The sequence below is a fragment of the Seriola aureovittata genome, chromosome 8 (assembly GCF_021018895.1).
Source record: "Seriola aureovittata isolate HTS-2021-v1 ecotype China chromosome 8, ASM2101889v1, whole genome shotgun sequence".
In the NCBI taxonomy this organism is placed as follows: domain Eukaryota; kingdom Metazoa; phylum Chordata; class Actinopteri; order Carangiformes; family Carangidae; genus Seriola; species Seriola aureovittata.
Genome location: NC_079371.1, coordinates 11,653,601 through 11,797,779, shown reverse-complemented (window position 1 = coordinate 11,797,779; position 144,179 = coordinate 11,653,601). Strand labels below are relative to the sequence as shown.

Genomic DNA, 144,179 nt, shown 5'->3' with positions numbered 1-144,179 from the left:
ACAACAATTACTAAGTGTAAAAAAAAAAAAAAGAATAAATTAATGTGTCGTTACTGAGTATTATAAACCAGTTTCTGTGTAACACCTGAGTGCTGCTTTCTTTATGTTTTTACCTGCTTTACCCTTGTGCCGAGTAGGAATTTTGTTCAGGTTGCCAGTGGTTACTGTGACCATGTTGGCAGAGGCAGCAACACAAACGTTCTGTGTCACTGCTACTGCAACCGCAAACATGTGCATGCGCATGCTCAGACACACACAGCACAGTCTTGAAAATTGGCTTTATTAGATTTTATTTTCAATCTGCGCTTGTATTTCCGCAAGCATTGTATGACTATATGTGCAAATGATTACTGCCCAGCATTTACATTGTCAAGTGTGGTTATTTTGATTTAACCTCACATTTGTTGACTTTGAATAGTGAGCCGCCCTCGATTCAAGAAAACCTACTGTTACAGCTTTATGGATGGAAATTAATGGTGCTGTCACTGACTTAGAGCCCTTTTAAGTTCCACAGGGGACGTACCAGGGGTCCGTGTCAGTGTTGTCCGTTCCTCAGTGACACATCACAGGGCATTCGCTCTGTTCTCTCCCTCCATCTGGCCCACTAAGCTGTTGTAGCACCAATAAGCCTTTGGTCACAGAGTTTTACAGTTAGCAGAGGGGGCATAAAATGCTTGACTTCCTTCGACACAGATTGGTATTCACTTTCTTTCTGTCTCATTGCTTCCTTCATGTGATTTACAAGTTCAGTCATGTCACCCATGGCCTTAACCCTAACCTAACCTCTGACAGCACTTAACCCCAACTTCACCACTCCCAGGAGTACACAACATCATGATCAGACACAGTAAGGCCTATAAAAATGACTCCTGGAGGATCAAATGTGCCTTGTGTAAAAGTGTAAAGGCATAAAATTTATCTTCTTTTGGCTCCAGAACAGGGAGAGAACTTTAAGTTTAAGTAGCCTGTATTCACATTTGTTCACACAGTATAAACATTTGGCATTTTCACAGATAGCAAAGAGAAATTCTCTCCCACAACAGCATCACAAGCTCATTTTTACTTCAGCCAGATGGCAGGTGGCTAAGCTAGATGGGAAAGTTATTGTCATCAATCAATAGAGAGAAAACAAAAATGCACCACTGCTCCTCAAAGAAATGAGAAAAGCCAGGCCAGGAAATCAATGGAGCCTCCCTTTTTTTTTTGGAGGTTTTTAAATGAGCTTGATAAGATATGTATTCATCAATTCATCAAGACACTTATTCTTCTTAGATGTCGAGGTCAGATCTCAACCATCATTGCTTTATTAAAGGGCAACTGTGTGAATTTTATTTGACCCTGAGGTCTTTTGTGAGTTTTCACACAAATGAGGACCATTCTAATCTTTGTATTGTAATTTGAATTATCTACCCGTTGTTTTATTAACTGCACATTAATTATTAACTGCAGTCAGATTACAGAGTGATCTTCATTAGATTAGCCATTATTTAAAAAGTCATAACGAATGCTACAGAGGTGCTATCTTACATTGGCAGAGACTATTTTAGTATTAGTGCCACCCTCAAAAGAGATATTATCTATTCACCCTTCAAAGAATGTAAAGAAATCTGAATTTGAGGTTGGTGTCTCTGATCTATTGTTCAGCCAGTATTATCAGAGGCTGATACAGTGCTGGGATGGAGTGCTAGATAATTATCATCAGTACAGTATGTCTGCTCCTTCCTGTCTTCTCTCCCATATTCAGATTCTAGTTATGTAATCACAGCATGCCGGGTCTGTGGAGGCTGACAACGTTGGATGTCAGGCTGCGGATATAGATCTCTTTTATAAACCTGAACCTCTGTAAGCTCGAGAGTGAAGTCTACACCCTCTAAATGAGGTTGGTCATTTGGTTCAATCGGGGAGATATCTGAGTGTGCAAGTGTGTGAAGGGTTGGTGTGTATGATTGTGCCATGTCCTGATCAATCAATCGTTTTTTGACAGCTCGTGACAAGAAAACTAATTTGAGTTGACCATCACGGATGTTTAATAGATCATGAAGACAAGGAAGTGGGCCAAGACCAGGGCAATGGGTCAAGCCAGCTTCTGCTCACACTGAACAAGAAGAGCAGGAGTGAAAAAGATCTATCTCCCTTTGTTGAACCGTGTGAATGATTTTGTCAGAGATGATAGTAGCTCAGAGTCTTGTAAGGAGTGTGTGGGAAAATGTCTTTTTAAATGGAGATCAGTACAATCCTCTGACTGGCAGCGGTGGGTGGGTGGGTGGATGGATGGAGAGGGGCAATGTGTTTGATGCTACAGTACTTTTCATCTTCCCCCAGGGCAAAATGAATAGTGACACAGGAGAAATGAACAAAGTGTACATTCAGGTTATGCTGAAACCCTTGTCGTTTTTAGTTAACCTTACATGATAGATGGGCTGAATCCATGCTGTCCTTATGGCCAGCATCATGCCATATGTGCGCAGGTGTCTGGGCATGTGTAGACATTAGTGATGACGAAGATGAAGCAGAAAGCCACTTAGAGGTTATATGAAATGACCTGTGTCTGTTTAGCAGTACTGTAACTTACTGTCTACACTCACCTTGTCTTATCTTGTGATATTCTCTGGGCTTAACCCTGGTCAATCAACTTCTGACGCCACAGATTCCAGTGTTAATGCCCCCTGTGGTCCAGCTAATCTCACTTTAAACAGGTCTTTGCAATGGGAAAATGCCCTGGGGTCATGTTTCTTTTAACAGCTCCATACCTCCTCCACTGGTTCAGTGTGCCAATCCTCCCCCTCTTCTTCTTCCTCCTCCTCCTCCTCCTCCTCCTCCTCCTCTTCAGACAAATCACATCATCTAATTTTTGCACCAACTTCCTGATTCTGCTTGGCCCCTATTTCCTTTTGGGTGCATTAGGCGTCCACACACAGTCAACCACAGCCTGTGTTAGTGCTTTCACAAAGTGGCTCCAGAGGTTAGCCCTCACAAGTGGAAATGTTCCCTGTAGAGTTACAGCCAATCAGGCTGATCCATTTCACACTGAAGGGTCAATAACCAGCACTGTGTGACAAAACCTAACAGCAAGTAAAGGCTTTTTAGTATATGGCTTTAGGGCTGCATGTGGAAGATTCAAGGCTCGGCTTCTACTTTGTTAAGTTCAAGTGGGGTGATAAGAAAAGACAGGACCACTGAATATTATAGGCCAGCAACTGTTTTGTTGTTATTTTCTGTACAGCAAGGGACCTAAAATACATCCCCCGTTCTTTGAAAGATTTTTATATTTGTACATTTTTCTTCAGCTTGTCTATTTGCAGTCAGTGCTCAGAAAGATATTATCAAAGGGAGATGATAAGGGGACAGAGGTGCACGTTCAAACAGTCCCATGAGACTCATGTCAAAACATGTTCTCTGTATTCTGTCATTCTTATGTGAGCATTAAAAATGATCTGGCTGCCACAAAAGAACCTGTGTCATTTGTCGCCTGATGACAACAAAAATGCAGAGGATATAAATACATCAAGGAGATAAATGGAATTAATTATGACCTCTGTGACAAGTTTTTGTTTTTTTTGTTTCTCTGGCTGGTGATTGCATTCAGTGTGCAATGCTGCCATCTGCTGAGAAAACCAAGGAACTAACTTAAGATGAATCACCGTTTACAATGCAAGGGGAAGGAAATGTGTGACATCTTCGTGAATTTAAAGAAAGAGAGAATCCTAAGGTACTGAAATGTAAATAGACACCTTAGACTAAACATAAGTTGTTAAATATAAGATGAAATGTGAGGCACTTATCTCACCTGGTGCAGTTTGTATTTACATAGCAAGACTTGGGATCAACATGGAGTTGGCATCTGAAAGATACGTCTCTACTCACACCACACAGCTGTCACATCTCACTAGGATCAAAACAAGCAGGAAGACAGGTTTGTCTTTCAACTGTTCTACTGAGGTTGGGTAAAAGCTTTCATGCTGCAGCTAAGTTTCTATTTGAGGAATGTTAAGTGCCAAGTGAAGTTTGAAATGTTTAATTACAGCGCCTCACAGACTGGCTTTGAACAGTGAAAGCTAAAAATACAGTGTGTAAATATGGTGTCACCTCATGGCACCTTGGCTCCTTTCCTCTCCTCTCCTCTCCTCTCCTCTCCTCTCCTCTCTTCTCCCACCCTTCTAACCTCCAAAGTGCGCTGCACTAACCTCATTTTCCCCGTGCTCCCCAGTGAGAACTAAACTCCGTACTGGATAGCTTTGCTCTGGGATAAGCACAGAGAACATATAAGGCTCTTTGATGTAGCAAATGCAATCCAGCAAAGGGCAGTTGAGACACACCCTACTGGCTACACTGAGGGCCAGACTATTTCCTTGCATCACTCAGACCTCGAGGCTCCACAGACTCATAAACAAGCCGTCTAATCCACCAGGTCCCAAAACGGCCGTCTTTTAGGGCTAAAACAAAGAAAGGTCAGCGGATCCAGACCCAACATTGTTCTTAGACATTTAACAGTTTGCAAGCAGGCTAGACTAAGAGTTTACGCTAAGATTAGTCATGTCTTAGACAGCATCTTCTTTTCTGGCTGGGCTGGGTTTTCAGTGGGCTGCTATGGGAAGGGGGCGGGAGAGATCAGCTTAACTGTCCTGCCTCTTATCCTCTCTTACTAACCTACATTAAATTAAATGAGCACAGGGCCAACTCTTGATATGTGTGAAAACCCTGAGAGATTACACAGTGGTAATTAATAGGAGTAGCTGAGATTATAAAATGCTCGTGTCTGTATGCGTGTGTGCATGTGTCTGTGTGTGTGTGTGTGTATGTGTGACCCCCAAGCTCACTGGAGGTCTCCAGCCGGACATACCCCCACTGACTGTGCCCCCCCACTGGGAAATGTCTGGCCAAAGTCACTATTTGAGATGTGTCCTGCTATTCTGTGTCTGCCCCTACAACGTCACATTTGTACATACCCCTGATATAAACTGTAGGATTACATGTGCCTCTCGGTGCTGTACATGTTTTTGCTTTAAAAACATTTTGTTCTGTTTTAAATGAACTGTTACATAAAGCAAAAGTAGACAAGCTTTTAAAAAGTGTTGTGTTGTTTTGCTTTCATCCTGCGTTTCAGAACACATGTCGTAAGGCAGCTTTCATCAGAACAGAAATAAGGTTTATAATTGAAACATGAGATAACCGGCGACAGCTTAAGATCAAATGTATTGATCCTGACAGGTAATCAGTTCACACTGACTATTTCAGCACTGATACTCATCATAAATCCTTACCAGATGAGTAAATACAGCATTTATTATACAATAATGGAAACACACAGGCAGGCTTGCATGCACTTGAAAAAGCAATTGCAATAACACAGGAAGCCACATAATGAAGATTAGTTAATTCTGTCTGAATCCAGATGTAATGGATGTGCTCACAGATCTCGGGGAAGGAAGGCATGGAGTGAACAAAAAGACGTCAACACTTTCATGTCACCCCTTTCTCACTGTGATCCGACATTTCATCAGCCGTGGCCTCAAAACACTGTTTTCACCTCAGATCCACTCTGCACCTCTCACCTACTCAGTGCATGCAGAGGAGCTGCAGCTGTTACACCGGGGCTCCCTCTAGTGGAGAAACCATAGCAGAGAGGCAATCGTGATTATAAATAATGCTATGCTTACTGAGCAGGACACAAAGTAATGCATTGAATAAAGTCTAACGTCACATAAAGTCAGAACAAAGGGTCTATTTTCTGTGTTCACTTTTGACTCTTAACAACAAAGCTATTTACAGCAATACCTTCCTTCAGGGTCGAGGGTGTGGTTGACAGGACTCCTGCGTGAGAATAAGGGAGGGCACAAAGAGCCTAAATCCGTCTCAAGTGACTTTTTTAATGTATTTTTCACCAAGCTGGACTCATTAGGATATTTAATCCTCTGCCAGATGACAGATAGAGGCAAAGTGTGAAATAAAAATTCAGATTTTGTCATTTGAATGGGGCAGTGGTGGCCTTCCCCAACTTATGCGCTGCTTTTGCTCATGTTTTAAACAATTGTTTTCCTCACTGTGGTGCTGCTTGATAGATAACTGGCGCCACTTTGCTTTTTTTAGGAGATAAATCAGATGCTTAACATCTTAGGAGGCCAAGCCTGGCCCACTATGCTCATCAGACTCCATCCTTAATTACATAATGGGATGAATTAATTGACTCCATTAATCCAGGTGACCATCTGTTTGCCAGTCTCAGTCCAGACAGTGTCCTGTGATAGTGTAAGCCAGTCCTCCCCCAACCTTTCGTGCCAAGCATCATGGCCAATATAATACACCTGTCTTGTTAGAAAGGCCTTTAAATCAGGGAGTGGGCCATTTGACATGCTGTCATTTTTCTCTCCTTCGGCTGATTTGAAGGAAACTGAAGGGGTAAAAATGTGTTTTGCAAGAGCTTATTTTGACATGGGTGTCAGAAAAAGAGTGGTTGAGTGTACATACGTACTCCCCCATACGAATTTCTTATCGCAGCTCAGCTGTCACACCGTAAAAGGCGAAGAACAAAGCAGCAACTTTGTGTCATGTCATTTCTGAGTAGACAAAGCAGTGACTTTTTTTTTTTTCTGGAGAGTCTTTATTTCTCTCTCTCTTCAACCTCTCTCTCTCTCTCACTCCAGGGGCCTCAAGCTGCTCTAAACTTTAATACATAGTGTTCAAATAGGTGCAGCTTAGAGCTCTGCACACACACTCAGCAAGCTGGGAACAAAGACCTACTTCCACCTTCTCTCTAGCCTTTCAACTTGAAATCAGCCACCTTATCACTTACCAACAAAAGCGCACCGGATTTAAATAAAGAGACTGTTTTTTTCTCCTTTTTCCCCAGCGAATCTGAATGTCCAAATAATTGCAATTACATTTCCTGGAGGAAGCGAGCATCAAATGTCCATTGGTGTCGGATAGAAAAACGATGCAGCACCCTAATAGCTGTTATTTGAGTAGGCAACTTGCCAAGAACACTCTCATGCTAGTCCCTAATGATACCAGTTCACAGAGGAAGGATTAGTGGGGTTTTGGTGTAAATATAACACACTTCCTGTTTACTCTGAGCACAAGCTTCTTGAGCCTTTCTCGAGCTTTATAATGTCTCGGGGTGGATGCAACATACTTGACACAAAGATGCTGTTCTTTCATTTTGAAACCAAGTGACACAACGACCTGTTACTGTAATAAATGATCTTCTCAGTAGAGTGCATTTCAATAAAATATCAATCAAATCAATAGAAATCATAGAGTAAAACTGTGATGTCTACATTAGAGTAACTGCTCCGAATAAACAAAACTAAATGCTTACTACTATATGCTTATGAAGTGAAATCTCACTGTAGTGACAAACACAGTTACATATCTTGTCCAGAAGAGGGTGGCACACAGCCTCTTTCAGAGTCTCCCCGAGAGAACTCTGCAGTTTAAGACAACTGAAAAGCTGCTTATACAGTAATATCAGGCTATTTACCTAAGAACCTGTAAGATCTATTTTCCACTGAAGGCCACATTTCACTTCCAATTTTACTGTCCTTGTCCCTCTTATTTTGTGCTTACAGGGATAATAGGGACAAGGTTACAGAGCAGTTAAGAAAACTGGTGATTTTGTGGTTTATGTTGTCACTTCAGTGGCTCTGTAAGCTGCAGGCAGCACTGCACTTGAAAGTTATGGCACAAAACACAGACCAGTATGCACGCCTATGCTGCGCTGAGCTTTTTTTGCACTAAATAAATCCTTTTCTTTTAAGGCCATAATGAGCAGGAGGCATATAAAACTCTAAAGAGGAGAGAGAATAGAGACGCAACGAGATGAGACGGCAGAAGCAAGGGGAGAGAAGAGAGACTTGATGGTTTGTGCCAGATCTGTGATACAGGCAGGGGGAAAGAGGGGCCGAGTGCTCCTCTAGTCTTAGCCCCATTTGAAACAGATGCTGTTTATAACCCAAAACCTTAATGGGGAGCTCTCTGGTCTGGTGCTGGCCTATGATCACGTTCCAGCCTAGCTCCAGTGCCCATCTTTTTTTCTTGTACGGGGAAAAGTGCCACAGGAAAAAAAAAAAAAGATCTACTCTCCCCCTCCTGCACCAGGGGCAGCTCCTCTGTGAAGCCCTGGATTTATCCAATCAAACCCAGCTCTCTGTGCTCACTTCAAATAGCCACCCCCTGACTTCAGCCCTGTACTAAAAGGAGCCCTCATCTTTCCTCTGACCACACAGCAATATGACCAAAGACATGCTTATTATTTTATGGACTGTGATCTCTGAGCACATGTAAAAGCATAACCTAAAAGTGTGGATTTTCAGGTTACACGTGATCCCCTAATAAAACTGCGCCCGCCTGGTTGGCACTGCATTTCAAATGAGAACATCAGAAACCAGGTTATATGAGATTGAGACAGCTGTTGGTATTGCCACCATGTGCAAATGCCCCTGATGTTTTGCATAAAGCTAATTTTTTTTATTTAAGCACCCCACTAAAAACCAATTCAAGCTTTATTTTGATTTCATGAACCTTTTAATGCACTTCTTCCTGGTGAGTGCACGAGATCAAAGGAAGAGCCGACCACATCTCATCATGCAAGAAATAACATAATATCTATTCCATTACTGGAAAACATTGCCGAGATTATGACAGATGATTACTCATGTATATGCTATTTCAAGCAGAGAATTAACTGGTATTTAGTTTTTGCCCAGTGGTCACAGTGACAGGAATGTGAAGGAAACCAGAACGAAGGAAACTAAAATAGTCGAATCAGTGTATAAACACATCATCATTTGTCTTCTCTGCATCTTGTTTTAGGTAGACCAGATGTAGAAAATCCTCACAACCTGCTTTTTTCTGTCTTGAATTTTCATTTTTGTTTGATTGTGGTTGCTTACTGAATTTTTAAAATCTTATCCAAGCCTGCCTCTCTGTAACATGTGAGATGTGCTTGTGGTGAAAGCATTGTCTAGTGAAAAATTTGTGTCTCCCAGTGTTTAGATTCTGAATTTTAAATGTTCCTTCATGGGTTTCGAAAATGTTCTAAACAAACCTTTTAAAATTGAATTCGATTTTATTGCAACAGTGCTGCAAACAGTGCAGTTCTCCTTAGCTCATGAAAAGGTGACTTTCTGGTGATACGTGGTTTTCAAGACAGCAACAACAAGTAAATTTGACATGACATTACTGACACTGACCACTTTTTAATTTACAGTACCCATCTATGACTGCTGAGCTTGATTGATCATTTTATTGTATATATATATATATATACTCAAGCAGTTGTCAGTCAATATGAAAGCTAAGACAAAATATCTCATGCAACATGCACAACCCAGTATTGATTGTATTGAAGTATTTGAAGTCTTGTGGTTTATATCTCTCTGTAGAGAGATGATACCGCAATGGAAATGATGTCTCAGCCTGGATTAGAGGGTGAGACTATACAGATCAAATGTGTGTAAAGACCTGCAGACTGGCTTATAGCAACCAGAGCAACATTCAGTTAATATTTGTGATTTACAGGGTTGATATCTGACATGGACTGAGCTGGATTTCAGCCTGACACACAGGGTAAGTGCTCTCCACACAGCCCAAGGGCACACACACTCTGACTGTCTGAGCAAACACTGCAAGAACATGGAGCATTGGTGGGGAAATGATACACTTATTCCTTGAACATGAAAACAGTTCCCATTCAAATAAAGAGTAAACTTTGCCACCACTGTTATTTCGCAGGCTGTGAAATCTTCGCTCAGAGTAGTGGAAGAGCTTGAATTCTTCTGGGGCTCTGTTAAAGATGGGGGGGGGGGGGGGGGGGGGGTTGGTGCTATGGTGGATTACTTGACTGGAATTGAGAAATGAAAGATATAAACAGCATCTTACTGTTTTGCCTATTCTTTGCAACAGTAAAAAAGACAGAGACATAGAGGTAAATTGTAGAGGCATTGATGTAAACTTCACTCTTTAAAGTCTCTGAAAGAATTCCTATGTCATTGTTGTGTGCTGTGTGAGGTTTAAGAGGTATTTTCAGGTCATGTTTTTTTTTTTTTTCTTGTTTGTTTGCCTGAGTAGAGTTGCTCTGTTGCACAAACTGTGTGATTATCCTGCTATAATTAAACGTCACTGTTGATAAATCTGATTCTCCAAATGCTCACTGATCCAACCTGTTTATTTTCACACTTTTTTGTGTTCCACAGACTTTTTTAATCTATGTAAAAAAAAAAAAAACAACAAAAAAAAAAAACTGTGCTGTTCAAATATTTTGACGCCCTTCTCCCCATAATTTACAATATAATTGACTGTTTTTGCCCATGCATTAGCCTGGGATCACAGGCCCCCGAGGTTCAGACATCTCTTTTCTCAGCACAGATCAAATGGAGCCAGCTAACCAACACATTGAATTCCCTCGCAAGGAAAATTGGGCTGCATAAATATGGATTTTAATCACTGCCCAGTATTTATCTTTCTTCTCCACTCATCTTTTGATGTTGCCATATTTTCAGGCTAAAATATGAGTAACATCTTAATCAGGGTATGACAGGAAAAGCACTGTATTTCTACTAGTTCCTTTCATTGTTGTTGCGCTGAAATAGACATCCTCATTTTTAATTAGATATGTAAACATATCTCTGTTTTGGCTTAATACTGGGGGACTAACTCGGAGAAGGAAAGGAAAACCAAGAATGTACAGCCAAGTGTCTGTGATTGACTTTTCTCATCGACCCAGACCAGAGACAAAGACTCAAAAGGGGGTCCAAGTGGGAGAGGCCTAAAAAATGTGCCCAGCAAGCTCCTTCAGTATTTTCCAGCCGCCTTTTGTGGCCACAGCCACATTTCTTGAATTGTCAGTGACTCTCCGGCACCATCTATACACATCAGTCACAGGGGCTGTCTTATTTATTTTATCTGTTGTTCCCCCTCTCTCTCTTTGTTTTTGTTTCTTTTCTTACTGTCAGGTATTTAAGCAGCCTGCCGGTTTTATAGAGCTGCTGAATGGTCTTGATGGACCGGAGACTCAATGGACAGCATGTGACCCATCTGACCAAAGCTCCTTTATGTACCGCCTCTCTTTGTTGTTTTGTTTTTGTTTGTCTGTGAGAAAAGAGAGAAAGGACCACTTCATTGGGTAGGAGGTTACCAACTTGCTCTATTAAGGCATTGGGGATTTCATTAGCCACAGTCAAACAAGGCAATAAATAATAACTTGTGACCTTTGAAGTCTTAAGTCTCATAGACTGAGAAGTGGGTAGAGCGCGCTTCACTGCGGCAAGTCTAAATAAAAGCTAACAAAGATGCTCCTCCAGCTCGGTGAAACTGTTTGCTGAGCAAAGGACAAACCTGTTATTCTTATCGCGTTATCATAATGTCACATTGGCCATTTCTCTTTTCTTCCAATGAGTGCGGACGGTCTCAGAGAAGCCATATCTGGACTGGCTGTGTTGGACAGTGTGGCAGGGTGGGGCAGTGGAGAAAAACAAGGTTCATTATGAAGTGTGCGAGAAATGGTGCCTTCATGCTCCAGTACACACGTTTGCTCAGGGTTGATTAACTGCCCCCCAAAGAGGAAATGCTGTATTACTTTAGCTACTGTGTTTCCAGGAGGGGAGCGTTATGCTGAGTAAGATTGTAGATTAAGAAGTTCGACCTGACACCGAGCCTGGTGGGTTTTATTCAAAAGCCCCAAAACTGCAGTGTTGTCCCACTTACGCATTTACTTACCACTAAAGGAAGACCACTGATTTCTTTTTCAAATCTGCTGAGACAAAGTGTGGGGGCTGTTTAATTAAAGATTAAGAGAGCACGACCCCCCGTCAGACCTAAATTTCATTGGGTCCTAAATTTGCGTGACCTGGCCAGGATGGGGCTTTTGCTGAGTTGCCCCATACAATGGCCTCTGGGAATTCACTGCTCCTGTGCCCCAACTGAGTCCTCCACACCCACACCCACCCCCAAAGTCCTTAGGTCCCCTGCAACTCTGCACCACTTCCTGTAATCATCCCCACATGTGGTGGTGGCATTTAGCCTCCTCTACCATGGCACACGTCATTAGGCCGAGCTTTAAGCAGGTCTACCTTGCTCCAGGCCAAAAGGGGAAACTTTCTTTGTGGAGGTGGGGGGTGGAGGAGGTGGTCGGAGGTGGGGGTTAATGAACCACCGACTGAATCATACCACCTAGAGAGGTTTTGACATGCTGAGGTAGCCGTAGCTGCCTACACATCGGCCAGCACTGGCTGTTGTCCAGCTTCTGGGCTGGATTCACGTGAAGGGAGTGTCTGTAGGAGTGTTGGGTGGCAAAGGTCAAGCCAGTGAAAGCTGTAAATCCCAGAGGGGGACCAGCCTAAAGGTCAGCCAGTCATGGTGATTAGAGGAGCCATCTACAAGATGCGAGAGAATCGGGGGTGGCACAGAAAAATCCAGCATGAATCCCTGCATTCGAGAACAGACACTATTGTTTTCCAAAAAGCCACTTTGGCGACATGCGTGGTTTATATTTCAGGATAATAGGGAGAGCTTCCTCAATAGAGAAAAGAGCACTTAAGCAAACATATGAATAACACGCAACAATGTCTCTTCTGTTGACTGAAAGTCTGGAGCGTTTTGATTGATGTCTGTGCATGTTTGCTCTGGTCACATTAATGGTTTCATACTTTGTAGGGATGTGTACTTTGGCTGCATGCTCTTGTTTATTTAAATTGAAATAAAACACATGTTTTCTTGGGAATAATTAATAAGAAAATTAGATACAAAAAAGGGCCCACTGAATGGATTAATGCTTTTGCATTTAGAGGTGAACCTTTTGGAGTTGCAGAAATACAAATGTAAGAATAGAAAAAATCATAGAAAAAAATTAACAAAATGTTCAATAAAAATTGTGGTTACTCTATCAAAATTAAACATTGGACAAGCTAACAAAAAAACATATGATTATGATTTTTTTTTATGTTTGTAAATGTCTTAGAGTGTGAGCCTGTAATTATTGTTTGCAGATGCAAACCACACACAGTCTTCATACTGCTGTGTGTATTTGTCACAGGAACTTCCACAGCTGGTCAGTGATTTTCTCTCAGCAGCCACTTAAAAACTCATCTCCCTCTTTTATGCTGAACTGTATTTCTTGGATTTCTTTTTGCTCCAGAGACTCACTGCTATGGTGTGCTGAGAAAAATATCTATCAAACTGAGTTTTGGTTCTCCGTTATTGTTGGCTTATTCCACATCTGTCAAGATACTTTAAAAATTAAAGCGACAGTTCTGGTTATTTTCAGCCAAGGCCTTGTTTTTCCTAGTTTGTTATTTTAATGATGATTTTCCTGGCGACCCTGGGCCCTCTCCTGCAGCTCAAAAGACATGATAACAGTCCGAGAGCTCAGACCTCCGCCAAGGCCAATGTCAATGTCCTTGGCCCGTCCCCCATTCCTCCACCAAGTTCGGTGGAACTTGGTTCGGTACTTTTTTTTTTACATAATCCTGCTGCAAAATGAACAGACATGGGTGAAAAAATCAGCTTAATACTCCATGATGCTTCTAATTTTATGAGACTTGTTTATAAACCTGGTTTTGAACTAATGACATGTTTTGGAAGTTCACAGCATGACGCATCACATCTGTTTGTTTCAGAGACACCGACTGATCAACCTGATTAAACACAACGGATTTTCATCTGCTCTGTATCTGTGATTTGTGCTGGCAGAACTTTTCAAGCACGTCTCATAAGACATTTAACAGGGTTAGACAATGTAGAATAACATTCAGTACATTTATTTTTTTGTTCGTGAGATTAGGTTAATCAAATGAATATATATTTGGTTTTGCCTAGCCCATATAACATATTAAACAAGAAATATGTCTTTACTTTGGTGTAAGGATGATGCTTCATAGCTACTTCTGTATTTTGTTATCAAATGTGCAAGTCCAGCTTGTGACAAAGGGAAGAGTTACCACTTCAATACTTTTCTACATATTGGGTGTTAATAAGGTCAGAGGAAAAGAAAAAAGTATTTGGCAGAAAAAAAATTGTAGTTATTGTTATTATTTTTTCACATCCAACAATGGAGTCTGTGGGACCACAAACAATAAGGAGGTAAAGCCAATGTCAGCAAAACACAGCTGCTACCTACCTTGCTAGCTTTAATGATGCCCTTACATTATATCAGATATCTGTAGATGTGTAATGTCATCTGGGGAAGTACTTTAGTTATGAGTGGGGAAACTTCTATTTTTTTTGTCTCCAGTGTATCATAATCCAAATTGAAATTGCAGAGAATCTACAGACATCACAACTTTAGGATAATGAAATTCTAATTCATCAGTTCTGAGATACAATGAACCCTTCTACAAACAACAAAAAGTGTCTGATTCAGTTTGTGTATGGTATAGTACAGTTTAACCCAATTATTTTGCACACAAACCCTCCGCTGAATGGAACACAAACACTTTGAGGTGTTCAGTTGTGAGTTAAGTCTTTGCTTTTGTCCCCACAATAGCTGTAAATTCTTCAACCCCTATCTAGGAAGCCTGTGCTCCACTTCACACTCACACCGTGACCTCATTCACCTCCAGACAAGTTAACTATGCCCCCCCCCTCCTCCTCACTAACCCTTGGTCCAAACTGAGGGAGGATGAGTGGTGCACCACTTAAAACGAGCCGGCCGCAATAGAGGCGTAGCCATCACCTCCCCACATTCACAAATAACCCCTTAAATGAGGAGAAGTCAAAGACAGAAATTCTAATCACTTGCCTTCCCCTCCTTTTTTGTTGAGGGAGATAAATAAAGACTAGAATACAATTTGAACTGAGGCCAAAGGCAGGGGAGGCACTCTAAGTATTGTTGGATGATCTCCACTTCGTGGAGGCAGGGGCTGAAAAGAGTGCCGTCTTGTTAGTTAGTGTGTAATGAACAACTTTCACAAGCCAGTTGGTCAATGGGAATCACAGTGTTCCATTCTTGTGCTTTTAGAAATTCACACTGAAGATGGCTGGCACACATCTGACTTTAAACAAATAATGAATGAATTAATACTAATATCACAATAAACAATTCATTTTTATCTGGTGTGTTTGTCTCATATTGGTCACCAGAGACCTGAGCTTCATCTTTCATGTAGCTGGTTAAAAGGAACGAGAGTGGAGGCGTACAGAGGCTAAAAAGAACCGCCTCTGTTTGGTAATCGCTCTCTCTCTCTATCTTTTCATATGACCAGACCTTTCATTCCATCCTTTTCACCACAAAAGAAAAAGAAAAAAGTTTGTCAGTCCCCTGTTTCTTTTGTTGTGTGCTTTCTTCTCCATGCTCTTTCTACTTTTATCCTAATCCCAGCCATGCATGAGCGATCAGTTGTGTCCTGTTGTTTCACTGTTCTGCTAGTTTTCAATCAGTAGGGTTCCTCTTTTGTTCCTTTTCTTTGCCAAACACAGAAAAGGTAAGGAGAGGAACGAGTAATGAAATCTCCTCTGTAGACTTAGGCCTTTGTATCCCTCATCAGGATTTTTAGATATAGCTCTGACTGTAATTAAGGGGGATTGTTGCTGTGATGCTGCTCTCTGCTGCCTTTCCTGTTGGTCTTTGGAGAGTTAGAGGAAGGCTGCATCAAAGCTTATATCTGGAGTCCAGCAATCACGGAAACTGCACTGTTTTGATGTATGAAACCAATAAAAAAAGATCAGCGGATATCAGAACTTGTCGAAAACTAGTACCTGACAGGCCAAGACATGACTGTTTTTGTCTTTAAGACACAAACAGCTGGCAGATGGCTCAAGATCTAAAAGTCTACCTGAAACCAAAAACAGAATTATGAACAGACTCCTGCAGGAAGCCATTCTGGGTTTTCCTGAAGACACCGCAGGAGGAGCTTTGATCCTTCTTTGAAAATTTAGATGGGGGTGAAAAAAACCAAAAAAAACGTATGTTTTCTTTTACACTTTTACTCATTTTTAAGTTTATTGGATAGTACTGAGTCTGACTGCCAACATCACTATTATTTTCAGGATTCACATTTGGATACATAGAGGCGTGCAGATCTACAGAACATGTGGTCCAGTGTGGAGACTACTGCTGTGTGCTATTGCTGAGGTGATCGTTATTAGCGTGATCATGGCACTATGCTCTCCATATGGGCTCAGTGGGGACAGAGGCTGAGGCCCGTTCAAAGGGACAGTCATTGTTACAGACTGATCTCTAATCTCTGTGGTTGTCTGCCCTAATTAAAACTCTTGTGGGTGTGTAGGGTTCCTGGGCCTCTGCTCTGCAGGAAATTATGATCGCAAACGTCTTCCTGTCGAGTCCTGCACTTGGCACTACAAAGTGATGCAGGCCGCCATTACCTGAATGGGCTGGAATCAGAGCAGACAGCCGCATCATCCCAGCTCTTAGTCTATCAGGGCCGTGCACAAGTGGCCATTGTTGACGCCAAAAACGGGATTAAGGAGGGTCTTCAAGGGAATTGATTTTCATGTGAGAACAATAGTGGGGCGCAGAACACTGGGGCCTGGGTCTGAATCACACGGCCAAGGAGCTTTATGAAAAGGGGTGCGCCGCGAGCACTGAGATTAAAGCAATCAGGTTTTTTACCCCCACTCTTTTTGGATAACCCTCCTCCTCCCCCTTCCTCCCTCCCTCTGTCCTCGTCCGCCCGGCACAGTAATTTTAACCCAAATAATGACCACAGAGGAAAGCCTGTTCAGAAAGTGTGGAGGGAAAAAAAAGGACACAAGTTGTTTACTTTCCCCCACATTTCCTTTTTCACTTTGGTCTAACAAAGGTTCAAGGGCCATCGACAGGATGGAGGTATGTGGATCATGATGCAAAATGTCTGAGCAGATTCCGTACTCTCTGTCCAACGCTCCTCAGAGCCAGGCCAAAGGCTCATCTGTGTGTAGAGAAAAGCTGTAGGGAGTGGGGAACTGGGCTGGGAGGGGACATGGTTCTTTGGCGGGGACCAGTGTTGGGGTGAACATGACGTGTCACTGAGAGGGGATCAGGGGTTACGGATGAAAGGGACGGCCGCCTTGTCCTCTGTCTTTGGCCGACTGCGTGCAGCTGTGGGCACCATTGTGGACATGCTCATTTGCATACATTTGGCAGGAGCTCTGGGAGGCAGCCCAGGCCAAGAGGAGCGGCACTGTTTAAAATGGGGGCGAAAGGGCGGGCAAGTAAACACCCAGTGTATGCAGATACATACCCATACATTATCTGCACTACAGTACACACAACAGCAGTGGCCAAGAGGGAAAAAAGGCCTGTTATTCCAGTGTCAACATGTAAATATAAACAGTAGTGAGAGAGAGTGTATGTTGTATTTCAGTGGGTGATAAGGCCGTGTCACCCTGATGTCATAATGACAGAGTGAGCGACCGAAGGAGTGTGCTGTGTGGGGCTCTTGGCTGGCGGCGGAGGGGTGTGTCCTACCCTGACTAGAGACAGGTTTATTGGGCCTGATGAGTGCTAAGCTCCTGTGCCTAGCCACAATGGAGCCTGTGATCTCCCTTTGTGGCTCATTGGGAAGCACTGGTGCGCTCGGCAGCCCCCGCTCTGTCATTAGACAGATTGTGAACAGGCTGCACAAGGCCCAGCCAGGGATGACGGAGCCACCAGCCACTTCATTAGGGGCATTATGAAGAGGACTGAAGCTTTCTTCTCTCCGCCTGTGTCCAGAATTCACAGGTCTGTTTAATCACATAATTCTCCTCAAGTGCCCCAAGGAGGCTGCAGCACAGCAAGGGCCCTTTAGACCCATGACAACTTGGAGAGATTAATTATATTCATCTTTTGGAATATCTGCAGAATAAGAGGGAATTTGATATTGGCTTGCTTTTATTTTTTTTCCCTCTCGTCTCTTTCCAACCAGCTCTTTGATGTCCTCCTGTTATTGTTGGGGGACGTCTGTGCGATTCTCTGCTGCCGGAGCTTTGATATGCTCTAGCAGGGGTTAAGGGTTAGCGTCCAGAGGTCTGGGGCCAGGACGTTCTAACTTCTGTCTTGGAGAAGGCTGACCTCTGGACCCGAGGGTTGGTCAGAGAGACTCCATATTCTGCCTCCCTTTGATGCACGCTCTTTCACAGCAGTTAATTAGCCAGGGTGGCTAAACGTTTAGCCTGGGCGTGAAAGAGTCTGGGATAGCATGTGTGTCCAAGACATTGCCCGCTTTTTTTGTGTGTCACAAGGTCTTTTGAAACAATGTGGTACTTGGACAACTTGTTTGCATAGGATGTTGGGTGAATGCTGCAGCCTTTTCACAGGAGCTCATTCACCAGGAGGAGTTTTGAGAAGGCCTTTCTGGTAATGAAGAGAAGTCCTTGACATTTCACTTGTTTCCGCTAATCAACGACATGATTTCCCTCTTTTTCTGTGTCTTTGTTTTCTATATGTTACAGGAATCTATCCTACGGTGATGTGAAATAGAAAAATCCTCTTATCTGGCAAGTGGCAGTTGCAGCATATGAATCATTTCAAGCCACTGCTACATATCTTCCCCGAATCTTCATACCATCTTTGGGGGGGCATAAATATAAATTTCTGAGTATATGGCTTTCATCAAGTATCCAGTGAGCAGTCAGGATTTCAAGCAGGATCCAATTTTCCCTTCCCTCTATTCTAACAACTCCTATAAGCAGTCATGAGCCAGACTGGTAGCCTCAGCTGTAACATACTGGATTCATCACCGCTTAAACATCAGTTCTTTACTGCTGCACGTCAGGGATAATAATTTCCCTGTGTGTCAGTAGGAAAGAGCAAATAAAGCCTGTTTGTTCGATTCTGGAGGGGCAGTAAAACTCCCCTTTGCCTCCTGGCCCAGAGCGCACATGCCTACAATAACAAGGTAATATATTACATCAAGACTAAACAGCAATAGACCTGAATTAAGATACAGCAATACTTGTGATGAACACATCTGTGCTCTTCATTGCAGTGCCTGTAAATACAATAAGTCATTAAGCACCAGTCACGTATTTAAGTTTTCTTTTCCTGCCAAATCTTCTTTAGCCTAAGGCAGCCTTCAATCATTTGCCGACAGAGCAACATCAAATAAAATTTCATTTCATGTTGTTTGGGCTTTGGGTAGTGGAAGGAGGGAGCCAGGTTGGGTCTGGTTGATACTGTAGAGATATTGATCTGCTATTGAGCACACTGTGTCCAGACAGTTTCCATCCCCAGGGACCCAAACACTAAATCATTCTCTCATTTTGAGCTAACTTGTGTGTCTGCAGAACTGCCAAAGCTCTCAGGGTCGACAAACTTTAAAGCAAAGTACTGTCATTACTCCTGTCTGACTCTTCCTTTCTCATGTCTTCTGTCTTTTGCTTTGCATCCATTGCACCTTATATTGATTCAAACGAAGCTGCTGCCACTACAAACTATGATCTTAAAGACATATTCCCAAACAAGACCCTTTTTGTCTTAACAAGCATGAAGGGATTTTAGGAGATTTACACTCTGCCTGTGATTTAAACATCAAGGCTTAACCTATTTCTTTATGAAGAAGGAGTTGCAGGGGATGGGGCTGTTCTCAGCGTATAACTTGATGATTCACTCATTTGTGGATAAGTGGAGAGAAATAGATTTAACTCCTTTGTCACTGTAATATGTATCTTATGTGTATGATCAACCAGAATGTTTCTTATTTTTGATGGTTTTGTTGTGTGGTCTAAAAAAAGGGGAAGCTGGATCTCCAAACACAATGTTCATCCACTATGTGAAGGGGGAATTTGCTGAGCTTCAAAACATCCAATGACTAATACAATAGAGCTTTGTTATGAATCATGAATCACAGCATCTGAAGAGCCTTCTTGGATGAGAGGTGAAGCATCTTCTAGCATCTAAAACCAAGTCCAGGCGCCCTCGACTGAAGTCTTCTTTGATACATTTACTTTACTTTTCCCGTAATGCAAAAATCCTGTTTTGGTTCAAACTGTTTGGTGATTGTTAAATTATTTTTGAACAATCTGAGGATTCTTGTCAATGAAATCCCATGGTTGTATTATGTACACAGCTATTTTCTGAGCAGTTCCTCACAGCTGTTGCTCTGTTACCATGTATGATGTCATCAAACTATGAAGCACTCTGTATGAGGATCATAATAGACCGTTGAATCAAGCAACTCTCACACTCCAAACTATTTTCTCAAGTCGGTACATCTGTCTGATCCAGTGATTGCTGGAGCGTATAGTCCCTCCATATGTGCTGTTTTGTTTGTGTCTGTGTGCCTTTGTATGCAGTTTCCTTGGTAGTCAGGACAGGTTTTGCAGTGCTCAGCGCTGTTCTCCAGCTCGGCCACCTGCAGCTGGGGATCGATCTGCGCTCTTACACCCACAACCTAACCCCCCCACCAACCGGCCCCCACTCTCACCCAATCCCGTCCCGTCGCTGTCTGTATCAACCAGACCGACAGGGGGCTGCCTGTTTCTTCATTTCTCTGGTGTGGGTCAAGTGCATATCCATACGATCAGGGCTGTGGAGAGGACACTAATACAAACATAAGTTGCCAAAAAAAGAAATCACAAACCATAAACCGCTGTCTTTCCAAAGCTACAGTATGTACAGATGCAATATGTCATGTACAACAACATGTGAAATAGCTGACAGGAGGATAATATAGATATGTTCAGGCAGATACTACATTAAATGACTGTTATTTTGTTTGTTTGCTTTAATTTATCACATTTATCAATAAATCAATAAATTCTATCTTTGATATGGATTTATCTATAACCCTTTCCTTTATATTTTACCCTCTCCCCCATAGTTTACCACACGTAATGTAGCTGTAAGCAGATAAAATGTGTATTAATGTACTGTAGCTGTCAATAACTCCGCCTGTGGGATGTGGAAGCTGATATATAAACAGATAATGAATGATCCTATGGTCAAACATAGTTGTAATAATATAAAATATGTCTTCATAGGAGAAGTTATTATTGTTGCTTAATGCTATACATTAATAAACACTTTAAAATGTTCAAATATCTGCTAGCAACAACATTATAGCGTGTTATAAACCATTTATCAGACGTTCATATAAATGCTGAATAAAATAGGTTCAAGAGCCGTGTTACCTATTTATCTGTCTGGAATGAAATTAAGCTAAATGGAACAAACAAACAAACGCATGAACAAACCTATGTGCACAAACGTGTACACTAATATATGCAAACGCTCACGCAGACTCACGCACACACATAGACACACATTACTCATAGCCTATCAACAGAACGCAGGTAGAACTCGGCCCATCCCTGCTCATTCCAAATACTGAAACTAAGGAGATTTGGAAGGCTGCTGACTCAAATCCCTCTTATTTTAGAACTCCTACACCTCATCAGCCTCATCGTGGCACATGGGTTTTGACAAGAACAAACTGGTCCTGCTGGAGAAGCGGAGGTTGTGCCAGACCCTTACAAGATACTCCCAGCTGCAGATCCAGAGGAGAGAAGTTTTCTATTATCAAGGACTCTCCCTTAATGATGAAAGTAAACAACCAGAACAAGAGTGTTTAATATTTCATAGCCCACCCACAGGTGTAGTGGTGTGCGGGGAATAACACATACATCCACACATACCAATGCGGGTCTGATTAAGACGGGGGTACTGTCCCTGCTGTGATTGGCTAGATTTCCTATGTGTGTGTGAATGTGTGTGTGTAGGGTCTTGAACACATTTGCTGCCTCAGTCCTTTTTTTTCTCTCCGCTCTCCCTCTCTCCTCTGCTCTCTCTCTGCGGTGATATATGGAACATATGGGAAATTATTGTGGGGTTATAAAGGGCTGTTGACTTCAGCAGACATGCAATAAATTAAGCTGTTTGTGCAGGGGAGGAAAAACACAAGCTCTTTAGGAACACTTAGTGCAGATTTCCTGTACAGACTTAAGTCTCCTTCTCTTTTTCTCTTTTCTTTCTTCCTCTCCTCCTTTCTCACTCCTCCTCTTACCCTTCAGCCCATTCCCTCTGTCTCTTCCTGACTCCCTCTCACCATTGTAGCGCGGGCCACAGCACAATCTCATTCTGTTCTCCTAGTTGGTGGTAACACAGTGGGATATATCCACACAAATTACACACATAAAACTCGCAAAGCCTGGAAAATATTTTAATAGTTTCCGCACCCCCTTAGCGGCAACAAGCTGCATGTGCAGAGCTGGTGAACACCACCAACATTATTGGTGCAATTAAATGTGAAACACAAGAGAGGAACATGAGGGAGTGGGAGCCCAAAATGGCTGTAAACAAGGAAAATGACACTTGACAAGTTGTAATTTATGGACGTCGTTTCAAAGGCAGAGAGACTCACCGTTCCTACTCTGGCAGAGGAGGAAGAATGAGGCACAAGGATCCAGGCATTAGAGGAACTATTCACAGAATGTTAGTGCATCAAAGCCACACAGAGACAAAAAAGGGGAAGAGAAAGCTGTGACTTCAAAGTTGAAGCATGATGAGCAATGCTCAGAGAGAGAGAGAAACCAAGAGAGAGACAGGAAGTGTGTGTATGTGTGTGTGTCAGAGTGAGAGAGATAGAGAGGAGAGGAGAGAGAAAGCTTTGCAGGATGACAGTACCCAAAGCAAGCATGGGATTGGGGGGTGAGGTGGGAGGAGGCCCCTGGATACAGGCGTACTCTCCTCATCTCAAAGAATGCTAAATCACACACACACACACACACACACACACACGCACACACACACGCACACACACAGACACACACACACACACAGACACACACACACACACACACACACACACACACACACACACACACACACACACACAGGCTGTCTGGGGAAGAGACGCCATTAGAGAGAATAGAATAGGACTTTGAGCGCTCATACTCCAACCCCATCTAGAAACAAATCAGAGTCACCATTTACGTGTTTACTCTCTTTCCAAAATGAGGACAAAACTGAACCAAAACAGTCACCGAAAATAAGCACGCTGAGGAAAACTGAAGACGTTGTCATGCTTGATGAAAGCTTCCAATTTATCTTTCAACAACAGCAGTCGAGGCCAGATGTTTACGGCAGAGTTACACTTTGTGTTTTGACTGCAAATACGCTCGCCTCACTAACTCAGCATACGGTACACCGGTGTGATTTTGCATTACACTGCCAATGCGGTGATTGAAATGGTCTATTTAATTTGTTTGTTGTGTAAACACTGTCATAAAAAAGCTCCATGATAAGTGACGCGTTCTTCAGAAGTGTTGTATATCTGACTCAGTTTGCACCGCTTTTACACTTTGGTTCCTTCAAAATCATCTATAAGTCATTTGTCATTTTTAGTCACTTAATCACTCAGGTCTGTTTTCCACAGAGCACCCAACCCCACTATTTAACAGCTCTCCAGTTTCTTATCTGTTTTTCAAGAATTACATTTAAAACCAAATTGATAAAACGATTTTAAGCATGCGGAGCACAGCATAAGCTCATTCTTCAAAGTTATTGGACCTGCCATACGCACTGAACAGTAAAAAAACGTTTAATTTGAGCAAAGTGCAATCACTTTACTTGAAAGTGCTGCTTCTCTCAAATGTGATCCATTTGTTGGCACTGAATCCCACGGTGGACCTAAGGAAGCAATGAAGATTAACCAGAATTTGAAACTCTTCACAGCAGACATGGAAGCCCCTTTCCCACATAAATACACAAGTTAAATTTGCGGTGTAGAGATCCTGCAATTCACAAAATGACAAGATGCCTGTCTGATGCACCAAGCACCTCCAATTGTAGCTCATTAACTCAGGGGGAAGCATTCTACAAGCACGGAGAGAAACTATTAAAATACTTCCATTAACTGGAAGAATAAATATCTCGCTTGCAGCCCAAAGTGTCTTCATTTGGGCTCAAATGTGAGATATGCCGTTGCTATGGTAATATGGCAATGGCTGTGGCCCTCCTCCCAGCTGTTGGTGGGTTTTGTGTGTGAGAGAGAGAGAGAAAAAGAAAGAGAGAGGCTGTGTGACTGTGTGTTTGTGTGCGTGCACGCATGCATTGATGCTGCCTCCGTGCTGTGTTCCCCCTTTCAGTCTTCAGAATAGTGTCTCTACTAATCCGTGAAAGTTGCGGTGCTCTGAACCAGTGGCCAAGCCTTTTCCCACTGAACCAAGGCCCAGGGTCTGCGCTCTGCTTTACACTTGATTGGTCCCTCCCGTGGCAGGACTCCCCTCCCTGCTGGGCGTGGGCCCGTCCCCCTCGCTGGGCTGCTTAGCACTGCCTAATCGCCTTCTCTCCACCATAATTACCAGTGCTGAGCCCAGAACTCACCAACACACCATTAGAGTCTGGCCAGACCGTGCTCAGCAGCCCTCACACATCCAGCACTTAGCACAGGCCCAGAGACAGGCCCAAGACCAGGCCCAACTCCACCAAGAGAGCACCTGTTCATGCTTAGGATGCCCTGCAGCACTGTGGACTTGGCTGGTACTGCTTCTGGGTAGGAAAAAGGAGAGAGGGGGTTGGCAGCTGTGCTGTTGTCCTCCTCCCCCTGCAGTGGAGGTGATGTGTTTATTTGGGCTGGGATGCTGCAGTGAGAAGCTGTGAGAGGTAACTATCTCCGTGTTGTGCTGTACAGAGTACCAGAGAATCCACCCTGCAGAGACAGAGCCCTTTGATATGTGACCACTTCAAACCCACACATACAATGGAAGCAGTCAGTTGTGGAAATAGCCCCAAGTTGATGTTGTGTGGGCAAGGTGAGACAAATTTGCTTTGCTCAAACCCAACCCTGCACTTTATTTTTCCACCCATATATATTGACAGCAAAGTAAATACAAAACATATTACACATTCTGAACATTGACAATCCTGCAATGTGTGTAAAATCAGAAATAGAAATACTCCCACTTTCATTTTTCTAGTGCCCACAAGGTTCTTGAATTTCAAACTATTGCACCATTGGTGAAAGCATATGGGACTGGCCAGGTGAAATGCAGTGACCTGGCAAACAGCCCAAAGACAGATGAGAACTGGGTACACGTCAGAAGGCACTGGGTGTGCTGGCACAAACAGTACCCAGAATGTGGATCAGACAGACACCCAGCACTCGTTAGCTTATTACTCTCTTATTAGGAACATTTTTGCCTTGCATGGATTGGCAGAGTCCCGCTAGCCACCCTCTTCACATGGCCCAGGCTCTGTCAGAGCTGATCAAAAGACATTTCTTCACATCTCCAGACGCCATAGAAAAAAGGAGAAGAAAAGAGGGAGAGAAGAAAAGAGCCAGAAGGGGGCATACTGCTCTCTCTTTACTCTGGTCTTTTAGTGAATGAGGACTTTTCACAATGCCCTCTCCTCTTTCTTTATTTTTTCATTCTTCCGTCGGCAAAAAAAAAAGAAAAAAAGAAAAAAACAGCTTTTCCCATTGCGTTTCGCCAAATTGTTTTTGCCATATCAAAAACAATTATCCTCAGGTGAAGAATGCGCCTGCAGAATTACAACCATTCCAGGGGGAGAAAGAGGTCTTCACAAATCTGACTGGCTTCCAGGCAGCCAAGACCCCCTCGAAGTGGTAATGAAAAGTGTAACTTTAGCCTCCCAGCTGTACGTCTCAATCCATAATCCTTCACCAAAAACCTCACCATAGAGCCGCCTACCACTCCCATGGCGCTCCCAGCCTGCGCCGGGCTGGGCCTGCACTGATTTATGTGGCAGTCCTGTGTCATACTCTCAACCTGAAAAGGATTTGCTCTCCTATATTTACCAGGGTGGTCAGGGCAGCTCTCTGGAAACACAGAAAGCCCAGTCTCCGGGCCTCACTCCCAGAGAGTCTCTTTACCCCTCTGTGCCCATTACATGGACATTTTGGACCTTACCAGAATCAGACGAGGCTCCAGTGTTTCCATAGTGGTGTGTTTCAGCAGTGTCAGAGGTGAGTGTCTGTGTGGGCATGTGTGTGTGTGTTTGTGTATGTGCAGAGCTGTCTGCAACAACTTGCAGCAGAGATGAGTTAGTACCTGGGATATGTAAGTGAGTCATAAGGGTGAGGATTGGCAGTTCGGCCTGTGAAGTGACAACGGGCCCATAAACCTCTGGAATGCAGAGACAGATAACACATCAGCATGTTTTAGTTGTTAAAATTGCTTTTATTTCCTTGATCTTTGTGTGTTTGCGTGGCCTTTTTCAGATGCAGTTTCATAAAGATACAGTGATTTCGAAAAGATTTTAGATATACAGTGTGGTCATCTCTATTTCAGGCTCAGAAAAGTGTTGGAGGAAAGTGTTTTACAGTAGTCTCCTGGTAGCCCAAGCCAACTGCTTCTGTGAAACACTAGATTAAAAATGTATTGATTTCCAGTGAATTATTCTGGCAAAGTTGAAAAGGAAGACACTAATTGGTTGAACTATGACTAATTGATGACGTGTGTGTAAATTACAGATTTTCAAAGAGTTGAAAGACATAAGAGAGCACAGTCTTCAGCAGGTCTGTCCATCACGGTTTTTCTCTTTGGTGCAGCTGACTTGGGTAAAAAGTACAGATTGTGCTACTTACCCATACAGCTTGACTAGGGCTCCAGTAAGAGGTGAGAGCTGAACGCATGTTGGTAGATGAGCTGTCGTGGATGGTGGTGGTCCACTCTGCCACTGTGCATCCACTCCAGGCAAGTAAACAAGCCACGGTGATCTGTGGACAGCTGGGTTTATACATCCTGTGGTTGGTTGTCTACGTATGTGGTGGTGAGAGCAGTGGGTGGTTGATGCAGACTCGAAGGAAGGGATCAGCTCATCCTATTTTATGTGTGTGTGTGTGTGTGTGTGTGAGTGTGTGTGTGTGTGTGTGTGTGTGCGCAACCACTCTGTGTGCACACGAATGGGTCTTGTATGCATGTGCATTTGTCTGACAGCCATGTGGCTAATACTAAACACTTTCTGGTACATTCTGAGCAGGAAATGAAAGCAATACTGTTCGGTGCATGCACAGCACATGCCTGATATAATCCACATTTTCCACTGGTATATCTCACTTAAAGGAGCAAATTAAGAGATCTCGCTCCTGCAAAATCTCGAAAGGAATTACCATCCCCTGACCAGAATATCAAAGAAACGTGGCATGACCTGAGAAAGACATTTGGACCAATGCAAATGCAGACAAAATGGCCGCTGTTGCTAAGCTAACAGGGGAGGAAGAAGATGGAGCTGACAGCCTTTGAATGCTGCATGAAAGCAACACATTCACAGTTGAATTCATAGTTCATAGCTGAACATTAAAGCGCATAACACGTAGAATTTCTCCAGTTGGCCAGTTTGTTTGAGCAGCTTCAGAAATACAGTTTCAGGTGTGTGCTGCATTATACAAACGATTCACGCTCTCTAAGGTTTGCTGATATTACAGCTTCGGGTTGACTTTCAAAACGTGCAATTTAGTTTTCTTAGCATGACATTGTCTACAATTCACGCAATTTGGAGATAAAAATGTGTAAATAACGTGAAGCTGCATAACTCAGCAGACTGCAGTGTTAGAATGAGTGACTACGTAAATATTTTCAGCCAGAATTATGAGTTATGAGATGAGTAAAATGTGACAGCTTCATATGAAAGTCTGTTTGAGTCGTTGCAGTTGAAAGCTTTCATAGTATGACACAAGGAAAGCCTTCAAATTTCTAGCCTTTTTTCACTACCTTTTTTTTCCTTATGCATTAGGTTAACTTTGGAAAATCATGTGAGAGAGTTTTCTTTGTAATCGAGACTTAAAGGATGAGACTGGTAACTTTCTCTGCAAGTATACTTTCCCACTGTTGTCAGATTTTAAAGTTTAGATTATGGCGGTGAAAACGTTTTGGGGGGAAGTTTAAGTATGCTCTATAATGTTTAAAGTTACTTTGACAGGTTAAAGTAGGAAAGAAAGAAAGAAAGAAAGAAAGAAAGAAAGAAAGAAAGAAAGAAAGAAATATAATGGAGAAATTAAAGGGTGTACTTTAACCATGACTTTATATCAACAATTAATCATATTTGTCGTAAAATTAAATTGTACGGAGACATTACAGCAGTTAGCTTAAATAAAGTGACTGCTATGAACTCTATTTCCATTAATAAGCAAATGTTTATAGTTCGCTCTTTCAGTACTGTTGACCCAGTGATGTAAATACAATACAAAAGACTTGTACAGGATTGAAGATTCGTGTTGAGGGGATGTGTAAGTGTCCTGATAAGTAGGAGGGACACTGCTGACAGTTCAATGTCCTCTCTACAGATGAACATATGAAAAACAGATGGTGGTCTTTCATTCTGCAAACTGAGAGAAGTTTCACATTTCAGTCTGAGAGAAACATCTGATTTGACTTGAAGTTTTTGATCAAAAGCCCTGGTTCTTATTTATCATTGCATATTATTAGATTATGATGAGAGCCTCCCATTCTGGACAATGTTCCTTGAAGAAATAAAAAGACTTGAAATAAAAGAATCTTCTGCCAATTAGATACCACCTTGAAATAGAGAGCTAATGAATTTCATTGTCTTTTGATGTGGCGCGTGAAGTTTTGCAAATGTAAAAACAATTGAAAAGAATTACAAAGAAACTTATAAACAGATGGCTTCTTCAACAAACAGCTAAACTAATACAAAGTATGCATAATTACTTTCTGATTCTTCTTGCAGATACTGTATTTGTCTGACATAAGCTGGAAAACTTTTGTCAACAATTGTCAAGTAAGTTTCTTTTCTCCATCTGCTGAAATTAGTATAAAAACTATTGTGTCCATTTATAACTGTTTCTCTTTATTAAAAAGTATTTGGGTGTGTATACATGGTCAAACAGAGTTCATGTAGACTTATTGTGACAGTGACATTGTATGATTTGATTTTCATTGGGCATTGATTTTTACAATCACATAAAAAAAGGTCTTATTACTTACCTTATTAATATGGTAATTCACAATTTTGTGTGTTTTAAAATAGATTAAAAACATTTAAAATATATAATATTAACATAGGTTTTTATCATTACTTTTACCAAAAAATTGTCTTGTATTTTTAATTTACATCTATTTTGAATAAAACTGTTTTTCTAAATAATATGATTAATTTTGAAGTTTATTTTTTACAAAAACCAAAACGAAATAAAACAAAACCCACATACCCTACAACTTAAGCTTTAAATTAGAGTAAAAATATCAAATTAATTACTATTTGTCTTCCTTTAATTTCACATATATTATAAAATCTGCAGTTAAGGAGAGCTGCTTATCCCAAAAATTAAAGCTCAACTTTTTACCATTCATTTTTAATATGCTGTGCTCTTATTTCGATGTTTTCGTCATTACAGAAATATCATACATTTTAAAGTTTCAAAATAAATATTTTTACACTGTTGGTGCTGCTAATGTGAAGTGAAAACACATCGTTGTTACTACAGTTATCAACTGTAATTTAAAGAGTTTGTTTTCAAATGATCAGTATTTTTTATGCCTAGGTTTTTCAAATATGAACTTTTTTGTTTTGGTTTGTTTTTTTTGGGGGGGGGGGTTTGTTTTGTTTTGTTTTATTTTATTTTATTTTGTTTTGTTTTGTTTTGTTTTGTTTTGCGATAGATATTCGATATTTGTTACCAGTCAGAATACACAGAAAACACAGACACAGATGATGATGATGATGATGACGATGACTGAGAGTATTGTGGACACGGTGTCAGTATCTGTAAGAGAAAGCATTAAATGAAGTTGGAGGCCTGAATATATCACAGAGGGCCCTATTTTCATTTTGTCCAGTTAAATTGATTCACCTGAAGGTTCTGGTCACATATTTCTTTAAATGTACCCTAAATGAGCCCAGCCACAATTCTAGTGTACAAAAGAGACGTGTCAGAGTCACACCATTGATGAGAAATAAATAGGGAATAGGGTTTTGTGGATGTTCTTCAAAGGCGCTCCAATTTCACACCATCAAATTAAAGCAGCCTTATATTTTAGGCCCATGAGTGATTTTCCTGCTTTTGGACATGAGCATTTATTTCCTTTGACACAGTTATAATTTAGATAATGTGATATATGATATTTTCTGAATTTAATTCATCAAATGATATATATTCTTGTAAAGTAAATAAAAATTAAGTGGTTACGAGACTGTTTGTTATAAATATAAATACTTTTAATCTTTCTAACCTACATCTTTACTTGAATGTTGTTTGGCTGACACTCTGCTTTCCTGAGTTTTATAACATTCCCATTCAAATTTGAAGACATGCAGTCATATCTGGGCTATCTATTTGTTATTTATCAGCACTCTGTTTTGACTGCTGATGTATATTTTGGATATAGCATTACCTGTCCTGCCATCATGACACATCACATCACAACACTTGCCTGAGCTGAGCGCTGCCATGCATCACTTTTTGAGTTGGGAATATCTGCTGCGTGTCACTCAATATTTGCAGAGATGACATACATGATATGTGACCTGAGCATGTTTTACTGCTGGAGCTGTTGCTTACTTGATGGACTCTGACATGCAGGTTTGAAAGAGCAAGTGTAACAGACAGAGTGAGGAGATTTAGTAACCCTTTAGCTTGGCTTATGTTTTTAAAAACACATAATTGCAGCTAGCTTGTACACTAGACAACCTCTACCTTCTCTACTGAAACAGAACGAAAAAAAATGCACCTAAATGTGAAAAACAGTGGAGACTCTTACCGAACAGTGATATAAATGTTGGTGGTAATATTTTATTTAAAATTTCAGAAATAACAAACAACAAACAGATTTGTCCTGTACACTTGAGAGAGACCTACAATCATCCTTTCAGTAAAAATGGGTCAACATTATATAACCAGGAAGTTGACTGCCAACTTCCTGCAGCTTGTTTATGGTGACATCTCATTGCTTGGTCGGCAGGGTCCTGCCAGCGTGTGTCTTTATTAGTTCCTATGCACTGCTGGTGTGGGCACCCCAGCAGCAGCAGTGACAGCCCTTATCCCTCCTCTGTGCCCCACCTCATACTAAGCCCTGGATTTGAAGGACAGGCAGCTCAGGACAGAACAAGCGCACCAAAGCAGAGCATAAGCAAAGCTGCAGAGCAAAAGGCCACACTCCAGTGTATCTTTTTTGGACAACAAGTACTCCACACGTACTGCTTAAAAAAGACATGTCACAGTTAATGCTGCATCTGCCATACAGTCGGGTTTTATCCAAAAAAAAAAGTTAAAGGGCAAAAGTAGTGAGCAGGAAGTTACCCATGGAATGTGTGAATGCGATCTTTGGAAAAACACCAACACAATAATGAATCCATCAGCCCAAATCCTCACATCTTATTTTAAAGGCCCCATAGTCAGGCAGATATGGTCTCCCCTCAGCAATATCATCACAAGTTCACACCATTTTGTTAAATTATGAAAGAACAATATAATAAAAATTTCACACATAGCGAAACAGACTCTTGTTATTACCTTTAAATCTGTGCATCCTTTATTCCAAAAGGAAGAGTTTCCTCCCGGGGAGCACCAGGAGGTGCTGTAAAGCAGTTAGCCTTTGATAGCACAACACCAGCAAAAACAAACATGGCTGATGAGGGGGGCAGGGCCGACAGTAACGTATACTGGTTCAGAGAGTTAGTGAAACATTAATGTTGGAAGAGCTTTTTCGAGCCCAGAGCATCAATATTAAAAAAAAAACCCTCACCCCCCGCATGCCCTCCTACCTGGGGCTCCATGAGAAGACGCACCCTGCTATGACTTCAGCTAAAAAATTCTAAGTCATGTTGAAAACTGTAGCGCTGTTGTTAGCATGGTGGCTAAGAAACATTCAGCAATGCTTAGCACCCCACAATGCAAGATCAATGTGGAGCTGTGTCTTTTTTCTAGTAAAGCAGGCCTGTGATCACTGCCACCTGTTTTGCTGAATTTACTGTATGTCACAACTTTTGCAAATCCTTTTTTTTTAAGCTGAAATGTTGGCTGGTTACTTGTATTTATACTTTTAATGGACATTTCTGTAAAGTGTCTTAAGAAGAGTGTTGCAAGCGGTTTCAGTATTATTACTATGCACTGGCTAGATGAGTGGGAGTCGTGAAGAGAAAGAATGGGTTTTGTTGGCAAAGAGTGGCTGGATTAACAACAGTAAAACAATGTTGAAGATTCAATTCATTGAGTCCCAGATTAGACCCTGCAGAAAGTGATAAACTAAAAGACGAAGCGAGGTGACCTGGTCCTCCTTCCTCCTCATGTGAAGTGCTAAACCTCACCCTGACTTTGCAATGCTGAGGCTTGTGAGTCACAACTGTGAAGATATAATGTTTTTTAAACCCAATCTGTCACCAAATGGAGCAGGAGAAAAAAAAAACTCTTGCCAAGTGCACAAGTCTAACATCACCACTTATGAGACACACACACACATAAACACGCATACACCTTCCTAGCTCTGTGTCATTACACTAGCAAATCACCAATTAATAAAAAGTGAATTCATGCAGTTGTCATTAACACGATCGCTAGCAAAGGTCAGGTTAGACATTAAGGAGTAAGTGACAGAAGTATCAACACTATTACATTATACTTAATATGACACAATTATGTAAAATAATTAGTTGCTATAACTGCCAGGTTATTTCAGACGATAATGAGGAAAAATTTGAAAATATTTTCTTGATGTGATAACAAAGAGTAATGAATAATTTTTCAGCGCCAAACATCATGGCATCCCTCTTGGGTCTTAGTTGTTGCCTCTGCGCGTGACCCATTTTGCCTTTTAAACAAACCAGAAATGCTGCTAATTTTGACAGCTCAATTCACGAGTACGCGGTCCTTAACACGTCTGCCACCTTCTGCAGCAAAATTGAAAATGGTGACAGACAAAGAACACTGGCATGTTGGTGCCCTGATGGTGCCCAGGTGGTGCTCACGGTCCTGAAAAGCATGTTGCCACATGCCCATAATGGCTGGAGGGATGTTGTCCTGCAGGGCCTGTGTGCAGGGCCCATGTCCAGTCCAGAGAAAGTTAGTTTTGCAAACAGTCTTTCATATGGGGACGAGTGGAAGCAGAATTTAGACCCTTTTACTCAAGTAAAAGTAGCAACACCACACTGTAGAAATAGTGTTCAAAGTGGAAGTCTCGCATTCGAAAGTTTACTTAACCAGAAGTACAGAGGAGTTAGCTGCTAAATGTACTTGCAGTATCAAAAGTAGAAGTATTCAGCAGCAGAATCACCCCTGCCAGGATATGTTGCTATTTTAAATAATGTTGGGTAGCTTGATCCTTAACAACGTCTTGTTCTTTTAAACACATAATAGATTATTTTTGTATAATATTTAAAAAAGTACCTCACAGCTAGAGCTGTCAGATAAAGTTAGTGATGTAAAAAGATATTTCCCTCTGAAATGTGGAAAGTATGAAGTAGCAGAAAATGGGGATACTCAGGTAAAGTACTTGAAAATTGTATTTCACATGTACGTGTGTGGCTATGATGTCAATTCCATCATAGTGGAAATAAAGCATTACAATACCAAGTATTGTTTTTATAATTTTTTGTACAATATCACTAATTTCACTGCTAATACATTTCACATTATCCCAGATGTTGTATCAGATTTTTTAAGAAATGTGCTGTCATGAGAAGTCCTAATAAACAGAACGCAGTGGAAATGTGTAGGATTTCTAAACTATTTGCCTCCCGTTCATTATCCTGTAATACCTGTTTGCTGAGGTCACCATAATTTGTTGCTATGGAGGTGTCCTATTTTGTGTATGAAGCAATTCAGGCAAGCTTGTTTTGTCCCCAAAGTGATATTAAAGAGAGCAGAGTCCTTGTCTCTGTCCTGAAAATATCCCTGCTCTGGGACGTTGAGCCTGAAAACCTGCTCAGTTGGCGTGACTTCGTCTTTATGAAGGTCAAAGGATTCTGTTGAATTACGTTACGTCAGTTTGTTTAAATCAGCAGCTCTGTGGTATATTGAAGGGACTAACCTAAGTACACTCGGGATATATCATTCAGGCATATGAATTCAAACTGCTGAGTGAAGCGGTTCTTGCAACCTCAGGCCACATTAAGTGCCAAATCAACATGGCCGCTGGGCTTGAAAGAATAATATAGGAAAAAAAATTATACATTGCCAAAATGAAATTGGCAAAGAACGCAAGGTGTGGCAGTGGCAGTGGCCTGCTCTAATAAACACATCTGCTGATTACACAGTTTGAGGAGGCCTGGTAGAGAGGAGCCTGGCAGTGAGACGTGTAAAGAGATTGAGACCACATGAAGACTGCTGAAAGAACACAGCACTCAGACCCTCACAGCCGGTCACTCAGAGCATGAAGCCATAAAGACGTGAAGCGGAAAGTTGCTTTCACTCTATTTTACACAACAAGAGACCCCAGGCTGCCCAGGGTGGCAGAAAAAAATTATCTCCCCGAAATCCAGTCAAGGGGTTTCTCATTTTGTCCAGGCCCAAAACTCGGCAGGCACACAAAATATCCCACATAGGCCGGATTGAATTTTTCACTGCTATTGTGAAGTGTTAGTAGACAGGAACAAAAAATTCTATTTTGATGGTGCAGTTTTTGAGCATGCTCTCTGCATATGTGTGCCGAGCTCACCTCCCCAAGACAGTGGCAAATTGGTGTCTGTCTCGGCTGACAGTGACATGCCTGCAGACAAGTCTGCCTACGTGCATGAAGTTGTGTCAGCGCTCTGTGTGGCAGGTGGAGACAGAGACCTGCTTCAGGTGGCCCATGTGCTGCGGCGTGGCTCCCCGGGGAGACGCACCATGGTGCCGTACTGCAGATGTCTTTCTAGATATGGCAGCAGGACTGGCCCTGAGAGCCACAACATGACACCCGGAGCCCAGGGCCAGATCACTGCACACTGACAACGCCCACACCCCTTCTGCCACACTCCTTTTAGATTCAATGTTGAATCAGTACTGCAACTGTCACCTATGGGATTGTGCTCATCAACCCTGTCATCCCGTTATGTATCTTCCAAGTTGACTTCAAGTGAATAAACAGGAAAAGATTTGGTTCAGAAAGTGATGAAAATTTTAATGCAAAAAGTTGGGGGGACTGGTGAAATATCCTGACATAAAACTGCTGTTTACTTGCACAGAAGCTTCTAGGATAGACTCATAATTAAGCGAAAGAATTTGGGTTAGGTCAAAAATATTTTCTATTATGAGATAAAACTATTTCTACGGCTTTATCTGGTTTATTACCGCTGCAACTGCATCTGAGCAAAGGTTTCACAAGAGATTTGTTTGGATATGTTTCTCTGGTTAGTTACACACAGGCTCTACAACTGACATACAGATTCTGAGAAGAAACAGACCGACCAGAGAGAGTCGACTATCTGTTCTTTTATCTTTTTTCTTTTATCGCGTCTATAAATATTGGCTGGAACAACCTTTCCTCAGTGGGCTTCAGGTACTTTTGTTCAGTGAGAGTGCTCATTACGATTGAGCTGAGTGTTATTTTGAGAGATGGTAATCTGAAACAGCTTTTTAATTTGTAACTGGGAAAATGTAATGCACTTTTTTATCTTGCGATAACCAGATAAACAGAGTATTATTATCTGTTAATTGAAGCTTATCGCTAAATTACGCATAACTTAAGTTCAGTCCATACTGAGGCGACATGTTTACATTGGGCTTATGTTTCATCTGGACATCTGAGGGCATCTGGTTCTACCTCAGCCCATATGTGTCCCTCTGATCGTGTTTAGCCAATGCGTCCTACGTGTGTTTTCCCTAAGCCTCCTCTCTCCTCCTGACCTCTCACCCAGGCTCTCTCTTTTCCTTTGTTGTGCAGGTCAGAGTCCATGTCCCAGCACCCACACAGCCGCATGGTCACGTTTTGGTATGCAGATACAGAGACACAGGTAAGTCTGGTCCAGGTGCACCCCACAGTGATCCTGACCCACTCTGGTTCACCTCTCAGCGCTCAGGTCAGACCGAGAGCCCAGCAGGCTCCCGGCACGGGTCACAGAGGGCCTCAACATCCCAGAGATGAGACTCCAGACTGGCATGAAGAGGAGTGTTTGATGTGGCCCTGAGCTGGGCTATGTTACCATGTTACTATGGCTTTAATTAGCTCCAGCAGCTGCTACTTCCTGGTTGACAGGCCCTGGCAAACTCCACTGTCTCTGTAATCTCTTACAGGTGACTGTCAGTTGCATGTCAGCTCGCTGTATAGCGACAGGCTGTGTGTTCTTCTTTAAGTCAGGTGTTAGAGCTTTAGAAATCAACATTGCTGTTTACCAAGCTAATTAACTGTGAAGTGACTGTAGAAAAGATGTGAATGAAAAAAAAAAAGCTCACTGTGCTATAATGACCACAGCATGTTTCCAAATACGTTATGCAAATATGTCTCCAAGCACCTATCCGATGCCCATTATTTCTTACAAGTTTTGTGTCTGTTTTGTGGGGATGCAATCATGATAAAGAGACAGCAAAGTTCTCCTGGTGACAGTAAATGTGCCACTCTGCATTCTTTATCTGGATTTCCAGCTTGCACAAAGACATATTAACCACTGGAAATTGCCCTCTGAGGACTGACAGCTAGAAATTGATCTCAGATTAGATGAGCGCACCTCGTTCCCTGCTCTACTTTGTCACTCCCAAGTTGGTGGATCTTTCCTTAAAACTCCACCAGAGATGAAAAAAGGGATACTTCACAACTGGCTATGGCATACTAATACCCTGGACTCATTAAATTAATGGGGGCCAGATTCCCCTTACTGAATGTGCACTGATGCCCTTTGAGTTTGCCGGGGCTAGAGGGTGTGCAGCACTTTGAAAGCCCTGACTGGCATATTGAATGCATTTTAATAGAACCCTTTTGAGACTCCTGGTAGGATGCACAGTAACTCTTTGCCTTTAAGTTCCCGCACCTCTCTGTGTGATCTCGTCAGATAGCCACTCTATCCTCGGATTCAGGCCTGGAGAGGGGGAGGGGACCATGCACGTTAAATGAGGCCAGAGGTGTCCATATCTCAGCAGAGGCCATTCTTTCCTGGAGATGCGGTACTTTGAGACGTGGTGCTGAGCAAGCTTTGATGTAGAAAGGTGCTCTGCGTAAGACTCTGAAACAGGAGGCTTACAGGCCGACATTCAGTGGGATTCCCTTCAGGGAAGAGTCTGGCCTTTCCTTGGACAAGTCGTCGATACAGTGTTGATTTAATTACTCTGTTCTGCTTTTCAGCTTGCCACTGAGGCGGCACTATAAAATAGATTCAGTCCCACACATGACCATTGCGAATGTCATTGCCCATTTAATGTGAAGACACCACTGTGAATCACTCCATAATATAGGCAAGCCGCAGGACTGTGCAGAATCCAATGAAGGGATTTTCATTGCCAAAGGTAGCAGTGGCAGAATTTCAAGGTGTAAAGGACAAAGAAAAGATATTGTTTTTAATGGCAATATATTACAAGGAAGATGTCTTAAAATAATGGGAAAAATAGAATATTAATATAAGAATTTTGAATATTTGCCCAACAGCAAAAAAGATGAACTGATAAGAAAAGAAAGCTGGGGAACTCTCATTTGCATGACAAAAAGTCCTTTTAGAGAACTAATACATCACCCTTATGGTTATCAGAGCCACAAGTACCAGATGTTACGATAGAGAGAATTTATCTTCAGTGACATTAAGATATTAAACCAAGAATCAGTTTAGCCTTTAAGTGATTTTTATATCGATTTTGCAGGTAGGTAACAGCAAACCAAAAACATGCAGATTTTTCTCCCCGAGCTGAAGGGACACTATGATATAATGATAATCTTCCTTTCAGTTCTGCTCTGTCATCTTGACTATGAGCTCTTGAACGCCATGAAACAGAAAAACATCACTGACAATGATGAGATTATACACAGTCAGGAGTGGGTTAGCAGGACTCATCCCGGCGGGCTGAAATATCCTTTAAACGCAGCTGAATGAGACAAGTGGCTGGCATCTGCAGTCGGATACTGACAGGAAGATGCAGCAGTCTGAGCCACACAATCAGGCTCTGGCTTCGCTGAATATAGTGAATAAACAGAAAATCCAATCGAGCTAAAAATGGCTGACTCAGGTGCACAGCAGAGGAAGCATCCCATCCCTCAACTACAACTCCCTCTCTCTCTCTCTCTCTCTCTCTCTCTATCTCTCTACCATAGCCTTTGCATGTGACAAAACAGCACCATATACCTCTTGCAGAAAGCCATGTTGGGCAATCATTTGATTTTCATAGCTAGCTTTGACAGTAATGACTTCATAAAGCCTTTGATTTTAGCTCGATCACCATGGCTGCAACGTCGCTGGATATCGCTCCTCATTAGTGATTCCATAAGCAGAGAGCAATGCACTGCTGTAGCGGCTGATACTTACATGCCTCCCACTCTAAAGTGTGGCGGTAATTTATTCTCTCCCCGGTGCTCATCATCCTGATGCAACTCACATGGTGACAAGAATCCATCTCTGTGGTACCTGGCAACAAAGTGGGAGGAGGGGTAAAGGGAGGGGGATCACATATTTTGTGATCACATCACATCGGAAGGAGGAGAGGACAGTTACTAGGCAAGGTTTAGAACATCCTAATGCCATATCACTACCGCTAGAGCACATTCAAACTGATGTGATTTTATCAGACACATGCACAAATAATCCAAGCATTTAACAACTCCCCTTGAGTTTAAATAATTCCAAGAGAGAAGGTATAAACAATTCACTGACTGAGATTTGATCCTGTATAAGCCACCTTCTCCTGCCAAAGGTTTTTCTCAGAGTATGGCTTAAGCAGTTCAAAGTTAAGTACTATATAGAGAGTATGATTCATTTGGCAGCTCATATTGTCCAGCTTCAAAAACCTAAAGCTAGCCAGAGACACATTGTGGGCTGTTTTCAGCTTCAGAGAAGAGAATTTGGCTTGAGCTTAGGCCGCCCATCCCCACCCAGAGATGGGCTCTTTTTCATCTTATCGTAGTCTTAGCGCATTGGTGTGGTGACTATGTGCTTCACAGGTGGGAGTCTGCCTCTGTCAAATAAGCCAGTTCACTAAGGATGGGATTTGCCGCTGTTATTTTTCTATTAGGGAAGAATTATGCTAAGCCTTTAGAGGCCATCTTTGTGTTGCTATGGCAGCCCATATTTCCTACCGGGTTGCGACCTTGAATGACTACAGTGCAAAGCCAAGTAGCCCCAAAACCCTTTGAGGATTAGAACCAGGGTCTCATAGTTATGCAAAACACCTCTGATATGATTGAACCTTGAATGGTTGAATGACAAAGTTTATTGAGATTGCCTCTCTTTTCATCTGATTATTGTCATTTGATTATTCCCAATCACTTGGCATGGCTTCAAATGCAGCTTTTCAAATGGCCATTGTTTAGCACAACACTAGGAGCTTTTCTTTCTAACATGTCCACAATTCTCATATCTTGGACTATTACACCAGTGAAAACAAGAATGCCTGATTCACAGTGGTAGAAATTTAATAAGAAATTCATTTATCCCAAACAGAAATACAGTATAATGCATTACCAGGGTTGGGTAGGGCTGCAGCTATTGTTTCTTTTTATCCATAGATTTCTTCCCATTATTGTTCATCCTATAAAATGTGAGAGATTTAGAAAAAAAAGAGCCAATACAAGTGGGTATACACCAAGGCGTCCCCTACAAATTGCTTGTTTTGTCTGACCAACAGAACGAAACATCAAAGTGTTTGATTTTAAATTGTATGAACAAACAAAAGTAGCAAAACTCAAATTTGAACATCGGGCACCAACAAATGTTTAGTATTTAAACAATGAATACATTTTCTTGATCAATCGAGCTATCTTTTCAGCACTAACTGAGGCAAATCAATATGTTGATTATAAACATGACACAACATGCTGCACAGGCTTTTGTGATCACTCTATACTACAGATGTTGTGGAGCTCCAGTTGTGACGTGTAATTTACAGCTGGATGGGAATTTCCTTCCTATAGCTGCCACGATGCTTCGGATGTTACAAACAAATGTTTCTGAAGTGATGTAACAATCAAACACAACTTTTTTTTTTTTTTTTGCTTATGAAAGCAATTCCACAAATCAAAGGTCAAATTTCATTTGCAGCCACATCAATAGAAATAGTTTTTCCCATTTTAGATTTTGTCATAATGTTCCCACCTGTTTTCAGACCAGCCATCAAAGCCCCAACTCTATTCGGAGACATGTATAGACAGCTACTCAAAGCTGACACAGAGATGAGGCTTTGAAAGTATGAGATTGACACTATTGTGGTCGCAAAGCACAACAGGATACTACTTTGAAGAGGAAAATGCTTTGAGTATCAGATTTCACTGTTGAAATAGTGGCCGAAGACAAGCTCAAGTATTAGACGTATTGAATTGGTGTACATTAAACAACAAAATCAGACATGTGCACAGTATGGCACTTCCGTGAGTGTGTCCAAACATAAATGTGGGAAGGTGAAAGCTCTGCTCTTAAAGTTTTGAAACCCCAGATAAATATGACACTCTGGTTTTTTGGGGGGTTTTTTTCTTGTCTAAAATTTGCTGCACACAGTCTCTCCTGTATCTTGGGACGGAACAGACTTGTGATGCAAATAAAAAGTTGACACTATATCCAAGCAAATAGTACTTTTTTTTTTTTTTTTTTTACTTCACAAAATCAAGTGCCACTATCAGAGCCATGTCTTGCTGGCAGTTTGGGAATTGATCAGTCTCAATCCCAAACTGCATCCTTGTCAACTGGCAGGTCTGCTGAAGATGACACATTTCCTGACAGTGCCTTGTCAATGACTGTGCTTGAGTGAAATCCCCAGCCATGTTTGCTCACTGCCAAAGTGATATCTATCATCTTATTTTTGACAAATTCGTCACACCCATCTCTCAGTCTAATTGGTCTTTGAGGTTCCTGTAAGACAAAGACTGCTAATCTTAGTGTGCGTGTTTGAACAGAGCTTGCCATTGAATACTTCTCAAGTCTTTGAGCCTGTGTTCAGCCAAGTTTGAAAAACATGACAGTCACATTTTAGGTGCTCTGATGTCACACACTCTTTCTGGCTTAAAAGTTCACTCAATGTGAGGTTTGGTCTACTTTGATGTGGGGTCTCTAGTGATGCGATTTTAGCATGCTATCTGCCTCTGCTGTTCTCTGTCACCCACTCCTGCAAAGACTGACATGGGAGCTGCCAGTGCTGAGACTCAGCCTTTCATTCCTGGTGACTACAAATTAAAGATACAGGGAAGTTAAATTCAGGCAGCACCATGACAAGCAGAATGTACAAACTTCTGCCAGTGTTCACTCCTGTAAGAGAGACAACACTTAAAAACCTCATATCTAGATTTAAGTTGTGATCAGTCATATATTTTTTTGTTTATAAGACAAAGGTGTTATTTTTAACATCTGGTAAATGTTAGCAGCCTCTTCTTGTTCTTCTTCTGCAGGTATAGCATGCAAAACAAAGATATCAAGCCCAGGTTTAAAAATGCATCTCCTGGTTCATTTACATAAACAAGCTCACTTGCTCTTTTGTTAAAGGAATGAAAACCCCCTTGAAAACACGCAGATGCAGAGAAGTTTATTTATGACTTATTCATTTCAGTTTAAAATATCCCCCCCTCCAAAAAACAAACAACAACTTATAATTCATTTCCTGCTCATTATGCAACATTCCCCATCTGAAGACGAGATTGTGAAGTTGCAGTTCTGTGAGGTGGTGGTGGTGGTGGTGGTGGTGGGGTGCTCGGTGATAAAGATCTAGTAATCTTGTTTTATGCTTATGACGGCGAGAGGAGATCCTCCGCCCCCCTGCGACGCGACGCTCACCTGCAGAAGCAACCGCAGCTCCACATGACTCCTCAGCTGCTCACGTCTCCGTGTCCTGAGAATTGGGATTTAGGGAGGATTAAAGCGGAATATTTCAATTTAGCGGCGGAATTTACCTGTGCTGTGCCAAAGTAATTACCTACCCCTCCTGGAAAAAAAAATGCAATAATGGAAACAGTAAAACACACCTACAGACGGGAAAGATATAAAGGGCTCTAAGTCGAATAAACAGGATATCGAGGACTGTAATGAAAGTAATTAAAAAATCATCGCAGCTGCCAGAACTCATAATTTACTGCCTAAATAGTCAATAGCTGAAAAGACATAAAATAAGACAATGCTCTATTCAGCGTTAGTCCTTGTTCCATTAACTGTCTTGTTAACCCTTCAGTTCCTGGATTTCATTAACATTATTTTGGCTTCACAGAGGCCTTCGCTTCAACTAACAGTCTGTCGAAATGAGCTGTTTGAAGATGATGAATCCAAAACGGATTTTTTTGTTAGTTTATTTTTTTCATTCAGAAACATTTGGCATCTACACACTGCGGTTTAATCGCTACAGGAGTTGTGTTTGGATGCGTTCAAGGAAATACGCTTCTTGACTATGTCCTATTTAATTGCAATAAATTTCACTCCATTGCAGTTGCATCACTATTCGGTGTTTATTTGCAGTGAATAGATTATGAGAAAAATCCTGTCTAATCTGTTAAAATAGGCCCACGCACAACGTGAAGGCCACACAGGGAGAGGGAAAAATGAACGTGATACATTTCAGTATGTATTTTTATTACGCTTTTAGTAAAATCTGGTAACACACATTGTGAAAACATGCAGGATAATTGCGAGCTGAACTGACTCACTGTGGTTTTAAGCTGCGTTGGAAATCATTGACATAAAGGGGTCAGAAGTGGCCCATATAAGCAAAAGAAAAAAAAAACATTTAATTCAACAGCAGCTGCTAATAATCGACCTTGCAACAAACATCAAACTGAGCTCGATGCTGTAAAGGTTAGAGTTATGTTTGGATTAGTGGTGCCTTTAAAGTCCTGGTACAAAATAGATGAGATGAGTTTTTCTCTGTGTGCGAAGCTAAAAACAATATAATATAATAAGTATATATGATCTGCTGTTTGGTCGTCTGCGTGTGATGTGTTCAGGTGTCTGTATAAAGAGTTGGGTTGATTTAATTGTTTTGTTAATAAAGCCTGGACACAATAATCTGATGGTCACGATGATGATATTCGCCAATGCCCAGTCGTATCATTTTAAATATAAATATATATAAATAAATGAAAAAGCCTTGATTCGTTTGCAAGCATGAATCCGTTACACAGGCCAGTACATGTCCTCAGGTAAACTCTGCTCATTTTCGTGTGAATAGACTTTTCCAACCTTTCTGGCTGAAATGTATACAATCTAAAACTGACATGGTTTGTTTCAGAAAGTAGCTTCACGACACGGATGTAAACAGATGAAAATAAGAGAAAGATGCTGATGCTCTTTTTAAACGGAATAATGTTTATTCTCTGTGTGTGCAGTGTCACATTGGCTGCTTTGGTTTTGTTGCACATTGCACCAAAGTTCATTCACATCGCCTTTCATTCGCATGTTAGAGGGAGAAGAAGAAAAAAAAACTGCACCTCAGTCCGGTCTGAAACGCAAAGGCCCTCTGAGGGTATATCCCATGTAAACAGGGCCCTGTGCATTGTGTAAATTAGGTGGATTAGCCCCTGCTTTTGTTGGACCTGGTGTGTATACACACGGACACTGATTCAGCTCTCCTAAAGCCATTTTGGCTCTCACAACTTTAAGGAAGTCTGACATTCTCCAAACCTTCAGCCGGGGATGATCTAAAGGGGGGATTCCTTTTGAAGCATTCAGCGTTGTGTTAGTTCAGGTTTTGTTGTGCGAAACGCAAAAAAACACTGAATTCAGTCGGAGCCTCCATTTGAGTTTACAAAGAAGAACAGAAACACATCCGGTCGATGCCTTAAACTCATCACACGAAGCTCAGAATGTGTAAAATAAACCACTGAACCGCAGACGGTGATGAAAACCTTTTATTATCGAATCAAACACACAGAGGACAGAAGCACTGATTTGAGTGATAGGGAATTTATCAGGACACACACACACACACACACACACACACACACACACACACACACATCCACACACACACACACACACACACACACACAGCCCACCCGCCGCGTGTGCATGTGAGTGCACGCGTGCTGAATTTCAAGGTGTAAATATAAACATTTGCACCTATTTCGTAATACTCCAGCATTTGCACCAATTAAGCCAAATCATTTTAACGGGTGGTTTATTAGCTGCGGCTAATTAAAACGTCCCCAGAACGTACTCCATCTTAATATCAGTCAACTTAATACCACGTCCTCCAAATGCTTTAGAAAGACCATTTCGTCCTTCATCCCTGCCTGCTGCTTTTATTTTGAAGTTATCTCAGATTCTATGTTCTTTATTATTTTTTGCGCAAACTTTGCGGGTGGGAGGAGAAACACAGCTGCGTCTTACTTTTTTTAAAGCAACCTGCTCCTCTCTCTTAAAAACTTTTACTTTCTCTCCTGGCTTCCTGCAGCCGTGCTGAGAGTATTAAACATAAGATCTCTGAGAAGAAAGAGGAAACTGTATTTCAGCGGACACCAATTAATGTCTAAACATCGTGATCCTTTTATCATTTCAGTGGCTAAAATAAAGCTGATTGGAAAATAGTTTTCATGTGGATTTTTTAATGAGCAGCTGAGTAACCAGAGTACATCACAAGGCCTGTGGGCCCACATGTTTTCATCATTACTCATCCACCTGTGGCATCGAGGCGTCTGCTGATTTTAGACCCGCTCAGATTTGGAAAGTTAAACTTTTTCCATATGCAACAATGTTTTCTGCAAAAACTGCTTCACTTGTCTCAGCTATTTTGATTTGTTTGTTGAGTTTTTATTTCATTATTATTATCATTATTTTGAAAATGATTTGCTGCGTGTTTTTAAAACTGGGCTGAGTAGTTTATTTTCCATTAAGACTAACGACACGTTTAATTATAAATAATAACCTCAAGGCTTCTCCACTTCATTCAGACGCTCAATTTTGACGTGAAAATACTTGAGATAACTTCTTGTGTGCTTTTTTTTGGTTTGGCAGATGACCACTGACCCATTGTTGCAGACAGGACAAAAAATCGTTTATGTAAATTATCTTCATTTCATCCAAACTGTAATGATCATATCTGGATTTAGAGAAAATCTCCTTCTTCAGAAATATTTTCAGAAAGCACCGGAGTGTAAAACATTAGTATTAAAGTCAGAATTATGATGAATGTATCGCTCAGATATTGTCGACTTAAAACTAGTGTTATTAGACCTTACATCCCAGAGAAGCCCGCGCTGACTGACTTTGATTTTGCTTAATATGAAATGATTTTGCGTCTTTGTGCTTGTTGTGAATAAGCAGATTAGACTGGGAAAGAGGAGTTTTCAACATGTGGTAATAACCTCTTCAAAGAGAAGAACATTGCAGCGGGTCATCACAGCCTCTCTTGTATTTTATTAAATGTTTTGTTTTTTGTTTTTTTGTTTTGTTTTGTACAAAACAGACATATAAAATATCAGCCTGCTTAAACTGAGTGAAGGGCTAAATGTCCTCAACAGGCAGATACCAGACACATCCTTCAGCTGCCTAATTCGTTTTTCAGAAGGAATAAAGCTTCACACCAAAGTTAGCCTTTTTAGTGAAGGAACAAAAATATATATTTCTAAAACAAAAATATCTATTTTCAGGAAACCATGTGTCATTTTACATTTAAAAAAAAATTCTGAATATTGTGCAAACTCATTTCATATTTGCACAGATGTATCAAAAGTAAATATGGAGCCTGTCTTTGCATGCTTAATTATACAACATTTCCTCCGTGTTTTGTGAAAGGGACAATGACTCACTGGTCCTCCGAGATACAGAGTCTCCTGTCCAACAATCTCGGGAAATCATAGTAATTCTGCAACTTCTTCAAAGTACAATGCCTCATGAGTCACTGATGCAAAAAAAAAAGAAATAAAAGAGATACATTTGCATCCTACTTTTGATTCCAAAAAGTAACATTTCAATGCAGAAATATTTTTGTTTTCATCTCACCAGGGTCCAGTTAAGCTTCTTGTGTCCATCACTCCGTGACAAGGAAAAGAAGACCAACCAGCAAAATCCTGCAGATTTGGATGTGATAGACTCGTCTCTGCCTCCCATCTGCAAGTGACAATAAGAGAAGAACCAAGAGAAGTCAGACAGAGTGTAAGAGTGAGCTGTTTACAGATTTAACACTCTTAACTACATACATGAAGTGGAAGTTGTGTGTAAATGTAAAGCTTTACATTCTATAGACGACAAGCGATGATGAATAATTTTGTCGCAAGTTTGATACCAGCAGGTGAAATACAAACTCCATATGTTTGAGAAACAACTACAAAGGTGAGCTGAAGAAAGCTCATTCCCTGCTTTACATCCTGATGGACTCTTTATTTAAAGAAAGGGCCATTTAATTCATTAGTGTGGTGAATAGTTCTTCTTACTAATGTCTAATTTTACAGTATGTCTATGGAGTTAATTGTGCCTAATTGTGTGTGTCCTGGAATGTGTGCGCTCATCATAGTTGTCTTTTTGTGTGTGCCTCCATGTGCCCATGTGCCAATGCAAGTGTGTGCCCATATGTGGGTGTATGAGTGCTCCACTGTTACTCTGTGCTCATGTGTGTGTGTGTGTGTGTGTGTGTGTGTGTGTGTGTCTGTGCCCATGTGTGTTGTATGCAGCCTATTAGTGGAGTTTAACCCCTGTGTTCAGGGAGTCACATCCCCTCAACACACCAGGCTCCATTCTTACTGCAGCACGTTAACATTTTACTCTCTCCCCTCCCCGCCCCCCTCACCCCCACCCCCCCTTCACATTTGTCCTAAGAGGGCAATTAAGGAAACAAACGTTTTCCCCAAGATAAGCTGGCTGCCAGCTTTGCATACTAATGCAATGCCAAGTGGTTACAAATAGTGAGTGCTCTAATTACCGGCATTGTTTTCAATCAGAAATTGCTCAATTTCCCAGGATGAGGCCTCCATGGCTGGAGAAAAAAAAATACAACCTGACAGAGGCAAGAGACAATCATCTCTATGTGGTGTGTGGCTGATTTTGCCTGCCTATGTGTGTATTCATGTGCCCACATGTGTGCACGCGTGTTGGTGCAAATAAGCTCATCTGCCAGTGTGTGTAAAGACCCCAGCACAGCCCTCTCTGTCACTGCTGCCCTTGACAAGTCAAGAAATGGATCCTGTCAGCCTCTACAGCATTTAGCACCACAATTATCCCCTTTCACAGCCTGGCTGCATTAATGTAAACCACACCAGGCAGTAGTTGTCACTGAGTGATGAGCACGATGTGGTGCATCATCTCTGGGTGAGCAATTTGATGCAATTGTGTTGTTGTGATCATCAGTGCAAATCAGGGCCTGCTCATTTATTAAGCAATTTCTGTTGGAGAAAATTAGAAGGAAGGCTCTTTTAATTTGGCAGGAGATAGTAATATCTCTAAAAGCAACAATAATGCATAATGTGGCTGACATCAAACAAAAAAAAAAAGAAAAGGGATATTTGAGCGAGTTTAGCCCGCAGGATGCATCAACCCATCAGGGAGGGGGTAACTATTCTGAGAGCTATGGACATCCTCATGTGGCCACCAGGAGTAGGGGGCAGTACAGACCAAAGCGACAAGGACTCGCTCCCCGGGTGTGAGAATGAGTCACACCATAGGATGCGCACACAGGACCCATCCGTTGGCCTTAGCTGACCTTTAGCTCTGACGATGGCTAATGGAGGGCTGGCCCTTGATCAATGTACTGAGAGACAGGGCTCCCCATCCCTGCCCTTTCACTGGGCCAGGATGGGAGGGTTGCTGCCAGAAGCCATGCCGTGGAGCCATCGACCCTGCCACTTTCCCATCCTGTGGGTGACAGCTGCAGTGCCAATGAGCCTGGGGACACCACGCTGCCCTGCCATGTAGGAAGGACGGCCAGCAACTCTATCTCTGTGGTGGTAGGAGGGAAAGTCAGTGATGATCTGCTTGTGAATGTCAGAGCCATGTAAACAACCCCGGCAAATACTTTGGTGCCGAGTAGCTGCTGATATGACGGCCTTCGCCAGCGTGGAAGCTCGTTCATAGTCATCCGCAGACGCTACGTATATTGTTTTGTGGTTCGTGTTTTCAGCTCAAAACTTTTTCAATATGAGTTTTTCCATTTCCATTATACCGAGTTGTAAGTATGTTGTGCTTGTTAGGGTTTGTGTTGAACCTACATGTCATGTAAACATAAGGGAAGTTGTCATCCATCAAACGCGTGCTTTGACAGCTTTGTTTTTTAGAAACACATCCCATTTAATTGCTTCAATTTAAGTTGAATGGAGTTGGACTAAATGCTGAGAACTCCTGTAACCTTTTGTCTGTAAAAAGTTGAAGTCACATCAATAAAGCCCAACTCCTGCAGAACCCTTGTCGTATGTTAGAAGTTGTGTTTGCATTTTGACTGTTCTTGGCATTCGTTGTGCACTTAAAATGTTACCGTAGGGAATATATTTCCTCATGCAGCACCATGTAGCTAAGATGTGCCTGATGTTGTGTGCTTGGTGGTATGCTTTGTAACCCAGATGGTGCACCACTGTATATCTTTTATCAGAGCAGCCTTTTTTGTCAATAGGCAGTGCTTGCGTGAAAAAAAAAAACACAAAACAATATTTAGTGTGCATTTTAATTGCACAGGCTTCAATTCAAACATGTAAAGATATTCAAAACAATAGCAGATAAAATATTCATTCCATATGGGACGAGAAAAGGAAACATCCAAGAGGTTTAGCACAGATTGTTCTTTTTATTATCATTAACAGTAATGTGATTCTGAAGCCCCCTGTCACCTCCTCACAGCAGCACCTCATCTCAGAAGTCATTCATTAGAACAAACAGAAGGCAGGCAGGAAGACAGTGAGGAAGAGGCGTGGGGAGAGAGCATAGTGTAAAATAAATTAGTTTGTTCTTATTAGATGAACCACTTTGAGATGGTGAAAGAAAGCATGCTTCAGAAATTCAAAGGATATCAATGGTACGGTATTTGGAGATGAAGATGTCATGCGGAGCCCCTGATCCAGTTGCTGCTCTTGTGCTATGTGTGTAATCATAGTTACACTTACTGTCCACTTTGGATTGTAAGGCCCACAGGGAGCCTTGAAATATGGGTCTGAGCAGTGTATGTTTGGATTGAGATTGGGCTACAGTGTTTCTGTTCAAGAGCATGGGCTGATGCGGGCTGTGGTGAAACTAATCAAAAAGCTTCTTATGTCTTCTGCCTCTGATATAAATGGATTGTTCAGTCTTTCCCTCACGATTTGGCCCAGTGTTTACTGAATAAGATTTTTTACACTGGAGTGACAGTAAAGGCCACCTCTCTCAATTAAGCCCCCTCGGTTCCTTTTCCATAAGAGCAGTCAGACGGCGTCTCTTCATATCTTCACCCCCTGGTGCTTCTTATCTTCCCAGGCCTGTAAAGGTCCAAATGGCCCACCTCTATACATGTTAATGTGTGAATGTATACATATGTGAGGATAAAATGGCAGGAATCTGATACGGAGTGGTCAGAGGCCCGGCTGGGGGTGGGGGTTGTTGGGGGGTGGTGGGGGTGGTGGTGGTGGGGGTGGGGGGGTGGGGGGTGAAGAGAGCTGTGTGGATCCTTGGAGTGGTGTGACAGACTCCCCAGCCTCCTGGTAGGATTTGTTGGAATGTGAGAGAGGAGGATTTTAGCACCAGGCGAGCCACGCCAGAGTGCTGCAGACTTCATGCCATCTGTCTCAGCCTCCATCCTCTCTTTGCCAAACTCATCAGACCTTTATTTCCTCTCCCTCTATCTCCTTCTCATCCCTGTTCACAAGAGTAGCGGACATACTGAGATCTGCTAATGTACTGGAGAGGAAAAAAAAATGGCTGGGCTTAATAAACAGATTCAAAAATCTCGATTGATTAATATGTATTCTTGGAGCTAATTGTCCAACAGCTCTCATGGAGATAAAATGTGTGTTCCATAGCCTTGCCATTTGTTACTTGACCAACAGGGAAAGGGAGAGCGATTCATACCATGGCAGATCTGATGATCAGTTCATAATGAATCATGTTTCAAGTGGGAGCCAAAAAGTTCATTTAATTTAATGGTTAATTATAAACATGCTATTACCTCAATTAACTTTTGCTTCATACTGTATTATGATATGAATAATGTCTGATTAAAATATATCCTATAGACAGATAAAAATAATGTTTTGTGTTGATTTGGTTATTTTGTCAATCATTGAACTGAGAAAATTGTACTGTAAAACTGTAAATAGAAATCTAGATTAGAGATTTAAATTCAGTCCATGAAAATCAGAAAGTAACCTAACCCAAAATTAACAAATGACTACCATGCAGAGAGCTACACTTTCTTACGCCACAGTGAAATCAAAAACAGCTTTTAACATCAAATGGGTGTGTGATTGTGTGGTGTTTGGATGAGACTGATCTCTTACCCTCTCTCCCCGTGTGGGCGACTGGGGAGGAGGCTGAAGTAGATCACAGGGAGGAGCCGTACACACTCCACGTCCTTAACCTGTTTGCAGAAGGGCAGCAGAGTATGGAGGGAATGGAAAGGAAATGTACCCTTCGTCCGAAATGGAACACCAGGTGACAGGAAGTGGGCAGGAGGCCTTTGAAGCTGACCTCTGCTCTCTGTGTTGGGATGGTCTCGCCAATCGATCAGGCCAGCAATGGCAGGGAGGGGAGCCAGGTGCCCCCAGAGGGCCTGCAGACCACGCAGATCTATTATGGGCGAGGAGGACAATGGAGTCAGCTGGGGCTCAGCCTCACTGCTCTCAGTCATATCAGTATTCAGACAGCCACAGAGTCAACTGGCTGCATCCTAACAAGCAATTGAATACTGACAACAGTCTGGAGCACAACAAGCTCAACAGGCACATTCTTTGTATGAAAACTTTAGGAAGAGCTTCCATTGCAGAATGCTGTCAAATCTGTGTATAAAGCAGTGTACAACTCCAAATAAATGGTGTGAGTGTGCATACATATGACCGTAAATGCATGCAGGTCAATGAGTCTTTGGAAATGTAGCTGCATGGAGCACGTTATGCACATAAATGATTTACTTGAATATATATATATATATATATATATATATATGTATATCCTTTGAATGACTTTGAGAACCTGCAGCAGAAGTCATGGGCTGAAATGATAATATAACAAAAACCAAGATTGAATAAAGCTACATAAGAAAAAGAGGAAAGAAGCATTGAAAAGGAACAAAAAAAAAAATACAAAAATACAAAAAAATACAATAGCAGAAAATCCAATCGGCAGATGTTTTGTATGAGTGCACACATGTGAATGTGGGGAGCTGCTAAGTGATCCTGTAAATTACAGACATCGCTTTGAAATTGTCAGTAAGAAAATTTGAGCAAACACTGAACAGCCACTGTGTGCTTTGAGATATCTTTGCCTGTAACACTAATTCAAAGTATCCGGTGATAAAGCTGAAATAATAAGAAAAAATCTGTGAGAAATCAATATCAGCTTTTACATGTCTATGAATCGGGCATCCCATTCATAGGAAACGTGTTTAGCTAGAACAACACTAGAAATCTGAAGGCTGCTCCAGCATTTGTATTTTGGCCAGCTTTGGAGGAGGTGAGTGCTATCAGTGTCTACACGCTCATCCCTGTATATCTCTGAGCACACAACATGCAAGCAAACACTCATGTGCACACTTATACACACAAACAGAACCTCAAACCCCCCCCCCCCAATCCTCATCCTCTTTCTGCTTCCCTCCCCGGGCATGGAAATGAAAGCTGGGCACTCTGAGAGGATGGTTGGAAGAAATGAAGACGTGTCTGATTTCCACAGCAACCAATGGTGATGCAGCGCTCCGCACTCTCTGCCCTCTGATAGGTCTTTGTCACTCTCTTCATCTTGAGGTCCATATCATTCCCACTAATCCCGCTTCCCAAACACAAACAGGCCAATCCTGGGACAAGGCTGTGGGGCTGGGGAGGGATGAAGGAGCTGAGGCATAGAAGGAGTGAGGGATGTGGTTCAGGAGGAGTGAAAGGAGCACCAGAAGCCGATGTTGGTGTAAGAAGGAGCCAGTGTGTTATTATTAATAAAGCATTAAAAAAAGTGAGCACATCAAAGCATACAGGGGCTATGCTATCATACATGAAAGTAACGCACTATGGCTTAATGTTTCCTAAGGCATGTTATGGTGACGCCGCTTTGATTTGAAATGCATTGTGTGGAAAATGGATTTACAGGAGTGAGGAGAGAAAGCCTGGTGTGGGTGCAGACCATAATTTAAAACCTGACCTCATAGGCTCTTCAAAGTCTCGGTGAGTGTGGATATTTAGGACTTACTTACAGTATGTGTGAGAAACCCAAACCACAGCTACATAAACAACAAATAAACACATACGTACGTGCGAGGGAGAAGGAGGACACCTGCAAAAACAAGGGGGATGAGCAATCACTATCACAACAGAATCCAATATGTATAATTTCACATTTTGATCATTAAAAATGATTGGAACTAATTTTTCAATTTTTCTTTATTCTTTCCCTCTTGAGCAAAGGGTGTCTCACCTGATTATACTGTGCCCCTTCGCCGACTGAGGCCTGCAGGAAGTGAGGCACCTTTCTCATCCTGCCCCCATGGCCAGGTAATTATCCTAATCTACCTTCCTCCTGTGCTCCAGCTCCTGCGCCACCCTGACTCAGACCACCTCTGTGGCTTCATTATCAGTGCTGGGACTTGCTAATGGCTTGACGGCTTCACTGCGCAGGCTGCTGGGGAAGAGAAAGCAAGGGGTAAAAGTAAAATAAGAAGACGCAGGAGGAGGAGGAGAAGAGGGGAGGAAAAATTAGACACTAAAGAGCAAGAGGCTGCCCTGAAGGTTAACATCTCAATTATGACGGACAATGCTCTGTAGTCGGATGGCTTTGGCCCCTTAAAAGTCATCGCTAACCGATGGTGGATGAGGCTATAGGGCACAGCGGTGTCAAAGGGGAAGTCAGGAGATCGGCCAAAGTGCTCTGTGCAGGGCGGGAAGACCATGAAGTGTGTGTGTGTTTGAGGTGACAGGTCGCCGTGTCCACGTGTGCATCCCATACACACCCCCCACCTTGCATGTTTGTAACAGCTATAACCTCACAACATACAGAAGGACTGGGGGTGGGAATTCAGTTTCACTTCTTTTTTTTTTTTTTTTGACAAATGACACCCTGACAGTTGGAAAAAATGTTGGGGTCCCTGAACAGATTTCTCAGTTACAAAAATAAAATGTGTTGAATTAGACAAAGACAGACATTTTGCATTCTACTTTTGAACCCCAATGAGAGCACTGACAAATGCCACCCCACCCCCACTCCGTCTGTGCCATGATTGTTTTTTTCTCTCCAGAAATGTCATATAGTTAAGAGGTGATAATTCTATATGGCACAAACAGACACTTACTTCTTCCAAGTGTACATAGCATATAGGCTGACACAGATTGAGATGGTGTAACGTGTCTTTGCGTTGCTTTAAATAGCCAGATCAGCTTTACGCATTCTTTATATACCCAGAGATTCCAGTGGAAACCTTCAGAAATAAAAGAGGAACTCGAACACAGCGCCCTAGAGGTGAGCAAAATATTTAGAGGTTAAAAATACCGCAGACCTGAGTGATGTGTGAAAATCTATACAGTAGTACTCCTGTTATTGTGTGGGAGGAGCAGCCCGCATTCCAGAAAAGTCCAGAAGCAGGAAACTGCATCGATAAACAGCATATTAAATCACCAGAGAGTTGCTGTTCACATATTCAGTTTGGTATGAGCAACAGCCAACAGATCATATGTTAAATACATATTTAAAAAATGCTGATTGATGCCAGTTTCAGTAAATCCACTGATGCTTTTTTTTTTTTTTTTTTTTTTGGCTCCAACAGTTTGAAAAGAAACTCTTTCCAGATTTATGTCATGTCATATTCTCAACTTCAATTTAGTAAGTTTGAGTGAGCTATAGGCCTTCGGTTTAAGGACAAACCATTCTAAAGAGTAAACATGAGAGAAAGAACTGCCGCTTCAGTGGTCCACACATATTATGATGAATTGTAAAAGTGTAGGCGGGTTTGCACCAGTCAAATTAGCAAAATCCTTTTAAAACACCTCCACACAGAAACATCTTCTTTCACACACGAATATTAAACTGCTCTTTTTGCAGTCTGGTAATAGTGTGACTTAGACCAAGTCATCAGCAAATGAGCGGAAACATTAAGGTAGCTCACTGTGAGGACTGCAGGAAGCCAGCTACATGAACAACATGGTCATCCAAGGCAGAATTTAAATGAGTACATTTGCTCAAGGAATAATTAAATTCACGCTGTATCTACCCAGTGGAAGGCGATCTTCACTGGAGATATAGACAGAATGCAACAACTTATAATGGGGTGAAGGGATAACCTCTAAATGTATCTAGTCACACGGATAGTTCTGGGTAATTGTGGGGAGTTTTGAGATATTCAGGCTCATATTATTGCCTCCATTCATACGTGGGACTATTTGTCCAGTACAAAGTAGTCAAATCTGTTCACAGAGAGGTCGGTGGATGATCCAGTTTCATTCACCTTTGGGTGGAGGCAGGGTCTCAAGTGATGTCCATACAAATGAAAAAGATAGTGTGCAGGTGTGCATTAAACGGTAGCAGTAAACTCAAAGAGTCTGCATAAAGCTGGTTTGCTCTCTGCCCTCAGTGCTGGTGGCTGGAAGTTATAATGTATTGAAAATGTAAAATATCAATATGTGCTGAGAGAAAACAAAACAAAGTGTTAATTTGCATGTGCAAACATCATGATCTTGTACACTATCCTATGTCTAATTGCTGCCCTACATTATTTATAAGGATGTTATTGTGAAGCAATGAAACTCAACTAGACAAATGTTACACAGCAACAGTAACTATGCACCATCTCATACAGTGGATTTCAAGGACCCCCCCCCCGCCCCCTTCTTTTAAGTCATGTTTTTGTACTTAGATCTGCCGCACACCACCACAATTCAACTTAGTGTCATAAATCAGGTCTGAGCTGAGACAACACTTGCATAAAAGCTCACTATACATAAGTTCTGCCTAAATAAAATCTAAGAAAGCAAACTGGCAGATTGGCAAATTTATTTGATTGAACAAATGTTGAAACGATACTTTCAAGAGCCCCATCCTTTTGCTGTTTGCGAGGCTAAATACTGAAATGGTTCCAGTATGAAGTACCTCTGAGGACACCTATATTTGGTAAGCATATAAAGGGATGAATTAAGGTGACAGTAAATGCGCATGCTTAGGGCTCAGGAGGATATTAATACATTCTCCACCCCAACATTGTTGTCGGAGTCAGATGGCACAGGCGGTTATCAGAAGGGTACAACTCTGTGTGGGGTTTGGTGCAGACAAGCATGAAGACATGCTTTATTTTTCGTCAGGGGTAATGTGATGATACTTGATGCTATAACGGTCCTTTTGCGCAGGATTCTGAATCAGAAACATGCTATAAATAAATATGCTAAAATGGGTTCCGATGGGTTTTTGGGAAAGAGAGAGGGGGGAGAGAGAAAAAAAATTATCTTCTTCAAATGTTTCTTTTTCTTCCCACAAGAACCCTTTTAGTTAGAGAAGAGTTCTTGAAGGTGAAAGGTAAGAGCAAACCTTTTTCTGGCCTTTCCGGCTCACAAGATTGCTTGAAAGGTAAAGGTCTGGTTACCTGAGCACGCCAGTGTCTCTGCATCAGATCACAACCTTTTCTCTATCATCCTGTGTCATGCTGGTAACATGTTCCTTTCTGCTGTTGGTCTAGTGCTGAGCAATGTGACTATACCATTAAATATTGTGAGGTAATGAATGTAAAGTGTGCACAGGGGAAGATGCAGGCGACTGAAGGCAGAGGTGGGGCCGTTTTTTTTTTTTCTTGCATGTAACAACTCACACCTTAGTCGCTTCCATACAAGGATCTTGAAGGAATGTAAAAACCTGGCTTTTCTGCAGCTTTGCTTTGACAAACCAAAATAGGATCCAGCTAGGACGAGTGCTCCTCACAAACAAGCATCAGTGTAACAGATGAATGCGGGTTGTATTCTCTCTAAAGAGTGCAAAAAAACAAAACAAAACAGAAAAAAAAAACAAAACACAAATAGCAATCATATAGAATGTAGCTAACAAAACATTGTTATGTAAAATGTTTTGCAGTATTGTGATTAATTAGCAGCGTAGGTGTTTAGATGCACTTTTACAGAAAAGTAATGTATCCGCTAAATTGCAACTGACATTTTGTGAAAAAATCTCAGTGGTGGAGAAATACAAACAAACTAGCTTTGCGTGAGTACACTGTGGAATATAATGTTCTCATCATTAATTGTTCTGTGTGTGAAAGTAAGTTCAATCTACACCTTGGAAATAATAGTGTTACAAAATAATCTTTACTCAAGGTCCACGTGCTAGCTTTTTTTCTTACACAGCTTTTAAATACATCTCAGCTTTCAGTCAAAAACATGTCACCACATAAAATATTCAGTAATCATTTCTCACCATTTGCCTTGTGTTGTATGAGATTCTATGTGGCCCTAAGCCAACGAACCTACCGAAACTTGATTTACCTTGTGTATCTCTGTTACTACCTGGCCACTTTAAATGTGTTGTTTAGATTTTTACATGTCTGATTTGCCTCTCACCAGCAGGACTGCTCATACAGAAAGCTTGTATATGAATCACATGTATGGTCCAGGATACTGAATATGTGGTGACATATTTACTCAAGTGCTGCGCTAGTTGTGTTTGAGTCTGTTAGTTGAATATTTCTATTTTCTGTAACTCTATATGGGTGTTTGCTACATTTCAGAGGAGACTGCTGCACTATTTACTTCACTACATTTCGCAGCTACAGTTCGGCTACTTAACACATCAAGATTTTACATGTAACACATACGATCTGATGTAAAGATGACGTTAATCTCCACAACAGTATATAAGGCAGTTCAAAACAGCTCCACTTTAACAAACTGTCCATTAATATGTAATCACACTTACATACATCAACACTTACAGGGACCATTCTCTGCATAATGAGGTAATCGTGCTGTTAATACTTCTGTACTTTTACCAAATAAAAGATTTTAATGCAGAACTTCAACTTGTAATGGAGCATCTTTACTTCTTCCCCGACTGTGAATATGAAAGCAAATTATGCTGAAACACTTAAGACAAGGCTGCTCTCATTGGTAGATATTAGGTTGTTAAACACAAGAGCTGGGTCTGTCGTATTTTCTCTTATTATGAAAATGACAATCGTCACTAAGATCAAGAAGAACAGAATTTAAGGCTCAGATGAGAGAATTTGCTGAGCAGTGAGAAATGTGCATGAAATCTAGGTTATCAGCAGAGTTACAGAAACAGGTTGTTCAACCCACGCTGAACCAGAAGAAAATCGTAAGGATAAGAATTAAGTATTTGTATAAGTATAAAACATAGTCTGATCCTCATCTTCAGCGGTGTGCAAGGTGTGCTTTAAGCTTTACAGGGGAGTCTGTTAGTCAAACAATGGGAGAGCATTAAAACATGCCAATAGAGCAGTATTAGTCAACAGCCTGAGTCAATACACCCCACTGGGCTGCATGTCTTCCTACAAACACAAGCAATTGCTTTGGAAGGCCTCGGCACAAGATAGAAACATCAATTACAGTAAATTACACCAAAACAGTATGTAACACTTCAATTTGTTTAATCTCCTGAGCTGTCTGAGCTGTTTTGGATGAAAGCTAAGCAGAGCACTAGAGTAAGATAAAATTCAATAGCCCAAAGATACATTGCCCTATCTATCCTTGGTCGTGTTTATGCATAGAATGAGCCAGTTATTTATATTTTCATTCCTGGGACCTACTTCGAAAGCATTATTAAACACTGAGAATTGAGTTCTAAATATTTTTTTCTGTGTGCAGCCTAGATTTTTAATGGAGAACTTAAATAAGTGCACTCTGTGGTAGCCCCATGACTTTCAAAATCCACATCAGCTTCAATGTGTGCCCCATTTTCTGTGGGCATTGGGACTTTTATGGATAATACAAATAGTACTTTCGCTTTAGTCCTAGTTCATACAGCTTTAAAACACTTCTAAGGGCAGGGTTATTAAGGCTTTTATTCTAATGTCCTGGGACACATGTTGATAAATTCTGCAGTAAGGCTACTTTGACACAATAGAAACAAAGGATAACATGTCATTTTGGTTTACACACTCATTGTCCTGCCACAAATGATAGCCTACTAAAGGTACAAACTTTGCCCCAAAATGAAAAACGTCCAATTTCAACTAAACTTTGTGGTGCTTCAATGACTTCCTTTGCTATGGTTGATTATCCAGGAGCAGCATTGGTTGCTGGGGACAGATGAAGATTTGGCTGTTTCAGGGAACATTTTGGGAGGGGGGCAGGGGGGCTGGAGTAAATGAAAGACAAATGCGAGTAGTGCCCACTCAGCTATTTTCCCAGTCAAGATCAAAGGCACGCCGGACTGGCCGCTCCACGGGAAACTTGAGATGGGTCCTGCCTTTGTTTGCCGTTGCTAGGAGACCTGCAGAAGCCTGAAAGTGTTTGCAGTGGGGTACAACATCAAAACCATTTCCAATATAAATTTTTAAGACAGCCATGTATTTGTGTCCTGGGCTTTCAATTTAGGCTGCCGAGTACACTGAAAACACAACAAACAATGATTCATCCCTCCTCTGTTAGTCATGGAATAATTTTCTTGGTGTTTGTTTAAAAAAGAAAAGCAGATACAGACAATTGTACATGTGCACGCTTTGAAAGGACATTTGTCAGTGGTGTGCGCACTATGCATAGTATCAGTGCTTTGATAGTATGCAAGCATCGCCATGTTGCTGCACAAACTAAATTAACCAAACAACCATAAAAGCAAGATTAAGACACTCTTCTGCCCGGTGCAGGAACACACAGCATGTGAAAATGCACACAGTGTGCAAACACAACTTAAATATAGTTTGATATATTCATAAGCTTAGGTTTGGCTTCCCAACGAAGCCAATTACGATGCTGTTATCTATTAATGGGCCCCATGATAGCAAGGGTGGCTAGACATGTGTCACAGAGAGCTCATTACATATCATTAGTTCAACACTCCAATAATGTCTACACCTGCTGAGCAGAAGATAATGACTTGGCCCCTGATATTTGCAGGACTATTGTCTACCAAGCAAAGCACCGCCAGGAGGATGGGTCCACATGCTGGATAGCAGCATGAAAACTGATAAAGCTATACAATAACTTAAGGTACACATGCTTTTTATTTGTTGTACGCTACAGTGAACGCAGCACAACAAAGAGCAAAGCAGCTTTTGTCTGGTTTTTATAAAATAGGAGCAGTTTTCATTAAATAAACAATCATTACGAGCCTCGTGTGAATCCAAACTCCTACTATCTGTAGATACCATGTTGTTATATAATTCTGGGAGAATTGCAGCAGAAATATTACAAGTAAGATTTGCAATTATCTGTGTACCACTTCTGATGGTGGCTTACATCCTAGTAATAGACTTATGCTATTCTTGTTTACTTGATCACTGGAGTGGCCCTGGCTCACCCACTGTTACATAACCATGATGAATAACTTTGCCTCAATTTATTTCCTCTTACATTAAGGGGCATTTTAATCATGTATATGGGCAAAATCAACAAGATGTGTCAAAAAGCAGTATGAGTTATGATCTGCTGTAGGTAGTTTGATAGATCCATACATAATGCAGTATATGGAATTTGTCTTCTGGCTAATGGGACACACACACACAAGGAAAACTACAATCGCCACAAAAGTGACCTTCATGTCTGGAATGATGAAGATTAGAATCGTGCTGTGTCTGCCTTGTGTTTTCACTACTTGAGCCAACTGGCACAGGGCTGGCGTCCTCTCTCCGGGTCCCAGTCTGCCGTGATGACAATGGCAACCAGCGACCGCATGAGAAGTAAAAATCACAAAAATACTAGCAAGCCGAGGGACATTTGTAAGATGTGAAGATAATACAACACAACTGATCGATTGCTGGGATAAGAAAACGTATTCCTGGACATTGCGATTGCTAACCATTTTGAATTGAATTTCTAGGGCAACAGTGTGCTTTCAGTGGCTTTTAAAGAAGCTGTTTCTTGCTGGAAAGAAGAAATGAGGATCCTTGAGGAGTTTAAGTTTGTATCATCTAAAGGGCTGCATTTCTTCTAACCAAAAAGAACTAAAAAAAATTGCCTCCACTCAAGTGGGCCATGAGCTTATCTGCTGTGTCCTGCTTTAACCTGCTCCACTCAGTAATAGTGTGCATGCTGGTGAAGCCTCAGCAGAGAAAATGCAGGGTACAGCAGGCAGACAGTGACGAGACGAAACAAGATTCAACATCCAAACATTTGTTTCACCATTAAAAAAAAAGTCAAGGAAAATCCCGCCGTTATTGTCTTCAGCTGAGCGAGACAGAGTTGTCTTCTCCTGTCACTGCAACCAGAGATCCACCCCTACGTGACATCACTGTGAACACGCTGCTGCCAAAATCCCGCATCAGCAGCCTAAATACACTTTAATTGGTGTGTGAGGAGCTTCTGCATTAACCGAACATTGTGTGGATTTATGACTGCTGAGCACAAGTCTGTACTTTTTTTTGGACTGAGGCTGACTTTGTCCTTTTTGGCTGCCACCTGCCTCTCACTAACACAAATACTTCTCTATAGTTATCAACACAGACTCATAGTGGCTCTAATTTGTTTGCCAAATCTCTGGCTACATTCATGACTTTACCGCCAACAGGCTGCTATTCTGGAAAGTTGAGAAAATGTTTGATCTAAAATATCCAAGACATTTATTCTCTTTTCCCAGGACCTTACTATTTTAAAACCTCATAAAAAATTTGAAAACTATTGTTCTTTCGGTTGTCATTCGCCACCAAGTGCAATATCACAGTTAATAAGTCATCTATGAGAGAATTTATGAATAATGTAGACTTGTGTAGCCATTGGGGGTTTGCATATATAACAAGTATGAAAATACAATAGGAAAGCTTAACATAGCCATGAAAAAGTATGAATGGTAAAAATATGACTCACAAGTCAATGGGGTCTGACGAAAACATCTGATGATGGTTAAATCTTAATATATGATTCATTTAGATTTAATTGATAATTGATGCAAACATTTCCATTCCAATTTATATTTACACAATATAACTTTCAAATTAAAGATTATCTGTTAATATGAGATCAAGGAATGAATATATTAAACTTGCAACAAGAGCTGTTGTTTATTCGCGCGGCAATCTGTCTGTGCACTAAAATCTACAACTAGTATACAATGAAGAATCCACCCTGTGTTTGTTTTGTATTCCCTCAAAGCCTCGACAAGTCAGAATGATAAGTTAGCACAGTAGCCAAACAGTTCACCTCTGTTTTGTGGATGACTGCTGCCTGAACCCTGTACCCCCACTGAGACAATAAAACGGCTGGATGACTATAGGACTAGCAGAAAGGCTGAGAGTTTATAACTCAACGGAGGCGAAGCTATACAGCCTGTGTGAAGATAAAGATTTAGTAACGGTAAGAGACTGGAATTCTCTCAGTCTGAGGTCAGACGGCCAAAGTTACCTTTTCCAATTCCCTCAGGGCGAATGAGGAGACCCTGGACACAAGCTGGCACACAGTTACATCCCCTCAGCTTTAGACAAAGGAGTTGTCGCTTTGAATCACAGACCTCATCATTCCAGCCAATAATTGCTTACTGGGTTTGTAAATGACATGTACTATCTTTAGAAAGAAGAACATTATAGTCAGTCTCCTGCATTCACCCTGCTTCATCTTTTTAATACCTAATAGAACTAGTAATATGGACATGTATGGAGAGAGAGGTTCACCCTATTTATCATAAATGACTGGGTGGGCCTTCACAGAGAGTAGTTTCATTTGTTCCACAAAGACTTCATTTAGACCTATATCATTTGATTGACATTCAGAGCCCAAAGCATGCAAACGTGAACAGGTCCTTAATTTTATTTTCCCCTAGGTCATTTTTAATTCAATCTCAATTTGAAGGGTAATCACACTGCAATAAGAAATGTGAAAAAAAATGTCCTCTACACCTTCAAGCATGTTTAGTCCATAAATGTCAGAAAAAATAAAAACAACAGAATAATTAATATCTTCATTTGTAAGAAATAATTAATTGATACAACGTCAAACTGCATAATGCAGAAGAGATCAAGAGAGACAGTTTCACTCGTTCTGATTTTTTCACTAGAGAAATGTAAATAAAACAGAAACCTCCCTGTGTAGACCTTTAACAGTAGCTTTAATTGCTGTATTCGAGATATTCTAATATTAGAAAAAAAAGAAACAAGAGCATTAAAGCAACTTATTGTAATATATTTTGAGTATCTTTCCTTCTATCCCAACAAATTTCTACATTAAGGAAATGTACTGGAGTATTCTAAGATGGACAATGTTGCATGTATTTGTTTACTTCAAGCAATGTTTAAATGTAGCCATATTTTTAAATCAACATATGTACACTACATATTTAACTCAAACTTTAAACATTACAGCAGTGTTATCTTCAGAGTGACTGGTACATTATGATAAAGGAGTAGTTTAAAAGTCTTGATCTTTTCACACTCTAAGAAAGAACTGTTATTGGAGAGGATTTGCTGTGAGATTCCCCTTTCATTCTAAAGGCATTAAAAAGCGTAAAGACTGGGAGACAGAGGAGTGAGGCTGACGTCACAGTCCAAGAGTCACCCGCCGTGTGTTCGGCACCTCCAAGTAAAGACTTATCTGCAAAGAAGTTTGGACGGACAATGTGGGTGGACAGGGCGTGAAACTACTATCATCATCAGTTCTGAATGAAAAAAAGAAAACATATCTTCCACAAAAAAGGAGGCTCATTCCAATTCAGCTGCGTTGTTAGGACAACGAGAACCATCCCTCAGATGATTAGTTCCACTTCAAAAGAATTTACTTTCCGCAGTGGAAACGTCCCCCTTTTGTGTCCTTACACAGGGTTTTCTCAGCCCAAAAGAAGAATCGTATGTTTAGTCAGCCTGTTTATTATTCCTTCTGTTCACACTACAATTGTATTAAATAAATAGAGTACTGCTAACAAAGGCCTATTAGCCATAAACATGTCCCGGTACACACAAAAAAGACTAAATCACAGTCTCTGCACAAGAATTAAGATACTCTAAATGCTAGTAAAGGCACAAACTGCATTGCTGGGGACATGGTGCCAACTCAGAATGTCTTGTCACTGAGTCACTGACATCATGAAACATGCATGTTATGTTGCACATATTTTGTCTAACTGGGGATTAGTTATGTGGCTCCATCTCAATTTTGAGAGACGCCTCCCCTTGCAAAACAGCACTCGTCACCGGTGACGGTGTGAAGCAGCAGTATGCGACAGATTTTCCGGTGCACATATTTTCAGGATGAATGGATTTTGATTGTTCAGTTCTGATAAGAAGCATGGGCAGTAACAGTGCAACAGCTCCGGATCATTATCTGTGAATAAAGAAATCTAATAAACACACTATGCACACTTTAAATTTTCATGTGAAATTACAAACATACACACATTTCACTTTTAATACGTTAAGTTACTCCAAAATTGCCTAACATTAAAAATGCTGAAGAAGCACTCAAGAGTGTCTGCAAGAAAGAAAATATTACAGGTAAATAATGTCTAATGTTTGGTGCAAATTCCATTGAACTTAATGTGATTATTAATGTGTGGTTGAAGCAGCAGATCAAAGAGTTACAGCAGTGAGCTTGATTGTTAACTCTGACATCCTTGAGATTTTAAAGACACAATTTGAATGCAAAAATGGCTCGGTTGAAGTTCTGCTGCTTGTTTCAGATAAACAGACATCTCGCCTGAGTCAAAATCCCAAAAGGGATTTTTTTTCATTCTTTTTTTTCTTAAAAAAAAAAAAAAAAATTCATATCTGAAGATGAAACCCTAAATCAGTCTGGAATAAGAATATGTCTGTAGGCCTTTAGGCAACATGCAAATAGTCTACCAACAATAAGTAAAGCTTTACTTTTACAACAAATAACCTGTGTGTAGAAGGAAACGTAAGGTTATTTTATTTATTTAATTATTGCAAAAACTAAAATTTCAATTACACTTATGTTGTCTTACTTTTAATTATCTTACTATCTTGTTCTCATAAAATTTTACAACCACAAATTCCTGGTTGATTTTTAAAAAAAAAGAAAAAAAAATGTGTCATACCACTTCAATCATTTCAGTGGTCCATTGCTGCTCTGTGTTGCATGACTGTATATTCCAGTATGAATATTGACTGGAACCATGCCGGGCATGGCTCAGGAGTATCCATCCTCCCCTTCATGATCAGTGATGAGCCTCCTTGTGACCTACAGTATATTAATATGCTCAGCAGAAAGAAGACTCTTGGCACAGGACACGCCAGCAGCAACCCTTTAATGTTAGCAACTGTCAAAGCTTTGATTTCTGATTGATGAGTAAGGTCGGTGCAATAACAGAACGACACTACTGGTCATCTTGCCCCTGCTTTCCACAACAGGAAACATATCCTTTTACACTACAGCACAGCTCTGCCCCTCAGACTGCAACAGCTACCACATCATCCATTTGAAACTGCATATCTATAAAATACATGTCTCATGGCCACAAATGAACAGAATAAACAGCATAGATCTAACATGAGCAGGTTTAGATACCAACTATTATCTATTTGTATCCACCAGCCAGGATAATGGGAGCTGAGGACTTCCAATTAAACTGAAACTGCAGCCACCAATATGACCATAAAGTTGCTTTGCTAACACTTTAAGTCCCCTATTAACATTCATAAGCAGTATATAAACATTAATGAATTAAATTAAAAAAACAATAATGTATTCATAATCAAATATAAGTGTTTAATAATGTAACTATTGACAACAATGACTCTTTCTATGGCTGATGTATTAACAGTTAATGTCTTCATAGGAGTTATAGGCTAATTGTTGACAAATACTGCTGATCAAAAAAACATTTTAAATGTCCTTATATCTGCTTACAGCGGTACTTTAGTGCGTATCAAATGTTTATATACTATTTATAAAAGCAAAGTAGGAGGACTTAAAATGAAGTGTTACTGTAGAGTTGGTTGACTGCATTGGTTTTAACTAAATGTATCTCATAAACTGGCAACTGAGTGGTATGTGCTCATCCTTACAGGTGCAGTTTTGTGATCAGTTCACTATTTTTTGACCCTCTGGCCTCTGCAGTACGGTTTTACACCACAGCCACAGGGAGAGTCACACTCACAGAAAGTAGAAATCTACTCAGCGGCCACTTTATTAGGTACACCTGTACAATCTAATGCAAAGCAATACAGCTGTTCTGCCATTAGGTCTACTTTTGTGGTGCATATAACATTCAGTTCTTTTCAGTGTTTTTGATTCTGTCATAGAGGTGTTAATTCAATTACATGTGCTAAAACATGTAATTGAATTAACACCTCACCACATTGAGCTCATAGCTAGTGATAGTATTGTGATGGACTGCAAATTGTTTCCAATATTTCCCGTCTCATTTGTGTAATTAGGATGGACAAAAAATCAGAATCACCTGTTATCCAGTACAAACTTTGTAAAGGTAGAATTTATGGTACAGCTGTTGTATAGATTGTGCAGGTGTACTTATAAGTGGACACTGAATATAAATAAAGTAATTTAACCCCCTTTGCAAATAAAATTTAAAAAATTTCAAAAAAAGAAGAAAGAAACTGACGAATAGTTAAAATGTATTATTATTTTCCCCTTTTTCTAATAAATGAGGACAAGCTGACTTGGAGAAAAGGTTTTAACTCAACTGCAGCTAATTGCTCCTTTCATCTAGCCAATTAAAAGCAGAATTTTAATCCAAGTAGTATTTCTTGTTTTGATAGCTCATCACGTGCCACAGCCTTTTAATCAGCACAAAAATGTAAGTATTGCATATTAATTCAGCACTGAGGGATGCGCCATTATTTACACTCCTGATTTTCATCACTCTCTCCCTGCGCAGGACTCCTCCAGGGCCAATCCCACAATGACTGGGCCTAATTGACAACCACACTAAAGGATGTGGTGGCAAAAGCTAGCTGCTACCTGCTAACATTTTCAATCCATACCCACTCAGGTGTGTATGTGTGAGGGAGTGCGAGAAGGTTGTTAAAATGGTGCGGAGGATCAATAGGATGTTGTTGTTAGTGAGAGACCTTTCATGGGAAACATCAGTAAGGTGGCATCACAAGTTGTCATGTGTGATGTTTGTGAAATGTATCTTGAATGTCTCTACCTTCAGCAGCCTGTATAAACAGTCAGCAGCGACAGCTCAGCTCCCCTGCATTTTCTGTGATGAAACAGCTCGGTTGCATGAGGTAATCTCACCCTTACCCAAATGAGATGGTAATGCCTTCACTCAGGGAATTCAGCAACACACAGCAGCACCTAGAAGGAGGCTGTGCACCTCAAATGGGACTAATAATAGAGCCTCCGTTCTCTTAACTTGGAATCTATATTATACGCTTCAAAAATGAGATCAACTATATGGGTCAGTGGGATTTCTGTGAGAAAAAAAAAAAATAGAAAGGAGCAACCAAAAGCGAATATACTCTGCTGACAACAGATCTAAGGAAGGCAGTAGCTAATAAGAAAATTATTTGGGCAGAGTAACAGCTCAGAACTTTAATTAACAGAGCTGGTTTTAACTGATTGAAAGGGAATACATGTCCACACTTGTCTGCATGCTAGCCTAATTATTTTCAACTCCTTGATTGTCTAAATAGGCTTTATAAATAAAAGCACAAGTGACTTGAAATGTTCAAAGGAAAATTATTTTAGAAATGGAAATGATCAAAGAGCAGTCTTTCATAACTTCTGTGATCTGTGAGCTAGAATACATGGGGACTTCAGTCCTCCACGCTGCTGCTGCGGCCTAGGTTTCATTTTAACTTTAGACACACACACACACACACACACACACACACACACACACACACACACACACACACACAAACGCACCTACACACACACACACACAACAACTACTCCACCCCCAACATATGGCTTTCTCAGGGGACAATAAAAGACATTTATTAGCCTCCATCTTCGTTCAGGCTGCCCACATGTTAAACTGAACTAAACCAGCATCAGTGATATGGTATGATATGATATGATATATGGTATGATATGATATATGATATGATATGATATGATATGATATGATATGATATGATATGATATGATATGATATGATATGATATATGATATGATATGATGTGAAGGATTACAAGATGCAACAACAGTAAAGCCTGTTTTTATTATGGAGACGAATAATAAAATGTGTTTGGATAATTATGTCAGTGACTCCACGTTGCCTCTGGCATCTTGTTCACATGTGTGTATTACCAACAGCCCATGCTGACTCCTGATCCGTGCACTGTGCTCTTTATGTAATTGGCTGGTGTGTTGATAAAAGCAACTAAATGTAAAACAGTAAAACAAAAATGCAGAAAAAAAGCACAGTTCTGTACTTACAGTGCAGCTGCGTGGTGATAGGCTGGTCTTTTTTTCTCTCAGACTCCTTGGCATTATTCATGGCCCCCCAGATATGGAATATTCTGAATTAAGTTAATGTACAGAGCATAGTTAATTATGCATTTCATAAAAGTAATAATAATAACACTAGTCAAATACAATACATGCATAGTTTGTAATGATTCATTTATAGTTGGGCTCATTATGCTAATGTTCCTAAAAGTTTCAAATATTGTACAGTTTCAAACAAAAACGTCACTATATCTCCAGTAAACTAACAACACGACTGTTTTCAGAAATCAGATTTCATTTTGGGGTTTGACCTGATATCTGTCGAAGCAGCGTGAGGATTTTGTATTTGTTATACTGAAGGCTTTGCATTTCCAAGGGAATATGTTCTGTTTTGTTCAAGATTAATATTTCTGAGACACACCCCAGTTACACTGATGCATTGCTTAATTCGGTCAATTACATAACTGAAGGAATTCTATGACTTTCGTAGCAGCAACCATAAAGACAATGCAGCAGATACTGGAGTGGAACTGAGGACAAGTGCTAACTACCTCAGCCACATTCCACTTTAATAATGGACTTGAAACTATATGAAACACTCTGCTGTGGCATAGGAGGTGGATTTTTGATCCCTTGCTTCTTCCAAGTACCAGAACACAGGATTATTCCCTGTGGACTGAAATAGATGCAGTCACTTCTGTCTCGTTCTGTTTGAAAGTCATTGGTTGAAAGATGCAAACTTCACAGGTTTAAGTCTGCAGTGATATGATACTGGTCCTGGGACAAAATCGCTGTAGCAAGTGCTCTCCCACACACACACACCTACACAGACACAGACACACACATTGTACATCCCATTAACATATCATAGTATACTTCCAACAGAAGGTTAGGCTGCCTTATTGATCATCAAAAAGATGAAGGGACAGTCCATCACTTTCCCTTTGCCACTCTTAAATCCGTTACCTGGGCTCCTCAAAGCACCACTAGCAGCTAATTACTCTCTCTCATGCCCCTTGTGCTCTCTCTAGTCTGTAGCTAATGATAAACTATCTCCATCGATAGGTCCTTAACTTCAGAGAGACCTAAAATGACACTTTGGTCTGTTTGGATTATTTTATTGATGACTGTAAATAAATCAAGCAAGGGTAGGTTTCCTTGCATTTCTTCCTGTTGCCTCGGTGCCACTAGAGTGCTTCTATCTGTCTCATGCACGTTAGGGTCAGCACCACACCAAATCACATTTGTCCCCTCCGTTAATGTCACAGCCTTAAAGCAACATATCATCACAGTGCGGAGCTTGGTCTAACTGTAATTGAAAAGGCCCAAGGGGAATTCCTGGGTTGTGTGTGGGGCCCCCTAACCCTCGCCACCCTACATCCATCATTGTAGAGTTAGGCCCTAGGGTGTTCTTGTAACGCTGAAGGTTAACAGCGAGATCGCCACTTATAGCTTTCGAAAATGTGACCCCATGGGCCCCCAGTACCGATACGAGCACTAGACTTCGGCTGCTGCTGATACCAGCTTCATGTTAAGTACATATTAATTTGACGGTCACATACCAAGGAGGGCAAGCTTGAGTGAGTCAACGCATCCATGTTCAGTGAATGGATGGACTTCAATAGGGATGTGATCAGAAACAGAATCCTTCCTTCAGATGTTGAGTTCACAGGCTTGATTACACAGCCGCCTTGCAATGCATACTGCAACAGATAAAATTAAACACTCGTGATTACACACTGCTTTGAAACATCCTGGACCGTGATCAATCTGATCCCTTTTTTAAGTTCAACCTCAAACGACAGAGATTTGAGAACATACAAAAAGTATTCAAAAGCTGTATCTCACAACAGAACTGAATTGTTGCTAATGAAATGTGATAGTTTTGAGAGACAGCAAAGACAACAGGCACTTAGGGTCTCTTTGCACTGTTTTTGTAAAATCTAAGGCATCACACTCTTTAGGCCTCATGATCAAAGCCTTTGTAATATTTTCTAACAAACGCTTCAAATGCATTCTGTAAAATGTGAATCATTAAGCAGAGGCTCTGAAACCTAAGTGATCATTTTTCAAAAATTACATACTGTAGAACTATTAAGAAGCACAGCTGAAGACAAAGGCATCAACTTCTGCTCCAATGTGCAGATTTAAGCATATTCATCTGACTCTTCACATACATGAAAGCTAGCAGCTGCCCTTGCCAGCAAGTGGAGGACATTAAGGCTCAGCCTGGTTGATCTCTGATGACAAGGGTCTGGAGGAGTGATTAGAAGCAAGGGGACCAAAGTTATGGTCATTCCCTTAAAAGGATGGCATTGCATCTCATAGGCCTGGAGCTTGCAGGAGCTGAAAGATCTTCAAAGGTCCGCTCACCCCATACAACCTAGTGTAACTCCCCAAAAAACCTTGGAAGTATGAATTTTTAAAGAATTAAAAAAAAAAAAAAAATTTATTTTCCTCGTGCATTGCGACAGACCACGACAAATACTGCAGGCCATATCTGAAAAACTTTTGCTTTCGGTTTGTTGTTTATTCTGTGCATGATATTATCATTGTCAGTCATCTGGTAACCTCCTGAGCTTACCAGCTCATAGGAGACCATTAAAGTCTCCATGATTTCTCAGAAACTGGCTCATCGGAAACTGTCAAAAATATCTGTTATGTAAGGCATGGATAATAAATGAAAAAAAGGGAAATCTTTTAAGAACCATCCACAGGGGCAAATTGCAATTCATCAAAAGACAAATATGCATCAGATATGAGGATAGGCGGGGCCTTCCTCTCTATCCTGCTGCATATCGGCTGTTCAGCGTTATTCAGTTTTTGGCGAAATCTGCCAACAATAGCTGGAGAGCTGAGTGTTCCAGGGGCTTGGGCTTAAGTTGACAGTGGAGCGACCGTTGGGAAGAGTGAATAGGAGCCTGGTTTAATAAGCCTTGGTACACGCTGGACTACACAGGGGGCTGGCACCACTGAAATCAAAAAACTGCAGTGCAGATGAAGATAAGGAAAAATCTAAAGGATCAGTCTGGTCAAATCATAAGAACACAGCGCTAGGATTCTACATTCCTATTCACCATTTTATGGTTTGTAAACACGTGTATATAATTATAATGATTGCATTGTCTTACATAAGAGCCTGCTTCTGCGTGGTGTGTTTTAAAGGCTTATTAATTGTCAAGCTGTCAAATTAACACAGGCTTAGAAATTAAACAATTACATTACTAATGTTCACTGAGAAGAGCGAGTGACATGAGGTACATACTCATTTCACTCCATGGTTTCATCTTATTGACAGGTGCATTATATATTGTTCAGTCTTTTACGTTCAAATCAATCTCTCTTCATTGTTACAATTGCCCTCATTGTGCATTGTTAGCATCATTGATGCCTGGATGCCAACCCCCGCAGTAGCTACCATTCTCCAGCTGGAAAGCAAATGTAAAATAAATAAATAAATAAAGCAGCAGTGTGGCTACAGCCAGTTTACCATGTGGGGTTGCAATTTTCCATGGAAAGAGGGGACGTGTACAGAAAAAGCAGATATATGAGTCAAGTTTCATGCATGTCTGGAGGAGAATCTGGCAGAGGACACCTACTTACCATGGAACTACACTGGCAGAGATTAGGGGGCCATCATGAAGGAGCCATAGAGGGTGAAGATAGCCAGGAGCTGCAGGGATAGAGATAGATGAGACAGAGGAACAAGAGGACCTGGTATAAAAAAAAAGAGGGTGGGGCAGAGAAGGGTGGATAAAAAGAAAGCAAGTTGGGGAGCAACAACACCACTGGCTTGACCTGGGGAGGATGGGGAAAAAGCCAGATATCCAATTAAAATCACACTTTGTCAGTCAGAGTCTACGCTGACACAGCCTCTCCAGCCTCTCCAGCCTGAGCCCAGCGCTGCTAAACCTTACTTGGAAAAATATGGGAGCTGCACAGTGTAAGTTACGCAAGATGTCATACATGGTTATGATGATGCATAAAACGAAAGACCTGGTGTGACAAAGCAGCCCACCCCCTGGTACGCAGCTGGAGCTCAACCCAAGTATGGCATAACATCGACCCGGGGGGGTGGGGTGGGGTGGGGGGGGTAGATGGGGGGGGCTAGAACGCAATTCAATGGGTCCCAAGGTGAAATGGATTTATTTACATTAAATTTATGTATACTCTGTATACCCTGTCCAAAATGGTGCCTGCGCTTGTTGCTAGGCAGAGTGCAAGAGGAAAGATGGCGGCGGACAAGTGGCAAACTGGGAAGCGGAGGTCTAATCAGTTGTGATTACTGGGGGGAAGGGTGTGGCAGGGTTCAATGATTATGGAATATTACCACGGCTTGGTCAGAATACACGACGGCAAGGCTACATACTGTAGTGAGTCTGGGCTGTTACCCTTTGGCTTTATACATGTCCTTACACAACAAATGCGAAACCAGTTTTCTATATATAAACACAAATGCTTCTTTGAGCACAAAATAATGTTTGATCACCTCCACTGTGTTTTAGACATTTACTATTTTTAGAAATGAGGAGAAAAGGGCAGAATGTGGCAGTACATACAATAGTTGGGGTTTAGATGAAATTGAGATGAGCTCTGAGAAAAGAAATACAGAATATCTTGAGACTTATTTCAAAACATTGATACTACAGTAACACCAAAAGCATTTCATGTGAGCTATTGATAAGGTTATGAACACAAGAGAAAATTATCTCACGAATTTGATTCATCACATCATTAAAGTACACTGATCAAAGCCAACCCAGTTCACCTCAATTTACTTGAAGAAAGAAGCACTTCACAATTGAAACATTTGACATCCACCACTTGAAATGATCTATCTTAGACCATATCATAGCTACTACTCACCACAAAATGTTCAATTTGGTTAGAATTATTTCATAAAGTGAAATTAATGATTCTAAATCCTGAGTAGGAGGCAGCCGTATTTTTATCAGGTGCACATTCACTACTCGTTAGCCATAAATAGTTAAATAAAAAAATATAACGCTCTTACACAGTTTTAACTGTTATCAAAACTGAAATCCATATTCTCAAACTTTTAAATGATTGACAGAAAGGCGCCTAATGGAAAGATAAAAATGAAAATTTACTGCTGTCAAATTTGAGAGGGATTTGCAAAATGCATCATCCAAAATATCTGGCTCTCCTTAAAGATGTATCCCCATGAGCATCATGTGCAACATATACTTTTAACCAGGTCAGAGAGTGCATAAACAAGTTTATTACAGCGTTGCACCATCTTGAGAACAATTACACTTGAAGCACATAAAATGTAGTTGCTTACTTTGAATGTTTCACATAGAAATATGACTGAGAATTAAAACAGTATTTTTAAAACAAGTCTTTTTGCATTGTTCTTTAATATATATAAATGTCTAATAATATAAGTGGCTTGGTAGGCTTATCCTACTTGTATTTTGTCTTATAAAAAACATCCAAATAACAGCACCACAACCAAAGCCTGCTGAACTTTTAAAGGACCTAATGTGTATTAAAATAGTTTATACTGAAAGGAAAACATATTCTTATACAGACTTGAAGCATTCGCCTCATGTACTTTTGTGGCCATCCAGACAACTGCCCCTCCATCAAACCCTCTAGAATAAAGAACCTCCTTATTACGGCTAGTCAGCTGTCAGATCAGTGTAAGCATATATTTCAAAGAAATGTAAAATTAGTGCCCTTTTGACCTGATTTCCTTTTGATATGGGTGAAGCAAATTGGCATATATAATGGCAGACATTATTCGTATGTTTAATGGTATAAAATGCTGACATCCATACATACAAGTACAAAGTGTAAAGCTTTGCTAGAGGCAGTGGAGCATTCATCATAATTGTGACCCATCCGACCTCCACAATAATCAAGCTAATGCCGTATACTTTCCTGAGCAGGATGAGGACAGATACTTAGTGTGCAACATCATCTTTAGCTATACACCATTAAATGCCCCATTAACTGTACTTCAACCTGTTCAGTCAGTCTCCCGTTTAATATTGTTAGAGAGGGGTGTCATTTCTGACGTAGGAGTGTAAACTAAAGCTGTATGACAATAATAACTCACTACAGATGAGTTCAGGCTCTGCACCAGGATTAGTAACGAAACTGAATTCAAACTCTGCCGAGAAGGAGGCAGGCTTCGAAACCAAACTTCCTCAGTGCATTTCTCTAAAATAATGAGGTGCTTGTTGAAATTTACATTCCACAATACAAAAACCAAGCAAACATGAATATGTCAGCAAAGCTGGAACTTGGGGAAGTGAACCCCTCAAAAAGTGTGTGCACCCAAAAAGAAGCATAACTCACATCACTTTTTTAAAGCTTTTTTACAACTTTTTCAACATTTATCACTGGACAGATGAAACAGGATGACACAGATCTGTCAACCCGTCAATGTGTCAGTGAACAGTGAAATCCATCAAATCTATTGATTCAGACTCAAAGTGAGGAGCTCAGAATTAATCCTTTATAGGGTAAATAAAAATGTTCAGTTTGTATTATGAATAAAATAATGATAGGAGTAATAATGGACTGCTTAGCCTATTTGGACATTACAATGTTTTGAAGATAATTTGGACAGATTTGTGTTTGCAGTTAGCTTGCATTCAAGGTGAGACCTTATAGTGTGTGTGTGTGAGTGTGCGTGAGTGTGCGTTAGTGAGTGCGTGAACAAGAGAGAGAGAAAGGAAGAGAGACAGAAAGAAAAATATAAATCAAGTGAAAATAATCAATAGGCTGTAAGATCAGAAAGGAAGCAAAAAGAAACACGGGGATGTGAGTCATTCAGAGAGAATGCGCATCACTTTGCGGCACATACACCTGTATATGCTTGTATTATACACCTGTATCCCAAAAAACACGCGCATTCATGGCGCAGTTAAGAAAGAAAATTAAAAATCCGAGAGGACCATCACATTTTAGGACGTGAGGGAGTTTTAACTCAAACAAATCAATTTAAACACATTTTGTGTTAAAGGCCTGGTCAGTTCCTGAGGCCACACCTATAAACACAGGATAATACTGTGTGTTAGAACCCTACGTTTACAGGCGGTGCATTGGTTTGCGCAAAATTGCAAATCTGCAAATATGGCGTGGGCTAGTAGAATTTATACAATTAAAAAAAGAAAAGAAAAAGAAAAAAGTTTGAGCTCACGATGAAAATGCATTGATTGGGTTTAACCACACACGCCTGATCAAAGAGAATATAGACACTTTAATAAAATATAGAATACATAATTAATTATACAGTAGGCCTATGTACAGTAGAACTGTATGCTAATTAAACGTTTTTAACAGAATCACGAACACTGTGGTTTATGCTCACACTGGCCTTACTTTGTACAGAAATGTGAAATATAGATATAATACAAACAAGAATACGAATGTGTAATGGGGGGGGGGGCTTAATCAAGGGGAGAAAAAAACCTACTGAGCCTCGCAGTATTTTAATGACATACAAATCATGCTCCAGGCCCATCACAGGCTTATTAGGTCTCAGAATTTAATGTGAGGAAAGATGTTTCAGATATTTATTTCATCTTTAGACATACATAAAGACATGAATAATGTTTCTATACTTCCCGACATAGCCTACATTACACCTAGTTTACATTCAACAAAGACCCCTACACTGAGGGTTACATTCAGCAAGACTTTTCCTTTTACTTTCCAGTAATAACCTATAAGTTGAGAAGACTCAAGAGGCAGATTTCCATAAAATCCTTTGTCATTTTTTTGTCTCACTTAATATCGATATCTTTAATACTTATGCAACACAGCGAACAATTATGCATACACACTTGGTAAAAGTTCCTATAACCCACTGTGGGGAGATGTAGCTACAGGCTACAAGCCTAACCCAACCAAACAAACAGGCCTCACAACAACAGATAAAGCTCGTCACATTTCGCAATGCAATATTTCAATAGGATGACTCAGGACGTGTCACAAAATATTTGATACAACATTCACAAAAATACAGAGAGTAATAGAGATACAGCTGTAACTTTTAGGTTATAACATGGAAAAATAGGCCCAAAAAAAATTGTAAGCCGCTCACGTGTCCCGACAGGAACTCAGAGGGACGGGATGTTATTACATTGCTTTGGTGGGAAAGAGTCCACGCCGCTGTGGCATGTGTACCATCCATTCACAATACTTTTCTGAAAGGGAGAAGTGGAGGGGAAAGTCCTTGAGCTCTGGGCAAACGTGTGACCTGTCTGGCCGCAGGGGTACTGTGAGGACTGGGATCTGTAGCTGCCTCTCTGTAGCAACAAAGGGTCCAAGAGGGGCTGTGACCTGTGTGTGGAGTAGTCCAAACTGCTGTCAAACGTGTGATGGAAACGTGACCTCGAGGTCGACTGGTCTCGACTCTCTGGGGACAGGGGGACATCTTGAGCTGAGGTGGGGGGGTGAGAGGGGCTGATCTGGGTTCCATCCGGGACTCGGGTCGACCTGGCGTCAGCAATGTGACCCCCGTCACCAGGTCGCGCGTCGCCGCTTTTGGCTACGTGGGCCTTGTTGCAGTGGAGCTTCATATGCTTTCGCAAGGAGCTTGGGTGGGTGTAACACTTGTCGCAGCCCCTGACCTTGCACATGTAGGGTTTATCACTGGAGTGCACGTGAGAGTGCTTCTTTCTGTCGCTGCTGTTCGCAAACCTCCGGTTGCAGCCCTCGAACTCACATTTAAAAGGTTTTTCACCTAAACGTGCAAAGAGAGAAATGACGGCGGGTTACGAATATGCTCACAGGCCCGTGTTTCCTCTCTCTGGCCATATATTCTCCTACTGTAGCCTAAGTCAACTGAGTGCACTCCTATAACAATGTCAGGCTATATGAAAAGTGATCCTAAAACCCCAAAACCTGCACACCCAGGCTTCACAGTAAAATCACTATGTCATCTCCTGCTTTCAGTCAGTGACTCTGCAAACCCGGAGCCGCTTTTCAGGCCACAGCAGCTTTGGCTGTAATTGTTTTAAATTACCACATTCTTACAGTAGACATTGTTTCTAATTTGCAAAAACGAATGAGTCATTGAAATGCAGAGTTCAAATTAGTTGCTGAATCTTTTCTGCAGCCCTGATCGCAACAAGTGAGGCAGTTCATCTGCGCAGTAAATCAGCAAGGCTGTGGTTAAAGATGCATTAGATTATGATGAACTTGCAGACAGCAAATGCAAAGATTTGTTTAAATGGAGTTATCATGCATAGAGTGAATTATGGTTATCAAGATGCTAATTGATCTTCTGGCACAAAAGTGCCTGCAGCTGCGCGCCTCTGTCCCTCCTGCACTCCCACACTGATGTAGCGGGCAACCAGCAAGAGCCGGACTCTTTAACAGTTTCTGTTAAATTGTCATTTATGGGCCTGCATGTTAATGGATGCCAATCTTTGGAAAGTTCAAAAAAATGTTAATAGGCTTATATTTTTCTGACATAAATGATGTCTAATTAACACACCACGCATGTGCAGTTGTGAAATAACAAATGTCCACTTTCTTTCTCTATTCTCTTTGCTTTCATCAGGAAAACAATTTACAGCACAAATAAAAGGGGGCGCCTGATAAATATAATTTTATTCTGCAGTCCTTTTTTTTCTGACGGCCATTCACTTCATTTGATAATTATATTTTCAATTTAAATACCTACATTTCAATATAATTACACCTTGTGAGATCCCGTTTCTACTACAACCCCTAATCTGTGTGAAAATAAAAGATTTCACTGTAAATCCTTATTGTTCTGTTCTCTTAGGGGTGTTTAGAAGGAAAATGCAAAGTAAGTCAACATTTTATGACATACTTTGACATATGGCATCATTTCACAGTGCTTCGTGACAAGTAACAGGCCCATCAAAAGCGAGGACAAGGCACTAAAAATAAAATGATCTTTATGAAATGTGACTCATTTTGTTTAGGCAGATAATTATTTTCTTTTGCTGACTGAGGTCAACCGTTTTACTCGCCTTTTTATTTCCTGCTACATCACTGTGTGATGTGCTCTGTTAGTGTTCCTCAGCACAGGAGATGAGTCCCTGGGAGGCAGAGACAGCGTAACGGCTACGTCACAACTCTCCGGTGTCCCAGCATTTATTTAATAATTTCACTGAATGAAGTGGGAGAGGCACCCAAACCACTAGGCCTGCAGACTGTACTCGTTTGTAACTGGCTTACTACTTACTACACATGTGGTTCCTGCATGGAGCCTAAATGTTTTTCTCCTGGTAAACCAGGCAGTGACAGAGACGGCAAGAAGCAGCACGAGAAGCTTTGCATAACAACATTAATAATTATAACAATGTGGGCCTAAAAAAACAGCACCATGCAATAATAATAATAATAATAATAATAATAATAATAAAGTAGAAAATTTCCATGAATTAAATAATGAAAAATAAAAAACATGTTCACACAGATAAACAATGTAAAACTGATAAATAGTAATGACAGAGTTCGTGAAATTGAAAACACTGACCACATTTTTATTAAAATTTCACTTATCACAAAATATATCAGCATCTTTATGAATATTATTATTATTGTAGTTGCTGTTATTTAATTCTGTGTTGTATTATGATCATGAACTAACCTGTATGAGTCCTCTTGTGGATCTTTAGATTTTCTGATCGTGCAAAAACTTTCTCACAGCCGTGAAAGGGGCATGGAAAGGGCTTTTCCCCTGTGTGGACTCTGACGTGGTTCACCAGCTTGTATTTGGCTTTGAAAGGCTTCCTGTCCCTCGCACAATTCTCCCAGTGACACACATATTCAGAGTGCTCGGGTCCTCCGACATGCTCCACTGTCACATGGGTGACAAGTTCATACATGGTCCCGAAGGCTCTGGAGCAAGGCAGCTTCCCAGCCCCCTCTTGGCCGTCACTCCACTTGCACACCAGCTCATGCTTCACTGTTTGTTTAGAGCACCTGAGGAAAGCGTCGCCTCCTCCACGCTGAATTGCCATGTTCAGGGGTTTGTACAAACCCAGGAATTGTGTGACAAGTTGTTGCTGGCTGTTTCCCTTGGGGCTGATAGTTTGGCTATAAGGGTGAGTCCGGGTGAGGAGGTCGCCAGGTAAACCCAGCATCATCTGGCTGCCGAGATCTCGAGATGCGTCGGTGGAGGCGTGGGCCTGCTCCTGATAACTTGAGAAAAAAGCATGGCTTCTGTTGTCTCTGCAGCCAGCAAAGTCACGATACCTTCCAATCCCGCCATGTTGGTTTGCTCTTGATGCCAGTTGATCAGTGACGGGTGGCATGCCGGCTCCAGAAAGATTGGCTCCAATGATAATGCCCCTAGGGCTGTGCTCTAACCGGTGGCTGGGGTATCCAGAGTCTGAAAAATTGGGAACCGAATGGTCAACATATGCACTGGACCTCGTCTCGGGGTAGTCTCGCAAATTGTGCGAGGGGCAGAGTTTTAAGGAACTGCCAGTGGGGTGTCCCATGTGCTCTCCTGCCAAAGGTGGCAGCACCACGCTGAGTTCAGTATTGCTCTCCCCGGGGTTGACGCAAGAGAGAGGGCAGCCACTAAACCTCGAAAGGCTTGTCATGTTGTGTTGTGAGTTTGGCTATGGGTTTGCAAAATCAACCAATTCAGCACTCAGGATACACCTAGAAATTCTGTTTCCATGTTCCGTGTTGTATATCATCTGCATGTGAAATTCTTGGCCGTGAACTTCGCAGAAGTAGGAACCAGACTCAATTTCGTTAAAGTTGGTGTGAGTCCCATGCCGTTCACTTTGCCCTCTTGATTTGTGGCAATAACCGTGGTAGTAAAAATGCTTCGAAACAGGCCATGGTGCAATATAAAAGCACAGCAGGCAAACCTGCTTTTAAAAAGGGAGCTGTGGGATTGGTTGGAATGCGCTGTGATTGACAGGCGCTGGGCTTGTTTTAAAAGGGACACGCAGGCGTTCACTGCACGACTCCGTTTTCAAATGTCGCACAGAAAATGCTTTGAAATGTGCCGCGATATTCCCAAATATTGCTGCCTCTTTAACTTCAGGCGCCTTCTTATAAGTCCCCTCATCTAAATCTCTGTATATGAAAATTTACAGGTTACTGTGTAATACTAATCATCTGATGAAAGTCAAGTGATTAAATGCAGACACGAGCAGAACACGAGACAATCACAGCCTATCTACCATCTTTTATTTCACTGGAAATCTTGCCAAAGCAAATGTCCCACTCCTGCCCTGCAAGAATAACAGAGAGACTGGCCATTGCGTGTCCAGGCCAATTATTGTCAAGACTTTCATTTTGAGTCGACTGCCACATTTGAAAACAGTGAAAGTCACAGGAAACTGATTCTAACTATCAAATCAGCTATTTGAAATAATTGAAAATACATTTGTCTGTAATTAGCCTGCACAATCATAAAGAGTAAGGCATCATTTTTTTTTAATGTAAATGAGGTTACACGCTCTCACGGTAGTATTGCATTACAATTTTATTTTGTAGTAGCTTATGCATTTTCATTAAGGTACAAAATCACTTGTTGGCATCATGTCCTAAGAAAAATTTAACTTAAACTTTTAAACTTTGGTAAAGCAACAAGTAGTTTTACAAGACGCACCGCACAACCAATATTTCATAATCATCTTCTTGGAAAAAAAGTTATTTCAGACAGAAAGGCCTATTTCCCAGCTGTGTCACTGGGGGATACTACAGAACAGGATGTACTATTTTACCTTTGTATCCAGTGTTAACAGTTTCCATACATAAACCATTTCTTATTAAGCTGAAATAAATTAATAATCATCAAAAGCAGGATGGTACACAGTAAAATTAGTTACGTAAAATGGAAATGCTGAAACATGACAAAACAGCAGTGGATAGGCTCCACTGTTCCAAGGAAACTCAGATAAACTTTCTTACTTTGAGGTGCTGTGAGGACAGCAGCTTCAAGCCCTGCATGCTCCTGTAGTGCAGCACATATTTCTGCACGTCTCCTCGTTTTGACATGGCTCTGATTCTATCAGCGCACTTTCCTCCACCAAGACCACTTTAGCCAAATTCCTTTATCTGTTGCTTTTATTTAAATCTACAAAAGGTGGCATGGGCCCCGAACTGCAGCTTATACGTTTAAGGGGAAAACCCCCTTATTTCCAAAGACTGTAGCTGGCGGAATTTTCAACTTTTTCCTAAAAAAAAAAAAAAAAAAAAAAAAAAGGGGGGGGGGAGAAAAATCCTTTTCCACATTGTTATGCTGACGTCACTTGCAGTGGATCCTAGGCAGAGACAAAGCGTGGGGCCCACTTGACATTAAGTGCCGCAAAATAGTAGACAGGCCCAGAACCGGCCTAATTCTGTCATGATTGTAATGGACGCTCATGTTTGTCAACCTTTAACCCGATGCATTTCCGAAAATGATTGAGGGTTGAAGGCCAATAAACCTAAAGTTGCCAATCTGTCATTCAGAGAGCATAAAGGACTGACGGACCTGCGCCCCAAATAATCCCAGGTTCTCATTTGCAGCGAAAGGGCAAAACAAGAAACAGGGCCATCTAGAATAACTGCACCTTTATGATTTAATATGATAGACCACGCCGATTCTATGAGGCTGTTTAGGCTCACATTTTCAATAACAGAGCCACAGCAAGTGAGGTCTGCGCTACAGGCCTATTTGATAGCTACAGTATATAATATTTTGCAATATACTATTAAAGGACTTAGTTTATTTAATTGCTCATAACAACCAAAATTGCTATTATGTTCTAATGGGCCATAATGTGGTCATAACTTAATTAGACTTTAGCCTAATAAGCAGTTTTCAATAAATTACAATTCAATTCATTTATCTGCAATACAGTATGTAAATCAGGTAATAACAACATAATCAGCTAAATGAGTGAGTAAATTTGGTAATTTTTTCCCCCAAAATTTGTCATATAAGTTTAACCAAATTTTAATTTCATAGGATTAATATTGGAGTGCTACGGTTAGCTTCAGCTAAAAATAAGAGAATTATAAAAGTAATGGCAAAGACATGTAAATATGTACTGCGAGTATTCCCGTAATATTTGTTAAATTTAATCAAATATGCCGAATAGGCTACACGACAATGTAGCATTTCAAATTTAGACACTACTGGAGTGTTTATATAACTTCAGCTTCAATATCTACATTGTGACAAATTGTATCATTTTGACATCTGCAATCCCTTCCAGCCCTCCAGCTTTATGAGTTCGGTCACTTATGTTGGTTGCTTGACAGGCCAGACTAAATCCTAGTGACTGTTGCATACAAAATGTCACTCCCAACAATCAAAACATTCATGTCAGGGAATACGTTTTACATCCATGAGGTCCAAGTCACTCCCTGTACAGTGAAAATGGACCAAATGATTAACAAAGGTGCTATGCAGAGAGGAAATGAAACAGAACTGAAAATGAAGACCAGAGTTATAGTGTGACACCATGTTGTAGACTGGACTGAAAATTCTAACAATCTTATTTTTTCAACCCGGGATTGCGATGAGAAGAATTATTTTTAAAATAACCCGTTTAGGAAAACTATTTGCACAAAAGCGGTAAACGTATACACACACGTATATAACAATATGTGTAAATATGCATGTTTATCTAAAATAAACTAGTACTAGTGTGTATAAGAATCACCAGAGATTGCTCTTGGTGATTAATGTCAATGTAACACAAAAAATTTAAGAGAGAAGGCTTGGCAGCACAAAATTATTTCATCAGGTATCCAAATCTGTGTGTGTGTGTGTGTGTGTGAGACTGACAGACAAAGTTATTGTGAGTTCATATATGCGGTACAAACAGTGTGTGTGTATGTTTACACAACTGCGTGCATTAGTGTGGAGTGTGCTGAGATATTATAATTGATGAGGGATGGCAGTGCACAGTCTTGCCATGACTTTATGAAATTTAGATGAATTAACAGGTTTGGGATGAGTCCATTTGCAGACAGATGCTCCAGTAAATCACAGCAAGAAGTCAATTAGCCCTCTCCATCAGCCATATGAAGGCAAACTACAAGTACTGTAACAGTCACTCAAGACCCAACTGTCCATATAATTTATGAAATATAGATAACAAAATATGGTGTTGTACTATATACATGTATAAACCTGAGTGAAGCAAATAAGGAAAGAAAGCATTTCTGAAAGCATGTTTCTCCCACGACAAACAAATAAACAAAAATGTACCAAGCAAAAATATGCCCGATAGCGATGCAATATGCAGTCAAGCCTTACATTGTGAAATTCCAAATTACAAGACAGTTAAATTGTGATTCGTCATGAAAAGCTTAGTATCTAGGGTGAGAAAATCCAAGTAAGCTGCTTCACTTACTCAGAAATGGAAAACAACATCTGATATCAGCTACATGTATTTGAAAATATAATACATAATGTAAATATCTGTTTTGTGAAAACTCAAAGCATTCTGAAAATACGTAGATGCTAAAGTTTCATGCATACACAGTAATTCCGCTGAAAAATAAATGTGAGCCAAAATTGTATTTTATTTTATTATTTCTTTTGTATGTATGAAATCTACTGGGTTATGGTATGATTGCAGACCAGAACCTGAGCCTTTACACTCTTGTGGGCTCCGCAGAATCTAAGAGAACTGAGCCACATGTCATGGAGAATTGCATCTCATGCAGCACACAGAAAACAACAATTCATTTTCTTATTAAATCGAAGCACAGGCAGAGTCTGGGAGTTGGGACATGCCACATTAAACAACAGCAAAAACCTGCTACTTCATTCAGACAATGTCCATTTAAGCAAAACAGTGAATCACTGTAGCTATCATTCATTAAACTGTGCGGTTGGGATACACTAACTATTTTCTGTCTTTTCAAAATGTGAATAAAGAAAACACATGTACAGTTGAATGTGATAAATGGAAGTAATGGGTTAATGGTTTTGCTGTTGGTTTAGGGATATGAAGCTTTCACTTTTGTCTGGTCACTATTGAGTTAACTTCCAGTCCACACACTTGTCTATAGCACTAGCGGCCTGAGCCAGCCAAACATAGTGTAGGCTAAAAGCCAGACAACATGGACTAAAAAAATTACCCGACTTTGCTGTAAGGAAAAAGCCAGACGACTGGGCTGCCATAGGCCAATTTATTCATATAAGAAAATAATTATCATGCATCTAAGGTCATTTATCAAATGATGCACTGAAATAACCTTTATAGCTGCTGACTCGAACACATCTAGTTAGAATAAATGTATAAAAGGGAGTTGTTTACCATTTAGGCTGATGCTTTTGTTCTGCTCTTTTCCAACAGCATGGGCTTACTGTCACAGAGCTATGCACACGACAATATTGTGAGATTTTAAGGTAACGCGCATGCTCAGTTCAGGGAAGGTTATGTTATAAGTAAAGGGCTACCCCAGCGCCCAATGAGGTAATCCCAGCAGAGATAACTAAATAATCAAACCATACATACCGCAGTCCTGCAGAATAACCTGCTATAATTAATCACGTTGCAATACGCCTACGCTTATACGTTATCATTAAAGATTTGAGCTGTGTCAGACGAATTAAACCAAGGAAAACACAGGTCTAAACTACTCCATATAATCACTTTACGCAATTAAAATGAACACCTCGATTTTTTTTAAATTATAGCTTACAAAACTGTGTAAGTGCAAAACTAGAAAAAATAACTGTGCAAAATTAACCAGAATTAAACTGATATGTCAAAGAATAGAGGTGAAAATGTCAGTGACCGGAGGGCGGCATGCGAGAAGCGGTGTAAAATATTTGGCTAAAAATGTCTGGTGAAAGTGAGGCAAACGTTTAGCAAAGGTGCAGCTCTATAAGAGAAATATACAGCTGCCTTTCCCCCCACTTTTAAAGTTTCCCCATTTTCTATTGTCTATTCAAAATACCATAAATGCGCCAAGGCAGTCTGCTCCTTGCTCCTTTCAGGCAAGGAGACGTGGATTCATTTAAGAAAAAAAAAAAAATTAAGAAAAATATATCACCTCATAGCCTATTCTTGCTTTCCTGACTTTAGATTGGTTTCGATCCTGGGGAAATACGTATAATAGGAAAATAAGTGTATGAAGTCCCCAATTGTCAAATTCCACATTTTTAAATTAAATTGAATAATAAATAGCAGTATAGCAGAGGAAATCTGCAAGTGGTTTTAAATGTAACTTTCAAGCAACAGCTGCTTAACATTAGGCCTATTTGATGACAGCTCCCCTTTTTCCCAGCAAGAGCTCAGCGCCTACTCTGCTGCTCTGTCGCTCACTAACATTTGTGACTCATCTAAACCATGTTACTTAATTATTTCATAGTGATAATATGCCTGCAAATACACGGCACATAACCTTAAGTGGCGTACGGAGCCTTCACGTTTCAACAAGCCAATAAAATATGGAGGGAATATAGGAAACTTAACAAGCTGCTTGTCACTTGTGAAAGTTCACAAAGGTCTCCATAAATCTCACACTGCAAAACTGCAAAGGCAAACTCCGTTAACTGTGTGTGTGTGTGTGTGTGTGTGTGTGTGTGTGTGTGTGTGTGTGGTAGGCCTACACTTTGAGTGTGTGCGTGTGTCTTTTTGTGCACGCGGAAGCTGTGTGAGAAGACGAGTGTGTGAGAGTGAAGGGAGGAGTAAACTGAGAGGCTATGCCTTCGTGGTGAGAGAGAGAGGGGGAGAGGGAGAGAGAGACAGAGACAGAGACAGAGAGAGAGAGAGAGAGAGAGAGAGAGAGGCAGACGGGGGGGCAGCTTACGGAGGAAAAGAGATGAAGTGAATCTCATTCGTCGTTTTGCTTCAAGATAAATTGTTGAGATTATGTACAAAAATCGCAAGTGTGCACTAATGTGAGCGACGGCCATAAAAAACAGAGCTATGCAGCTCCGTGACACAATTAAATTACCATATGAGTAACAGGCCTAAGCACTGAGCTACGTTAACTTGAAGAAAACTAAATCCCATGCAACCTCCACGGGCAAAATATAATAAACTGTAGATTTACACACTTCCACAGCATGCAGTTCACACAGGCCTAACTCGTGTCCCCTCTTTACCGGCACAGAAAGACGACGGATAAGTCAGAAAACTCACCTTTTCAATCTATAACTCTTTCTCGAGGAAATGTTCTGGGAGTGAATGCGGTAGGATGAGGGCGAAAGCAGAATGAAGGAGTGATTTGAAGAATTTTTTTCTCTTTTTTTTGGGTCCAGATCCCCTAAAATAAAGAATGTGAGCTCCTTCCTGGGACAGATTGAGGGGGAAAGGATGTGAAAGGCTTGGAGTTAAAAAGCGCCGCTTGAAGCACTCAGCGCGTCTCTGAACTTGATCAGATTTTATGTGTCCTGCAGCGAGTCAGCGGCAGCCCTGTGAAACTTGCTCAATGGCACGAATTTTTGGCTGAGCGAAAAAATCTCAGGATATTACAATTACTGCCATCTTTCTTTCTGTCTTTTATTCCTCCGTCTTACACCCTATAGAGCTTTTGCAAGAAAAAATACCCCCCTCCCCTTTCAAGCGGCTTCAAGAAAGCCACATTTTGGAACTGTGCCAAGTACATTCAAGTTTTCAGTTAATAAGAGCCAAACTGGTCACATAAAAGAGACAAATAAGTCAATATATAGATAGACAGACAGACAGACAGACAGACAGACAGACAGACAGACAGACAGACAGACAGATAGATAGATAGATAGATAGATAGATAGATAGATAGATAGATAGATAGATAGATAGATAGATAGATAGATAGATAGATAGATAGCCTACACTAACAAAAGTTAAACTTGCCTTCAAAATAAAACTTTTCTTTAAATCTAAACATGACAAACCATGTTATGTTGCAGAATAGCTTTATTGATACAAACGCTATGTGTAAAATAATATTATTGCTCCACTAAAACTTTGAACGGTTGTTAAAAAAAGCTGCAGTATTTTATTATCCTGCACAGATTCTAGTCATTTTTCTTTTCTCAAAGTGTTTGGGAGTTTCTTGAGGTGCACGGATCAGGCACGGCTGCACGAGAGGTGCACTACTCATAACACGTACTATAGGATCTGCGCTACACTGCTCCGTTATACCTGCAAAATAATGCCTGTAGGAGCCAATCAAATGAAACCAATTGAGACGACCTGCCATCTTCAATACCAAACGGTGCCAATCACCAGAAATCTAGCCAATTAACACCCTCCTTCGCAGTCACGTGTCAGAGGGGTAGCTGAGCGCCGATTGGCTGCCGTGGCACTGCCTCCCGAGTTCATTTATGTTCTGGGAGTGAGTGATTGACTTTATCAGTCCAAGGACATCATTCGCCTGGAAAGGGGGGGAAGTTTGATCCTCTTTCTCACGGATCGCAGTCAACGGGAGTTTTTTTCTCCCAACTCTTTACGCATAGGATTTTTCCCTGTTTGGCTTGGTTTGTTTTTTATTTTAGGGTTTTTCGCTAAACGTGGTAAATCTCGGCGCGGTGTCTGCAGCTTGCGCGCTCCGCTAAACTGGATTTTAATTTTCTTTTCTGTTTTCTTCCCGTCTCCTAAGTTTGCTTTAAGCTCATGACTATGCTTCTTGATAGCGGTCCGCAGTTTGCATCGTTAGGAGTGGGGGGTTTCGGGACACCACGGCACCACGAAATCGGGAACAGAGACCCGAGCCTGGGACTGAATCCCTTCACCGATTCCTCCCACTCCGCAGCTTTCAAAATCAGCCCCGTGGCTCACGATATCGCCTCCAGCCAGACATCAGCTTTCACCCCGCAAGCCACTGGATATGCAGCTGCCCTGGGACACTCTCACGGCGGGCAGGTGGGCTCGTACGGTGGGGGAGCGTTCAATTCAACACGGGACTTTCTCTTCCGGAACCGGAGCGTTGGAGAGTCCACAGCGCCGAGCGCCCAGCATGGGATCTTTGCGGCTTCAGCGGGGAGCCTCCACGGACCGCCCGGGATCAGCGATAACCCCGGACATCTGTTGTTTCCAGGACTTCACGACCAGGCGGTGAGCCACACTTCACCGAGTGGACATGTCGTTAACAGCCAAATGCATCTTGGCTTACGCGGGGACATTTTTGGAAGACCTGATCCTTATCGTCCAGTCGCAAGCCCTCGGACGGACCCCTACGGGGCTCAGCTCCACAACTACAACCATCCTATCAATATGAACATGGGGATGAATGTGCCGACACACCACGGTCCAGGGGCCTTCTTTAGATACATGAGACAACCAATCAAACAAGAATTATCCTGCAAATGGATAGACGAGAACCAGATGAACAGACCCAAAAAGACTTGCGACAGGACTTTCAGCACCATGCACGAGATGGTCACTCATGTGTCCATGGAGCATGTCGGCGGCCCCGAGCAGAGCAACCACGTCTGCTTCTGGGAGGACTGCCCGAGAGAAGGGAAATCTTTTAAGGCCAAGTACAAACTCGTCAACCACATCCGTGTGCATACGGGCGAGAAACCGTTCCCATGCCCGTTCCCCGGATGTGGGAAAATATTCGCCAGATCGGAAAATTTGAAAATCCACAAAAGAACACATACAGGTAGGCACAAACAATACCACGGCATGACGTGCGTAAAATAAACATTTCAAAAGTGAACAGGCATGGTCTGTCTCAGACACTGTTCCAGAGTGCTAAGAAAACAAGAGTGAATGCTTTTGTTGTTTACAAGAACAATTAGAGAACTTCATCATGCTGCACATCTTAGTTATGTTCTTAAATTGTTGCCTGTGCAGTTTTTCTGCAGTATGTCCAAACACACTGATAGATTAGGCTCAATAATGCAGAAAGTGTAATGTGGTTCTGTTGAGTAACTTTGGTGTGTTGTTGAGCCTCGTTAATTCTTTTAGCCTCTGTGCTCAGAAGTTGTGTGTGATGTATAAAGGCAGATACTTCACTCACTTGTCAGAGTTTAATTCGCAGCATTAGGGTATTCAGACAAGGCTTGGGACTCTTGTGATTTCTCAACGTCCTATTTACAATTATTCAATTTCTGGATGAGTTTATAATTCTCACCCTCGCTCGGCTACTGCTCAGAGCAGAAATGCCCTGTTGATTCAGTGTTTACTATGTAGGCTAAGAGCAGAGGCAGGCCAGTAGTAGCATGAAGGAGCAGGCCTCTTGAATAAATAAAGCCTGACAGAGCAGCGTGTAGTAGTGGAACTGTATCTATGTCGACCCCCGAAAATCTAGGTTACACTGTTATATAATAGGCTGCAGACAATTTACATCTTCGTGCTTCGGGTTTTACATGTGCTGTTACAATAGGAGTTTGTTTGTGCGGGCTATTCACGGTGTGTGTTTAATCCTGCAGGTGAGAAGCCGTTTAAGTGTGAATTTGATGGCTGTGACAGACGCTTCGCCAACAGCAGCGACAGGAAAAAGCACATGCATGTGCACACATCAGACAAGCCATACATCTGCAAAGTGTGCGACAAGTCATACACACACCCCAGCTCTCTCAGGAAACACATGAAGGTAATTAACGTCTTCATTACTCCTTAAACACATTAACACACACACACACACACACACACACACACCCCTCCTTTCTCCTCTTCCACAGACAGGGACTATCACAACTTCAGGTATTTCTTAAGCACTGATGTAACACTGTCATACTACGAAAAAAATACCATGTTAGATGTAATTTAGTCTATGAGTGACACTTCACCGCTTGTTTAATTAAACAATTGAAATAGTGAGTGAGTTGGGAATATTTCACTTGTCTGTCATTCTTTGAGACCAGATTTATTTGTTTGATAAAAAATAACCTGCTTTCAAGGCAAGTGTTGCAATTATCTCTCTTTATGTATATATATATATTTTATTTATTATACACTAACTTTAAGCAAAACTACATTTTAAGACGTGTTTTTTTTCAGTGTAGAAGTTGCCGTGTCTGTTTCAAGTTTGCTGTGTGTTTACTGTTATAGTTGTCCTATAAAATCCGGAGTTAATCCTCATTTAACTCCAACACCCTTCTACAAGCTACTTGAAATGCACTGTTAGTGTATGAATGGATATTATAGGCTACACCAGTCTCAGTAACTCACAGTTCATTTCCTGATTTTTTTTTTTTTTGCAGGTACATGAGTCTCAAGGATCTGAATCGTCTCCAGCAGCAAGCTCTGGATACGAGTCGTCCACACCGCCAGTACTGGTCTCAGCCAGCACCGAAGACCCGACAAAAACACCGCCGTCAGCCGTACAAAACACGTCTGGCCACAGCGAAGGACTGGCACCCAACTTTAATGAATGGTACGTTTGAAGTCAGAGGAACAAACTCTCCCTCAATGTGGACCACGGGGTTGAGGATAAATGAGGATAAAAACCTTAAAAACTATTCCTGTTCACTTCACACACACAGAGCACACACCGACAGTGACATACACACATAAACATACAGACACACACACACACACACACTCTGTCAGACACACACAAGTGGGATTGGGACAACAACAACAGCAACAGCAACAACAACAACAACAACAACAGGAGATGAGAGCAAAAGCCAGCACCAAGCAGGCCACGTCCGTTCTCAGGATCACGAAATTTGACTTTTATTCCGCAGTTTTGAGGAAATCAAATAAATCACAAATAAATAAACGTAATACTTTCTCAGTATAAATAAATGTTTTTTTATCTTTTAGTTTACAGATTTCAGAAAAAAATGTTTTATTTTTCATTTTATGTATTTTCTCAAATTTTTATTTAAAAAAAAAGAATAAAAAAGGAAGATTATTTCATGCTGTTTTATATGAGGGTGACACGCTACTGTCGCCTCTTCAATTGATTGTTGGAACTTCAAACAGTCTTAAGAAACGTGCCAAAGTCTTTGTCATGAACTTGAACACAGAAAAAAAAAATCATAAATAAATATTATACTCGTGAATGTATTTCCTTGTTTGATGGGGTCGAATCTGTTGTCAACGTCCGTTTTCAGGTGGAGAAATGTGGTATTAGGTTACGATTGTTACCGTTGAATATAACGTTGCCTTTTGTTAATACCGTTGTAAATACATATCCATGATGCCATATTTATCAATTTGTAATTTAATTATGGGTATAAGTTCTGAAACTTAAATGATATTTATGGAAATGTTTTCTAACAAGAACTGTACAGTTTTGGTCATAACCAGCTTAACATTGAACAAATGATAAACTCTAAAGCGCCAACATCGCGATTGTATCCTTCTGTTTTTTCTTTTTAACCAATAGGCCTACATGTGTCTTATTTGGATCGAAGAAATCATCTATATGAATATTATGGATTTGTCTATATATAATGCAGATATTTCCGTCACTTTTATTTTCTTTATGAGACCATTGACATGTAAATCATTGACTTTGTAGAACTGAGTTCAGTTGAGCTGAGAAGCTATAAAACGGTTCTGTTGATATCTTTATTTTTGGTTAAATTTAAACTTTTTGTGTATTTTACTTTTATAGAATCAGAAATAGATGTCAATTCGTAGCATAAACTCAGTATTGGAAAGAAAAAAAAAAGAATAAACCCATCAGCCTATTGCACTCCTATACAGGTCTTAGACGAGTGTGCGAAGTTCATGATTTCCAAATCAAGGTGACAGTATTTTGAGTATTTCAAATTCGGGTCAAGCACCCAGATATATGCGCCAGTATGGCAATCTTTATAGTTCCAGCAATGTCTTTGTGCAAGTATGTTTAAATGTGTGCATCGGCAACAATGGAACTGTCACAACACAGTATCTTCAAAAATAAAAAAAGTTTTTTGTCTGTCAGCTTGCATTGTTTTAAATGTAATTCTTCTGTGAAACTAAGCGTGTTATTTGTTGTGGTGTTGCATATAGAGCAGTTTGATTACACATTTGCTTGTTTTGTGTGAATAACTTGTCAAGATGACATTTTTTGTGTTTAACAAAATTTAGTGGAGGGGATTCTAGATCTTATGTGGGTTGGGGGAGAATACGTTCAGTGGTTAAAAAAAAAAAGAAAAAAAAGGAGTTACAGCATTGCATTGTAACCTATTCTCAAGAATTAAATATTATGCATAAACAAAGTATATTGTACTCATATGAGAACAATTTCAGACCACCAGCACTACTTTTAAAATAAAATGTAAAAAACGGTACCTCGTGACAGTGATATATGAAATAAGTTTATTTAAATAATTTAAGGAATATATGTTTTATATGCTATTTTCTATACCTTAATTTAAAAAAAAGTACTTTTTCTTATTCCCACCACCTTTCTGCCCCATGTCCAGAGGTCAGAGAAAAATATCTGATGTATAAACACAGCTAGAATGTGATGTTGTAACACTTTCTGGGAGAAATGGGTCACACTCCAAGTTATTCCTGAAGAGCAAAAATGTTTTACTGATGAACTGTGTCACTGTGCCACATTGAGGCAAACCATGTTACAACAAGCAGGCCTATGCGTTAGCCTATTTAGCTGCCAGAGGCAAAGGTTCCTTGTACTTTTTAGGCTACTGTATGTTGGTTGATTTGTTTTACCAACTATTTATGAAGAAATGTGAACGGAAAACTTTGACTGAAATTAAAAAAAACATGATGAAAAGCGACTTTCAGACTGCGACGTTGATTATTATGATTACCATGTTGTTCTGCTCCCTGCATCTTTACGCATGAAGCCGACACTGTTTGTCATGGTGTTTGTATCAGACTTGTAGAAGTCACTTGAACTTGACACTGATTAAGGCGCCATCTTAGTATCTTGGCTGTGTGCGTGCGTGTGTGTGTATGCGTGTGTGTTTGTGTGTGTGTGTGTGTGTGTGAGTGTGTGTGTGTGTGTGAATGGGAATAATAGGGGGGGTTAGATGGGGAGGTGGGTCATCCGTCCATGGCTAAAAAAGTTGCACAGGCAAAGTTTTTTTTTTTTTAAGCTCATTTAAAAGAACGAGCGCTTACAGATAATAAAGCTAACGTGCAGACTAGAAGACGGGCAACTGAGGACACTGTGTGACCGTGAAAGTAGAGGGGGGATACGTTGCCAAAAGTGGCGCTGCCTCAGCGTCTCCCACTACCCGATTAACAAGGAACCGCTTCATAAAAACAACCAAAGGAGTTACCACACATCAATGGACGCCATAATAAGCATTTAAACGGCGAAAAAAATCAGCCTGAATCACAACAGCCGCTCATGCACAGGCCTGAAATCTCCAATATTATACAGTATCATTTACCCAGTGTTTCAGAAAACTATATCTGGTTAAATGCAGAAAAAACAACAAAATGAGCATAGTGTGTTATTTGACAGACTGCTATAAAATGAAGACATTACTGTTTTACTTCCCACTGGAGTCTAAACCAGAGGAGTATTTATACCCCCCACCCCCCCACCCCACAAGGTGCTTGAAATCCCCCACAACCCCCCAAATATCCAACTATAAACAGATTTAGGAATATTGATTCAAATTCTGTTTTCTGACTTTTGCGCAAGCGCACCCTTCGCATTCCGTTTGATTTCATTTCTCTTCACCCCCACCTTCCCCCTTTCCCCTGCTTTCCTCCCCCATCCCACCCTCCTCCTCCTCCCCCTCCCTTCCTCCCTGCTCCCGGCTCGTCTAGTCGCACTTTTCAAGTTCCTCCTCTCAGACACCGTGACGTCAAATAACCGAGACCCGGCTCTCTCCGAAGCACGGCGGGTACACATGGAGGCTGCATATTTTTTACGCAAGCATCTGGGATGTGCTAAACTGAAAGGTGGCTGCGCTCTGACCTGCAGTGGCTGATCATCATGAGGGAAGACGCACAGCATGATAGTGAAATAAATCAAACTTTAACGTATTTATATCTGCCCCCCCTCCCCCCTCCCCTACCATTACATTAGGTTGATATGGATTTAGGTTATTACTGTCATCTTAAACCGGGTGGGACAACTGTAATTCTGCAAATAGGATTTCTGACTTTTAGGTATGTTTATACCCTCCACCGGGAATAGCCCGTAGTTATTGCTTCTGCATGTGCTTTATGCCGACGCCCAATACAAGTCATCGTTTCTATGAGAAACCAGAGCGGGCGATTTGATCCAGAAGAGAAAAAAAAATCATGAAAGGCTCCTTTCTGGTGGATTCTCAATGGATTAGAAAGCAGTGACGGTCACGTGGATGCAGTTGTGTAAAGACTAGCGGCTGTATCACAACAATGCCCCTCTGCAGCAGACTACAACTGGCTCTGAATTACGTTCGCGCTCATTCATCTCCAGTATCTTATGGATTGCTATACTGAGCTGCGGTGTGGACACAGAGGATGGCAGCTGACTGTTGGTAGCGCGCAGTAGCCTATAATCTCTCTCTGCATATAGAGTCTGCTACTATCCGGAGGAGGAAGGGAGCGGAGGCTGCAGGGTTTGTATATTCTGCAGGGGGGGGGAAAACAGAGTTGTAGCTCGTGTCTGTAGCTGAAGTTTGATATCGGATTGATTGGGCAGCCCCAACCCCTCTACCTTCCTCTCCGTCGTCTCACTGGCAGAGTATTTGCTGGCTAAGCGGGAGTGCGCGCTCTAAGAGGATAAACCGACACAAGCAGGTCCCCAACGCCTTTTGTCACGCAACCGAGGCGGCGGTCAAAAAAACCCAGTGGCTAATTTATCATTCCTTAATAATTTAGTAATTATTAAACGCAACATGAACAGACTTTACCTCTGTGAATTCAAAAGGACTCCAGTGTTTAAAAGCTGTAACTGCACATATAAGACAGCCTGTTCACATTCGAGGCTTTTATTTGGCACTGTACAGTGAGTGAGGCTGCGCAGGGTGCAGTCTTGCTCAAGGGCACTTAAGAAGGGAACTTGACCCCTGATCTGAATCTGAGACGTTTTGCATGAGGGGCATCCCTTGCACATCAGCACAAGACCAATACTGGTACCTGCAAGACGCCGGGGTTCAGATTCCCTTCCTTTTCTGCTTTTAATAGACAAGAAGCCGCCAAAAACTGAATCATCATGAATTAATCCAGTCATCTAGCGATGTGTGTGGAGGCTTTATCTTTCCACATATAGCAACAGAAGTTAACACAGTGGATTACTGTAGAAATATATAGGACAGTCGTTTCTGTAATCAAGGCATTAAGGATATTTTGTCACTAAACGCACCATGACAATTAGATTGAAGTGAGATGGATTTGTAACATCATAAGGGAAAACATGGCTTGATAAACAACTAATTGCATAAAAGCTAACATACATCTGATAATTGCTTCGCGAGGGCTTCCATTTGCGCGGAAGTTGATGTGCTCGCCAATTATCGATGCTTATTTCACCTCCAGCAGGGTGTTGAATATGCATTCACAAAGTACCTTAATCCACGGTTGCGTCTTTATATCTTAACGTGTTTCATGGCTCTTGTGATGCAAACTGATTAACACAATGGCTTTGTCTCTGAGTTCAATTATTCTTCAATTGACTCCTAACAGACATTTACATACCAAATCATACTGTATACTGTAGCCTTCGGGCATTTCTGCTGATGAGGAAATGAGTGAAAGTGATCGACCTGCCAATTGTGAGACATGAAACGACATGAAGTTATTCTGTGGCTTCAGTTCAGGCACTTTGACAGAAACAACCCCGAGAAAAAGCCCAACAGATGAACAGATCAGCCAAATTCATTGCTGCTGTTCATAGGAAGCAGCTAAATGCGCATGATAAACAAAAAAAATACCAAGGGGGCTACAACATTAGATTTATAGTTAATGGTGTCATTCTTACGCCATCATTTACAGCCCCCAGCACACACAAAACACCCACCTTTCAAATAATATTTCTATTATGCTACGGGCCAAAAGACAAACTACTGGTAGGATGTCCAACAGGAGACAGCGCTAATTCCCCAACATCTGGCGGGGTGTCAGAAACTTGATGAATTCCTTATCAGAGCAGGCGCAGGAATCAACGCTAATAGGTCCCCGGAGTGGGGGCTCCGGCAAACGCTCATTCAGCAAAGCAGATGTTCGGCAATTGTGCTCTGCGTTTGTCTTTTGACAGATATATTTTCAACACTTTTGAGAGGTGGTAAATGAGCAATTGACATCCTTTTAATGGCCCGTTGCTCTGCCCTGAGCGCTGCGGTGGTGATGCTTCCCCCCTTCAAAACCCTGCAAACCCTGCCCGTCACCCCCAGGAGTGATGAGCAGTTATATGCATCAATGAACTGCAAGTTATTGGAGAAGGTGTAATGTTGAGGTTTAAATTGTTAAAACAATCTGCAATTACATCTTTAATTAAAAAACACAGCACAACAGCGTGTTTGGCTTTTCTATCACCTGCAAAGTCAACAAAAAGCCGCCTCTGTTTCAGATGCATGAAAGGCGGAGATCAGCACTTTGAACAAACTTTTCACCTGAGAGCCACCTCGTCACGGGACAGCCTCCACCTCACAGGACGGCGTCTCCCCCTGAGGGGACGGACAGCAGCGCTCACATATTCATCACCCCTTCAAAATAAAGAGGACAATGCCCCTTAATGTCCCTTTTCTCCCGAGACAATGAATTAGAATCGGAGAGTACTTTTCCATTATTTACAGTCTTCATTCATGGTATCTTTTTTCTTTTTCGCGCTTGCGCAGTGCTGTGGGTCGAGCTCTGCAACGCTGCAAGTTACTGCAACATCAGGGAAGGAAAGAAACACATACGTGTTTTAATATGAACATCCATGATGCACAGGCGCACAAAGAAGTTTACCATGAGACAGATGAATATAGTAATAGATAGATCGATAGCATGAATGAACTGCAGCACATAAGTAGGCTCTACCGTCTGTAAATACTGTTACTTCAAAAAAAAATGAAAATATGTCACTACTACAACACAACCAGAAACAAAAGTCCCGATTTGTGTCCCAGAAATGCCACTCACGGCGAAAAATAGGCGAGCTCTGGTTGCATAATGTTTGCACAATCTTTAATCCGTTATGGATATGCATGAGGCAGGGATAGCACCATGAATAACAGTCCGCTTGATCCTGCCACAGCCTCAGCACGTGCACGCGCGATCTCTGGCATCACACAAACAGAGAAAGAAACAATGAGAGATCATTACTCATTACTAAAGTTTTTTTTTCATATAAGGCCCCATCCAGACAGGTGGTGGGGGTCTGACCGGCTCTTTTTTTTTCTCTAGGAGTAGAGTTCATTCACCTTTGTAAAGTGACAATAATCTTTGTGATGTAAATTTATGGAACACATCAGTGTCATGCTGATGATAATAGTGTCTTTCAACCAGAAGGTCATTTCAGATATAGAGACTTTTAGACTGGCTTCTTGTCATTCTTTACCCACCTTTTGATTTACCTCTACACCACTGCCACATGTGATCAGTCAACATTACCATAGCCACCTTCTCCAAGAACACAGGAGTCATTATCTCCTAAAAGATTAACAGTTCTGAAGGATGAACAGACCTGTTATGATTCAGAGTAACATGGTGCTATATTTGCACATTCTGTGAAACTAAATATTCGTCACCACGCAGGCATGATAAATTTTCCAAAGTGCTGCCTTGTGCAAAACATCGCAGCAGACAGGCTTCTGGCAAACAGTTGCTCATCAGATTGTAAAATAAATACATTTAAGGGTGATTTTAGTAAAATGATTCCTATGCATCTTTATTTTCCGATACATATGTGGAAAACATAAATAAATTAAATGTGACAACGATGTCACATTTGCTTTACAGATCAGTGCTGGTTCCTCATTCAACTTCTGAAGCTGTTATGACATGTTGACCTTGAAAATAAATGTCAAATATATAATATATATATATATATATATAATAAATTGAATTATAATTTTCCTAAGATAAATTTTGTTCGTAATTTTTAGAATCACAGAAATATATTTAAGAATAAATTTCATTTTAAACAAATGAGAAGTTTTCCCTTTGTGTTTTTGCAGCATCTTTCAAGGGGACAACCAAAACTTGGAGCCACTTAAGAAATATTTGTGTGTGTGGTTTACCATTTGCACTATGTCACCACAGGCACAGCTGTATGGATGACTATGAGCAAAGACAGGAGGCATGTCACATAATAGCAAACAGAATCCATCACAACAACATTACGGCCTGGATTTTCCATATGTAATGCTCAGGCCCTTGTTGTGCGCAGAGGTGATCTAACTGTAATAAGATGTGTTTGGGTAACTGGGCGTTGGAGCAAAGGACCAGGTTTGTGGATGGGTGGCGGGGTTTCTGCTGCTAAAAGAGAGTGATATTCAACAGCTGTGTTATACGGGTTTCTCAACAGCCATAATAAAAACTGACATAGCACCAGTTATTTTCTTCACACTTTTCCACTAATGTAGACTCGACTCTCCCACTGCGCCTTTTGGTCCAAACCATACACCACCAGCTCATATTTTCACAGCGTTAGACATACTATTATTCTGTGGTTTTTGGTCTTTGGGTATTTTCACAGTTCTCTCTTCAACTACACCAACACAGTCAAAGACATTTTCTCCCCTAGAACTATAACAATCAATCCTATCATGATGAGAAACAATGCAGCGTGATTGCACACCTTCAACCTCTGCCAAACTCACTGGACAGTAAAGATTTTTTTTTTTCTTTCACCATCCTGGGACAATAGCATGCAAGCAGGGTTTGGAGAGGCAGGAGGAGGAGGTGTAGGAGGAGAAAAAGGAACCAGGTAGGAGGGCCTGGTGAAGGAGGAGGGGGATGGGAAAGCCAGGTGCTGGTGGAAATTGGCAGGCGATTGCCAAAGCGACCTCATGCCAGGATAATGCATGGGGCCATAGGTGTCCCCCAAGCCAATCCCAACCCTCATGCTGATAGCTTTTCAATGCCTGTGGGACAATCTCTCCAATAATTGGTTTTTCCTGTTTCAATTCTGGTCTGAAGGCCAGTAACAAAAGAGAAGGGACTTTGTTTCTCACAACCATTGCTAAACTGCGTGGTGTGTTGTGTTCGGAGCCATTCTTAGTCATCATATAGTTCTAAATAGGACTACAATTTATCCGAATATGTTATGTTAAAGCACCAAACAGTGGGTTTACATATTCATTTTAAATAACACGACAAAAAATGCATCCAGCAAGACTGAGAGTGTTGCTTTCAGAGTTTGTACTAAACATGGCTGGCCGTGACTGGCAGATGTCTCCTTAATATATAGCACATTTTCCTCCAGGAGCCCTTTGGAGGTCGTAACTAATCTCCTGATTGTTAAAAAGTAACACAGCCAAATATTTTCGTTTTGCATCTCTGAGACACTCTATCCACCCTCTGCTATGATGACCGATGACATATTTCTCTCCTGATGGAGAGAGTGAAGCTCAGCAGGCCGGTGAAACTTAAAACCTCTCCCCACAGTCCTTGCAAAAGTCCCAAGTCAATGGAAGGTTTGACTTGTTGCTCTAATAACAATAATAGTCATTTCAAAAAATGTTGCTTCTTTTTTTTCCTAAATAAGCTATTCCCCCTACATTTTTCTTCAGTGCCTCTCTGCCTGACTTCTATGGTAAATATATTTTTTAATTAAAATACTATTATATACACTAATTAGGCGACACTTAAGATACAACTCTGTCAGTATTAACAATGCTATTATTAAGGTGATAGAATTTGCCCATTATTATTATTATTATTATTATTATAATTATCATTATTATTATTATTTGATGCTTGTTGGTTTTGTGCTTTGATGTGGCATATTTAAAACTTAAAATAACCTACAGGGACCATTTTTTTCAGCAGCAATAACCGTCCTATTACCGCCCTGCATAACTCTAAATAACAGAAAAAGAAAATGTGCGCACTTCTAATTATTAACGACTCAGTTGTCTTGTCCTTGGGAGGTTTTGGGCGCAGTAAAGTCAAATAAAGCCGAGTTCAATAAAAACAGGGCCGATTTCTATGGAGAGAAAGTCTTAAAGTAGCGGTGCAACAGAGAGGGAAGCCTGTTTGTGAGAAGTAACCGTTCATAAAGATGAAATAATCACCGTGTTGCGTCGGCAAAAAACGAAATTGACTCGACTTTTGTTGGGACAAAAAAAAAAAAAAAAGAAAGAAAGAAGGAAAAACAGCGATTCAAAATTCAGCAACTGTTAACTCTTAAAATGTAGGAGTGATCTTTTCTGGTGTTTTTCTCTTGTAATTAATCGTCTAAACGCGATGTTTTTATTCTCTTCTGCAAAAGGAACCAAATTAAGATAACTTCATTTCTCCCCTAAATAAAACAAAAGGGCGGGGGGCTGTAACTCAAGCTGTGTGCAGGTCAGATACAGTTTAATACTCAGAAACGTTACCACGCAGGCAGTTTGTTTTCATTCTTGCGGAGCATAAATAATGTAGAAGCTCTCCTGTCTGTCAGTTACATTTAATATGCCGTCGTTCATGCATTAGAAATGAAGGTGGTGGAAGCTGTTGTAAAAGGTGATATTATAAGACGTGACATTGGGAACTGGCTCAACCTTCAACGACCAAGTTCACACCTTGAGACGAGATAAAGAAGAAGAAAAAAAGAAGAGAATATGAATAAATAAGTGAACAAACTTACTTGGTGGTTTTTGAGAGATCTGATTTTAGAACAGAAGAGTGCTTTGTTTCAAAATCTTCAGGTTTATGAAGTGGAGTAAAATCTGTGTAGAGCTCAGTTTCATTTCCAGCGTTTTACAGTCAACTTTATGTGGTGAAAAAAAAAACCCAGCTCTCCCCTCACTATGTTTTCTTTTTATATTCTATTGAACGATGTGCCAGTCCAGTACCCAGTTTAATTTACCTTGTCTTGGGAATGATTTTTCTGTATTACCTAAATAAGGTGAAATCTGGGGCATGCAGACTCTGTACTGCTTGTGGGAATCAGTGGAGTGTGAAATTGCAACACCAGACAGCCAGGATAATAGCTCAGAAGGGGGCTAATGTCCCTGCTACATTCACAGAACATTTTTATAATGACTGAATTAAAAGGAAAAAAGTATAGATTTATGTTATAGTCTGTTTTTTTCACTTTCTTCCTGTCTTGATCTGTGCTTTAGCTTTCTGTAGGTGCATTTGTCCTGCTTGGATTACGCAGTGTAAATGAATTTAGGTCCAAAATTCTGTTTGTAAAATGGACATAATCTGTGCAGTGCAGTCTGGTCTTTCCTTGCTCTCATTTGGGCCCTTCAGGGCCCTCCACCACCTTGCTTTGTCAGAGGAGGACCAGTTGGAAAAATTATTATTATTGAGTGCTCTTTCTGCTCCATCATCCCACCCAAAGGCACTCAGTCCCACACACATCTCTCTGTCCTTGTAACACATGCACAGACACACAGACACACACAGACACACACAGACACACACAGACACACACAGACACACACACACACACACACACACACACACACACACACACACACACACACACACACACACACACACACACACACACACACACACACACAAATTACATGGGGATTATTGAGACATGGTTCTGTTCAGGGAGAGATGTCACCAGCAGGGCCTGATTTGTCAGGCTTTACTATACCCAAATTCAGTTGGTAACACGTCTGCTTTTAGATCATTCCAAATAGCCCCCCAAATCCCTGCGACTCACCATTTACCACTCCCACTCGTGCTAAACCTAATCTTTCCTCTGACTGGGGTCACCATACTGGTGGTCTTAGCTTTTCAGCCACTGGACCAACTCAGTCCACAGTCTGCCCCACATCAACAAACACAGCTGACACAAGGAGAATACACTTTTTTTTCATATCTATATTGACGAGGCAGGTTGGAGCCGTGTCAATAAGTGCTGGAAATGCAGCGATCAGGTAGATGAGTATTAGGATTCAACATGTAGTTCACTGCAAACTAAAAGTAAAAGAACAATAAATGCTAGAAGTGGGTCCAGGATTTCCTTAATCAAAAGCATTAAAGCAGAAAAACTGTGGAAAATTAATAAAAAGTTCATCAACTGTTGAATAAACACAGCACCTACTTATAGACACACTCACAGTAAAGTCAAAGTAATGCCTCTGTTAAGGATGTTGTTCTCGTGATGCAAAAAATTCCACAATAATCCTGGCTCAGAACTTCATGAAATCTGTCTAAATAAGCATGTTTTCATGTACTCTCAAGCCCATAAACTAAACCCAACCCTCTTCATTAGGAAGATATAGTGTTTTTAGATTGTTTTGATGTGGCTGGGGAGCAGACGGACCATTGGCTAAGCATTGGAAAGAGCAGACAGACAGACAGTCCAAGCGGTTTAGCCTTGTTTAAAATTATTAATCCACTTCTAATTCCAGCTGGCCCCCTGACAGCATAGAACCCTATCAAAAAAATCAGCGCCTCCATTGTGAGGCCTGGCAGAAGGGGACTGGGCGTATTTTTTCTGCTCCAATCAGTTTCTAGAGGTTGGGCGATTAAAAAAAGAATCCCAAACCCCCCACCCCCCCTTTCCTAGCACAGCGGGGGAATAACGGAATCATTAATTCCCCATTAATTTCAGAAAAAAACGAAATGTCGACTCGATGTAGTGCCGTAGACAAAATAAAAAGACAGGAGAGACAGGCAGGAGCGACAAGTGCCCAAAAAGTGTTGAAGGGCGACATTCCAAAACTACATATCTGTTCGACGGAGGAGAACACCGTAATGTGATTTTTAACATTCATTATAAGTAGACAGAAAATACAGTGTGTAAAAGTCTCATTCATGGACGCACAGGGACAACATTTTACAGTTCACCAATTTCATAAAAGCTGATATGTTTTGGCTATATTTTATTTTTCAGTTTTGTAACAAAGTTGGATTTTTTTTCTTTTTTGAAGATTGCTTTTAAAGGTACTTGGTATTGAGGCACTTAAGGAGGTGTCGTGTCTGTTTGGGGCTGATACACCAGATGTCATTATGTGTAGTCTGAAAACGTTTGGAAAAAAGGATGACACATCAAACCAAGTATCCAAATAATGTGAGTACCTCATGAAAAGGGTATTTAACTTTGGTGACACTGAATGACAACTGGAAACACAACAGTGGACCACATTCAGCTGCTTGAAGAGTTTACCATCGAAGCTCCTGTATGTGATGTGTTTGTTCAAACTAACCTGTTGGTTGGTTTGTGCTATGATTTGGGAACTGCTCCCCTTAACACACCAAGTAATTCTGCAGTTTCTGTATCCAAATCACCCGCAGTGTGGACACAGAAGATTCAAAAAGTTATCTCATAAACTGCCAGACTTCTTATTTCACAGAAGGTATGATGCTGATGTGATAAATAACATGAAAATCAACCTGCTATGAAGGAGTCATTGTGATGAAGTTACTTCAAAAGCTTAAGCCATTTTGCTCTGACGAGTTTACATTATTCTGTGTAGCCCCTGTGCAAGCGGTTCATAAATAGAAGGATGTCCAACACTGCTAACCTCACATACAGCAGGATGGGGTGAGGAGGGGTGAGGAGAGGTGGGGGTGAACAAAGCGGTGGTTCTGCTCCATCTCTCCCAATGTAAACACAATACCGCAAGCACACTGATGTACGAGCACCAGAGAGTGGATGGGTTTTGATTAGGAAGCAAGGCCGGGGCCCCAAGTATGGGCCCCTATCATCACCCTTTCATGAACACACACACACACACACACACACACACACACACACACACACACACACACACACACACAAATACATACAGACGCACAGACGCACAGACAGACACCCATGGGGCCATTATAGCTGCCTCTGCTCAGAGTGACAGCCTTTCATATCTGTCTGTCTCCAAGCCAAGCAGTTATCATCTATGCACCCAGCCATTAGGAAGTGTCACAAACACACAAGCTGACACACACACACACACACACACACACACACACACACACACACACACACACACACACACACACACACACACACACACACACACACACACACACACACACACACACACACACACACACACACACACACACACACACACACACACACACACACACACACACACTATTTTTTCAGGAAATGAGGTCCAATTAGATGTAATCAATGGCGGATAAGTAAAAAGCATTTCAAAAAATTCAATGCTTTTAATTTTTTTAAATAGATTTTTCCAGTAATTTCTCTCTCTCTCTCTCTTCCTCTCTCTCTGGCTTGCTCACCCTCTTTCTCGCGCCATCTTTCAGGGTGACTTTTGAGCGCTCTGAGATTGACAGAACAAAAGAGATTGTTGTGGAGATACTAATTATTTAATGAATTCTTTATTTATTTTAAAAGTTCCCTGGGTGGCGATGTGCCCGGACTGTTACAGTAGATGGAAAATTACAGGCTGGAAGACAGTGAGTGACACATGAACAGAGGCGGAGGGGCAGGGGGTGGGCCGTGCCATCCAAACATGCCCATGCCCTTAAAGCCATGGTAACCCCCCCCCCACCCCCCACTGCCACCCCTCCCCACCTCCATTTGCCACATTCCATTTCAACAAATCTGCCATATTAATCATATGTGCTCACTTCAATCCAGCTTCAGTGAGTTGTTTTTTTTTCTCCTTTGTAACGCTTCGTTCAAAGTTCCAATTTTCCAGAAACAATCCTTAAAATGACAACAAATAACGGCCAATTTACCTCAGCGAGGGGCCACATGTCCACTACAATGACTGCAAACCGCTAAAATATCTTTTCTACACGTAACAAGCTTTTGTTAAAATATCCTCTCCCCCAAAACCAATAAGTAGGGCATGGGGAGAGTAGGCCACTAAAGACCGGGTCATTATTGATTTGACAAGTGAGTGAATAATTCATCTCTTGTGGCAGGCATCAGCTGGGACAAACGTTTACGACTACTACTGTTACTATGACAGACGTATCCCAAATCTGACCTTCCCTCCGTCTCTTCCACCAGTTTGTTAAGTCGTCTAGCACTAGATACTGTACATCCCATACTCCACCTCTGTCAGCCTTCCTCACTTTACGAGAACTTCTCTTATGGTCATTCCAAATGTTCTTTTCAATACCAGATTTCGTACGATTTCCTCAGTCAAGTGCTGCTTAATTTACGATCATTTCCAGCTTCCCTGTAGCTCTTGGCCAGCAGGACACAAGGACAGCTTTATGCATGGGTGTAATTCACACACTCATTGGCACCAGCCCCAGCAACTGCCTGCAGTACAGAAATACTGATTTACACACCACCTCAGCTATAGAAGATATTAGAAAACAGATAGTTTTGATTGGCTGAGTCATGTTCAAAGCTGTTGCCTGATAAACACAGATGTGACTGCTGAGCTGTTAACATAAATCAGACATCCCCAATTGTGCCAGTACTATACCACTTGGCAGATGAATAACTGCTAGTTAGTTAGTGGCTATGACATGCACAGTAGTGCAAATCTGCTATAAGTCAATCCCGTTAGTGCTAACAAAAACACAAGGGAGATGAAAAACAGCCCTTGTGGTGGTAACCTCACTGAAAGGTCGCAGGCTGATTCCAGGATTTAACTCACTAAAGCCCAGTGACCATCTGAGACAAACAAATCACCACCGTAACTGTTCCCCTTCTTGATTCCTTTAAACAGATATCACTTAAACAAAGGCATTTTTTTTTTTAATCATTAAGTTACACCCGCACAGGTTATTCCAGTCAAATCTGAATTACATCAAGTCTTTGACACACACGCACCTTGTAAGAAAATGACTGGGAGCTGAGCAACCCTGAATCTATCCCATCTGTACACAATAAAAAAAGAACTCCTGCAATTTATTCTACAATAAAGGAACAGTCAAGCTCTTGAATAGAGCCTTCGGGATGTGTTCAGCGCAGAAAGGCAGAGTTAGTTTCAATCTGTACTCGGACTACCTGCTGAGTTACCAGATTCCCAGCGAGTGTGAAGTCAAGCAGACTGCTTCTCTGACTCACGCTGCCTGCCACCACCTCCACGCTGCATCATGATTTATTCCGTGACAGCAAGACGTTGGGACTGTAAGATTAAGACGCGTTCTGCAAGATGCCTGACACTGATCACCTGGTGAAGAAAAACATGCAGACAAGTGTTTAAGAACACACACACACACACACACACACACACACACACACACACACACACACACACACAGCCTCTGCTCCGTAATAATTCAGATTTTGTTACATCTGTTCATGTACAGTACATATACGCACACACCAGCACACACACACAGACACACACAAGCCTGCCTGTCAGTAGGTCAAGACACCGTAAAGAGTGTCAGAGCAGGCTGAAAGATGAAGAGTTATGTGCTTGAGCTGTCTGTGACCTTTGCGGCTTGTCCATATGATATCACTCAGAGAGGAGGAAACCGTGGGACTCCTCAGTCTCAATCCTGCCACTCTGAACATGAACGCCAGTCTCAGATTATGTGCATTTTGGGAGCACATGCCACTGTCCAGGGAGTATAGTTCTTTAGTCTTCTCTTTTCTTTTTTCTCTATGAGGCAGGATATTAGAGAGCAGCTGTGTGGTTTGAAAAAAGAAAAAAGAAAAAAAAAAAATCACTTTTTTTCTTGGCTTTTCTTTCTTTCTTGCTCTTGTTCCCGTGCTTCCTTTTCTTCTTTCTATCTGCATCTACCCCACTCACTCAAAAACACACACACACACACACACACACACACACACACACACACACACACACACACACACATACACACATACACACAGGGGCCACAGGGAACTCCAAGTTTCCATTCATGCTTCTCATTATCGGGGCATGTCGGTATTTTATGAGGCCGTGTAAACCACTGAATTACTGCACTTTAAAATGCATCCTGACACTATTACGTGACCATGTTGATGGAGAGGCCTTTCATTGCTAGAGCGAGGACCTAAAATGGTGGACGACAAAAGAGCATGACTTGTTAATTATTTTTAACTGCCGGATAAAAATGATTATGAAGTAAGGCAGGATACACAAATGGCCGAGGCCACATCATAAAGTGACCTCCTGTCTTTGGAGAAAAACTCACTTTAGTTTTAGAGGGGAAATGTGAGCGTACACCAAGCTGGAAAACACACTATCACGTCTACTCATAAAATGCACTTTATTTCATCTAATTAAAGCAATTAAATAACATTACACACTGACATTTACTAATGAGACATGACTTCCTGTTTGATTAGAAAGACGTAAAACAAATTTGTCTTCAAGAACGCACACCTGATTTTTCAAGCTTGTGTCTGATATCAAAAGATTATAAATATATATATATATATGTATATATTTTAAAAATCACATAAATAAAAATTCCATAATTGTATTCTGAATGGCAATAAAAATGAATTGCTTTGATACACTTCTTTCAATTTATTCTGACATGCTATATTAATCCCAACTGTCTTTTCACTTTAATAAACAAGCATTTAATTAAGCGAGTCTCATTCAGACATACACAAAGTGCTTCCGAGAAATATCTGTGGATTTGTGTGTGTGTGTGTATGTGTGTGTCTCCCAGCCTCTGCAACAGCCATTTTCATGCTACTGATTTTTTTTTCTTGCATAAACTGATCAAAAGAAATTTTTACAAATAGTTGTCATCACAAGTCAAAAAAACTTGACTCGGACCATTTTCACTTCATTAAAAATGCAGATATTCATTCATCAACAGCTACAATTTGTCATAACTGCTACTCACTGACAGACTGTTAAATGGTACACTTAACAGTATCTCAAATATTCAATTTTGCTGGCGGATCTCTCACTGCTGAGGGATATTATGTCAAATGCTCCGCATATTAATCAAACACACAACAGAGAAAATTTTAGGATACTCAAAATTTGCTCGGCAGTTTTCTTTTTTTTGATGATATATATTAACTTGAGATTCTTTTGTTCATTACACAGATAAAGATAACAAGTGGGTTCCCCCCGTCTCATACACCTTCCAGTACATTTATAAAGCTCATATGCTTTATTTGACCGGTGCTATCATCAAAGCCAATTCCAATCTTTCCAATCTCTTCAGTATACCCTGGGGTTTTCATGTGTGTGTGTGTGTGTGAGGGTTTGTGCATACAAGCGTACGCTAGAGCGCGTATGTGGATGTGTGCACAAGCACATTTGCATTCCAGCTTTCAGTGCATGCATGTGTTTGTGCACAAGTGTGCGCACATATGTTGTGTGAGCGTCTCTCAGAGAGCCACAGTGGCAGTGTAGCTGAGGCAGGAGCAAACTGTTGGTCGGCGGAGTGGTGACAATAAAAGGTGGCAGACCAGTCAAAACAAGCCATGTTCTTCCAGGCTGGGCCAAAGTGCTGTTGAAGAGGTTCTTTTGAGGCACCATTAATGCGGTAAAGTGATCGCCTCCACAATTGGGACACTCCAAGAGGCCATCCCTGACAAGCAGAGCAAAGCAGGCTCCCTCCCCTCTCCCTCAGCCTTGTCAGTTTCCATCTAACCACCTTGGCCGAGATCTTGTGAGTAGATATCCCCCAACATGGGGGACTTACACATGCACAGAGCAAAAAATAAGAATAATTTTACCAAAACTAAAATATTAGATCAGCACTCTTCTTTATCTGCATCTAACATCTCCCCAACTGTTTATGTGCCCATTTGTGTACAACACTATCAGAATAACAAGTACCTTGATTGTATCTTGTTCAGTAGCTGGTACTCTGAATGCAGCTGAATCATCATATTTCTCTCACCTCTATAGCTACACTTGCCCTCAATATCTTAATAGCTATTTCACTTGTGCTATTTATTATCTGTGGTATGGATGTGATGGTGACTTTGTGACTGAGCCAGTTTACCACGGTAACCCCTGTGGGCCCACATGAAAAGCTTCTGACTTTGTGGAGAAGCTGTCTGAATGAAACAGAGGCCTAGGTTGAGAAAAAGCCAGGCAGTGCCCAGAACTCGACAGCAGAGCCCAGTTGGCCTCCTGACAATTTGGCCGACAATACCAGCAGACTTAGCACTCACTTTTTACAAGGGCTGCCTCAAATTGCTTCTCTCTTTCTCTCTCTGCGGCTCTCACAAAAGAGAGAGTGGCAAATTGAAACCGAACTTTATTGGAGGCTGTAGCCAGACATAGTCCGTAATAAGTATGGTTTCCCTGATCCAAATAAATAATCACCATCAAAGGAAACTGTCTGAAACACAGATCTGACCATTCGGGCTAACTCTCCGTAAAGCTTCCAAAGTGGAATGGAACTTTGGGCTCAACTTAAATGAAAAGGGGATTTCTTTTCTTCTTCTCACCCTATTCTAACTCTTCCTCTTTTCTCTCTTTACTTCTTCTTCTTGTCTGTTGAAACATGTGGTCAGCTGTTATGCTTCCATGTGGTCAGATGATCAAAGCCGGGGAGCAGCAGTAATTGTCCCCCGCTGAAGCCCTGCCCCGGCTGGGATCAGGATCCCAGCAGGTGGGGGGGACAGCCATGAGAACGGAGGGAGAGGGTGGAGGAACGCAAGAGGCCCTGCCTGGCAGAAATAAAGACTTCCTAAGGGCTGCTCTCTGACAACAGAGCCCCAAAGGGAGAGTGAAAAATGAAGCCTCCACACATTCGGAGGGGTTTTCACTCAGGGAAAGGGGCCGCCATTGGGGTGAACATTAGGGAGAGAGGGCAAGATGGAAAGCATAAGAGAATAGGATTATAATATTTGCTCAGAGCGAAGAGGAACAATTGTGCGCCCATTTCACAGTGTCCTTAGAACTGAGCCTGTGTCGAATGCAAGAAGGTTTTTTTTTTTTTTTTTGATGGTTCATGAAATATGGATGCTGTTTATTTCACCTGCTAACCCTGACTTCTCTGGTCAAACATTTTCTACCGGCAAACACTATTGTTGGCAAACAAGCAGAAAAACTACAGAAATAAACTTGGCAGCCTTTCTTGTAGAACACACAAATACATGAGCCACTGACATGGATGTAAACATAAGAAAGTCCACTCTTTCCTCTCACAAGCATGCCAACAAACACATTATTACCATACACAAACACAAATACACACACAAACACTGAGGTGGGGAAAGGCCACGCATACCTCTGCCGGTCAGTGTTTACCTGAAGACCAGAGGGAGCTGTGAAAGCTCACAAGTCGGGCTACTTTGCATGTACGTGGGAGCCCGCAAAACACTTCTCACTGCTGTCCGTCATTTTGATTGCCCAGCACGACTCCTCCGCCCCAAACCTCCCAACACCCCCACCTCACTACACCCCCCTTGGCCAGATGGCTTTTTTTTTTTTTTAACTGTCTGTGGGCTCTTGCACCTCTGCTCTACCACACTAAATCCCTGAGATGGCTGGGTGGAGTGGAGGGTTTGGGAGCTCTGCGTGGACAAATGGTTCGGAGGTAGCAGAGCAAATAAAACGGATTAAGAGGAGTCTTTTCACAGATACTTCAAAACTATTTTGGCGCTGAGCCATGGATCCCCCCCCCCCCAACCCACCCCCACCCCCCAACTCTCCCCCTCGATAGGAGGAAAAATCAGACACCCACAAAGAAATTTTCAGAGCATACAGACCTTGTCTTTGGCCAATCTGTGATGGATAGACTGTGCCTGTGCTGCAGTATTTTAGTGAGATTGAAAATATTATTTAACCGAAGACAGACAGCAATCCACCCATGACTGTATATGAAGCTATAACAGAGGTGCCTTGTTGCATACTATCTGTACTGATGCTCCAGTCCTTCAAAAGAGACAGCTTCTAGATATTGTAGTATTACTCTAACACAGACTCAGGGTAAACAATCTTGCGCAGTGGTTACTACTGCATGGACGTGCTTCAGAATTTAATCCAATAACATGACCATGTCATAAGGCAACAGCAGTAGATCCTCAGCCTCATAACTCAGCCCAATAGTTCTCTTCCATTTTGCATTATGGGAATAATTATGATGTGCACATTTCTTTGACAAACCATGTGTTTTATGCCCTGTAAGTAGAAATAAAAAGGCTGTGATGACATAACTAAATGCACATTTCTACATCACAAAGTGACTCATGCACGTCCATATGTAAGGACTGTCATTATCATAACAGCTCCCTGACATTGATTGAAAGCTTTAAATTTTCTCACTGGAGTTGAAACTGTTTTTCTTCCTTATTATATATATGTATAAAATACAGTTACTTTAAAGCACACTTTACACCATTTGAACCGTAAAGTGCAATACAGCCACAGTGAGGACGCAGTGAATCAATAGAGGGTGATATTAAGGAAATCCAAATGTCACCTCTTGGCTCTATCCAGCCAAAGGTTAGATTCTTGACTCCCTGCTGTCTCCTGTCATTAGGTTGCTTAGCAACGGGCTACAAGCTATAATTAGCTTAGCAAAATTAAGATTTCCATTTTGTTAACACAAAAACACTTATCTGAAAAGTGTCACATGTTCACTAAGAGATTCTAAAGGCATGCATTGAAATATGAGTGATTTTTTTTTTTTTTTGAAGACTTGGCATGCTTCGACTGTCACCACTGAGTGAGACGTACAAGTGCAGCTGTTATAGCATACTTAATGAAAAATCATAAGATGGGGCATGATATCACCCTGTGAGCATCTGTCAAGTGTTATTCTCATATGTTCGTAGCATACTAATTTTGAAACGGTCTAACAGTGCATCCATCCCTTCATCTTCGTCATTATGTTTATATACTGCAGCAAGAAAAATTCCTCAAAGAATAATACATTGTTTATTTCTCCCTACGATTCTTGTATGCATCCTCCCACACCTTCATAAAGCCACAGGCCAGTTGGAAGCTTTTATTCAATGTGCCTTAGAGTGCCTATGATTTCAATCAATTCTAGCTCTGTCAGCCCTGCAAGGAAACAAAGCAGAAATGGTAAAAGCATCAATGCCGCGCCACTGAACTGCACTTAACCTTGCTTCCTGACTATGACTATAGCCAGTACATCCAGCCTTCATGTAGCATCTATCCTTCCATCATTTCATCCATCAATGTAGCAATGCATCCCACAACCACCGCCCATCATAGAGCTAGATGTCTAGTTATGACTTTAAGTGGTGGGCAGCGGCACCAGCTCCTGTTGATGTGTTACCAGGCAGCGACGACAGGGTCACCAGGATCACTCAATTAGCAGGGGTGACAAAAGACCCAGCAGGATCCAGCCCAGCCTCCCCCCAACCCTGACAGAACATCAGCCACCAAGAGCAGGGGGCTTGCCTGCTGCCACCAACCTGCGTCTATGTTGTTGTTAGTTATCATAGATGAGACTAAAACCAATGCTTTTCCACTAAAACTATTGGACAACAATGTTTTGTGCCAATGTTAAATATAAATTCAAGCCAAACGATCTAAAGAGGTCTTCTTCATGAATGGCCTTGTCAACTCCCTAAATGGCATTTGGATCAACGTGGCAGAAAAAAACACTTCAAATCCTGACAAGTGACATTATCTTAGGTTTAGCATCTTTTATAGCAAGATGACTCACTTCAATAATGGAATAACGTACAATTCAACAAAAATGTATAGATCCAGGAAAGGGAAATGTTCCAGGGCTTTCTCCACATCTTCTGGCTTTCATCACTGGATGAAAGTTTACTCGGTTGTTAGGTAAATAGAATAATAAGGCAACTGAATCTCCTTGAAGTTACATTCATATACTACCTGTTTGTTTAGGCAAATATGATTTTGAAGGAAATGTAACTGCTGCCAGGATTATATTCAGTTGCAACATTTTCTTTTCTTTTTTTAAATACGTGATAAGTCCTTGACACTGGAGACCAGCATTCACATCCTGAGTCCAGTTTCGGCAACAAGACTGTACTTTCATTCACAAGTTACGATCACATAAACAAGTCTTCTCTTGTACTTCAAGTCACTGTTGACTTTTTTAACATTAAACAAAGACTATGATCTTTTACTGACTTTAGACAAGTGTTTTGACTTCCTAAACATCATCATAAAAATATCAACTAGGCTTTACTTGTCAAGAGCATATTTTGTAGGGAAACTGAATTTAATACATGGACATTGAACATTTTGTAGATACAGTGTAAACATTTTGCAAAATGTTCACGTTTCCTCATTATGTTGATTTAAAAACAGTATTTAAGCCACATTACATTTCTTTCAATATGTATTTGCTGTAATAAATTTCTAGGAGACGGGGTTGAGTAGGGAAGTTCTAGATAGATTTTTACTCTACTAAATTAGGCATTAGGGCTATTTCCATTATTGATTTCTCTACCAATAATTTGTTTGAGTAAATGCTTAATAGTTTAGTTGATAAAATGCCAATAAAAAGTGGAAAAACTCCTATTAGAGCCCAGGGTGACTTCTTTAAGTTGCTTGTTTTTTTCTCTCCAACAGTACAAAACACCAAAATTATTCAATTTACAATAATAAAACAGAAAAAAGTAGTAAATTCTCCCATTTGGGAAGCTGGTCTCAGCAAATGTTTGGGATTTTTGTTCTATAATAGCTCAATTGAGTCAGAGGAGATATAATTTAAAAATTCATAGAAAAAAAAAAAAGACATATCATTGCAGACTGTTGTAATAACGACCAGGGCATCGTATCAGAACCGGATGATGGTGATTGGCAGAGATTTAATAAAAAAGCCAATAGTGGTCCAACAAACAGGTCTAATCCTCAAGTGTATACATGTGAATGCAAAATGCTGTGCGGATTCGGCCCGACACACAGCTGTGCTCACACTGTTGTGCAGGTATCTGGATGCATATACATCCTGTACGTATGTGTCTTTGTGTCTGCCTCTTCGTTAGTCTACTTTTTTCTCATCCTCTGTCTGTCAGTCTGTCAAGGCCATCTGTGTGTATTTCCCCTTCGTGGCAACCTGCCTGCCTGCATTTCTCTCCCCCTCTTACTGTCCTATCCTATTTGCAGCAAAATTACTCCTGTCTAGATAAGTATTCAGTATTTTCCTCGCAGCAAAGAATACACATAACCCTGTATGTGTTTTGCACATTCCCTGTTGAATGGATGCTTTTGAGGTGAGGATGCTAGAAGTTGAAAAGATATTGCCACAGAGAGAGGTGTCAGTGAGAACTGCAGCATTGTTAATTAGAACATTCCCCTTGATGGGTCTCTACCTCAGCATCGATATGTAGGGCAGTAGTAACATAAAATAGATGCCTTTGATTATAGAAGAATACACACACGCACAAACACACACGCACAAACACACCAGCCCCCCCCCCCCCCACACACACACACACACACACACACACACAGAGTACTGAAACAGTAATGGAAATAAAAAGATCTTGAGACTTAAAAAAGAAAACAACTCTCTTGAGTCATCCAAAGGCTTTGTCTGTGAATGTGTGCATCTATGTGTATGCGTGTGTGTAAATCACATGACCACTTCTGAGTGTGTGAGTGTGTGTGGAGGGGGGGTCTAGGCAATCCACTGGAGGGGTTGGGAGGATGATAAGACACTTTAAGCTTACAGTATCCTTGAAGTTCCTGTGGCTTCCCTCAGTTATCACTGGATCCCATTGTCACTCTCTTCCATTCACCCATTCAGGCAAAATAGTTTTTTTTTCTAAAACATTCAAACTACCATGACAACAACCGCCAACACAACAACTGTGTTATCACACAAGAGGGCAAAGATTAACAAGTGGCAGCTGCCTGTTGCCAGGCAAAACAGACTGTTGAAGTCCATCATTTCACCTCTTCCCTGTCAGTTTTTCTTTTTCTCTTCTCCTTTTTCAAGATGGGAGAAGTAGGAGTTCAAACAATAAACACATGAGTTGGCTGACTGACTGATTGACTCACTTAATGAGACAGGACTATTATTGGAAAGCAAAAAAGAGAAAGTTAGCTGCAGGAAAGCTGGTAGACAGGAGAAGCTTCCATAGGAAAACGCTGCATATTGGCACAACTGCATTTTATCCCGACGTATGATGCATTTGACCTTGTAAATTTTTAAGATGCAAATGGAAGACAAACAGCAGGTTAGTGCAGTGCAACAGCTGGCACCAGTTTACACAGGAAGACTTCTTCAGCTGCTCTCATCCAGCAGACAAATACAATCATCACAATAAACACGCCTCAGGGACCAGTGAACTTTATGTCTCATTTCATTGCATTTGCATGGTGCAATTTAAATTCCAAGTTTGTTTTTCCTCTGAGTTCTCCTCCTCCGAGGCCCCGTCAGACACCAGGCAGGTATCGCAAGTTTACACGTCACTAATGGTTCCCTTTTGGTGCTCATTAATTGCCCAATGATTATCTTTACACTCTGCAAAGAGTCACACGTCACCTTGTGTCACCACAAACTGGCCATTGAAAGGCTGGGCTGGAAGGTAGGGCCATGGCAGAGCAGGGGGAGGTTAATAAAATAAATAAATAAATAAAATAAAAAATTACCTGGATTCAGTTGGTCAATAAAATAAATTGATAACCCCAAAGACTGAATATAGATGTTTTCAGTTATGAGGAGGAAGTAACAGTGTAGAATGTCTGCAGGGTAAATGTAAATCCACTGTTCAAAAGCACAAATCCTATCATATAAACTTAGATTGAAACAGTGGTTCAACATTCTGGGAAATATGCTTTTGTGCTAAACCTCACTAATGTTGTATTTTATTTGTTTAATCGGTTCACAAATGTCAAGTTACGGGAAGGAATGTCATCATTTTCTTGACGATCAACATCATAAGGTTGTTATGAGCTTCTCGTCTAACTCATTAAAACGATTAAAAGCAAATAAGCGTATTTCCCAAAATGTTGGACTATTCCTTTAACATCACATAACTATGCCATTACCAAATTGCTCAGTCCTCCCAGAAACACAGAAAAAAAGAGAGAGGAAGACATAGACTTCTTGGCAGAGAGAATTCATGTAAAAGTGGGGTAAATGTTTAAAAATTCATAATACTCAAGCAGAATGTTTAAATTAAAAGAACAACCCAAAGTAGGAGGAGGATGGGCAAGAAAAAGGCAGGGAGCGGGGGATGTATGACACCTTTGCCTGTTGACTTTACACGTGTGTAGTATTTAATTACCTGCAATCCAATTGAGGGATATGGCTTCCTGTTAAGAGAGGTGCAAAGGGTCGAAATAAACAGCTTACAAGACTATTAAACACTAAAGATGCAGGCCACAGCCTATAGGAAGACAAACTCCTGACCTTACTGACAATCCGAGCATCGGTCCACTTCTCAGCTGTGACCTGACCTCTGGGAGCGACTTGATGTCTCTGCTGCTTTAGCTTTGTCAGATCAATGAGAGAGTTTTTTCTTGCTATTAAACCAGAGAAAAAAGGACGAGATACAGAGACAGAGACAGAGAAGGGGGAAATTGAAAGGATGAAAGACAAAGGACTTGCAGGATCAGAGTAAAGATAATTTTGGTTGTAAAAAAAAAAAACTGTCTTATCTTATCTCACTTTTATCATATCTTGCCCAGGGGTGTCATTAAGGTAAGTTTTTTTGGAAAATGTCGTTTTCAAGGGAGATCAAAAACTGTGGCTAGCATGTGTTTCTAACTAGAACCCCTGCACACACATAGAACACAGAGTTATTAGGTTATTATGATAGTGATCTCTTTCTTTCATCAAAGCCTCCGTTTCAAAACCACCCATGAGCCAAAGGTGTCAGCTTGTAAAGACTCTCTCTCCAGAGCTCATCCAATCATGCTTCAATCATCATCCAAGCCAACTATCCTGCAATTGAATGAAATTCAATATATACATACTTCAGAACAATTGCTCTGAGGGGTACAACAGTTGGTTGATGCAGAAGGCATGGGCTTTTATAGGAATAAATAAAGCTGAGTGGTCAAAAAAAACACTGATTGGAACATGGCTGAAAACCATGGCAACAGACTCCTTAGTAAACAGTTTATGGAAGCCCAGTAGGAAACCCGGCGGTTTGGATAAAGACAGCCTCGTGCTAATCAGTGCATACCAACACCTCCAGCGCCCAAACCTCCATGAATCTCAGGAACAGATGTGTCAACTGTGCCGGCCGTACATGCTGTGCCGCTGCAGTGTCTAAGCCAATCAGAGCTGTATTACTCGAAGAGAAATGTCTGCATAAATTAGTGTGTTTGTGTGTGCGTGTCTGTGTGTGTGTATGCATGTGTGCTTAGTGGTGCATTCAGAAATCCTGTCAGAACCAAAAGTTACTCCCCTACTCTCTCGATTCAAAACAAGTCCTTTCTTGTCTTTGTCTTTGCAGGTGCCACCAGGACACAAAGGTGTCAAACTAAATTTCAAAGAACTGTACTGTGTGCTCTGGCCTGTACTGTGGAATTCAAACTACAAAAAAAACATTAAATATTAGTCCTGTAGAAACTCCCACACCAAGCACTTTCTCTTGTGTCAAACAAGGAGAGCAAACAGATAGGAAAATGTGAAAGATACTTAAAACTACAAGTTCAAAGAAAAGTGTAAGAAGAAAAACGTATTTTGACCTATCTTCCTATAGTGAGGAGCCATGTCGTTAAATATAATGCTGCCACTCGCTGTGCTGTGATCAATAAGCCAGCAGCAAAAAAAGAACGAATCACTCTTAGAGGGTACACTACAAACACAACTCAGCTAATCATCTTCAAAGTTTCACAGGCCAACACAAACCCTGAGACCAGCTCCAAATCAAAGACCATCGCTCTGACAACCAAGCAGACACAACACATGTGAGTCAATGTCCACACACACATATGCAGATGTGCACACAGACGTATGCTCGCACAGATAGACTATCCTCCCTGGGCAACTTTTAGCCACGCTCTCCCCACAGGCTGTTCCTCTCCCAATGTAACCATAATGTATAATTCACCCCTATCATTTATCAACTTAATCATCTGCTGTGGCAAACGGAGAAGGTTGGCGGTGAAGTGAGGTCAAGGGGAATCATCTTTCAGGGACTGCGGATTGTTGCCAAGCCGCGGCGCTGGATGGTGAGGTGGCCGTGGCGACGGAGGACGGGAAAAGGGGGGAGACGTGTGTGTGTGTGTGTGTGGGGGGGGTGGCTGCCAGTGCAGATGCCCGCAGACAGACCGCCTTGCCTGAGAGACACGAGAGCTGCTGGAGCCTCAGACAGCTCTCTCCATCACCCCCTCCAACTCGCCCTCCCCTCCTGTTGCCATCTGTGAATCGTGTACACACACACACACACACACACACACACACACATACACACACACACACACATATAAAGAAACACAGCACCCACTAACTAAGAGGCCCAGGGACACTTAGCCACGTTAGCAGCCTTACTAAGACTGCTGTGACGGGTAACTGCTGACACGCTTTAAAAAGACTAAGAGAGAGTGAGAGTTAGTGAAGAGGGAGGGAGGGAGGGAATCAGAGCTGCTGAGCCAGATGGTTGGTCTAAGCTAAGCTAAGCGCTGAAGAAGATTGAGATACCAGCCAGGTGAATTTTCCTCTTTTTTGACAGGTGGGCAGAGGAGAGCCGTCTGGGGTTGAGAGTGCTGCCATGTTTTCAATAAGCAGTGCTGCATATGAGTGTGTGCGTGTCCTACTGCGTGGCAAGGGCTGCCGTGCTGATGGTGCGACGGTTTTTGTGTGTGAATATGTATGTTTGTCTGTTATTCTGTTTCTGCATGTCCATATGGACAGTATGTGTACGTGTATGGTCATAGATTGTTTACTTTTTTAATGCATGTGAGTGTCTCATGTGTGATAAGCCTTGGTGGTTGAGCCCTGTACTTGTATCAGATACCGGGGAATGGTGTTGACAAGTGTAATGACAGAGTCTAGACCTCTAAAAGGCCAGACTCTGTCATGCAGAGGAGTATAAGCTACTGTTTTCACCACATCTCCTTTCTTCTCTTCTTTCTGTGTGCTATTCTTACTTTTCCCTCTCATTTTTTTCCCGCTCTGAGCCTTCTCTTCCTCACCTCTCTCTTCTCTGTTGTCAGGTTAAAAAGGTCATGGAAGGTGAGAAGAGAAGAAGTAACACCTGAATGCACTAAACTAAGTAACAATTCCATCTGGTTGTGGTAAAGATTTTTGTGGAGCTGCTCAAAGTTACTGCCACATCTTTATCAGGTAAAAATACAAAAGTATTCTTATACTTTGATATTTAGTTTAAGCAAAAACTTCAGGACAACTCTTGCAGTTATAAACAACAATAAACAACAACAGCAACTGTAATTATGGGTTAGCTCTTATACTCACTGTCTGAGTTTGAGACATTTAAGCCAGATTGACCAGATTCAATTTTAGGACAGATTTCAAGCTGGTTGAAAATCCTGCATCAGTGAATCTCATCTTTATGATTGTACCATCATTGAAAATGTGTGCCTGAGCGGCTCGCTTTGAGGTAGATGAGCTCACAACCTCTGCAGTAAATCATGTAGTAATTGTCTACCCTTATCATAAAGAATTTTCAATAAATTCTCACATTTTGATTGTTTGAAAACGCATTTAAGAACAGTCTTAACCGTCTAATGGTGGGTAGCTTCTGCATCGATCTGGGATGCCAAGTCAAATCTGCCGTTAATAATTAATGATTAGTCTGGGAGAGGCAAATGCATTTCGTGATCACTTCGGTGAATAGAAACAGTGCAGATTTGTTCATGGAAGATAAAAGTGCTCCTGCACAGATGAGCTGTGCAGACACACAAACCCGCACACAGACACATATACACTTATGTGCACACAGTTGCATGGGCTCTAATCTGTAATGCATCCAATATGTGGAGCTATTGGCCAGCGCTCTGGGAGGCAAAGCTACATGGCACACACAGAAACCTGCACGCTAGTCTCCATACATCTGTCCAATCAGCATCTTGTCTGGCTTCTGTGCCAGTGGGCCAATCAAATGCCCCAGATGAAGCCCACTCTCCACCCCACCACCGCCACCCCCCTCCTGGAAACGCACAAATATCTACAGTACGCACACATACACCAATCCAGCTGTGATTCTTGGACATAATCCAAGTTGCCTGTCTGGTGTGTAGTGTAAGGTGGTGTCCGTGTGTGTGAGTGTGTGAAAGAGATGATCTTCTATCATTAAAAAAAAAAAGAGCGGCATCATATCGGCGATCACTGCTGCCCACACACAAAACAGTGGAGGTGAACACTGAAAGAGCGCAACAGACAATCAGGTGAGAATTAGAGAACAAGAGAGAGATGGTGAGTGAAGACGAGAAAACGTGACTGAGAGCTACAGAAAAGCAGGCAGTCATTGAATCATTCTCTCACACAGCGCTTTGGCCCAGATCAGCCAGAGAGATAAAGGAAGAGGATTACACTCTGGCTGAAAGACTTGGAAGTCTCCTCTGACTCTCTGCCACTTCTACAAAGTCACCTCTGACAATTGAACTATCTGTTAGCAGAGCAATAGATCAAAAACACACAAGTACATTTGGAAAGTACGCTGCAGTTATGTGGAGGTCATTCAAATGTCCCGAATCAAAGATACTTTAAAGAATGGGCAGATTAGCAGTGCTTGATGGGTTGACTAAGCATGAATCCACGAGGGAATGGGGAAAGTGGAATCATTGCTCCGTGATGTTGCGCTCTGTTTACAGTGTTCTGAAGTGAATGGGACTCACCAGTGGTTTGGACGGCTGGTTTGATGCCATCTAGGACTGCAGGTGTCAGTCAGATCCAACCAGACCAAGGAAGCCACTCGGAAGACAATCAGTATCTGTCAGAGTTTAGGATAAAAGGAAAATCAGCATTACTTTCAGATACAACGAAAATTCTGGGTTTTATTTAGCTGCAACTTTTGAAGTTTTGGCCATCATATTTAGCAGTTTATGTATTATATATATATATATATATATATATATATATATTATATAAATAAACAAGCCAACAATTTTTATTTGGAGATTTGGAGGTAAAACTGAAACTGAGTGCTCTTTGCACAAGAAAACTCTGGGTTCCCAAGTTACAGCTACGCTTACTCCTATAAATACATTTAGCTAACCTGGAGGTTCTGTTTAAAGCCTGTCTGATCATCTTGTGTTTCTTGCCCCATGTCACTATATCCACAGTTCTCAGCAATACCTTTGGTGGGTACAATGTTATTTCCCTGATAGAAATAATGTCCTAAACAACAAAAATTTGATTAAAGCTATATGAAACTTGAGTTTCCCTTTAACCCAGGTGTCCCCTCTAACATCAATAAGACACATTGTACTTAGCAGCAACTTTTCATGCATTAAGGTTTTGTTGGTATTAGCGACTGTTTGAGGCCTTTCGACAGTAATGTTAGTCATATTTGTTGCATACTGTTTGCAGTAATCATAGCCTATTGCTTATTCCAGGACAAAGATTTGAGGTATTTCAACATTAAATCTTTGATTTTCTTACTTGTGCTCTAGGCTACTCTTAACCATGCAGTTTTAGACACAGGAAGTGTCAAACCAGTGCCAACCTATTTGGACTCATTGTATGGAGGTGTTCCAGGGGAGTGTACCAAATGTGGTACAGGTGGAGGGGAGGTTGTGATGTATTTGGAGAAAATGCTACTTTTTTTTGCAGTTATTGATCTGATTACACTTTTCAATGTGTGATTTGGAGACTAGCAGCTTATCATATTTATCTACTGAGACAGATGTATCACTTTATTTATGTTCTAACTGATTTTATTTGAAGTAGAAGGAAGGTCCCAGCTTAATGGGTCAGTACAATTTTGTGTGTTCAAAAATTGTTTCAACCATGCACTAATCTTTCATTAAAAACATTTTATTCCTCCTGTAGCTCTGTCTGTCAAATACTGAAAGTGGAACAGCTTGCACCTTTTCTCAAACTGCGGTTAAAGCACAGTAGTGCTTTTGGCTATATGTCAGCATGACAAAATACTCGCAATGACAATGTTAACTTGTTTATGTTTGCAATCTGCTCACAGTAGCTACGATTTTATTTGACCATTTTATCATGCACATTGCTTATTAGCACTAAACACAAAGAACAGCTTAGGCTGATGGGCATGTTCGATGCATTTGTTTGTATGTGTTGGTCACAGCCTGTATGTACTTCTCTGCAAACATATCCCTGTTCACTGTTCACAGGTACATAGAAGCAGCTGTTCAGTGTGTTTTTATAATGTCCTGAATAATGAGGTGTGAGTAAATGTTTTGCATCTTTTCCAAGTCACTTCCTGAGGTGGCAGTGAGAGTTAGTGTGCTTTTACTTCCTGCAGCAGCTGGATGATATTGATGCCGCTTTCTGATGACCTTAAATAGCTTATTGATTTCTGTAAAAGCAGGAATGGACAGACGGCTTTTTTTCCCCTTCCCACCTCCTTTTGTGTTTCTCCTCTTCATTCGAATCATCAGGGTCAGGTTTATTGTGGTATAAAAAACAGTTGTTTACTCACTGTGCCTTTTGCTGAAAAAAAAAAAAAAAAAAAAAAAAACAGGAACATACATACGCAACCCTTGCTATGGTATGCACGTGTTGTTCGTGTGTGCGTCTAAGGGCAGTTGTGGAGTTACTTATCCAAAAGGGTCAAAGGCATAATGGGTTATAATCTCCTCATGGAAAACCTTCCCACCCTACAACACTGCTACTTCTAACAAAGACCTTGGCCTAAGCCCTCAGCTGTCGCTTCCGCTCCTTGGCTTCCACCGGCAGACCTCAGATGACTGGTCCATTGTCGTACAGCCTATCGACTTGTTAGATGAATTCAAATTTCACATGTCAATTAAATGAGTGTTGCCCTGGTGATTAGCAGATCCCACTAATTGTTGCTCCCTCCTCCTCTTTCCTCCACTTTTTTTTTGCCCCCTTCCCCTCCTCCTCTTGCGCTCCTGCCATTTTCCACATGGAGGAGCAGGGAATGGGGCTTTGTGCCGTCGGGCCCCATGCCCCATGTCAAAGATGGCTCCTCAGCCTCATCCCCCAGCCGCGCTCCTCCTCTGAGAGTTCCAGATCCCCTTTCTCAACTGTGGGGTGTAAGGAAAAGATGGATCTATATGTGTATGCCTGTGTGTGCTTGGCAGGGCACATATAGATCACACAAGCGTGAAGAGGTATATAAGGTTGAGTGGATATGCATTTCATCCTGTCTGGGGCCACAGCAACAGGATGCAGAACAGGATGCTTGGAAACAACTAGCGTTACAATTCCATGTGCACCTAGCAGACCTGAGCATAGAAACATGCTCAGTCTTACACATACTCCCACACGTGCACCCTGGCAGATAATTACCACAACAGCCTCTGGAGAGCAGAACGCCCATGTGGGCCCCATAACCGCTTTAGACAAGGGCCATGGCACACCCAAGACCCTCCTTCTTTGTCTATCTCCCAAGCCATGTGTTTGTTTTGCTTGACTCAATGAACTTGATCTGTGGATCTTCACAGCATTTTGTTCTCTGTGCATCCCAGTGGTGTTGAAATAAACTAAATTAAGTCACGGAACAGTGCTGGAAATGTTGCATGCAAAAAACCACTCCCCTCAAAATTGACATGATTTTCTATATTTGTGCATTGGCAACACACCAGTGTTTTCAGGCCCAGGAAAATGATAAACCTATACCTTTACTTATACCTGTACTTTATTTTCATTTTATTTTAAAAGAACAGAAATTTATCTCCTTTTAGCAAAGTAAATATCATAACAGAATGGTTAAGTATAAGTCAAGTACAAGTCTGCATTCGTGCGTTATCCAATCCACACTTTCCAATCTTGAAAAGTACACATTATTTAACAATATTTCCATACTTCACTGCTTGGAAATGTTTCAACTGTTGATCAAATAAACTCTTAAGATCATGTTAACGTAGTTTGTTTGCTTCCAGTATGACCTGCTCAAATTTTTGGAGTATAAAATCCTCATGAAATTATTGCATATTCTGTGAGTCACTCCTTTCATTTCCGACATAAGTAGTTACTGCAGGTGTTGGATGAATGCATTGAAGTAAAAACTGGGATATTTCCCGTATGCACATCAACACACCCACACACATATGCCCTGCTCTGATCACTATGACAAGTGTGTCATGTTGGTGCTATCTGAGAACTCTATAATATTGGGATTTTGAAACCCTTGAAAGCAAGCAAGAGAGAAAACTCTCCTCCAGTCTTAAGCAGAGCTCTAATCATCCCTCATCACAATTAAACACAGCAGACAGCAGCTCCAAACACTGGGTGACATCTTAAAACTGTATGAATGGTCCCTACCCCTAACCCCAACTACCCCCCACCCCCACCCCATCACCTAATGTTCAACACTAACCAAGCATCACACAGACCTACATTCATAGGCTAAGCTACAATGGAAAACACTGCAGCAGGCCAGTGCAGCCCAGACGGTTTCGTTTGCACTTTATCAGACCATACAAAACAGCAACGCCTCATTGAGCCACAATTTGCTGCTAGTTTCCTACAAGAAGCAAAACAAAGAATGGGGCGGCCTGGTCTTCCTTTTTGTGCCAAAGCAGCGGACCAGAGAGAGAGCACACACACACACACACACACACACACACACACACACACACACACACACACACACACACACACACACACACACACACACACACACACACACACACACACACACACACACACACACACACACACACACACACACACACACACACAGAAAGAGACGGGGAAGTACAGACAGAGACACACTCCAGAAAACATCTGTCATATCCTTCAAAGGACATGATGCTGAGCTGTACAGCCTTTAACCAGCAACTGAACATTAAAAACAGTGACTTTGCACACCTGCAACACAATTTAAAAAAAAGTCAAGTTTTTTTACTAATGCAAAAAGTATGAGCTGAACAGACTTTCATGTAAAAATGTAAAACATTTTCACTTTAAAGAAGTAACTACTGCAACTTGAATTGCTTCTTGAATTTTTCTCCTCTCCCCTCCCTCTGTCTCCACTGTCTCTGTCCCTGTTTCTCTCTCGTTGTCTCCCTTGCTCTTCCTCTATAGTTTTACTATCACGATAATTCCTGAGTGAGTAAGCAAGTGAGTTTTGTGTGCGTGAGCCAGTCAACGCTGAGGTCCTGTTTGTGCATTTGTGTAGTCATGCGAAAGCGCGTGCGACTGAGTGTGTTGCTCGTGGATGAGTGCTGCGGCAGCGAGCGTGCTGAGGGAGACAGAAGTCTGCAAAGTGAGATGGGCTTACTTACAGTCAGGCTATCACATAGACAAGAAACCAGAGTTAGGGAGGTTTGGCTGTGTCTGCCCCAGCACACACAACACAAGCAAATAAAAAGAAACCTCACAACCGCTGCAATTATCTTTGGAATAAGGGTAATGCAAATGACGCAAAAATGACACAATAATGTCTGATGGATAAAGGCTCCACATAAAACCATCTAAATAAACAAAGGCAAAGAGTTGCTTTACAATGCATACATAAAACCAGATTCATTAGCATACAAACTGAGATCAAAAGGCGTTCTTAAGCTCAGTACATCATAGCCTTCTCCTCAAAGAATCCCTTATCAGAGTACAGTCAAGTGCAGTAACCCCCCCCCCCATCCCTTCAACCACCACCAACATTACAGTGCAATTTGAAACCTAGAAGAACAGCCCCTCTGGAGGAGTAAATTACGTCGCCATGACAACGCTGTAGAAGTTCAACTCTTGACAAGAAGGTGCAGATGATGTGCTGATTGCGCCTTGTGTGCGAGAGTGTGTGTTGGTTGAGATGGTCCCTCCCTTTTCCACCTTACCCCCTCCCTAACTCTGCTAATACCCTCTTCTAGCTGGCAGCTGTTGGACCTGGTACAGGATGGGTGTGTGTTGTTTTGTCTGCCTGTGTGTGAGATAAATAAATGATGAGAGTGCTGGACCTTTGGGAGAGGGCTAGGCTGCAAATCTGGCCCGCTGCAGATCCTCTGTCCTGCCAACAAGGTGAAAAAGGGTCTGAGACGGCTGCTAATTGGAAGTGATGAGGTGATCTGATGACACTGCAGGGATACTTTGGTTTGTCACAACGTGTAAAGGCCTTAACATTTCAAGGGTGGCTGCCCTCAAGTAGGAGTTAATCAATGCACAGCTTAACACAGACTACTCAAGACAGAGCACAGTTGCTGGTCCCGGGGTAACTGAGGTTAAAATCAGCAAGACATTTCAGGAAGCCTCTTACTTCCCCCACTCACTTTGAAGCTATTACAACACAGAAACGTTCAGCAATACATCACACAAGAAACTGAGGCAATATATTATGTCAACACTGTCATCTAAAGGAGACAGAGCTTCAGCAGACAAGCTCATGATTTTGCTATTTTACCTCAGCCATAACTGGAGAGCAAACCGCACCACATTCTGCAGACAGCCATGATAAAGAGCCTGTAAAAGAGAAGATAAAAATGCATAAGCTCGGAACATCAATCACGGTCAGAAAAAAAGGGATTCCATACGTAATCGATTTCCATAGTATCTTCACTCCCTACAGCACATAGGATACTATTTTTCCCAACTACATCCTTCACACTCACGAAGGTATTTGATATGGGGCACAGGAAGATCGAGGAGAAAAAAAGATGTATGTGTACATGCCTGTAACCCAAACATGTCATATGTTCACATCTAATTCCTTTCTAAAGCGAAGAGCATCAGACGTAATACACCTCTTATGTCCAAACCACCCTCTCTTTTTTTTTTGCCCATGCTCTCTCACTCACACACATGCACATTAACAGCCACCCTTTATGGTGCGCCACAGTGACTTGTAAAGTTGTGATTTACACTTGTGTACTAAAAACAGCTTGAGACAAACAAACTTATTGAGGCATCCTAAAAGTAATAGGGAGACAAAAAAACAAGTTGTTAAAAGTGTGTGCAGTTTTTCACTTTATGAACTTTATGAACTTGCAACTACAAGTAAATGTATAAATCTGAGTTAGATAAAGGTTTTGCCACATTTTTTTCTTGAACCCTCTATCATACATAAAGCCTGTGTGTCATGCATGATCCCAGACCACCTTTGGTGCTTCTCTAAGTGAAATTAAGACCTTTAGAAATCAATTTACATTGTAAACAGACCATGCATACTATGTTGGGGGTCTGCAGCCATGGTGGTTGGTTGCAGAGCTGAGGATGGAGATCTAGAGGATCTCCCTGGAGCACCACACACACATAAACCCATGCAGTACTCAACCCTGCACCCACTGTCTGCGTGCCCCCCCTGGGGAAAGCGCCCAACTCCCGACCTCCTCCAACAAGGGGGTCAATGGGAATTTAACACGAGGGTCCCACATTCCTCAAAGGTGATAATTGCTGTAGCTGCTGGCAGGGGGCCATCAGGCGCAGGGTAAACAAGCAGTGACTCTCTATGCACCGCCCATTCCCACCCCGCTAAACAGTATGCATGACTGTGACCCGGGTAAATTATGCCATCAAACCTGGCGTGACAGCGTGTCACCCATCACAGTGCAGTGGGTCTGTTTGGTGTCTGAGCACCCAGGTGGTTCAGTTAACTGTAACTAAACCATCAGTCAGAGCAGCCACTTCACACATACTGCCAACTACAAGCTAGAGGCTAAAGGCTAACCGTGTTAAAAAGACAGTTAGCTAAGAGCTAAGCAATGTATCTACTCAGAACAACAACCCTGTCAAAAAAAAATCTGTGCAGCCTACTCACACCTCTCTGTCTCCTCTGTGGCTCTGCAAACCTGGAAGCAGGTAAGGAGAGAGTGATGGATGGAAGCAGGGAAACACTGAGGTCTACTTTGCTCCATCTTCCCACTCCTGTTCTGTGTTGCATGCGGCCTCACTCTCATCACAGTACCCTCGGACCAATATGTTACTGTCTTATCAGGAGATGCAAACTTTTTTAATGGAGCTGTGCAGAAAAACAGAAGCCTACTGCAGCAAATTTAACACTAACTCAAAAACAAAACTAACTCCACACTAAAAATCACACTGTTCGGGTACAAAAATCAAGGGAATCTTTCTCTTATGGTCAACAAATCTCAGTAAAAGACCAATATTAACAATAAATTGACTGTACTAACAAATATTGTCTGTGTAGTCAAATCCAGATACAGTATATCTTATTTCTCTGTGCCATAGAACTGCACCGTTATGCATAAGAAATTAAAGAGACATCAGTGAGTCACACCACTGGACTGAGTGACCCGTTTCCTGACCTTGTCATTACGCTGAATATGTGCACTGTAGTTTATGTTGAGTCCCGCATACACCATTCTTCCGCTGTCAGTACTCATTAGTACACCAAATGTGTTAGTACTGGCTGAAAATAGTCCCCAACAAATGTACAATTTCCTCATGTTTGACTAACTGTTTTAGGAAATTACTGAATCCTTGAAAATGTATATTCATGCAGAGAAACATCACTATTTTAAAATATTTAAGAACACATTATATATGCACCGGTGTCCTGTCGTGTTTTTAGTGGTGGTTAGTTTAGACAAGGGGAGGGCCTGGCAGTGCCATTATTTCCTGGTCTCTGCCCACATGTGGTCCCCCCCCCCAGCGACACACTAAGGCTTGGGAAGGTTATAAAAGCTGAGGGGGTGATTAAGAAGCAGGAATAATGGCCTCCACAAAACTAGGAATGCGTTTAACTGCTACAACGGCTCCAGAATCGTTCTAAATCGGACTGCCACCATTAATATCAGGAATTATTCAGCTGTTCTTCCGCAGGGAATGTTACAGGGATTTTCAAAAGGAACTGGTACTGGGAAAACATGAGAAGCATAGGCAGGATGTACTGTAGGTTTATGATTTATGTCTGAGGGTGACCCGGGAGGATTTAGCTTGGGTATATCTGGAGCTGCGCTGACCTACCCACCAGTTCTGCATTGTTGGAGTTTGGTGGATCCTTATAAATCCAGGATTAGAAAAGTCAGATATACAAACACCTTCACCTCTCCTCTCCGTCTAACATACAGGCACACCAAGAAGAAGGAGAGGTAGAAAGAGTTACCGTTGGCTGCTGCTGCCTGCTAAGCATGCCCAAACCCCAAACCCTATCACTTTCCTCATTACGGAAGCTTCATGGCTTTTTAGGGCTCTGTGCTTTATCTGGGATTTCACATTTCCCAGCCTGCCACTTGACATGGCTCACCCAGCTGCCAGCAATCAAGTAGCAGAGGGCAGCAGTGGGGCTGGCTGAGTCTTCAGGCTGCACCTTGATTTGAGAATTGCACATCACAGCCGCTGGCCTCGCTAAGCTTCGGTAATTACAGGCCACACATCCCATCGCGCCTCCAACCCTATTTCTACCCCACATCTTACACTGACCTGGCATAATGGGTGGAGGGGAAGGGGGTGCATACAGAGAGACAGAGATGGTCACGGGTCAAGGGTGGATTCAAGGGATGTGGATCTGTGCCTCAAAAGGCATGAAGTGTGTGACAGAGGTGAAGAAAGAAGTGAGAATGTGCTCCACTAAACATCCATACTGTCAATCTCAGATTGTTGCATGCATGGAACATCCTTGTATATGTTTTTTTTTTTAATGCATGTCTGTGTGTGTGTACGGTTGTGCGCTTGCATCTACAGTACACACATTGTATGTGTATGTGCCTAATTGAGAGGTAAGCAAAAAAGTTGCCTTTAAAGTTGCCAATAAATATCCTGCCAGTAATGTTAAACACCTGCCCGTAAAGCCCAGAGGAATGCTAAATGAAACCAAGTTTCAGAGCCTGTCTCCTGTCTGGGGTCTCAAGTCAAGACAGCAGGATTTGTAATGGCTGTAACCAGGATTATTGAGTTCAAGCAGAACAGCCAGGAAGCAAGAAAAAAACTTGACATGGTCAGCAACACTGCTTTTCCTCCCTTTAACGGCCGTGTGTCTCCTTTAGAATATTTGAGATTATTACTCAACATTACAAAGTAGAATCAATGCTACAACTCTTGGCCAAAACACCTCAACACATTATGACCGATTTTTTTTTTTTTTTTTTGCCACTGCTGTTACAGCTGAATGATCAAAGCTCCTCATGGAGTGTTGTATAATACTAGTGGACACATGAGTGTTTAAATAAAAAGTGTTCCCAATGTTCTATGTGCGAGTGTGAGCCAGATAGAGTAAGACAGGACATTACTACAACTGAAAACATGCCCCCCTGATCTTCTCACCCCAGTGTCACACACCAATAACCGTCTCATACACACACTCCCTCAAGCACACATGCCTGAACACGCACAAAGATAACCCTGCGCACATGCACTAATGCACATACATTCACAAGATACAGTGTCAGGACAGGAAGAGGCTCTCACTGTGCTTTGGAGCCTCCAGGGGTGAAAGAGAGCATCTGACCCCAGAAGCCAGAGGCGCTGTCGTTTGGCCTCATCTCTGGTTTCGATTCCCTAAACTCCTGACGCCTTCCTCCCACTGCACCTGTCGAGCGCCAGGAGACCCCCTGCCCAGACCCTTTCACCACAAAGAATATATGACCCTGCTCCCTGGTTCAGTCTGGCTAATTACTCCTGGCCTCAAACTGGCCTCAAACTGGCCTCAAATGCAACGACAGGATGGGGCATTCAGCTGCTGTTGCCACCCAGAGGCCCACCTCAGCAGTCCTCCCTTTCTCTGGTGCCCCTCCATTCCTCAACGAGGGCCAGATAAGGCTGACCGAGCACAAGCATTTGCTTCCAGAGTCACAGGCTGCCGCATTCAACCCAGAGATTAAGCACCGCTGTCTACACGCAACCATGAATAATGAAGCTATCACTCCAGACAGGCAGGCAACAGCAGTGTGAGTTATATACACCAGTAATCCCATAGGCTGCTGCACACACGTGCCAAACGTATACAGTAGCAGCACCCCTGTATAGCTCATACATTATTTCACAATGCCAAAGACTCACTCACAGTCAATTAAAGATCTCCAGTGGTCCTGACTTTCACTAAGATCTTCAACTTAGCTTTACTAATAATTTAAAATAGGACAATTCATTGATGTGAAAAGCTGTGAGGCCCAGGTGCAAAAAGAAGTGTTACGTGGCCCCACTACACACTAATTTTGCACAACTGCCTTTGTGCTGTAAACTCACAGCCTGCAGAAACAGATATTTAGTTGCCACTGTCCATTCATACACGAGCTAGCACTGATGTGCAGTCATTGAACTGTAGCACAGTTGTAGTGTAAGACATCAACACAATATAGAAACATGTCTTAATGCCTATGAATTTGTTGTTTCAGTACAGTTCAAATTTAAGATGAATATTTGAAACAGTAGGTTGGTACAGTAACATCTGCCAGTCTATTGGGTGGAAGCAGCGATGATGTTAATTTGACAGGCACTGATTACTGGGTATAGAGGTATAGATGAAGCTGCATCTGCATAATATCAAAAATAATTATTACTTGTAAGGAAAACTATGACCTTGCTGTGTCATGTCAGGCTAAGTGCAGGCAGTCAGGACAGCAGATGGTGAGGTGATGCAAACAGTCCGCATGTTCTTCATCATCAAAAAAAATAATGTCCATCTGTCCATCTTTCTTTGACGGGCAGCTTTTCTGTGACATTTTATCAACACTTTAAAAAGTAGTGTAACACACTTTGGGTTGTGCAATGTAGTGTAGTGGAAGTTCAGCACTGTATATCTATCAGTGAAAAAAACATTTATTGTTTGCAGTACTTGGATTTTCAGTGATATTATAAGGCAAATATAAAAATCTTTTTTATTCCTACATTGAAATGAAAACAAATAAATCAACAACTTATTACTATAGCCCTTTTTTTATTATATTTTTTATTTATTAGTTTTTGTTTACAAACTCACAACTTGCAGTTGTCTATTGTAGTACTACACATTTCTCATCTTTAATTGAGGAGCAAGACCCTCCCTCGTAGGCTGTACCTGACGTGACGGTGGATAATAGCAGACACCACGTGACTGCAGCACTTTCCGTCTGAACGCACGGCAGGGTTTGTCAGAGCCTCCCTGGTGAGGACGACACACTCACGCACTGGACGGATAAAAATAGACGCCATTCATGTAGCCTATTGAGAGGACGCTTACAACGCAACAACATACATCCAACTTAGTGAACTTTATCACCACCGGTTGTTTTCTGTTGTTGTTATCATTACAAATCAGTCTTCAAACAATCTGCCCAGTTGATTGTCAGGTTGCGCAGGAGCGCAATGACCAGCCCCGCACGGATTTCACTCCTCCCTCCTGCACTTGCCATTCAAGCCAAAACAGAGGTGTTTTCTCTTCCATCGCACCGCACTCCTCACCCCCGACTCAAAAGAGCGACACCGACACAATTCGTTGATTCATACAATAGCCCGAGTCTTATCGCCTCTACTATGCGCTGCGTCACCGGCTTCAGAGAGGGGCAAAGTATGGCACCATATCTGAACTTGCATGAATGAAAGTGACGGCATTAAAGCACTCAGTCAGCAGGCGACTCACTCAGCCTCCAGTGCGTCTGTCTGTCTCGCCTGTGTGGCGCTCTCCTGCATCCTTCAATGAGCATCACTTTGTGGGAGCCGGTGCAAGCATCCTCCTTTACAAACACCGGTCCTGGACATCCTAGACAGCCCGTCCTGCGACATATTTTTAGTTTGGACCCGTTGATGTCACTTCCTGCCTGGGTAACAGCCTGCACAAATGAGCCCAGGGATGTGGAGGGGTGTTCGGGGAGCCGTTAGAGGGAATTTTCGAGGTCACGCGGCAGGCAAGTTCACAAGGTCATGCAGGAGTGTAATTTCCAGAGGCAGACGATAAGCTCGTTTGTCTTAAAAATGACAACCATCGTCCCACCAGGCTCTTTCCAACTGTGCCCTATACTTTTATATAACCAGTCACATTCACATCATCCTACCCCCCTGTGATGCGCCGACGAGTTTCATTTCCTGGTACGCTGTGCGCATTTACGGCCACGATTATGCAACGGTGAAGGCTGCATCATCACTTTGGCGGTTCTGACAAACAGGACTGTACATCACAACTGGTGAAAATATGACAAAGCACATCAAGCATTGATGACTATAGTTTATCACAAAGTCCTGGGACACCTGTTGATGTCGAATAATATCAAAATAGATTAATTTGGCTAAATTCAAGTTTCCAGTTTTAAAACGAGCTCATGGCCTAAGTTGACTTCATTTTTTTAAGAAGTCCCTCATTTTTTTTAAGAAGTCTGTCCTTTGGAATACACTCACGATAACTCAAAGGAGTCATAATGAGCGCACACATACTTCTACGCTGGGTGCCTGGAGGAGACTGACTGCTCTTGTCTGATGAGGGGTTGTGGTAGGCACACTGAGGTGATCTGTGAGATGGGTGATGGAAGTCGGTCTGAGATTTGACTCCTGCCAAGAGCGCTATCCACTTTCCTCACCCAGGTCTCTCCTCTTTACCTTTGAACCCAGGCCCAGCAGCCCATCTCTGATCTACAGAGGGTCTCCTCTTACCCCCGTCCCCTCGCAGGCCCCCGTGATAGATGACCATCAGCATGCCAATACTGCACAATATTTCAATTTCCTGCCCAGGAAGAGGAATTTAAGGGGTTGAGTGAAGTTCAGAGGCACAGTGTGGTGCCTCCAGCTCACAACCAGCCCCCAGCCTTGTGCCGAGGACCTGAGATCCAAACATTCAGCTGAGAACATTCCAGAAACCAGGCCCTCTCTGTGTCAACAAAACAACCCCATACTGCCATCGTCCTGCCTGATAGACAGCAACGCAGAGGACACTGACAGGAGACCCAACAGCCTCCGTCAGTGCAACATTACAAAGATAAAAGCCTGTTTTGTTCAGAAGTAAATATTCTCTCTGCAGGGTTAGGCCTGTTGTGTTTCTCACTGCTGATATGACAGCTTTCAAAGGCTTCACTACAGATACTTTTTTTTTTGGTGAATGGTAAAATTCAAGCTACAAAATATTTTGGCTATCACTGAGTTCAGTCATAAAAAAACTTTAGTTTGGGGCTAAAAATTCCCTCCCTATTATCTAACCTTGAATGAAAGATTTTTGCTTCATATTATAAATATTGTCACGTGAGTTAATGAAACACCAGACGAGTCTCTGTGTTCCAGTTATATAATTCCAGTTTTACAAAGAAATCTTAGCTCCAGGTCGTCTTTCTACCTTTTTCTGGGGCTTTTTTTCCATTTGACATTTTTTTCAACTGAGATCTCTCAGAACGTCATGGCAAACACCAGCTCTATAATAAAATCATCACAAATACTTAGAGAACTACATGTTCTGTTTTTTTCTGGGTATAGCATGTACTTTTTAAATTCCATCCCTTTTTTCATATACTGTAATAATACTATAAAAGAAAAATGTACATATGCTGTATTACAAACAGCAGGATAATGAAGCTGTGGTTGACTTTGTTATATGGATTAGTTATATTTATATGCCATGGTAAATTTAAACAAACAGGATTATGTACGTTGTATCAATGTGAGTAAGACAGGCAGATATCCAGTATGTGCGGGTGCACAAGTACACATGCATGTGTGTGGTGTAGTATTTTTTGATAGGATGACGCTCTCATGTGGCTCTGTTGTAAAGGCCTATCATTGGTTGGACTAGTCAGAGGGCTGTGGCAGTCAGGAGGAGAGGCTGCGAGGCAGGCACTGCGACCTAGTGGTGGAAGAGGGGTGTGTGGTGCAGAGGGGAGTGCACTACGGATCACACGGATACACTCACAAATACACACTTTCTGATTTACTAATAGACACACACCGATGCGTAAACGCACTCACAATCAAACCCACAAGCTTTGTTAATTCGCTGTATAGTTGTTTATCTCCTTGAAACACATGCCTCTAACCTCTAACCCATGTATTTGATCTAACGTCCTCAATACCTAACACAGTGTTCCAGGTTTAAAAATAACATAATTCCCTACGTACCACCCACATACATGACTTAAAGCTCTCTAACCAGGTTTGTATTTGTAATGTCAGTCCACCCTCCCTAGCCCCTCCATCTTACACCCCCAACTTCCATCCTCCCACAGCCAAGCCCTGCTCTTGAACCAAACGGCAGCGATGACAACTTCAAAGTCAGGAGCTCTGTGACTACCCAACCTTCAAAAAGGAACATCCCTTTGCCTCTGCCATGGAATATAAGAGCAGTATAACTAGACCAGCTGACAGGCCAGTGCTTTCAACCTTTTTCCAATCAACCCACTGACACTTGGCCAGGCTGTTTTTTGAGGTGTTCAGCCTAGGATCACAATTTACCCCCCAACCCCCTAAAAAAATTACAGATTACCCCACCCCTCCAGATGTGTTTTAGCAGTGATTGAAGGGGGCAGAAGGAGGAGCTTTGATAAAGAGAGGGCCGGGTATCATTGGGTGGGTGGAGCTGGTCACCAATTTTGGGAGAAAGAGGAGTACAGTATAGACAAGTGAAGTACCAAAAGCAGGGTTTAGCAGGGGCCTCGCTCTACCAGAGCCACGGCTCATTTTGCCTTGAAGGGGATTAATAATGAATTAAGGCACTCCCACCCCCCCCTTCTAAAAAGATATTCATGCATGCTAATGCATCCATTATTTATAGTGTGCATAGAGGCTGGCTAGTGGTGGCCACATGCAAGTGGGAGGGATGTAAGGATGAAGTGAGGTGGTGGGGGTCTCTTCCCCCCGAGTGAAGCGTCGAGGCTCTGGAAACAACATCCGCCCATTGTGGCTGGGCTGGAGCTGGGTGGGGATGTGATGGGGACTGGATATGGACAAGTAGAAGGAGGTGGGGGGATGAGGGGGCCTCGCTGCCAGACAGGCAGCTCGTGCATAGGCAGAGAGCCGCCAAGTGTTGTGGGGGGAGGGGTGGATTAAACAAATAAATACATGATAAGAAATAATCATGCCAGGGAGGGAGGGCGTGATGAAGACAAAGAGGCTAAGAGGGACGAGGCAAGGGGGGGTTAGTTAAATCAGACAGGATTTACTGTCTGGATGGTCCCATTCTTGACCAAAAAATAATATTGAAGGCCCGACAACTTTTGTGAATGTTCTTTTGACTTGACTCTCATAGAGGGTCTAGCTAAAGCTTTTCTACTTTGTCAGGATCCCAGATCTGAAATTAACTAGACACATCTGATTGATCTCATCTTGTAGTTTCAATGCCAGGTCTAGCATATATTATTAGGTGGCAGAGGGTGATAATTTAATAAAGAATTGCAGAAGTTGATGCGGTAAAGGCAAAAGATGAAATGTAGAAATGTGAAATAGAGGAAAAGTGTGAAGGTGAGAGATGGAGGAAGAGTGAGAAGAGGCTGCGCTCCTTTCATGTGCACAGCATGCCAGGTATGTGGTGATGCAGTGCAGAAAGGAGTAAGGCGAGCACAGTGATAAGATAAAGCGAAAGAACAAGCCAGATGAGCTTTTCTACCCTACTGATCCCCATATTAGCATAGATACAGAGTCATCAGCATGGCAGGGAACTGGTGTTATGGAGGTGACACCAGGGCCATGACACCCCAACTCATCTCCATAGATATCACTGGGGCCATGCAGATAAATCATACATCAGGCTTATCTACGACATGTCTGTAGTGCCTAACATTCTGCCAACAAGCAACCACCTAAAGTTTCAGTAATCCTTGTAAGTAATGTATTCCTAATACAGCTTTAGTTGTCCAAAAGTGAATAAGTTAAACATTACTTAAGTCTGTGCTGTCAGAGTGATTGTTTTAAAATCGTTGCACAGTCTGCACGATGGCTGCTTTCACAAACTGCATAACATTGTTAATCCTGGAGAAGCTACCAAAAGTTCACTGTTGTGACCTTGCTTCTTGCGTGCATGAATACACATCTGCTCGAGATGAGGTGATATCTGGGGTAAGAGGTTATCAGTGTGGCTTTGCAAAACCTGTTTCAATGGGATTGCCCTCTTATTTCAAAGTGTTGACCGGGTGTTATACCCATGACATGCTAGTGAAGCAAATCCCCCAGTATGATGGTGTTATGAATACTTGTACCATAAATGGAAGAAATATTGTTACATGAAGTGTATGATTCGGGAACAATGCAGGTAACAGCCAAACATCCATTAATGGCAAACATGCAACATGTTTCTCAACAAGTAGTACCGGAGGCAAGACCTCCCAGAAGGGACAATCTGCATTGTGCAAACATTGCAACCTTTGTTCCCCCAACAAACACAAGGTGAGGCACTTAAGTGTTTTTTAATACCAAAACCTCAACCGCACACAGGAAAATCCATAAACTTTGGAATGATGTCAAAACAACATTGTGAGGTTTGACGGTTTTAATTTTCCACTGCTCAAAGTAAAAATGGCTCCTGCAACATTTCCTGCACCCCCGGTGATTTTTATGACAAATACAACAGCAGCTTAATTATACATGCGACCACCACCATAAAAGCAGAACCATTAACTACCATCTTGTTAACACAGAGGACCTGCCTTGAAAGTGCTAGAGTCGCATTTTAAAATCCTTTCACTCAGCGCCCGTCTGCTGTGGCAGATTGGCACCATTTCGAGGAAATATAAAAATTAATGTGGCAGTGCATGCATGCCTCTCGCATGAGTATCTGTTTTGAATGAACAGGATAGTGAACAGTGAAGGTCATTTTGATGGCCTCTTCTTGATGTACTGGCTGAAACATAATGAAAGAAACGCAGGGTGGTCAAATACCATCCAGACACAGACATGTCCAAAGAGGAAAAAACTGGGACACAGATACTTTCACTAACTTTGAGTTCATCCTACAGCTGCATGAATGCAGGAAGAAAGGTGGCTTCTGGTGTCCCTGACCTGCCACAGTGTGTCCAAGGAGAAAGCTTTGGAGTCTCAAAATAAGAGTGAACTTCCAACCTCTTCCTGAAGAGGCTTTGGTTAAGTTTCAAAGGCTTCCTGGTTTTACGTTACTGGCCAAACAGACCCCAGCTGTACACAAAGTGGCCACTCTCAATGAGACCCTATGGAGGCAGAGGGAGATCAGACACCCCTTGACGTAACCAAACATCCCAGTTAAAAGCAAAGTGAGCAAAGGGGATGCCATTGATGTTATTACTTGCTTTAACAGGTCAGTGCTCATTCATGGCAAGTGTGATATTACAGAAAGTAATATCATACTTGTGAGCAGTGGTTCAAGCCCAAAGGCCTCTACAAAGGGAATTCAAAGTTTGTCACTATCATGAAGTAGAGTGGTGGTCTGAATATTTCATACTCTGTTCTTTAATCTACCTTATCCTGGAGAGTTCCATATGGACTTCATAGAATATGTCAATCTCTTGAGTAATATAATGTAAAAACCCACAAAACACCCCCTAAAGGCAATCCCATCAAGCAGCATTCACTCAGAGATGTATGGTTCTATGTTAAGCAAATGGACAGAGAAATGGTGACCCACTGAATCCATTATTTCTCCTCCTATATCTATTGTCTTAAAGCCTGCCTTATGTGCCTAAGTGTCTTTAAAGACATGTTAAGAGAAAAGAGCTCTCTGCCTTGGAATGAGCTAACTTAATTATCATAGCAACTGGCAGTGCTCTTTAACATGTCAATGGTACTTGGCCTGCATGCATAATTTTGCTGTGTTATTGTGGAGGCCTCTGTGTTTCTCACTGACAAAAACCCAAACCACAGGCACGGGGGCCTATTGTCATGGGCGCATCCATCTGCATCAAGGCCATTAGAGGATATTTGCACTTCCTCTGTGGCTCCTGGCTCTTTTTGACATGCGGCAGAAGGAGAAGGCATCACCCACCAATGTAGGGCCAATTGAGGTGCAGATTGACCAGAGGGACAGTGAAGAAGGACAGCCAGCAGGGCAGCGCTCCTGTCAAACCCAATGATGGACACCCACGTGGGGGCTGGTAACTGGCCTGCAGTTTCTGAGGTCCTATAGCAATTGATGGGACATGACTAGGCAGGCGCCCTGGTTTCATTCTTTTGTCCCTGGGGATGTTGGAGGGTGTATCAGAATGTCAGAGGCTCTTGGCTACAGCACACTTCTGGTGTCAACTGCCTACGATATACCACTGCCCCTTGCCTGCCCACACACACACCAACAGGAGAAGACATATTCAAGTATATTATGCCAATATGACAAAAGAAATAAACAGGTCTTTTCTTTTCTTTTTTTTGTTCATCCTCAATATATTAATGACACATGACTATATGCTGCTTACATGAAGCTAAGAGCTCGAACAGTCTGAAGACAAATACATAAATGGTTCCCTTTGAAGCGGTGGAAACATGCTGATAAAGCGCAAAGATAGGCCTGATGTGGTTAATACCACAGCATTTACAGGGGCCTTGAATGTTCCCTCATATGTGTATGTATGTGCACGTGTGTGTTCATGCGCACAGGTGGGATGGGGGTGGGGGGGTGAGGCCGATTAATAGTAAAAGCATGGATCTCCATAAACACAGAAAAGCAGCTCTCAGAGACATATCAAATAGAACCAATTCAGCTCCAACACATAAACACGTTAGCTGTCAATCCATATCTCCCTACATGTAACTTATATGCTTGTCACTGCATACACAGCCTCTGTGAGCTGTGCTGGAATGCTGACAGCACAGAGATATGAATCTTGATTTGATTAAGAGTCAGAGTTGAGGGTCTAAGCACTGGAGCCAATATCTGTTCGGGCGGTGGGCAAGGAGACTGTTGAAACGGAGGTGAGGTGGAGGGGAAGGGGCAGAGTGTGATGGCAAGGGGGGTTACCTGTGGCCCTGGCTCCAACTGGGAGTAATTTGGAACAGACTGCTCCCAATGTGTTCATTAGGTTGTGATTGGGCTGAGCGCAGGTGGGGAGGGCCTGCCCAGCCTGACGCTGAATAGTCCTGATTGTGCCCAGCATAAAACGCCATCTGTTTCAATGAGGGAATGAGGGAGAGAGAGAGAGAGGCAGGAGGAAGGAGGAGGGAGCTACCGGTGAAAAGTCATGTTTTATGACGTCTGGACAATTTTGTGTACTAACAAGGGGACAAAAATTAAAAGCAATGCATGGTGACATTTGAAATTCTGTCTTAAATTCTCAAATAGAATTTTAAAAAATAACTTATTCATTCCACCTTATGTAAAAAAAAACAAAACAAACATTTAAGTCCGTATAATAAATTGACTGCAAAAATTATTGTAATAAAAAACAAACTTTGTTTCAAACACAAACAGGCCAAAAGTGACCTATTCTAGACAAGAGGTAAAATGGCGTCCATTTTCAGTCTTAATGGCAGGTTTCAGTCTAGCCACGGCTTGCCACTGTGAGCAGACAGCTGAAGAGACAAGGGGATTGGAGATGGGGCAGCAGAGTTTATTTATGGGCCGCCTGCTTTAAAGCTGGGATGTTTTTGGTTAATCCTGTACTCATACCAGTAGCAGACATCCAAATGTTAATCTAGGTGTTTACACGCACATTTACACTGTCTGCTTTTGCCGTAGACACAACATTACACAAAATCACATTTATAGGTCTCATGCGGGTAAAAACACAGAAGACAAAAATTTCTTTTTACTCAGTCAGCTTCTCTTTCTGTCTCTTTTTTTTTTTTCTTTCTGCAAGGCCCTGGGAAGAAAAAGAAGACAGCAGAAGAGAAGAAGGCCACTGTTTGCTGCTCGACTTTTGAAGCGTCTTTATCGGGCTTGGCAGCGTGGTCCTGCGTGTCCAAGCCTCGTCGTGCTTTTCATCCTTTGTGCTGTCCAAGGTGTGTCCAATGCACTGGGGCTTTGTGTGGGGAGGGAGACGACACATCACATTCTGTCTTCTGTCCCGAGCTGGGGGATGGGGGGATTGGGGGGGCTGTACAACAGAGGGGGGACAAAAAGCAAACTTATAGAAGGCCGTGGGTCTTCAAAGCCGCGATGCACAAAGGCTTATAAAGCGTTACTTCATGCAGAGTTGTGCCAGATGTAATTCCGGGGTTCCTGGAGATAGAGAATCACATGCAATGCCTGGCTCCGCCCCTGACACCATGAAAGGGCTGTGGCTAAGAAGCTTCAACTGCAAAGGGGGGTTAGCAGAAAAGTTTGCTTCACTTTGATGAACAATAAACAAGTGAGTAAATAAGTTATCTTAAAGGTCCTGGTGCAAATCCACCCCTTGCTGTCTCAGAAAGGGTAATTTCATGTGCGGAGCTTGATAGATGCAGGCGGACTGCCTGTCCCCATTAGAAATCAGGAAGGGTGGAAACAGCACCGAGCGACAAGTGACTCCCCTCCCCTTTATCACTCTGCTACCAGCTTCATGGTATAGGCTCTTTCAAGTCTGATCACTGCTTTCCAGAGAAAATTGTGTTGATTCATTGTTAATAAGCCCAGAGGTTGGCTGTGTGAGCACGCTGCATGGCAAATATAGGTAGGCTGTAGTTTTCCTGATCAACATGACTAGTCCTCATCTGTTTCCTGTGGCCTCCTGCTGAGATGGGACGGGTGTTAAGTGTGCATTGTTAAATATGTTCCAGGGCACAAACGCTGCCACTGTCAGGTACATTTGCACAGCTTGCTCCCTGTTCAGTGTGTGCATACGTGTGCAGGTGGGCATGTGCATGTGTGTGTTTGGCTCACTGACAGTGAATGGTGGTGGGTGTGGTGCCGTCACTTTAGGCCTGCAGATGGGGTTCCCACAGGAGGGACACGCCCCGGTGTTTTTCAAGACAGAGACGAAGGCAAACATGGCGGCAGATCCATGTTTGCATCTTCAAGGTTCAGCAGACACTTCTATAGCCAGAGAACAGTAACTTCTTGTCTCTTCATGTGCCATGTCCAAAGGCCTCCTGCTAGGGATGTGGAAACTACGGCATCCGTATCCACAAGGTCAAAGCTTAGATGTCTTGCACAAAAGACTTTCTTTAGCAGGGTTAATTTTAAATGAAACAGAGAAAAGTAAATCATGTAGAGCTTCATCAAGGTGACATAGAGTGAGCGTAATAATAGCATGTAAATGTACTTCAGTGACTCTCATCTTTGCAGGGTGGATTTACTCAGGGACCTGTGTTTGTTTTACAGACTTCTTTCTTGCCACTATGGTTCAGATTGAAGTTTACTTTATGTCCTCACTGCAGTAAAAGGGACAGTGTTTTTTCTATACTAGTGGAATTACAGTGGCTGTTCCCAGCAGAATGAAATCTTGCCCGTGATTAGAGTGGAAATGAAGGATCTTGTGTATATCCAAGTGATATTAAATGGCACCTGGCAGAGCAGGGCGCTAAAGCCTCACCCAGTGCTCCTTTGCATATCAATAAGTATGTGCTTGCCTGAAATGGAATAATTCAACCATGGTATATTGGACTGCAAGAGTTATTTCTGATGTAGGAGACACAATTAGCATGCAAATGCAGCATAGATGAAATTATTTAAAATAATCATCAAAAAAGAAAATTAATTACAAATACAAGGAAGAATCCAAACATGTTGCCTCTCCTTATATTATAATGGCTGCCATTAGCACAGATGTCTACGGATTAAGGTAAACGTTACATGCAAACAGAGAGAAACATATTTTATCAGTGTGCACCATAGACACAGCGATAATACCACTATAACGTGGACATGCATAGGTGTCAAAGTGTGCAGAAGTCATCTGGTGACTCATCACTGTAACCTGTGTCCAAATGAAACTTTTGGATTAGCTGCAAGCTGGCGTGTATCTCTCCAAATGCACATATCATTCTCAGGTCACAGAACAAAGCACAAGGGCCAGCGAGCAGGTGTCAGGGGTCACGGTATCCCAAGGGTACCTTGAGTCTCATCCCAAAACCTCTAACATTTTTCAAAGCCCTCCTGCAGCCCAGGCCCTCATCAGCGAGTGCCCCCAATGGCCCCATGCACATATGCACTACCCCAGTCTCTTCTCTGGTGGGTGAAGGGGGAGCCTGAGAGCATCACCTGGAGCCCTGAATACGTGACGAACAGGCTTGGTCTGTCCAAAACCAGCCTGAGACCCGGTGGGGGGGGGCAATAATGATGCTGAGGGGGCAGAAACACATACAGGGGGCAGATTTCATTTTCTTCATATTTCGCAAAGGCTTTTCGCACATTCCTGTTGAACTCAAAGCCAGGCCAGAGAGGGTTTCAACCCACGAGAGATAATTACTCATAACCCACATGGCCCTGTTAGCTCGGATTCACATACACATTCATTCAAATTTTAAATCTATCACCTTAAGTTTACTCAAGCAGAGCCACAATAAAACATTTCAGTTTGCATGGAGTTAGAGAGAGATCTTCCCTTATATCTCCAACTTTTGACCATAGACAGTGACACAAAAATAAGACAAACTTTAACAACCAACAACATAAAAAAAAGTGTCTATTGTGAATTGATAAAGCAATGTGGTTGCAAATCTAAATCCCCATCCCCTTATCCACCCAATCAACTATCAATAAAGTCTCTCCTCTTCACTAGTGGAGGCAGTTACAACACTGACAAGCCCTTCCTTATACCAGAAGAGAGACTCCATGCCCCGCTATCTTACATGCAAGAGGCTGAGAAAAAATTTAGGTGTTCAATCTCTCTGCAGATTATACTTTATCCGAGATGAAGGGCTGAAATAGAGCGAGTGTAGTTCAGTCAAACTAGCTGAACGGGTGAGAATTAAGATGTTGTAGCGTGGGATGAGGCAGTTATGCATACATAACATGTTGAGGCTGGGACCCCCTACTGGGGAGAGGCACGACAAAGCCTCTCTAACAGCAATACCTCTGGGACAGCTAATGATTAATTAGCTTGTGTCATTAAGTGAGGCAAATGTCACCCGAGCTTCCTGGGGAAGCTGTCACACCATGTGTAGGCTACTCACAAGTTTCCCCCTCAGGTGCTGGTGAAGTCTGGGGGGGGATGTGGGGGTGGAGGGGGTAGTGCACTGTTACTAGTCAAATCCTGACATCTAGCGGTCAAATATAAAACTACACAGGTCTACAGCTGCCACAATAAAAGCAGAAAACTTAAATCCAGACAACTTCTTTTGGCAATATATATAAGAAATACAGGAAAAAGTTACACTTATAACTTATGCCTGACATTACTAACAAAGAGGTTATCCAGATTCAGCTTTGGGATTACTCCCTGCTCTCTGTTCCCTGATCACTAAATTAGGTGGGGTGACCTCTGACCTTTAAATGTCATTCACCTCATTGACCATGGCACTGATGTCAAAATTAAAGAGCTGATACTTCCTGAAACCCAAGTTTCTGTGGAGGCATGAGCTGGCCAACGGACATGCTTGGCAATATTGGCATTTTTTTTTTAAATTGCAAAACCTGGCATCACACTAAAATAGATATAGCTTGCTCGATGTTATATTGTAGTTTGTAAATTTAAAAAGTTGATAAAATGCAGAATCATTTCTAACATAAAAGCAGACGATTTAAATTTTCTTACCAAAGATGCGAGATGCAGGCTGGGGTTGACGGCAGTTTTGAGCTAATCCAGACGAGAGAGAACGCAGAAATGGTAGTTACAATCAAGTTACTGGTTTTAATTATGCTATTTTCTTCCTTCTGCTTTTGACTATGCACATGCTCACACTTTTTTTCTCTGTCTCTTTCTCCATCTCAGGATCAGTTAGTCTGAGTCTTATGAAGATCAGCACTGAGTCATGGCCTGCTACAAGACCAGACCAAGAATAAGTGAGAAGGCCTCTCTCTTCACCAGGGAGGGGCAGCACAACGTGGACAGGCTTAACACACACACACAAAACGCACACACACATATGCACCTCATGTCTGTGTTTATTCATGTCCTCAAGCACACGTGCACACACGCACGCACACACACACACACAATCTGCCTCACCATCACATAGACATACGCATACAAAAGCACACCTGTCAGGGCCTTTCCACTGCGTGAGCAAAAGCAAAGAAGTCTGGCCCCCCCTCTGTCTCTCCGTATGTGGTATCCCATGTCTGTTATATTAAAGCAAATCCATTCAGTTCCCACTTTCTCATCTGAAATAATGGCATGAGCAATTTTCACATTTAGGCAAGCAAGGACACATGCAGTCTCTCTCTCTCTCTCTCTTTCTCTCTCT

General features: G+C 41.7%; 3 protein-coding genes and 1 long non-coding RNA gene across 15 annotated transcripts; 2 read left to right on the top strand and 2 right to left on the bottom strand.

Moving 5' to 3' along the window:
* The first annotated feature begins 25,108 nt into the window (after positions 1-25,108).
* LOC130173326 (uncharacterized) lies at positions 25,109-45,987 on the top strand. Its single transcript, XR_008828402.1, has 3 exons — positions 25,109-25,838; positions 35,689-35,758; positions 45,851-45,987. It is a non-coding gene; the product is annotated as an uncharacterized LOC130173326 (long non-coding RNA).
* LOC130173325 (uncharacterized) lies at positions 39,897-132,079 on the bottom strand. Of its 12 annotated transcripts, none has more exons than XR_008828399.1 (12): positions 131,629-132,079; positions 119,861-119,955; positions 71,056-71,166; positions 69,015-69,155; positions 67,441-67,523; positions 52,418-52,618; positions 52,255-52,276; positions 50,486-50,584; positions 50,296-50,375; positions 45,848-45,955; positions 45,655-45,746; positions 39,897-41,750 (listed from the first exon to the last, which is right to left on the bottom strand). XR_008828399.1 is itself a non-coding variant. In XM_056382476.1 (11 exons), the coding sequence occupies exons 6-11, from the start codon at positions 52,475-52,477 to the stop codon at positions 41,071-41,073; spliced, it is 555 nt and encodes a 184-aa protein (XP_056238451.1). In that variant the 5' UTR covers positions 52,478-52,618; positions 67,441-67,523; positions 69,015-69,155; positions 71,056-71,166; positions 119,861-119,955; positions 131,629-132,072; the 3' UTR covers positions 39,897-41,070. The 12 variants fall into 12 exon arrangements, 6 of the variants coding, with proteins under 6 accessions (XP_056238451.1, XP_056238446.1, XP_056238445.1 ...); XR_008828400.1 differs by having other exon boundaries at positions 45,848-49,696; positions 131,629-132,074; XR_008828397.1 differs by having other exon boundaries at positions 45,848-49,696; positions 50,296-50,584; positions 131,629-132,072.
* zic6 (zic family member 6) lies at positions 72,675-79,438 on the bottom strand. Its single transcript, XM_056382468.1, has 2 exons — positions 78,059-79,438; positions 72,675-76,174 (listed from the first exon to the last, which is right to left on the bottom strand). The coding sequence occupies exons 1-2, from the start codon at positions 79,017-79,019 to the stop codon at positions 75,549-75,551; spliced, it is 1,587 nt and encodes a 528-aa protein (XP_056238443.1). The 5' UTR covers positions 79,020-79,438; the 3' UTR covers positions 72,675-75,548.
* On the top strand, positions 86,723-92,008 carry zic3 (zic family member 3 heterotaxy 1 (odd-paired homolog, Drosophila)). The gene is made up of 3 exons (XM_056382469.1): positions 86,723-87,981; positions 88,754-88,917; positions 89,528-92,008. Exons 1-3 carry the CDS (start codon positions 86,991-86,993, stop codon positions 89,708-89,710), a joined length of 1,338 nt encoding a protein of 445 aa, XP_056238444.1. The 5' UTR covers positions 86,723-86,990; the 3' UTR covers positions 89,711-92,008.
* Positions 132,080-144,179: the final 12,100 nt, after the last annotated feature.

Bases quoted from the DNA above. Each gene is read 5' to 3' on its own strand.
- LOC130173325 (XM_056382471.1), bottom strand. From the start codon at position 52,477: ATGAGAAAGGTGCCTCACTTCCTGCAGGCCTCAGTCGGCGAAGGGGCA. The intron at 45,956-50,295 runs GTAAGAGATCAG...TGTCACTTGCAG, and splicing joins CGCCCACACGGGGAGAGAGG to ATGGGAGGCAGAGACGAGTC. The intron at 41,751-45,847 runs GTGAGATGAAAA...CCCAATTCTCAG, and splicing joins AGAAGCTTAACTGGACCCTG to GACACGGAGACGTGAGCAGC.
- zic6 (XM_056382468.1), bottom strand. From the start codon at position 79,019: ATGACAAGCCTTTCGAGGTTTAGTGGCTGCCCTCTCTCTTGCGTCAAC. The intron at 76,175-78,058 runs GTTAGTTCATGA...TTGCACGTTTAG, and splicing joins CCACAAGAGGACTCATACAG to GTGAAAAACCTTTTAAATGT.
- zic3 (XM_056382469.1), top strand. From the start codon at position 86,991: ATGACTATGCTTCTTGATAGCGGTCCGCAGTTTGCATCGTTAGGAGTG. The intron at 87,982-88,753 runs GTAGGCACAAAC...TTAATCCTGCAG, and splicing joins CCACAAAAGAACACATACAG to GTGAGAAGCCGTTTAAGTGT. The intron at 88,918-89,527 runs GTAATTAACGTC...TTTTTTTTGCAG, and splicing joins CTCTCAGGAAACACATGAAG to GTACATGAGTCTCAAGGATC.